Raw genomic sequence first — 144,179 nt, 5'->3', positions numbered from 1 at the left:
CTAGACCTAACTTGCGTTGTCCTCTAAAATATTGATGGAAACCAGGTTTCATTGACTGTTTCAGTGTGGTACTACATTACTACGTGATGCAATCCAGTAAAAGCCCAGGATCTAGCCATCAAGTATGAGAAATATGCGAAAGAATGAGCCTGATGAGAGCAAATCCCAGACCTAACCTAAACCTAACATGCGTTATCCTCTAAAATATTGATCAAAACCAGGTTTAATTGACTGTTTCAGTGTTGAACCTCATTACTACGTGATGCAATCCAGAAAAAGCCCAGGATCTAGCCATAAAGTATGAGAAATATGTGAAAGAATAAGCCTGATGAGAGCAAATCCCAGACCTAACCTAGACCTAACATGAATTATTCTCTAAAATATTGATCGAAACCAGGTTTAATTGACTGTTTCAGTGTGGTCCCACATTACTACGTGATCCAAACCAGAAAAAACCAAGGATCCGTTCAACAAGTATGTGAAGAATGCGAAAGTATGAGTCCGATGAGTGAAAATCCCAGGCCTAACCTAGACCTAACATGCGTTATCCTCAAAAATATTGATCGAAACCTGGTTTAATCGACTGTTTCAGTGTGGTACCACATTACTATGTGATCCAAACCAGAAAATAACCCAGGATCTGTTCAACAAGTATGTGAAAAACGCGAAAGTATGAGTCTGATGAGGTCAAATTCCAGACCTATCCCAGACTTAACTTGTGTTATCCTCTAAAATATTGATCGAAACCAGGTTTAATCGACTGTTTCAGCGTGGTACCACATTACTACGTGATACAATCCAGAAACAGCCCAGGATCTAGCCATGAAGTATGAGAAATATGCGAAAGTATGAGCCTGATGAGGGCAAATCCCAGACATATCCCAGACCTAACTTGCGTTGTCCTCTAAGATATTGATGGAAACCAGGTTTAATTGACTGTTTCAGTGTTGAACCTCATTACTACGTGATGCAATCCAGAAAAAGCCCAGGATCTAGCCATAAAGTATGAGAAATATGTGAAAGAATAAGCCTGATGGGAGCAAATCACTGACCTAACCTAGACCTAACATGAATTATTCTCTAAAATATTGATCAAAACCAGGTTTATTTGACTGTTTCAGTGTGGTACCACTTTACTACGTGATCCAATCCAGAAATAGCCCAGGATCTAGCCATGAAGTATGAGAAATATGCGAAAGAATGAGCCTGATGGGAGCAAATCACTGACCTAACCTAGACCTAACATGAATTATTCTCTAAAATATTGATCAAAACCAGGTTTAATTGAATGTTTCAGTGTGGTACCACTTTACTACCTGATACAATCCACAAACAGCCCAGGATCTAGCCATGAAGTATGAGAAATATGCGAAAGTATGAGCCAGATGAGGGCAAATCCTAGACCTAACCCAAACCTAACATGCGTTATCATCTAAAATATTTATCAAGACCAGGTTTAATTGAATGTTTCAGTGTGGTACCACATTACTACGTGAACCAAACCAGAAAAAACCCAGGATCCGTTCAACAAGTATGTTAAAACTGCGACAGTATGACCCTGATGAGGGCAAATCCCAGACCTATCCCAGACCTAACTTGCGTTATCCTCTAAAATATTGATCGAAACCAGGTTTAATTGACCGTTCCAGCGTGGTACCACATTACTACGTGATACAATCCAGAAACAGCCCAGGATCTATCCATGAAGTATGAGAAATATGCGAAAGTATGAGCCTGATGAGAGCAAATCCTAGACCTAACCCAGACCTAACATGCGTTATCCTCTAAAATATTTATCAAGATCATGTTTAATTGATTGTTTCAGTGTGGTACCACATTACTACGTGATCCAAACCAGACAAAACCCAGGATCCGTTCAACAAGTATGTGAAGAATGCGAAAGTATGAGTCTGATGAGGGCAAATCCCAGACCTATCCCAGACCTAACTTGCGTTATCCTCTAAAATATTGATCGAAACCAGGTTTAATCGACTGTTTCAGTGTGGTACCACATTACTACGTGATCCAAACCATAAAAAACCAAGGATCTAGCCATCAAGTATGAGAAATATGCGAAAGAATGAGCCTGATGAGAGCAAATCCCAGACCTAACCTAGACCTTACATGCGTTATCCTCTAAAGTATTGAGCGAAACCAGGTTTAATGGACTGTTCCAGCGTGGTACCACATTACTACGTGATGCAATCCAGAAAAAGCCCAGCATCTAGCCATGAAGTATGAGAAATATGCGAAAGTATGAGCCTGATGAGGGCAAATCCAAGACCTAACCCAGACCTAACTTGCGTTAGCCTCTAAACTATTTATCAAGACCTGGTTTAATTGAAAGTTTCAGTGTGGTACCACATTACTACGTGATGCAATCCAGAGAAAGCCCAGGATCTAGCCATCAAGTTTGAGAATTATGCGAAAGAATGTGCCTGATGAGGGCAAATCCCAGACCTAACCTAGACCTAACATGAATTATTCTCTAAAATATTGATCGAAACCAGGTTTAATTGACTGTTTCAGTGTGGTCCCACATTACTACGTGATCCAAACCAGAAAAAACCCAGGATCCGTTCAACAAGTATGTGAAGAATGCGAAAGTATGAGTCTGATGAGTGAAAATCCCAGGCCTAACCTAGACCTAACATGCGTTATCCTCAAAAATATTGATCGAAACCTGGTTTAATCGACTGTTTCAGTGTGGTACCACATTACTATGTGATCCCAACCAGAAAATAACCCAGGATCTGTGCAACGAGTATGTGAAGTGTGCGAAAGTATGAGTCTGATGAGGTCAAATCCCAGACCAATCCCAGACTTAACTTGCGTTATCCTCTAAAATATTGATCGAAACCAGGTTTAATCGACTGTTTCAGTGTGGTACCAGATTACTACGTGATCCAAACCAGAAAAAACCCAGGATCTAGCCTTCAAGTATGAGAAATATGCGAAAGAATGAACCTGATGAGAGCAAATCCCAGACCTAACGTAGACCTTACATGCGTTATCCTCTAAAATATTGAGCGAAACCAGGTTTAATGGACTGTTTCAGTGTGGTACCACACTACTTCGCGATCCAAACCAGAAAAAACCCAGGATCTGTTCAACAAGTATGTGAAAAACGCTAAACTGTGAGCCTGATGAGGGCAAATCCTAGACCTATCCCAGACCTAACTTGCGATATTCTCTAAAATATTCATCGAAACCAGGTTTAATTGACTGTTTCAGCGTGGTACCACATTACTACGTGATACAATCCAGAAACAGCCCAGGATCTAGCCTTGAAGTATGAGAAATATGCGAAAGTATGAGCCTGATGAGGGCAAATCCTAATCCTAACACAGACCTAGCATGCGTTATCCTCTAAAATATTTATCAAGACCAGGTTTAATTGATTGTTTCAGTGTGGTCCCACATTACTACGTGATCCAAACCAGAAATAACCCAGGATCCGTTCAACAAGTATGTGAAGAATGCGAAAGTATGAGTCTGATGAGTGAAAATCCCAGGCTTAACCTAGACCTAACATGCGTTATCCTCTTAAATATTGATCCAAACCAGGTTTAATGGACTGTTTCAGCGTGGTACCACACTACTACGTGATCCAAACCAGAAAAAACCCAGGATCTCTTCAACAAGTATGTGAAAAACGCGAAAGTATGAGCCTGATGAGGGCAAATCCCAGACATATCCCAGACCTAACTTGCGTTGTCCTCTAAGATATTGATGGAAACCAGGTTTAATTGACTGTTTCAGTGTTGAACCTCATTACTACGTGATGCAATCCAGAAAAAGCCCAGGATCTAGCCATAAAGTATGAGAAATATGTGAAAGAATAAGCCTGATGAGAGCAAATCCCAGACCTAACCTAGACCTAACATGAATTATTCTCTAAAATATTGATCGAAACCAGGTTTAATTAACTGTTTCAGTGTGGTCCCACATTACTACGTGATCCAAACCAGAAAAAACCCAGGATCCGTTCAACAAGTATGTGAAGAATGCGAAAGTATGAGTCTGATGAGTGAAGATCCCAGGCCTAACCTAGACCTAACATGCGTTATCCTCAAAAATATTGATCGAAACCTGGTTTAATCGACTGTTTCAGTGTGGTACCACATTACTATGTGATCCAAACCAGAAAATAACCCAGGATCTGTTCAACAAGTATATGAAAAACGCGAAAGTATGAGTCTGATGAGGTCAAATTCCAGACCTATCCCAGACTTAACTTGTGTTATCCTCTAAAATATTGAGCGAAACCAGGTTTAATGGACTGTTTCAGTGTGGTACCACATTACTTCGTGATCCAAACCAGAAAAAACCCAGGATCTGTTCAACAAGTATGTGAAAAACGCTAAACTGTGAGCCTGATGAGGGCAAATCGTAGACCTAACCCAGACCTAAGATGCGTTAACCTCTAAAATATTTATCCAGACCATGTTTCATTGAATGTTTCAGTGTGGTACCACTTTACTACGTGATGCAATCCAGAAAAAGCCCAGGATCTAGCCATGAAGTATGAGAAATATGCGAAAGTATGAGCCTGATGAGGGCAAATCCTAGACCTAACCCAGACCTAACATGCGTTAGCCTCTAAACTATTTATCAAGACCTGGTTTAATTGAAAGTTTCAGTGTGGTACCACATTACTACGTGATGCAATCCAGAGAAAGCCCAGGATCTAGCCATCAAGTTTGAGAAATATGCGAAAGAATGTGCCTGATGAGGGCAAATCCCAGACCTAACCTAGACCTAACATGAATTATTCTCTAAAATATTGATCGAAACCAGGTTTAATTGACTGTTTCAGCGTGGTCCCACATTACTACCTGATCCAAACCAGAAAAAACCCAGGATCCGTTCAACAAGTATGTGAAGAATGCGAAAGTATGAGTCTGATGAGTGAAGATCCCAGGCCTAACCTAGACCTAACATGCGTTATCCTCAAAAATATTGATCGAAACCTGGTTTAATCGACTGTTTCAGTGTGGTACCACATTACTATGTGATCCCAACCAGAAAATAACCCAGGATCTGTTCAACGAGTATGTGAAGTGTGCGAAAGTATGAGTCTGATGAGGTCAAATCTCAGACCAATCCCAGACTTAACTTGCGTTATCCTCTAAAATATTGATCGAAACCAGGTTTTATCGACTATTTCAGTGTGGTACCACATTACTACGTGATCCAAACCAGAAAAAACCCAGGATCTAGCCATCAAGTATGAGAAATATGCGAAAGAATGAACCTGATGAGAGCAAATCCCAGACCTAACCTAGACCTAACATGAATTATTCTCTAAAATATTGATCGAAACCAGGTTTAATTGACTGTTTCAGTGTTGTACTTCATTACTACGTGATGCAATCCAGAAAAAGCCCAGGATCTAGCCATCAAGTATGAGAAATATGCGAAAGAATGAGCCTGATGAGAGCAAATCCCAGACCTAACCTAGACCTAACATGAATTATTCTCTAAAATATTGATCGAAACCAGGTGTAATTGACTGTTTCAGTGTTGTACTTCATTACTACGTGATGCAATCCAGAAAAAGCCCAGGATCTAGCCATCATGTATGAGAAATATGCGAAAGAATGAGCCTGATGAGAGCAAATCCCTGACCTAACCTAGACCTAACATGGATTATTCTCTAAAATATTGATCAAAACCAGGCTTAATTGACTGTTTCAGTGTAGTACCACATTACTGCGTGATCCAATCCAGAAATAGCCCAGGATCTAGCCATGAAGTATGAGAAATATGCGAAAGTATGAGCCTGATGAGGGCAAATCCTAGACCTAACCTAGACCTAACATGCGTTATCCTCTAAAATATTGAGCGAAACCAGGTTTAATGGACAGTTTCAGTGTGGTACCACACTACTTCGTGATCCAAACCAGAGAAAGCCCAGGATCTGTTTTAGAAGTATGTGAAAAACGCTAAACTGTGAGCCTGACGAGGGCAAATCTTAGACCTAACCCAGACCTAAGATGCGTTATCCTCTAAAATATTTATCCAGACCAGGTTTCATTGAATGTTTCAGTGTGGTACCACTTTACTACGTGATCCAATCCATAAATAGCCCAGGATCTAGCCATGAAGTATGAGAAATATGCGAAAGTAAGAGCCTGATGAGGGCAAATCCTAGACCTATCCCAGACCTAACTTGCGTTATCCTCTAAAATATTGATCGAAACCAGATTTAATTGACTGTTTCAGCGTGGTACCACATTACTACGTGATACAATCCAGAAACAGCCCAGGATCTAGCCATGAAGTATGAGAAATATGCGAAAGTATGAGCCTGATGAGAGCAAATCCTAGACCTAACCCAGACCTAACATGTGTGATCCTCTAAAACATTTATCAAGTTCAGGTTTAATTGATTGTTTCAGTGTGGTCCCACATTACTACGTGATCCAAACCAGAAAAAACCCAGTATCTTTTCAAGATGTATGAAAAATATGCGAAAGAATGAGCCTGATGAGAGCAAATCCGAGACCTAACCTAGACCTAACATGAATTATTCTCTAAAATATTGATCGAAACCAGGTTTACTTGACTGCTTCAGTGTGGTCCCACAATACTACGTGATCCAAACCAGAAAAAGCCCAGGATCCGTCCAAGAAGAATGTGAAGAATGCGAAAGTATGAGTCTGATGAGGGAAAATCCCAGGCCTAACCTAGACCTAACATGCGTTATCCTCTAAGATATTGATCGAAAACAGGTTTAGTCGACTGTTTCAGTGTGGTCCCACATTACTACGTGATCCAAGTCAGAAAAAACCCAGGATCCGTTCAACAAGTGTGTGAAAAACGCGAAAGTATGAGCCTGATGAGGGCAAATCCCAGACATATCCCAGACCTAACTTGCGTTGTCCTCTAAGATATTGATGGAAACCAGGTTTAATTGACTGTTTCGGTGTTGTACTTCATTACTACGTGATCCAAACCAGAAAAACCCAGGATCTCTTCAACAAGTACGTGAAAAACGCTAAACTGTGAGCCTGATGAAGGCAAATCGTAGACCTAACCCAGACCTAAGATGCGTTAACCTCTAAAATATTTATCCAGACCAGGTTTCATTGAATGTTTCAGTGTGGTACCACTTTACTACGTGATGCAATCCAGAAAAAGCCCAGGATCTAGCCATGAAGTATGAGAAATATGCGAAAGTATGAGCCTGATGAGGGCAAATCCTAGACCTAACCCAGACCTAACATGCGTTAGCCTCTAAAATATTTATCAAGACATGGTTTAATTGAAAGTTTCAGTGTGGTACCACATTACTACGTGATGCAATCCAGAAAAAGCCCAGGATCTAGCCATCAAGTTTGAGAAATATGCGAAAGAATGTGGCTGATGAGAGCAAATCCCAGACCTAACCTAGACCTAACATGAATTATTCTCTAAAATATTGATCGAAACCAGGTTTAATTGTCTGTTTCAGTGTGGTCCCACATTACTACGTGATCCAAACGAGAAAAAACCCAGGATCCGTTCAACAAGTATGTGAAGAATGCGAAAGTATGAGTCTGATGAGTGAAATTCCCAGGCCTAACCTAAACCTAACATGCGTTATCCTCAAAAATATTGATCGAAACCTGGTTTAATCGACTGTTTCAGTGTGGTGCCACATTTCTATGTGATCCCAACCAGAAAATAACCCAGGATCTGTTCAACGAGTATGTGAAGTGTGCGAAAGTATGAGTCTGATGAGGTCAAATCCCAGACCAATCCCAGACTTAACTTGCGTTATCCTCTAAAATATTGATCGTAACCAGGTTTAATCGACTGTTTCAGTGTGGTACCACATTACTACGTGATCCAAACCAGAAAAAACCCAGGATCTCGCCATCAAGTATGAGAAATATGCGAAAGAATGAGCCTGATGAGATCAAATACCAGAGCTAACCTAGACCTAACATGCGTTATCCTCTAAAACATTGAGCGAATCCAGGTTTAATAGACTGTTTCAGTGTGGTACCACACTACTTCGTGATCCATAGCAGAAAAAACCCAGGATCTGTTCAACAAGTATGTGAAAAACGCTAAACTGTGAGCCTGGTGAGGGCAAATCTTAGACCTAACCCAGACCTAAGATGCGTTGACCTCTAAAATATTTATCGAGACCAGGTTTCATTGAATGTTTCAGTGTGGTACCACTTTACTACGTGATCCAGTCCAGAAATAGCACAGGATCTAGCCATGAGGTATGAGAAATATGCGAAAGTAAGAGCCTGATGAGGGCAAATCCTAGACCTAACCTAGACCTAACATGAATTATTCTCTAAAATATTGATCGAAACCAGGTTTAATTGACTGTTTCAGTGTGGTCCCACATTACTACGTGATCCAAACCAGAAAAAACCCAGGATCCGTTCTACAAGTATGTGAAGAATGCGAAAGTATGAGTCCGTTGAGTGAAAATCCCAGGCCTAACCTAGATCTAACATGCGTTATCCTCAAAAATATTGACCGAAACCTTGTTTAATCGACTGTTTCAGTGTGGTACCACATTACTATGTGATCCAAACCAGAAAATAACCCAGGATCTGTTCAACAAGTATGTGAAAAACGCGAAAGTATGAGTCTGATGAGGTCAAATCCCAGACCTATCCCAGACTTAACTTGTGTTATCCTCTAAAATATTGATCGAAACCAGGTTTAATCGACTGTTTCAGCGTGGTACCACATTACTACGTGATACAATCCAGAAACAGCCCAGGATCTAGCCATGAAGTATGTGAAATATGCGAAAGTATGAGCCTGATGCGGGCAAATCCCAGACCTAATCCAAACCTAACATGCGTTATCCTATAAAATATTTATCAAGACCAGGTTTAGTTGAATGTTTCAGTGTGGTAACACATTACTACGTGAACCAAACCAGAAAAAACCCAGGATCCGTTCAACAAGTATGTTAAAACTGCGACAGTATGACCCTGATGAGGGCAAATCCCAGGCCTAACCTAGACCTAACATGCGTTGTCCTCTAGAATATTGATGCAAACCAGGTTTAATTGACTGTTTCAGTGTTGTACTTCATTACTACGTGATGCAATCCAGAAAAAGCCCAGGATCTAGCCATCAAGTATGAGAAATATGCGAAAGAATGAGCCTGATGAGAGCAAATCCCAGACCTAACCTAGACCTAACATGAATTATTCTCTAAAATATTGATCGAAACCAGGTTTAATTGTCTGTTTCAGTGTGGTCCCACATTACTACGTGATCCAAACGAGAAAAAACCCAGGATCCGTTCAACAAGTATGTGAAGAATGCGAAAGTATGAGTCTGATGAGTGAAATTCCCAGGCCTAACCTAAACCTAACATGCGTTATCCTAAAAAATATTGATCGAAACCTGGTTTAATCGACTGTTTCAGTGTGGTGCCACATCTCTATGTGATCCCAACCAGAAAATAACCCAGGATCTGTTCAACGAGTATGTGAAGTGCGCGAAAGTATGAGTGTGATGAGGTCAAATCCCAGACCAATCCCAGACTTAACTTGCGTTTTCCTCTAAAATATTGATCGTAACCAGGTTTAATCGACTGTTTCAGTGTGGTACCACATTACTACGTGATCCAAACCAGAAAAAACCCAGGATCTAGCCATCAAGTATGAGAAATATGCGAAAGAATGAGCCTGATGAGATCAAATACCAGAGCTAACCTAGACCTAACATGCGTTATCCTCTAAAACATTGAGCGAATCCAGGTTTAATAGACTGTTTCAGTGTGGTACCACACTACTTCGTGATCCATAGCAGAAAAAACCCAGGATCTGTTCAACAAGTATGTGAAAAACGCTAAACTGTGAGCCTGATGAGGGCAAATCTTAGACCTAACCCAGACATAAGATGCGTTATCCTCTAAGATATTGATCGAAACCATGTTTAATTGACTGTTTCTGCGTGGTACCACATTACTACGTGATCCAATCCAGAAACAGCCCAGGATCTAGCCATGAAGTATGAGAAATATGCGAAAGTATGAGCCTGATGAGGGCAAATCCTAGACCTAACCCAGACCTAACATGCGTTATCCTATAAAATATTTATCAAGACCAGGTTTAACTGAATGTTTCAGAGTGGTAACACATTACTACGTGATCAAAACCAGAAAAAACCCAGGATCCGTTCAACAAGTATGTTAAAACTGCGACAGTATGACCCTGATGAGTGCAAATCCCAGGCCTAACCTAGACCTAACATGCGTTGTCCTCTAGAATATTGATGGAAACCAGGTTTAATTGACTGTTTCAGTGTTGTACTTCATTACTACCTGATGCAATCCAGAAAAAGCCCAGGATCTAGCCATCAAGTATGAGAAATATGCGAAAGAATGAGCCTGATGGGAGCAAATCCCAGACCTAACCTAGACCTAACATGAATTATTCTCTAAAATATCGATCGAAACCAGGTTAAATTGACTGTTTCAGTGTTGTACTTCAATACTACGTGATGCAATCCAGAACAAGCCCAGGATCTAGCCATCAAGTATGAGAAATATGCGAAAGAATGAGCCTGATGGGATCAAATCCCTGACCTAACCTAGACCTAACATGAATTATTCTCTAAAATGTTGATCAAAACCAGGTTTAATTGACTGTTTCAGTGTAGTACCACATTACTACGTGATCCAATCCAAAAATAGCCCAGGATCTAGCCATGAAGTATGAGAAATATGCGAAGGTATGAGCCTGATGAGGGCAAATCCTAGACCTAACCCAGACCTAACATGCGTTATTCTCTAAAATATTTATCAAGACCTGGTTTAATTGAATGTTTCAGTGTGGTACCACATTACTACGTGATCAAAACCAGAAAAAACCCAGGATCCGTTCAACAAGTATGTGAAGAATGCGAAAGTATGAGTCTGATGAGGTCAAATCCCAGACCTATCCCCGACTTAACTTGCGTTATCCTCTAAAATATTGATCGAAACCAGGTTTAATCGACTGTTTCAGCGTGGTACCACATTACTACGTGATACAATCCAGAAACAGCCCAGGATCTAGCCATGAAGTATGAGAAATATGCGAAAGTATGAGCCTGATGAGGGCAAATCCTAGACCTAACCCAAACCTAACATGCGTTATCCTCTAAAATATTTATCAAGACCAGGTTTAATTGAATGTTTCAGTGTGGTACCACATTACTACGTGAACCGAACCAGAAAAAACCCAGTATCCGTTCAACAAGTATGTTAAAACTGCGACAGTGTGACACTGATGAGGGCAAATCCCAGGCCTAACCTAGACCTAACATGCGTTGTCCTCTAAAATATTGATGGAAACCAGGTTTAATCGACTGTTTCAGTGTTGTACTTCATTACTACGTGATGCAATCCAGAAAAAGCCCAGGATCTAGCCATCAAGTATGAGAAATATGCGAAACAATGAGCCTGATGAGAGCAAATCCCAAACCTAACCTAGACCTAACAAGAATTATTCTCTAAAATATTGATCGAAACCAGGTGTAATTGACTGTTTCAGTGTTGTACTTCATTACTACGTGATGCAATCCAGAAAAAGCCCAGGATCTAGCCATCAAGTATGAGAAATATGCGAAAGAATGAGCCTGATGAGAGCAAATCCCTGACCTAACCTAGACCTAACATGAATTATTCTCTAAAATATTGATCAAAACCAGGTTTAATTGACTGTTTCAGTGTGGTACCACATTACTACGTGATCCAATCCAGAAATAGCCCAGGATCTAGCCATGAAGTATGAGAAATATGCGAAAGTATGAGCCTGATGAGGGCAAATCCTAGACCTAACCCAGACCTAACATGCGTTATTCTGTAAAATTTTTATCAAGACCAGGTTTAATTGAATGTTTCATTGTGGTACCTAATTACTACGTGATCAAAACCAGAGAAAACCCAGGATCCGTTCAACAAGTATGTGAAGAATGCGAAAGTATGAGTCTGATCAGTGAAAATCTCAGACCTTACCTAGACCTAACTTGCGTTGTCCTCTAAAATATTGATGGAAACCAGGTTTCATTGACTGTTTCAGTGTGGTACTACATTACTACGTGATGCAATCCAGAAAAAGCCCAGGATCTAGCCATCAAGTATGAGAAATATGCGAAAGAATGAGCCTGATGAGAGCAAATCCCAGACCTAACCTAGACCTAACATGCGTTATCCTCTAAAATATTGAGCGAAACCAGGTTTAATGGACTGTTTCAGTGTGGTACCACACTACTTCGTGATCCAAACCAGAAAAAACCCAGGATCCGTTTAACAAGTATGTGAAGAATGCGAAAGTATGAGTCTGATCAGTGAAAATCTCAGGCCTTACCTAGACCTAACTTGCGTTGTCCTCTAAAATATTGATGGAAACCAGGTTTCATTGACTGTTTCAGCGTGGTACGACATTACTACGTGATCCAATCCAGAAACAGCCCAGGATCTAGCCATGAAGTACGAGAAATATGCGAAAGAATGAGCCTGATGAGGGCAAATCCTCGACCTAACCCAGACCTAACATGCGTTATCCTATAAAATATTTATCAAGACCAGGTTTAATTGAATGTTTCAGTGTGGTAACACATTACTACGTGAACCAAACCAGAAAAAACCCAGGATCCGTTCAACAAGTATGTTAACACTGCGACAGTATGACCCTGATGAGGGCAAACCCCAGGCCTAACCTAGACCTAACATGCGTTGTCCTCTAAAATATTGATGGAAACCAGGTTTAATTGACTGTTTCAGTGTTGTACTTCATTACTACGTGATGCAATCCAGAAAAAGCCCAGGATCTAGCCATCAAGTATGTTAAATATGCGAAAGACTGAGCCTGATGAGAGCAAATCCCTGACCTAACCTAGACCTAACATGAATTACTCTCTAAAATATTGATCAAAACCAGGTTTAATTGACTGTTTCAGTGTGGTACCACATTACTACGTGATCCAATCCAGAAATAGCCCAGGATCTAGCCATGAAGTATGAGAAATATGCGAAAGTATGAGCCTGATGAGGGCAAATCCTAGACCTAACCCAGACGTAACATGCGTCATCCTGTAAAATTTTTATCAAGACCAGGTTTAATTGGATGTTTCATTGTGGTACCTCATTACTACGTGATCAAAACCAGAAAAAACCCAGGATCCGTTCAACAAGTATGTGAAGAATGCGAAAGTATGAGTCTGATCAGTGAAAATCTCAGGCCTTACCTAGACCTAACTTGCGTTGCCCTCTAAAATATTGATGGAAACCAGGTTTCATTGACTGTTTCAGTGTGGTACTACATTACTACGTGATGCAATCCAGAAAAAGCCCAGGATCTAGCCATCAAGTATGAGAAATATGCGAAAGAATGAGCCTGATGAGAGCAAATCCCAGACCTAACCTAGACCTAACATGCGTTATCCTCTAAAATATTGAGCGAAACCAGGTTTAATGGACTGTTTCAGTGTGGTACCACACTACTTCGTGATCCAAACCAGAAAATAACCCAGGATCAGTTCAACGAGTATGTAAAGTGTGCGAAAGTATGAGTCTGATGAGGTCAAATCCCAGCCCAATCCCAGACTTAACATGCGTTATCCTCTAAAATATTGAGCGAAACCAGGTTTAATGGACTGTTTCAGTGTGGTCCCACATTACTACGTGATCCAAACCAGAAAAAACCCAGGATCTGTTCAACATGTATGAGAAATATGCGAAAGAATGAGCCTGATGAGAGCAAATCCCAGACCTAACCTAGACCTTACATGCGTTATCCTCTAAAATATTGATCGAAACCAGGTTTAATTGACTGTTTCAGCGTGGTACCACATTACTACGTGATCCAATCGAGAAACAGCCCAGGATCTAGCCATGAAGTATGAGAAATATGCGAAAGTATGAGCCTGATGAGGGCAAATCCTAGACCTAACCCAGACCTAACATGCGTTATCCTCTAAAATATTTATCAAGACCAGGTTTAATTGAATGTTTCAGTGTGGTACCACATTACTACGTGAACCAAACCAGAAAAAACCCAGGATCCGTTCAACAAGTATGTTAAAACTGCGACAGTATGACCCTGATGAGGGCAAATCCCAGGCCTAACCTAGACCTAACATGCGTTGTCCTCTAAAATATTGATGGAAACCTGGTTTAATTGACTGTTTCAGTGTTGTACTTCATTACTACGTGATGCAATCCAGAAAAAGCCCAGGATCTAGCCATCAAGTATGAGAAATATGCGAAAGAATGAGCCTGATGAGAGCAAATCCCAGACCTAACCTAGACCTAACATGAATTATTCTCTAAAATATTGATCGAAACCAGGTTTAATTGACTGTTTCAGTGTTGTACTTCATTACTACGTGATGCAATCCAGAACAAGCCCAGGATCTAGCCATCAAGTATGAGAAATATGCGAAAGAATGAGCCTGATGGGATCAAATCCCTGACCTAACCTAGACCTAACATGAATTATTCTCTAAAATGTTGATCAAAACCAGGTTTAATTGACTGTTTCAGTGTAGTACCACATTACTACGTGATCCAATCCAAAAATAGCCCAGGATCTAGCCATGAAGTATGAGAAATATGCGAAGGTATGAGCCTGATGAGGGCAAATCCTAGACCTAACCCAGACCTAACATGCGTTATTCTCTAAAATATTTATCAAGACCTGGTTTAATTGAATGTTTCAGTGTGGTACCACATTACTACGTGATCAAAACCAGAAAAAACCCAGGATCCGTTCAACAAGTATGTGAAGAATGCGAAAGTATGAGTCTGATGAGGTCAAATCCCAGACCTATCCCCGACTTAACTTGCGTTATCCTCTAAAATATTGATCGAAACCAGGTTTAATCGACTGTTTCAGCGTGGTACCACATTACTACGTGATACAATCCAGAAACAGCCCAGGATCTAGCCATGAAGTATGAGAAATATGCGAAAGTATGAGCCTGATGAGGGCAAATCCTAGACCTAACCCAAACCTAACATGCGTTATCCTCTAAAATATTTATCAAGACCAGGTTTAATTGAATGTTTCAGTGTGGTACCACATTACTACGTGAACCGAACCAGAAAAAACCCAGTATCCGTTCAACAAGTATGTTAAAACTGCGACAGTGTGACACTGATGAGGGCAAATCCCAGGCCTAACCTAGACCTAACATGCGTTGTCCTCTAAAATATTGATGGAAACCAGGTTTAATCGACTGTTTCAGTGTTGTACTTCATTACTACGTGATGCAATCCAGAAAAAGCCCAGGATCTAGCCATCAAGTATGAGAAATATGCGAAACAATGAGCCTGATGAGAGCAAATCCCAAACCTAACCTCGACCTAACAAGAATTATTCTCTAAAATATTGATCGAAACCAGGTGTAATTGACTGTTTCAGTGTTGTACTTCATTACTACGTGATGCAATCCAGAAAAAGCCCAGGATCTAGCCATCAAGTATGAGAAATATGCGAAAGAATGAGCCTGATGAGAGCAAATCCCAGACCTAACCTAGACCTTACATGCGTTATCCTCTATAATATTGAGCGAAACCAGGTTTAATGGACTGCTTCAGTGTGGTACCACACTACTTCGTGATCCAAACCAGAAAAAACCCAGGATCTGTTCAACAAGTATGTGAAAAACGCTAAACTGTGAGCCTGATGAGGGCAAATCTTAGACCTAACCCAGACATAAGATGCGTTATCCTCTAAAATATTTATCCAGACCAGGTTTCGTTGAATGTTTCAGTGTGGTACCACTTTACTACGTGATCCAATCCAGAAGTAGCCCAGGATCTTAGGCTGGAAGTATGAGAAATATGCGAAAGTAAGAGCCTGATGAGGGCAAATCCTAGACCTATCCCAGACGTAACTTACGTTATCCTCTAAGATATTGATCGAAACCAGGTTTAATTGACTGTTTCAGCGTGGCACCACATTACTACGTGATCCAATCCAGAAACAGCCCAGGATCTAGCCATGAAGTATGAGAAATATGCGAAAGTATGAGCCTGATGAGGGCAAATCCTAGACCTAACCCAGACCTAACATGCGTTATCCTCTAAAATATTTGTCAAGATCAGGTTTAATTGATTGTTTCAGTGTGGTCCCACATTACTACGTGATCCAAACCAGAAAAAACCCAGGATCTGTTCAACATGTATGAGAAATATGCGAAAGAATGAGCCTGATGAGAGCAAATCCCAGACCTAACCTAGACCTAACATGAATTATTCTCTAAAATATTGATCGAAACCTGGTTTACTTGACTGTTTCAGTGTGGTCCCACATTACTACGTGATCCAATCCAGAAATAACCCAGGATCTAGCCATGAAGTATGAGAAATATGCGAAAGTATGAGCCTGATGAGGGCAAATCCCAGACCTATCCCAGACCTAACTTGCGTTATCCTCTAAAATATTGATCGAAACCAGGTTTAATTGACTGTTTCAGCGTGGTACCACATTGCTACGTGATCCAATCCAGAAACAGCCCAGGATCTAGCCATGAAGTATGAGAAATATGCGAAAGTATGAGCCTGATGAGGGCAAATCCTAGACCTAACCCAGACCTAACATGCGTTATCCTATAAAATATTTATCAAGACCAGGTTTAATTGAATGTTTCAGTGTGGTAACACATTACTACGTGAACCAAACCAGAAAAAACCCAGGATCCGTTCAACAAGTATGTTAAAACTGCGACAGTATGACCCTGATGAGGGCAAATCCCAGGCCTAACCTAGACCTAACATGCGTTGTCCTCTAAAATATTGATGGAAACCAGGTTTAATTGACTGTTTCAGTGTTGTACTTCATTACTACGTGATGCAATCCAGAAAAAGCCCAGGATCTAGCCATCAAGTATGTTAAATATGCGAAAGACTGAGCCTGATGAGAGCAAATCCCTGACCTAACCTAGACCTAACATGAATTACTCTCTAAAATATTGATCAAAACCAGGTTTAATTGACTGTTTCAGTGTGGTACCACATTACTACGTGATCCAATCCAGAAATAGCCCAGGATCTAGCCATGAAGTATGAGAAATATGCGAAAGTATGAGCCTGATGAGGGCAAATCCTAGACCTAACCCAGACGTAACATGCGTCATCCTGTAAAATTTTTATCAAGACCAGGTTTAATTGGATGTTTCATTGTGGTACCTCATTACTACGTGATCAAAACCAGAAAAAACCCAGGATCCGTTCAACAAGTATGTGAAGAATGCGAAATTATGAGTCTGATCAGTGAAAATCTCAGGCCTTACCTAGACCTAACTTGCGTTGCCCTCTAAAATATTGATGGAAACCAGGTTTCATTGACTGTTTCAGTGTGGTACTACATTACTACGTGATGCAATCCAGAAAAAGCCCAGGATCTAGCCATCAAGTATGAGAAATATGCGAAAGAATGAGCCTGATGAGAGCAAATCCCAGACCTAACCTAGACCTAACATGCGTTATCCTCTAAAATATTGAGCGAAACCAGGTTTAATGGACTGTTTCAGTGTGGTACCACACTACTTCGTGATCCAAACCAGAAAATAACCCAGGATCAGTTCAACGAGTATGTAAAGTGTGCGAAAGTATGAGTCTGATGAGGTCAAATCCCAGCCCAATCCCAGACTTAACATGCGTTATCCTCTAAAATATTGAGCGAAACCAGGTTTAATGGACTGTTTCAGTGTGGTCCCACATTACTACGTGATCCAAACCAGAAAAAACCCAGGATCTCTTCAACATGTATGAGAAATATGCGAAAGAATGAGCCTGATGAGAGCAAATCCCAGACCTAACCTAGACCTTACATGCGTTATCCTCTAAAATATTGATCGAAACCAGGTTTAATTGACTGTTTCAGCGTGGTACCACATTACTACGTGATCCAATCGAGAAACAGCCCAGGATCTAGCCATGAAGTATGAGAAATATGCGAAAGTATGAGCCTGATGAGGGCAAATCCTAGACCTAACCCAGACCTAACATGCGTTATCCTCTAAAATATTTATCAAGACCAGGTTTAATTGAATGTTTCAGTGTGGTACCACATTACTACGTGAACCAAACCAGAAAAAACCCAGGATCCGTTCAACAAGTATGTTAAAACTGCGACAGTATGACCCTGATGAGGGCAAATCCCAGGCCTAACCTAGACCTAACATGCGTTGTCCTCTAAAATATTGATGGAAACCTGGTTTAATTGACTGTTTCAGTGTTGTACTTCATTACTACGTGATGCAATCCAGAAAAAGCCCAGGATCTAGCCATCAAGTATGAGAAATATGCGAAAGAATGAGCCTGATGAGAGCAAATCCCAGACCTAACCTAGACCTAACATGAATTATTCTCTAAAATATTGATCGAAACCAGGTTTAATTGACTGTTTCAGTGTTGTACTTCATTACTACGTGATGCAATCCAGAAAAAGCCCAGGATCTAGCCATCAAGTATGAGAAATATGCGAAAGAATGAGCCTGATGAGAGCAAATCCCAGACCTAACCTAGACCTTACATGCGTTATCCTCTATAATATTGAGCGAAACCAGGTTTAATGGACTGCTTCAGTGTGGTACCACACTACTTCGTGATCCAAACCAGAAAAAACCCAGGATCTGTTCAACAAGTATGTGAAAAACGCTAAACTGTGAGCCTGATGAGGGCAAATCTTAGACCTAACCCAGACATAAGATGCGTTATCCTCTAAAATATTTATCCAGACCAGGTTTCGTTGAATGTTTCAGTGTGGTACCACTTTACTACGTGATCCAATCCAGAAGTAGCCCAGGATCTTAGGCTGGAAGTATGAGAAATATGCGAAAGTAAGAGCCTGATGAGGGCAAATCCTAGACCTATCCCAGACGTAACTTACGTTATCCTCTAAGATATTGATCGAAACCAGGTTTAATTGACTGTTTCAGCGTGGTACCACATTACTACGTGATCCAATCCAGAAACAGCCCAGGATCTAGCCAAGAAGTATGAGAAATATGCGAAAGTATGAGCCTGATGAGGGCAAATCCTAGACCTAACCCAGACCAAACATGCGTTATCCTCTAAAATATTTGTCAAGATCAGGTTTAATTGATTGTTTCAGTGTGGTCCCACATTACTACGTGATCCAAACCAGAAAAAACCCAGGATCTGTTCAACATGTATGAGAAATATGCGAAAGAATGAGCCTGATGAGAGCAAATCCCAGACCTAACCTAGACCTAACATGAATTATTCTCTAAAATATTGATCGAAACCTGGTTTACTTGACTGTTTCAGTGTGGTCCCACATTACTACGTGATCCAATCCAGAAATAACCCAGGATCTAGCCATGAAGTATGAGAAATATGCGAAAGTATGAGCCTGATGAGGGCAAATCCCAGACCTATCCCAGACCTAACTTGCGTTATCCTCTAAAATATTGATCGAAACCAGGTTTAATTGACTGTTTCAGCGTGGTACCACATTGCTACGTGATCCAATCCAGAAACAGCCCAGGATCTAGCCATGAAGTATGAGAAATATGCGAAAGTATGAGCCTGATGAGGGCAAATCCTAGACCTAACCCAGACCTAACATGCGTTATCCTATAAAATATTTATCAAGACCAGGTTTAATTGAATGTTTCAGTGTGGTAACACATTACTACGTGAACCAAACCAGAAAAAACCCAGGATCCGTTCAACAAGTATGTTAAAACTGCGACAGTATGACCCTGATGAGGGCAAATCCCAGGCCTAACCTAGACCTAACATGCGTTGTCCTCTAAAATATTGATGGAAACCAGGTTTAATTGACTGTTTCAGTGTTGTACTTCATTACTACGTGATGCAATCCAGAAAAAGCCCAGGATCTAGCCATCAAGTATGAGAAATATGCGACAGAATGAGCCTGATGAGAGCAAATCCCAGACCTAACCTAGACCTAACATGCGTTGTCCTCTAAAATATTGATGGAAACCAGGTTTAATTGACTGTTTCAGTGTTGTACTTCATTACTACGTGATGCAATCCAGAAAAAGCCCAGGATCTAGCCATCAAGTTTGTTAAATATGCGAAAGACTGAGCCTGATGAGAGCAAATCCCTGACCAAACCTAGACCTAACATGAATTACTCTCTAAAATATTGATCAAAACCAGGTTTAATTGACTGTTTCAGTGTGGTACCACATTACTACGTGATCCAATCCAGAAATAGCCCAGGATCTAGCCATGAAGTATGAGAAATATGCGAAAGTATGAGCCTGATAAGGGCAAATCCTAGACCTAACCCAGACGTAACATGCGTCATTCTGTAAAATTTTTATCAAGACCAGGTTTAATTGGATGTTTCATTGTGGTACCTCATTACTACGTGATCAAAACCAGAAAAAACCCAGGATCCGTTCAACAAGTATGTGAAGAATGCGAAAGTATGAGTCTGATCAGTGAAAATCTCAGGCCTTACCTAGACCTAACTTGCGTTGCCCTCTAAAATATTGATGGAAACCAGGTTTCATTGACTGTTTCAGTGTGGTACTACATTACTACGTGATGCAATCCAGAAAAAGCCCAGGATCTAGCCATCAAGTATGAGAAATATGCGAAAGAATGAGCCTGATGAGAGCAAATCCCAGACCTAACCTAGACCTAACATGCGTTATCCTCTAAAATATTGAGCGAAACCAGGTTTAATGGACTGTTTCAGTGTGGTACCACACTACTTCGTGATCCAAACCAGAAAAAACCCAGGGTCTGTTCAACAAGTATGTGAAAAACGCTAAACTGTGAGCCTGATGAGGGCAAATCTTAGACCTAACCCAGACCTAAGATGCGTTATCCTCTAAAATATTTATCCAGACCAGGTTTAATGGACTGTTTCAGTGTGGTACCACACTACTTCGTGATCCAAACCAGAAAAAACCCAGGATCTGTTCAACAAGTATGTGAAAAACGCTAAACTGTGAGCCTGATGAGGGCAAATCTTAGACCTAACCCAGACCTAAGATGCGTTATCCTCTAAAATATTTATCCAGACCAGGTTTCATTGAATGTTTCAGTGTGGTCCCACATTACTACGTGATCCAAACCAGAAAAAACCCAGGATCCGTTCAACAAGTATGTGAAGAATGCGAAAGTATGAGTCTGATGAGTGAAAATCCCAGGCCTAACCTAGACCTAACATGCGTTATCCTCTAAAATATTGATCGAAACCAGGTTTCATTGAATGTTTCAGTGTGGTACCACTTTACTACGTGATGCAATCCAGAAAAAGCCCAGGATCTAGCCATGAAGTATGAGAAATATGCGAAAGTATGAGCCTGATGAGGGCAAATCCTAGACCTAACCCAGACCTAACATGCGTTAGCCTCTAAAATATTTATCAAGACCTGGTTTAATTGAAAGTTTCAGTGTGGTACCACATTACTACGTGATGCAATCCAGATAAAGCCCAGGATCTAGCCATCAAGTTTGAGAAATATGCGAAAGAATGTGCCTTATGAGAGCAAATCCCAGACCTAACCTAGATCTAACATGCGTTATCCTCAAAAATATTGATGGAAACCAGGTTTCATTGACTGTTTCAGTGTGGTACTACATTACTACGTGATGCAATCCAGAAAAAGCCCAGGATCTAGCCATCAAGTATGAGAAATATGCGAAAGAATGAGCCTGATGAGAGCAAATCCCAGACCTAACCTAGACCTTACATGCGTTATCCTCTATAATATTGAGCGAAACCAGGTTTAATGGACTGCTTCAGTGTGGTACCACACTACTTCGTGATCCAAACCAGAAAAAACCCAGGATCTGTTCAACAAGTATGTGAAAAACGCTAAACTGTGAGCCTGATGAGGGCAAATCTTAGACCTAACCCAGACATAAGATGCGTTATCCTCTAAAATATTTATCCAGACCAGGTTTCGTTGAATGTTTCAGTGTGGTACCACTTTACTACGTGATCCAATCCAGAAATAGCCCAGGATCTAGGCTTGAAGTATGAGAAATATGCGAAAGTAAGAGCCTGATGAGGGCAAATCCTAGACCTATCCCAGACGTAACTTGCGTTATCCTCTAAGATATTGTTCGAAACCAGGTTTAATTGACTGTTTCAGCGTGGTACCACATTACTACGTGATCCAATCCAGAAACAGCCCAGGATCTAGCCATGAAGTATGAGAAATATGCGAAAGAATGAGCCTGATGAGAGCAAATCCCAGACCTAACCTAGACCTTACATGCGTTATCCTCTATAATATTGAGCGAAACCAGGTTTAATGGACTGCTTCAGTGTGGTACCACACTACTTCGTGATCCAAACCAGAAAAAACCCAGGATCTGTTCAACAAGTATGAGAAATATGCGAAAGTATGAGCCTGATGAGGGCAAATCCCAGACCTATCCCAGACCTAACTTGCGTTATCCTCTAAAATATTGATCGAAACCAGGTTTAATTGACTGTTTCAGCGTGGTACCACATTACTACGTGATCCAATCCAGAAACAGCCCAGGATCTAGCCATGAAGTATGAGAAATATGCGAAAGTATGAGCCTGTTGAGGGCAAATCCTAGACCTAACCCAGACCTAACATGCGTTATCCTCTAAAATATTTATCAAGACCAGGTTTAATTGAATGTTTCAGTGTGGTACCACATTACTACGTGCACCAAACCAGAAAAAACCCAGGATCCGTTCAACAAGTATGTTAAAACTGCGACAGTATGACCCTGGTGAGGGCAAATCCCAGGCCTAACCTAGACCTAACATGCGTTGTCCTCTAAAATATTGATGGAAACCTGGTTTAATTGACTGTTTCAGTGTTGTACTTCATTACTACGTGATGCAATCCAGAAAAAGCCCAGGATCTAGCCATCAAGTATGAGTAATATGCGAAAGAATGAGCCTGATGAGAGCAAATCCCAGACCTAACCTAGACCTAACATGAATTATTCTCTAAAATATTGATCGAAACCAGGTTTAATTGACTGTTTCAGTGTTGTACTTCATTACTACGTGATGCAATCCAGAAAAAGCCCAGGATCTAGCCATCAAGTATGAGAAATATGCGAAAGAATGAGCCTGATGAGAGCAAATCCCTGACCTAACCTAGACCTAACATGAATTATTCTCTAAAATATTGATCAAAACCAGGTTTAATTGACTGTTTCAGTGTGGTACCACATTACTACGTGATCCAATCCAGAAATAGCCCAGGATCTAGACATGAAGTATGAGAAATATGCGAAAGTATGAGCCTGATGAGGGCAAATCCCAGACCTATCCCAGACCTAACTTGCGTTGTCCTCTAAGATATTGATGGAAACCAGGTTTAATTGACTGCTTCAGTGTTGTACTTCATTACTACGTGATCCAAACCCGAAAAAACCCAGGATCTGTTCAACATGTATGAGAAATATGCGAAAGAATGAGCCTGATGAGAGCAAATCCCAGACCTATCCTAGACCTAACATGAATTATTCTCTAAAATATTGATCGATAACAGGTTTACTTGACTGTTTCAGTGTGGTCCTACATTACTACGTGATCCAAACCAGAAGAAACCCAGGATCCGTTCAACAAGTATGTGAAGAATGCGATAGTATGAGTCTGATGAGTGAAAATCCCAGACCTAACCTAGACCAAACATGCGTTATCCTCTAAAATATTGATCCAAACCAGGTTTAATGGACTGTTTCAGCGTGGTACCACACTACTACGTGATCCAAACCAGAAAAAACCCAGGATCTGTTCAACAAGTGTGTGAAAAACGCGAAAGAATGAGCCTGATGAGAGCAAATCCCAGACCTGACCTAGACCTAACATGAATTATTCTCTAAAATATTGATCGAAACCAGGTTTAATTGACTGTTTCAGTGTGGTCCCACATTACTACCTGATCCAAACCAGAAAAAACCCAGGATCCGTTCAACAAGTATGTGAAGAATGCGAAAGTATGAGTCTGATGAGTGAAAATCCCAGGCTTAACCTAGACCTAACATGCGTTATCCTCTAAAATATTGATCCAAACCAGGTTTAATGGACTGTTTCAGCGTGGTACCACACTACTACGTGATTCAAACCAGAAAAAACCTAGGATCTGCTCAACAAGTATGTGAAAAACGCGAAAGTATGAGCCTAATGAGGGCAAATCCCAGACATATCCCAGACCTAACTTGCGTTGTCCTCTAAGATATTGATGGAAACCAGGTTTAATTGACTGTTTCAGTGTTGTACTTCGTTACTACGTGATGCAATCCAGAAAAAGCCCAGGATCTAGCCATCAAGTATGAGAAATATGCGAAAGAATGAGCCTGATGAGAGCAAATCCCAGACCTGACCTAGACCTAATATGCGTTATCCTCTAAAGTATTGAGCGAAACCAGGTTTAATGGACTGTTTCAGTGTGGTGCCACACTACTTCGTGATCCAAACCAGAAAAAACCCAGGATCTGTTCAACAAGTTTGTGAAAAACGCTAACCTGTGAGCCTGATGAGGGCATATCTTAGACCTAACCCAGACCTAAGATGCGTTAACCTCTAAAATATTTATCCAGACCAGGTTTCATTGAATGTTTCAGTGTGGTACCACTTTACTACGTGATCCAATCCAGAAATAGCCCAGGATCTAGCCATGAAGTATGAGAAATATGCGAAAGTAAGAGCCTGATGAGGGCAAATCCTAGACCTATCCCAGACCTAACTTGCGTTATCCTCTAAAATATTTATCAAAACCAGGTTTAATTGAATGTTTCAGTGTGGTACCACACTACTTCGTGATCCAAACCAGAAAAAACCCAGGATCTGTTCAACAAGTATGAGAAAAACGCTAAACTGTGTGCCGGATGAGGGCAAATCTTAGACCTAACCCAGACCTAAGATGCGTTAACCTCTAAAATATTTATCTAGACCAGGTTTAATTGAATGTTTCAGTGTGGTCCCACATTACTACGTGATCCAAACCAGAAAAAACCCAGGATCCGTTCAACAAGTATGTGAAGAATGCGATAGTATGAGTCTGATGAGTGAAAATCCCAGGCCTAACCTAGACCTAACATGCGTTATCCTCTAAAATATTGATCAAAACCTGGTTTAATCGACTGTTTCAGTGTGGTACCACATTACTATGTGATCCAAACCAGAAAATAACCCAGGATCTGTTCAAGGAGTATGTGAAGTGTGCGAAAGTATGAGTCTGATGAGGTCAAATCCCAGACCTATCCCAGACCTAACATGCGTTATCCTCTAAAATATTGATCGAAACCTGGTTTAATTGACTGTTTCAGTGTGGTACCACATTACTACGTGATCCAAACCAGAAAAAACCCACGATCCGTTCAACAAGTATGTGAAGAATGCGATAGTATGAGTCTGATGAGTGAAAATCCCAGACCTAACCTAGACCTAGCATGCGTTATCCTCTAAAATATTGATCCAAACCAGGTTTAACGGACTGTTTCAGCGTGGTACCACACTTCTACGTGATCCAAACCAGAACGAACCCAGGATCTGTTCAACAAGTATGTGAAAAACGCGAAAGTATGAGTCTGATGAGTGAAAATCCCAGGCCTAACCTAGACCTAACATGCGTTATCCTATAAAATATTGATCAAAACCTGGTTTAATCGACTGTTTCAGTGTGGTACCACATTACTATGTGATCCAAACCAGAAAATAACCCAGGATCCGTTCAACAAGTATGTGAAGAATGCGAAAGTATGAGTCTGATGAGGTCAAATCCCAGGCCTAACCTAGACCTAACATGCGTTATCCTCTAAAATATTGATCCAAACCAGGTTTAATCGACTGTTTCAGTGCGGTACCACATTACTACGTGATCCAATCCAGAAAAAACCCAGGATCCGTTCAACAGGTATGTGAAGACTGCGAAAGTATGAGTCTGATGAGTGAAAATCCCAGACCTAACCTAGACTTAACATGCGTTGTCCTCTAAGATATTGATGGAAACCAGGTTTAATTGACTGTTTCAGTGTTGTACTTCATTACTACGTGATGCAATCCAGAAAAAGCCCAGGATCTAGCCATGAAGTATGAGAAATATGCGAAAGTATGAGCCTGATGAGGGCAAATCCTAGACCTAACCCAGACCTAACATGCGTTAGCCTCTAAAATATTTATCAAGACCAGGTTTAATTGAATGTTTCAGTGTGGTACCACATTACTACGTGATGCAATCCAGAAAAAGCCCAGTATCTAGCCATCAAGTTTGAGAAATATGCGAAAGAATGAGCCTGATGAGGGCAAATCCCAGACCTAACCTAGACCTAACATGAATTATTCTCTAAAATATTGATCGAAACCAGGCTTAATTGACTGTTTCAGTGTGGTCCCACATTACTACGTGATCCAAACCAGAAAAAACCCAGGATCCGTTCAACAAGTATGTGAAGAATGCGAAAGTATGAGTCTGATGAGTGAAAATCCCAGGCCTGACCTAGACCTAACATGCGTTATCCTCAAAAATATTGATCGAAACCTGGTTTAATCGACTGTTTCAGTGTGGTACCACATTACTATGTGATCCAAACCAGAAAAAACCCAGGATCTGTTCAACAAGTATGTGAAAAACGCTAAACTGTGAGCCTGATGAGGGCATATCTTAGGCCTAACCCAGACCTAAGATGCGTTAACCTCGAAAATATTTATCCAGACCAGGTTTCGTTGAATGTTTCAGTGTGGTACCACTTTACTACGTGATCCAATCCAGAAATAGCCCAGGATCTAGCCATGAAGTATGAGAAATATGCGAAAGTAAGGGCCTGATGAGGGCAAATCCTAGACCAATCCCAGACCTATTTTGCGTTAGCCTCTAAAATATTTATCAAGACCAGGTTTAATTGAATGTTTCAGTGTGGTGCCACATTACTACGTGATGCAATCCAGAAAAAGCCCAGTATCTAGCCATCAAGTTTGAGAAATATGCGAAAGAATGAGCCTGATGAGGGCAAATCCCAGACCTAACCTAGACCTAACATGAATTATTCTCTAAAATATTGATCGAAACCAGGTTTAATTGACTGTTTCAGTGTGGTCCCACATTACTACGTGATCCAAACCAGAAAAAACCCAGGATCCGTTCAACAAGTATGTGAAGAATGCGAAAGTATGAGTCTGATGAGTGAAAATCCCAGGCCTGACCTAGACCTAACATGCGTTATCCTCAAAAATATTGATCGAAACCTGGTTTAATCGACTGTTTCAGTGTGGTACCACATTACTATGTGATCCAAACCAGAAAAAACCCAGGATCTGTTCAACAAGTATGTGAAAAACGCTAAACTGTGAGCCTGATGAGGGCATATCTTAGACCTAACCCAGACCTAAGATGCGTTAACCTCGAAAATATTTATCCAGACCAGGTTTCATTGAATGTTTCAGTGTTGTACCACTTTACTACGTGATCCAATCCAGAAATAGCCCAGGATCTAGCCATGAAGTATGAGAAATATGCGAAAGTAAGGGCCTGATGAGGGCAAATCCTAGACCTATCCCAGACCTATCTTGCGTTATCCTCTAAAATATTTATCAAGACCAGGTTTAATTGAATGTTTCAGTGTGGTACCACATTACTACGTGATCCAAACTAGAAAAAACCCAGGATCCGTTCAACAAGTATGTGAAGAATGCGAAAGTATGAGTCTGATCAGTGAAAATCTCAGGCCTTACCTAGACCTAACTTGCGTTGTCCTCTAAAATATTGATGGAAACCAGGTTTCATTGACTGTTTCAGTGTGGGACTACATTACTACGTGATGCAATCCAGCAAAAGCCCAGGATCTAGCCATCAAGTATGAGAAATATGCGAAAGAATGAGCCTGATGAGAGCAAATCCCAGACCTAACCTAGACCTAACATGCGTTATCCTCTAAAATATTGAGCGAAACCAGGTTTAATGGACTGTTTCAGTGTGGTACCACACTACTTCGTGATCCAAACCAGAAAAAACCCAGTATCTGTTCAACAAGTATGTGAAAAACGCTAAACTGTGAGCCTGATGAGGGCATATCTTAGACCTAACCCAGACCTAAGATGCGTTAACCTCTAAAATATTTATCCAGACCAGGTTTCATTGAATGTTTCAGTGTGGTACCACTTTACTACGTGATCCAATCCAGAAATAGCCCAGGATCTAGCCATGAAGTATGAGAAATGTGCGAAAGTAAGAGCCTGATGAGGGCAAATCCTAGACCTATCCCAGACCTAACTTGCGTTATCCTCTAAAATATTTATCAAGACCAGGTTTAATTGAATGTTTCAGTGTGGTACCACACTACTTCGTGATCCAAACCAGAAAAAACCCAGGATCTGTTCAACAAGTATGTGAAAAACGCTAAACTGTGTGCCTGATGAGGGCAAATCTTAGACCTAACCCAGACCTAAGATGCGTTAACCTCTAAAATATTTATCCAGACCAGGTTTAATTGAATGTTTCAGTGTGGTACCACGTTACTACGTGATCCAAACTAGAAAAAACCCAGGATCCGTTCAACAAGTATGTGAAGAATGCAATAGTATGAGCCTGATGAGTGAAAATCCCAGGCCTAACCTAGACCTAACATGCGTTATCCTCTAAAATATTGATCGAGACCTGGTTTAATCGATTGTTTCAGTGTGGTACCACATTACTATGTGATCCAAACCAGATAATAACCCAGGATATGTTCAAGGAGTATGTGAAGTGTGCGAAAGTATGAGTCTGATGAGGTCAAATCCCAGACCTATCCCAGACCTAACTTGCGTTATCCTCTAAAATATTGATCGAAACCAGGTTTAATCGACTGTTTCAGTGTGGTCCCACATTACTACGTGATCCAAACCAGAAAAAACCCAGGATCCGTTCAACAAGTATGTGAAGAATGCGATAGTATGAGTCTGATGAGTGAAAATCCCAGGCCTAACCTAGACCTAACATGCGTTATCCTCTAAAATATTGATCGAAACCTGGTTTAATCGACTGTTTCAGTGTGGTACCACATTACTATGTGATCCAAACCAGAAAATAACCCAGGATATGTTCAAGGAGTATGTGAAGTGTGCGAAAGTATGAGTCTGGTGAGGTCAAATCCCAGACCTTTTTTTTTTCACGGTGACCGCCTGCGCCCTTTATCTGGGGAGGGTCACGGGAACCAAACTAGCGATACTACCGTGACTCTCCCCGTTGGCGCTACGCCCTACTACGGGCCTTTCCCGGGGGAGGAGATGTGATCTTCCTCCCCCAATGGGGGGCAAACATAATTGATTGCCCCCCGGCGACGCGGCGCGGTCACACGCAACGTCGCCCCCACTCGTGCCGTTGCTACTAGCCGCGACCGGGCCCCCACCCGATCGCGACCACGGCTGCGGGGCCGGCTAACACTGCCGCCCCCGCTGGACGGGGCCCCTGCCACGGGCCCCCGGTGCGGTGATGGGCTGGGTGCGTGGGGGAATGAGGGAATAAAATCCCTCACCTCGCACCACAAACACCATCACCGACCCCTTCGCGCTCCCCCTGCCACGGGGAGCGGTGGAGGGTCTTACGGTCGGCGTCGCCGCCTGCCCCCCACCTCCTCACGCGCCCTTTCGGCGTCTTCCTTGGCGGCCATGACCTCTTCACAAAACAAGGCCATGGCCGCCCATGCCTCCTCACTGCCGACCATCGCACGAATGACGGCCGGCAGCGAGAGGTCCGCTCCTATCGCTCTAACGAGGACACCGCGCTGAACTGCCCACGCCGGGCAATACTGCAGCGTGTGCTGCGCGGTGTCCTCCCGTCCCCTGCAGTGACGGCACGCAGCCGTCGCCTCCCGCCCTATCCGATGCAGGTACCGACCGAAGCAACCGTGTCCGGTCAGTACCTGTGTCAGGCGGTAGGTGGGCGTACCCCAGCTCCGGCCCGCCCAGGCATAAAACACTGGGCGAACCGCCGCGGCGACGCGATCATCCCGCTGGTCTGGCTTCGATAACCAGGCCAGCCACCGACTATAGACGCGTCGCCGCGCCTGGCTTCGGGCCCTGGCGGCCTCCTCGCCGTGCGGGTCGACGCCCCGCTGGCGAAGGTCGCAGAGGCCTTGATAGACCTCTGCGTCCATTTTCGCCAGCAGGTGAAACGGTGCGGAACCCGCCAGCAAGGTGGCGGCTGTGTAGGAGATCGTGCGATAACCCCGCACGACTCTGATGGCGACCAACCTCTGCAAGCGGCAGAGTACGAACGCACCCCGCCGATTTGCCATCAGACCGCCGGCCCATATTGGCGCGCCATAAAGCGCCATGGACCTGACGACTCCCAAATACAGCCGCCGTGCCGCCATGTTGGGCCCCCCGAGATTGGGCATTATGCGGCCTAACGCGGCCGCTGCCCTTTCAATACGGGGACCCAACCCTTCCAAATGATGCCCGAACCGCCAGTAGCTGTCGAGGGTGAGACCCAGATACTTCATCCGGCGGCCCACCGCGACTTGGGCTCCGCCCACCCGTAGAGACGCCTGGCGCGGCACCCCGCGACCACTGACGTTACACAGCCAGATGGCCTCGGTCTTCTGGGGTGCCACGCGCAACCCCAGACGCTCTACCTCGGCGACAACTCGTGCCGTGCCTTCCTCCGCGAGGTCCACTGCCCTCCTCCACGTATCCCCGCCGGCTATAACCAGGGTGTCGTCGGCGTAACAAACCAACGACACGCCGACGGGGAGTTCTGCCCGCAGCACCGCATCATAGGCCAAGTTCCACAGGAGCGGCCCGAGAACCGACCCCTGTGGAACCCCGCGGTGCACCGCTCTCTGCTCCATCCCGTTCCGACCCGGATATTGGACTACTCTGCCCCGCAGATAATCCCCGATCAGTCGGCATAGATAGGCGGGCACCCGGTGGTACTGGAGTGCCCGACCTATCGCCCCCCAGGAGACGGTGTTGAAGGCGTTGGCTATGTCCAACGAGACTGCCAACGCCACACCTCCCCGGGAGATTGCCGATTCCGCCAGGGTCCGCATTGTCGCTATGGCGTCGACTGTGGAGCGGCCCCGGCGAAAGCCGAACTGTCGGTCGGCCAGATCGGGGCCGACGCGGGACAGGTGCCCCTCGAGACGGGATACAATGACCCGCTCGAGGAGCTTTCCAGCCTCGTCCAAGAGACAAATTGGACGGAACGCGGATGGAGAATCCGCTGGCTTCCCCGGCTTGTGGAGGAGGACCAACCTCGCCACCTTCCATATGGGGGGGAACTGACCGGTCCGCAGGCACGCGTCAAAGACGCTTATCAGCTCGGCCCCCAGAACGCCCACCGCTACTGCCCAGGCCCTGCCAGGTATGCCGTCCGGTCCTGGCGCCGTCTTCTTGGCAGCCATTCTCCGGACGGCCCTAGCTAGCTCCTCCTCGGAGACCCCCAGTTCGTCGGACCACCAAGGCGGGTGATCCGGCTGTGGCTCGGGGGGATGCAGGAACGCCTCTCCCCCAACGGGGAAGAGGACGCGCATAGTTTCCCCGAGCAGCTGGGGTTCGAGGCTCTCTGTGACCGGGGGCGCCCATGATCGCATCTTGCCTGCGACCATATGATAGGGGCGCCCCCATGGATTTGCATCCAGAGAGCTGAGGAGCTCCGTCCATGCCTGGGCTTTCGCGGTCGCGATGGCCCGGCGGAGGGTTCTTCGCGCCAGGGAAAATTCCCCGCGCAACCCCACCACCTCTGCCTCCGTCGCCCCGCGCCGTCTCCTGGCGCGGGTGTACCGGCGTCGGGCGACAACGCACCGAGTGCGTAAATCCTCGATCTCGCCCGACCACCAGTACAGGGACCCCCCACGGCTCGGGGCGGTTGCCCGGGGCATGACTGCGTCACACAACGACGTCATAGTCTCCCGGAACCAACGCGCCCCGGCAAATGGATTGCCGAGGGTCCGACGTGGCATCTCCTGCCATGCCACAACGGAGGCTGCCATCGCAAGGGCGTCCGGGTCCAGCCTCTTGGCGGACCAGCGTGGCGCCGGGTGTGCATCCCTGCCCGGTTGGCGGGGTCCATTTAAGCCGGGGGTCGCGGATACGGAAAGCGTAATGTAGAGGTGGTCGCTTAACGTGGCCACCTCCTCCGCGACCCTCCAGTCGGACACACGGCGCGCTATGGCGGGGCTCGCCAACGATATGTCGACGATCGACTCGCCCCGCGCGTGCACGCACGTGCTCACAGCCCCATCATTCAAAACTACGAGGCCGTGACCCGCCGCCCATTCGAGCATCGCGTCGCCCTTCACGGTCGTCCTGGGGCAGCTCCACGCTGCAGCGTGGGCGTTGAAATCACCCAGGACGAGTACCCCACTGGCGAGATGTGGGGAGATGCATCTCCCCACCTCGTCGAGGTACGCCTCAAATTCGCTGAGGCCCATAGCGGGCGACGCGTAACACCCGGCAACCACCAGTTCCCCCCACTTCACCGCCACAAAACCGTGGCCCCTCCCCACGACAGAGCACGGCAGCGTGCCGCGCCCGTACTGCCAAGTGATCGCCGAGACACCGTTAAGGTCCCCTACCCAAGCTGGGTGTTTGGGGGCACGGTAGGGCTCGGCGATCACGGCCATCCCAATGTTCCACTGCCGGAGGGTTTGAAGCATAAGATCCTGGGCCCCCCGGCAGTGGTTCAAATTGACCTGGAGGAGGCGTTGAGACATTATTGGGTCTCACCCGCGGCCTCCTCCAGGCCTCCGCGTCCCACGTTTTGGGGCGGCGTAGCGCACCCCGGGTCTTTGCCGCCGTACGAGGCCATCACCCCCCTACTAAGGGGCTCTGACCCGCACGGCGACTGATTTGCCGCTTGCGGTGGGGGTACTGCAGTTCCCTCACCCGAAAACACAACTTCCGAATTTGTGGAGGTGGAGGGCGCTGAGTCGTTAGGCGCCACATCCACCTCCATCATCTCCGTCATCGGTGGGGGTGCGGGTGCACACCCCACCACCTTCACTGCCGCCGCGACAGGTGCTGGGGCGGGAGTAACCCCCGACACCACAGCAGGGGACGGCTGGGAACAAGCCGCCCCCTGAACATCCATCGCAACGGACAGCGGTGCCGGCTCAACACCAGCCGGCACCGTGGATGGAGGCACAACCGCACCCTTCCCCTTCTTCCCCTTCCGTTTGGGGGGACGGCACGCCGCCCCACCCATGCGGTGATCCGCTGGCCGCCCCAAGCCCACACAAAGGGGGCATTTTGGGGCGGCCGTACACTCCCGTGCAGTGTGGGAGGCCCCTCCGCAGCGGTAGCAGAGGCCGCTGCGATCGACGGTGCTGGTGCACCGCTGCCGGACATGTCCGAACTCCAGGCAGCGGTGGCACTGCAGCGGCCTCGCGGCGAGCACCGCCAGCCGGGCCTCGAGGAAGCCGACCATCAATCGGCCGGACTTCGCGAGTTTAGTTGCGGCGCGTAAGGGACAGCGGGCCCAGACAGTATACATGCCTGAGCTGTCCCGGCGGAGGTCACCCACGTTGACCTCCGCAGCGCCGCAACCCCCGGTGGTGGCAAGGGCCTCCCTGACCGCTTGCTGGGTGGCTGCCTCCGACAGGCCGGACACCCGTAACTCGGCCTGTTTCTGGGGGCAAGCCACCCGAACGCCCTCCACTTGAAGAGCCCCCTCAAGACGCGCCCTTAGGGCGGTCGCCTTTTCCTTGCCTTTCTCACCGGGGATCGCTAACAATAGCGCCCCGGTGACCGCCCTGGTGGGGCGCATCCCGGTGATCCCGAGATCATGACAGATCCCGGGCATCACTCTATTCAGGAGGGGACCCAATTCTCCTTCCCTCCCAGCAGCGGCGGTCACCGAGACTGCTGCGTTCTTTGGCAGCCTCGGTAACTTAACCGCCGCCGTCTGGGTACCACACTTCTTCTTTGTGCCAGCCGCAGAATTGGCGGCTGGCCGACCCGTTGCGACGAATTTCCCGCCCTTGTTGGAGGATGCGGCAGGTGCCGCACCCTTTCCGCATCCCTTACACTTCCTCCGCCTCACCACATCAGCCCACGTACCCTGCCCGTCGTTGGCTGGGGCAGAGACGGCCTCCGCCCCGTTACTGTGGGCTGGCGGAGCGGACCTGCCGCTACCCGCCTTGGATTGTGGTGGTGCGGGGAGTGGCGCAGCCTTCGCCCCTCCAGCCGTTGGCCTGCCACCTTGGGCCATGCCAACTCCTTTCTTCCCCGAAGATGTCTTCGGGGGTACCGCTGGCGCTTTTGCGGGGACAGGCGTGCCTCCAGGTTTCGCCACAGCGGCCCCTTTCCCTTTCACCTTAAAAGCGTCTGCCGCCGGCGGCTTAGAGCCTTTTGAGGAGCTCGGCGGTAACGAGGCCGTCCTCGCAGATGGAGGCAGTGGCACCGGGGGTTTCCCCAATGGTGGACGGGACACTGCCCGCCACACCGCCTCAAAACGGGCGTCGAAACGGCTCTCGACAGCCGATATGTGTCCCGCCATCTCGGAAACCCTTTTGACAACTTCGGTCATCATGACCATTAAAGGGTTTCCGGGCGCGGGACACTCCTCTCCAATCGGGGGCCGTGCTGCAGACGACGGTCCCGGAACCGCCGTCTCGACCTGCATGCCGGTGTCCCCCTCGGAGAAAGTCGACGGAAGGAGATCCTTCCGCCGGGGTCGAGGGACACACGGCAATTCGTGGTCCGGTGGCATCTCACCTGCCAACTCCTCCCCTTCACCAAGCAGCCTCCGCCGTTCCTGCTTATACCTCAGGCGGCCCACTTTCCGCCTGAGGTGCTCCAACTCCCTGTCCTTGACCCTCACGGTCTCGGACAGGGTGGTGGCGGTTTTGCCCGCCACCTCCAGCCTCTTCTTGAGGGCCTTGGCCCTCCTCTCCCATTCGCCGTTGCGAATGACTACCTCCCGGGCCGGCCTATTTGGGTTTTCGGCACGGTCAGCTCTGCCGTGAAGCTCTTCGGCGCTGACCATGGCCACCCGAGCAGCCAAGCGGAGCCCGCGGATATCCGTCGTCTTGAGGTGGCTTGCGGTGTCTGCCACCTTGACGACGGACTCGAGCTGCTCCTTGAGCCGGCCCAGGAGCTCGTCCGAATTCATGACCTCCGCAATGTTGCGGAGGTCTGCCTGCTTCGGCAGTGCCTTCATCCCGGGACCCAACTTCTTTGGGTCCACAAAAATGCCCCTAGGTCTTCCAGCCGTAGGACCCCTCCTCTTTCTCTTCCCGGGCTCATACGCCATACCGTACTCATCGCTTGAGTCGGCGGTTTCCACCTCGTCCGCGCCGCTAGGATTGGGCGGCGCCCACTCGTCGCTGGCCAGGGAGTCGTCGTCGAGGACGCCAGTATCCTCTTCGACATATGCCGTCGCCACCTCTCCTGTTTGGGCTGTAACGCCCGCCGTGGACTGCGTGCCCTCGGCAACATGCTTCTTGCAGGGAGGTGACTCCTCACCGGTCGCTTGATGCCCAGAAGCACTCTTGCACCACTCCGTGACATTCAGCCGCTCCAGGCTGACCACTGGGCTGGTTTTGGCCCTAAGCAGGTGCACCTCACTTCCACGGTGGATCCCCAGCGGGGGATTAACCACCTCCACACTCCTGACCGTGGGTCTCACCCCACCAGGATGTGGTCCATTTGTTCCGTTGCCGCTTGTCGAATCGTGTGCCAGTCCGTTATTAATGTTGTCCGTCCAGTTAGTTTGTTTTTGATTACTCTCCATATCTGTTCCCACGAGTGTGGTCGGAATGGAGGTCACCCCAGGCAGAGCCGCCATGCCTGGGGAAGCCTAATACTTCGAGGGTTCGGCAGGTGCCCCCGGAGGTGGTCGCTAGGGATTGGGCTTTCTCTCCCAACCATGCATCCCATCGCCGCGCACCATAACTTAGAATTAGAGGGTAAGTTATAGAGTTACCATCCTCGCGGCCCAGGCGGTTAAGCCAAGGCCCCCGTTCCTCCTGCCGTCACGTACCATTCACAAAACCAAAAATGGAGTTGTGAATGGGTCGTTGCGACGACCAACAGGAGGCTTACGGTGTGATTAGCATCAGGTACCTCGGGGTCGCTACGCCCCGTACTGCGCCGGACACCTGGCCGGACACAGCCCCTGAGGGGTCAAATCCCAGACCTATCCCAGACCTAACTTGCGATATCCTCTAAAATATTGATCGAAACCAGGTTTAATCGACTGTTTCAGTGTGGTACCACACTACTTCGTGATCCAAACCAGAAAAAACCCAGGATATGTTCAAGAAGTATGTGAAAAACTCTAAACTGTGAGCCTGATGAGGGCGAATCGTAGACCTAACCCAGACCTAAGATGCGTTATCCTCTAAAATATTTATCCAGATCAGGTTTCATTAAATGTTTCAGTGTGGTATCACTTTACTACGTGATCCAATCCAGAAATAGCCCAGGATCTAGCCATGAAGTATGAGAAATATGCGAAAGTAAGAGCCTGATGAGGGCAAATCCTAGACCTATCCCAGACCTAACTTGCGTTATCCTCTAAAATATTGATCGAAACCAGGTTTAATTGACTGTTTCAGTGTGGTCCCACATTACTACGTGATCCAAACCAGAAAAAACCCAGGATCCGTTCAACAAGTATGTGAAGAATGCGATAGTATGAGTCTGATGAGTGAAAATCCCAGACCTAACCTAGACCTAGCATGCGTTATCCTCTAAAATATTGATCCAAACCAGGTTTAATGGACTGTTTCAGCGTGGTACCACACTACTACGTGATCCAAACCAGAAAAAACCCAGGATCTGTTCACAAGTATGTGAAAAACGCGAAAGTATGAGCCTGATGAGGGCAAATACCAGACATATCCCAGACCTAACTTGCGTTGTCCTCTAAGATATTGATGGAAACCAGGTTTAATTGACTGTTTCAGTGTTGTACTTCATTACTACGTGATGCAATCCAGAAAAAGCCCAGGAGCTAGCCATCAAGTATGAGAAATATGCGAAAGAATGAGCCTGATGACAGCAAATCCCAGGCCTAACCTAGACCTAACATGAATTATTCTCTAAAATATTGATCGAAACCAGGTATAATTGACTGTTTCAGTGTGGTCCCACATTACTACGTGATCCAAACCAGAAAAAACCCAGGATCCGTTCAACAAGTATGTGAAGAATGCGAAAGTATGAGTCTGATGAGGTCAAATCCCAGGCCTAACCTAGACCTAACATGCGTTATCCTCAAAAATATTGATCGAAACCTGGTTTAATCGACTGTTTCAGTGTGGTACCACATTACTATGTGATCCATTCCAGAAAATAACCCAGGATCTGTTCAACGAGTATGTGAAGTGTGCGAAAGTATGAGTCTGATGAGGTCAAATCCCAGACCATTCCCAGACTTAACTTGCGTTATCCTCTAAAATATTGATCGAAACCAGGTTTAATCGACTGTTTCAGTGTGGTACCACATTGCTACGTGATCCAAACCAGAAAAAACCCAGGATCTAGTCATCACGTATGAGAAATATGCGAAAGAATGAGCCTGATGACAGCAAATCCCAGACCTAACCTAGACCTTACATACGTTATCCTCTAAAATATTGAGCGAAACCAGGTTTAATGGACTGTTTCAGTGTGGTACCACACTACTTCGTGATCCAAACCAGAAAAAACCCAGGATCTGTTCAACATGTATGAGAAATATGCGAAAGAATGAGCCTGATGAGAGCAAATCCCAGAACTAACCTAGACCTAGCATGAATTATTCTCTAAAATATTGATCGAAACCAGGTTTAATGGACTGTTTCAGCGTGGTACCACACTACTACGTGATCCAAACCAGAAAAAACCCAGGATCTGTTCAACAAGTATGTGAAATACGCGAAAGTATGAGCCTGATGAGGGCAAATCCCAGACATATCCCAGACCTAACTTGCGTTATCCTCAAAAATATTGATCGAAACCAGGTTTAATCGACTGTTTCAGTGCGGTACCACATTACTACGTGATCCAAACCAGAAAAGACCCAGGATCTGTTCAACAAGTATGTGAAAAACGCGAAAGTAGGAGCCTGATGAGGGCAAATCCAAGACCTATCCCAGACCTAACTTGCGTTGTCCTCTAAGATATTGATGGAAACCAGGTTTAATTGACTGTTTCAGTGTTGTACTTCATTACTACGTGATGCAATCCAGAAAAAGCCCAGGATCTAGCCATGAAGTATGAGAAATATGCCAAAGTATGAGCCTGATGAGGGCAAAGCCTAGACCTAACCCAGACCTAACATGCGTTAGCCTTTAAATTATTTATCAAGACCAGGTTTAATTGAAAGTTTCAGTGTGGTACCACATTACGACGTGATGCAATCCAGAAAAAGCCCAGGATCTAGCCATCAAGTTTGAGAAATATGCGAAAGAATGTGCCTGATGAGAGCAAATCCCAGACCTAACCTAGACCTAACATGAATTATTCTCTAAACTATTGATCGAAACCAGGTTTAATTGACTGTTTCAGTGTGGTCCCACGTTACTACGTGATCCAAACAAGAAAAAACCCAGGATCCGTTCAACAAGTATGTGAAGAATGCGGAAGTATGAGTCTGATGAGTGAAAATCCCAGGCCTAACCTAGACCTAACATGCGTTATCCTCAAAAATATTGATCGAAACCTGGTTTAATCGACTGTTTCAGTGTGGTACCACATTACTATGTGATCCAAAACAGAAAATAACCCAGGCTCTGTTCAACGAGTATGTGAAGTGTGCGAAAGTATGAGTCTGATGAGGTCAAATCCCAGACCAATCCCAGACTTAACTTGCGTTATCCTCTAAAATATTGATCGAAAGCATGTTTAATCGACTGTTTCAGTGTGGTACCACATTACTACGTGATCCAAACCAGAAAAAAACCAGGATCTAGCCATCAAGTATGAGAAATATGCGAAAGAATGAGCCTGATGAGAGCAAATCCCATTCCTAACCTAGACCTTACATGCGTTATCCTCTAAAATAGTGAGCGAAACCAGGTTTAATGGACTGTTTCAGTGTGGTACCACACTACTTCGTGATCCAAACCAGAAAAAACCCAGGATCTGTTCAACAAGTATGTGAAAAACGCTAATCTGTGAGCCTGATGAGGGCAAATCTTAGACCTAACGCAGACCTAAGATGCGTTAACCTCTAAAATATTTATCCAGACCAGGTTTCATTGAACGTTTCAGTGTGGTACCACTTTACTACGTGATCCAATCCAGAAATAGCACAGGATCTAGCCATGAAGTATGAGAAATATGCGAAAGTAAGAGCCTGATGAGGGCAAATCCTAGACCTATCCCATGCCTAACTTGCGTTATCCTCTAAAATATTGATCGAATCCAGGTGTAATTGACTGTTTCAGCGTGGTACCACATTACTACGTGATACAATCCAGAAACAGCCCAGGATCTAGCCTTGAAGTATGAGAAATATGCGAAAGTATGAGCCTGATGAGGGCAAATCCTAGACCTAACCCAGACCTAACATGCGTTATCCTCTAAAATATTTATCAAGACCAGGTTTAATTGATTGTTTCAGTGTGGTCCCACATTACTACGTGATCCAAACCAGAAAAAACCCAGGATCTGTTCAACATGTATGAGAAATATGCGAAAGAATGAGCCTGATGAGAGCAAATCCCAGACCTAACCTAGACCTAACATGAATTATTCTCTAAAATATTGATCGAAACCAGGTTTAATTGACTGTTTCAGTGTGGTCCCACATTACTACGTGATCCAAACCAGAAAAAACCCAGGATCCGTTCAACAAGTATGTGAAGAATGCGAAAGTATGAGTCTGATGAGTGAAACTCCCAGGCCTAACCTCGACCTAACATGCGTTATCCTCAAAAATATTGATCGAAACCTGGTTTAATCGACTGTTTCAGTGTGGTACCACATTACTACGTAATCCAAACCAGAAAAAACCCAGGATCCGTTCAACAAGTAAGTGAAGACTGCGAAAGTATGAGTCTGATGAGTGAAAATCCCAGACCTAACCTAGACCTAACATGCGTCATCCTCTAAAATATTGATCCAAACCAGGTATAATGGACTGTTTCAGTGTGGTACCACAATACTACGTGATTCAAACCAGAAAAAACCAGGGATCCGTTCAACAAGTATCTGAAAAACGCAACAGTATGAGCCTGATGTGGGCAAATCCAAGACCTATCCCAGACCTAACTTGCGTTGTCCTCTAAGATATTGATGGAAACCAGGTTTAATTGACTGTTTCAGTGTTGTACTTCATTACTACGTGATGCAATCCAGAAAAAGCCCAGGATCTAGCCATGAAGTATGAGAAATATGCGAAAGTATGAGCCTGATGAGGGCAAATCCTAGACCTAACCCAGACCTAACATGCGTTAGCCTCTAAAATATTTATCAAGACCAGGTTTAATTGAATGTTTCAGTGTGGTACCACATTACTACGTGATGCAATCTAGAAAAAGCCCAGGATCTAGCCATCAAGTTTGAGAAATATGCGAAAGAATGAGCCTGATGAGGGCAAATCCTAGACCTAACCCAGACCAAACATGCGTTATCCTCTAAAATATTGATCCAAACCAGGTTTAATGGACTGTTTCAGTGTGGTACCACACTACAACGTGATCCAAACCTGAAAAAACCAGGATCTGTTCAACAAGTATGTGAAAAACGCGAAAGTATGAGCCTGATGAGGGCAAATCCCAGACCTATCCCAGACCTAACTTGCGTTGTCCTCTAAGATATTGATGGAAACCAGGTTTAATTGACTGTTTCAGTGTTGTACTTCATTACTACGTGATGCAATCCAGAAAAAGCCCAGGATCTAGCCATGAAGTATGAGAAATATGCGAAAGTATGAGCCTGATGAGGGCAAATCCTAGACCTAACCCAGACCTAACATGCGTTAGCCTCTAAAATATTTATCAAGACCAGGTTTAATTGAATGTTTCAGTGTGGTACCACATTACTACGTGATGCAATCTAGAAAAAGCCCAGGATCTAGCCATCAAGTTTGAGAAATATGCGAAAGAATGAGCCTGATGAGGGCAAATCCTAGACCTAACCCAGACCAAACATGCGTTATCCTCTAAAATATTGATCCAAACTAGGTTTAATGGACTGTTTCAGTGTGGTACCACACTACAACGTGATCCAAACCTGAAAAAACCAGGATCTGTTCAACAAGTATGTGAAAAACGCGAAAGTATGAGCCTGATGAGGGCAAATCCCAGACATATCCCAGACCTAACTTGCGTTGTCCTCTAAGATATTGATGGAAACCAGGTTTAATTGACTGTTTCAGTGTTGTACTTCATTACTACGTGATGCAATCCAGAAAAAGCCCAGGATCTAGCCATCAAGTATGAGAAATATGCGAAAGAATGAGCCTGATGAGAGCAAATCCCAGACCTAGCCTAGACCTAACATGCGTTATCCTCTAAAATATTGAGCGAAACCAGGTTTAATGGACTGTTTCAGTGTGGTACCACACTACTTCGTGATCCAAACCAGAAAAAACCCAGGATCTGTTCAACAAGTATGTGAAAAACGCGAAACTGTGAGCCTGATGAGGGCAAATCATAGACCTTACCCAGACCTAAGATGCGTTATCCACTAAAATATTTATCCAGACCAGGTATCATTGAATGTTTCAGTGTGGTACAACTTTACTACGTGATCCACTCCAGAACTAGCCCAGGATCTAGCCATGAAGTATGAGAAATATGCGAAAGTAAGAGCCTGAGGAGGGCAAATCCTAGACCTATCCCAGACCTAACTTGCGTTATCCTCTAAAATATTGATCGAAACCAGGTTTGATTGACTGTTTCAGCGTGGTACCACATTACTACGTGATACAATCCAGAAACAGCCCAGGATCTAGCCATGAAGTATGAGAAATATGCGAAAGTATGAGCCTGATGAGGGCAAATCCTAGACCTAACCTAGCCTTACATGAATTATTCTCTAAAATATTTATCAAAACCAGGTTTAATTGACTGTTTCAGTGTGGTACCACATTACTACGTGATCCAATGCAGAAATAGCCCAGGATCTAGCCATGAAGTATGGGAAATATGCGAAAGTATGAGCCTGATGAGGGCAAATCCTAGACCTAACGCAGACCTAACATGCGTTATCCTCTAAAATATTGATCGCAACCAGGTTTAATGGACTGTTTCAGTGTGGTACCACATTACTACGTGATCCAAACCAGAAAATACCCAGGATCCGTTCAACAAGTATGTGAAGAATGCGAAAGTATGAGTCTGATGAGTGAAAATCCCAGACCTAACCTAGACCTAACATGCGTTATCCTCTAAAATATTGATCCAAACCAGGTTTAATGGACTGTTTCAGTGTGGTTCCACACTACTACGTGATCCAAACCAGAAAAAACCCAGGATCAGTTCAACAAGTATGTGAAGAATGCGAAAGTATGAGTCTGATGAGTGAAAATCCCAGACCTAACCTAGACCTAGCATGCGTTATCCTCAAAAATATTGATCGAAACCTGGATTAATCGTCTGTTTCAGTGTGGTACCACATTACAATGTGATCCAAACCAGAAAATAACCCAGGATCTGTTCAACGAGTATGTTAAGTGTGCGAAAGTATGAGTCTGATGAGGTCAAATCCCAGACCAATCCCAGACTTAACTTGCGCTATCCTCTAAAATATTGATCGAGACCAGGTTTAATCGACTGTTTCAGTGTGGTACCACATTACTACGTGATCCAAACCAGAAAAAACCCATGATCCGTTCAACAAGTATGAGAAGAATGCGAAAGTATGAGTCTGATGAGAGAAAATCCCAGACCTAACGTATACCTAACGTGCGTTATCCTCTAAAATATTGATCCAAACCAGGTTTAATGGACTGTTTCAGTGTGGTACCACACTACTACGTGATCCACACCAGAAAAAACCCAAGATCCGTTCAACAAGTATGTGAAGAATGCGAAAGTATGAGTCTGATGAGTGAAAATCCCAGGCCTAACCTAGACCTAACATGCGTTATCCTCAATAATATTGATGGAAACCAGGTTTAATTGAGTGTTTCAGTGTTGTACTTCATTACTACGTGATGCAATCCAGAAAAAGCCCAGGATCTGTTCAACAAGTATGTGAAAAACGCGAAAGTATGAGCCTGGTGAGGGCAAATCCCAGACATACCCCAGACCTAACATGCGTTATCCTCAATAATATTGATGGAGACCAGGTTTAATTGACTGTTTCAGTGTGGTCCCACATTACTACGTGATCCAAACCAGAAAAAACCCAGGATCAGTTCAACAAGTATGTGAAGAATGCGAAAGTATGAGTCTGATGAGTGAAAATCCCAGACCTCACCTACACCTAACATGCGTTATCCTCTAAAATATTGATCCAAACCAGGTTTAATGGACTGTCTCAGTGTGGTACCACACTACTACGTGATCCAAACCAGAAGAAACCCAGGATCTGTTCAACAAGTATGTGAAAAACGCGAAAGTATGAGCCTGATGAGGGCAAATCCCAGACATATCCCAGACCTAACTTGCGTTGTCCTCTAAGATATTGATGGAAACCAGGTTTAATTGACTGTTTCAGTGTGGTCCCACATTACTACGTGATCCAAACCAGAAAAAACCCAGGATCAGTTCAACAAGTATGTGAAGAATGCGAAAGTATGGCTCTGATGAGTGAAAATCCCTGTGCTAACCTAAACCTAACATGCGTTATCCACTAAAATATTGATCGAAGCCAGGTTTAATCGACTGTTTCAGTGTGGTATCACACTACTACGTGACCCAAACCAGAAATAACCCATGATCTGTTCAACAAGTATGTGAAAAACGCGAAAGTATGAGCCTGATGAGGGCAAATCCCAGACCTAACCTAGACCTAACATGCGTTATCCTCTAAAATATTGAGCGAAACCAGGTTTAATGGACTGTTTCAGTGTGGTACCACACTACTTCGTGATCCAAACCAGAAAAAACCCAGGATCTGTTCAACAAGTATGTGAAGAATGCGAAAGTATGAGTCTGATCTGTGAAAATCTCAGGCCTTACCTAGACCTAACTTGCGTTGTCCTCTAAAATAGTGATGGAAACCAGGTTTCATTGACTGTTTCAGTGTGGTACTACATTACTACGTGATGGAATCCAGAAAAAGCCCAGGATCTAGCCATCAAGTATGAGAAATATGCGAAAGAATGAGCCTGATGAGAGCAAATCCCAGACCTAACCTAGGCCTAACATGCGTTATCCTCTAAAATATTGAGCGAAACCAGGTTTAATTGACTGTTTCAGTGTTGTACTTCATTACTACGTGATGCAATCCAGAAAAAGCCCAGGATCTACCCTTCAAGTATGAGAAATATGCGAAAGAATGAGCCTGATGAGAGCAAATCCCAGACCTAACCTAGACCTAACATGAATTATTCTCTAAAATATTGATCGAAACCAGGTTTAATCGACTGTTTCAGTGTGGTACCACATTACTACGTGATCCAAACCAGAAAAAACCCAGGATCCGTTAAACAAGTATGTGAAGAATGCGAAAGTATGAGTCTGATGAGTGAAAATCCCAGGGCTAACCTAGCCCTAACATGCGTTATCCACTAAAATATTGATCGAAACCAGGTTTAATCGACTGTTTCAGTGTGGTATCACACTACTACGTGACCCAAACCAGAAAAAACCCATGATCTGTTCAACAAGTATGTGAAAAACGCGAAAGTATGAGCCTGATGAGGGCAAATCCCAGACCTATCCCAGACCTAACTTGCGTTATCCTCTAAAATATTGATCGAAACTAGGTTTAATTGACCGTTTCAGTGTGGTACCTCATTACTACGTGATCCAAACCAGAAAAAACCCAGGATCCGTTCAACAAGTATGTGAAGAATGCGAAAGTATGAGTCTGATGAGTGAAAATCCCAGGGCTAACCTAGACCTAACATGCGTCATCCTCTAAAATATTGATCAAAACCAGGTTTAATGGACTGTTTCAGTGTGGTACCACACTACAACGTGATCCAAACCTGAAAAAACCCAGGATCTGTTCAACAAGTATGTGAAAAACGCGAAAGTATGAGCCTGATGAGGGCAAATCCCAGACATATCCCAGACCTAACTTGCGTTGTCCTCTAAGATATTGATGGAAACCAGGTTTAATTGACTGTTTCAGTGTTGTACTTCATTACTACGTGATGCAATCCAGAAAAAGCCCAGGATCTAGCCATCAAGTATGAGAAATATGCGAAAGAATGAGCCTGATGAGAGCAAATCCCAGACCTAACCTAGACCTAACATGCGTTATCCTCTAAAATATTGAGCGAAACCAGGTTTAATGGACTGTTTCAGTGTGGTACCACACTACTTCGTGATCCAAACCAGAAAAAACCCAGGATCTGTTCAACAAGTATGTGAAAAACGCGAAACTGTGAGCCTGATGAGGGCAAATCTTAGACCTTACCCAGACCTAAGATGCGTTATCCACTAAAATATTTATCCAGACCAGGTATCATTGAATGTTTCAGTGTGGTACAACTTTACTACGTGATCCACTCCAGAACTAGCCCAGGATCTAGCCATCAAGTATGAGAAATATGCGAAAGAATGAGCCTGATGAGGGCAAATCCCAGACCTATCCCAGACCTAACTTGCGTTATCCTCTAAAATTTTGATCGAAACCAGGTTTAATCGACTGTTTCAGTGTGGTACCACATTACTACGTGATCCAAACCAGAAAAAACCCAGGATCCGTTCAACAAGTATGTGAAGAATGCGAAAGTATGAGCCTGATCAGTGAAAATCCCAGACCTAACCTAGACCTAGCATGCGTTATCCTCTAAAATATTGATCCAAACCAGGTTTAATGGACTGTTTCAGTGTGGTACCACACCACTTCGTGATCCAAACCAGACACAACCCAGGATCTGTTCATGAAGAATGTGAAAAACGCGAAACTGTGAGCCTGATGAGGGCAAATCTTACACCTAACCCAGACCTAAGATGCGTTATCCTCTAAAATACTTATCCAGACCAGGTTTCATTGAATGTTTCAGTGTGGTACCACTTTACTACGTGATCCAATCCAGAAATAGCCCAGGATCTAGCCATGAAGTATGAGAAATATGCGAAAGTAAGAGCCTGATGAGGGCAAATCATAGACCTAACCCAGACCTAAGATGCGTTATCCTCTAAAATATTTATCCAGACCAGGTTTCATTGAATGTTTCAGTGTGGTACCACTTTACTACGTGATCCAATCCAGAAATAGCCCAGGATCTAGCCATGAAGTATGAGAAATATGCGAAAGTAAGAGCCTGATGAGGGCAAATCCTAGACCTATCCCAGACCTAACTTGCGTTATCCTCTAAAATATTGATCGAAACCAGGTTTAATTGACTGTTTCAGCGTGGTACCACATTACTACGTGATACAATCCAGAAACAGCCCAGGATCTGTTCAACATGTATGAGAAATATGCGAAAGAAAGAGCCTGATGAGAGCAAATCCCAGACCTAACCTAGATCTAACATGAATTATTATCTAAAATATTGATCGAAACCAGGTTTAATTGACTGTTTCAGTGTGGTGCCACATTACTACGTGATCCAAACCAGAAAAAACCCAGGATCCGTTCAACAAGTATGTGAAGAATGCGAAAGTATGAGTCTGATCAGTGAAAATCCCAGGCCTAACCTAGACCCAACATGAGTTGTACTCTAAAATATTGATCGAAACCTGGCTTAATCGACTGTTTCAGTGTGGTACCACATTACTATGTGATCCAAACCAGAAAATAACCCAGGATCTAGCCATCAAGTATGAGAAATATGCGAAGGAATGAGCCTGATGAGAGCAAATCCCAGACCTAACCTAGACCTAACTTGCGTTATCCTCTAAAATTTTGATCGAAACCAGGTTTAATCGACTGTTTCAGTGTGGTACCACATTACTACGTGATCCAAACCAGAAAAAGCCCAGGATCAGTTCAACAAGTATGTGAGGAATGCGAAAGTATGAGTCTAATGAGTGAAAATCCCAGTGCTAACCTAAACCTAACATGCGTTATCCACTAAAATATTGATCGAAGCCAGGTTTAATCGACTGTTTCAGTGTGGTATCACACTACTACGTGACCCAAACCAGAAATAACCCATGATCTGTTCAACAAGTATGTGAAAAACGCGAAAGTATGAGCCTGATGAGGGCAAATCCCAGACCTATCCCAGACCTAACTTGCGTTATCCTCTAAAATCTTGATCGAAACCAGGTTTAATTGACCGTTTCAGTGTGGTACCACATCACTACGTGATCCAAACCAGAAAAAACCCAGGATCCGTTCAACAAGTATGTGAAGGATGCGAAAGTATGAGTCTGATGAGTGAAAATCCCAGACCTAACCTAGACCTAACATGCGTTATCCTCTAAAATATTGATCGAAACCAGGTTTAATCGACTGTTTCAGTGTGGTACCACATTACTACGTGATCCAAACCAGAAAAAACCCATGATCTGTTCAACAAGTATGTGAAAAACGCGAAAGTATGAGCCTGATGAGGGCAAATCCCAGACCTATCCCAGACCTAACTTGCGTTATCCTCTAAAATATTGATCGAAACCAGGTTTAATTGACCGTTTCAGTGTGGTACCTCATTTCTACGTGATCCAAACCAGAAAAAACCCAGGGTCCATTCAACAAGTATGTGAAGAATGCGAAAGTATGAGTTTGATCAGTGAAAATCTCAGGCCTTACCCAGACCTAACTTGCGTTGTCCCCTAAAATAGTGATGGAAACCAGGTTTCATTGACTGTTTCAGTGTGGTACTACATTATTACGTGATGCAATCCAGAAAAAGCCCAGGATCTAGCCATCAAGTATGAGAAATATGCGAAAGAATGAGCCTGATGAGAGCAAATCCCAGACCTAACCTAGACCTAACATGCGTTATCCTCTAAAATATTGATCCAAACCAGGTTTAATGGACTGTTTCAGTGTGGTACCACTTTACTACGTGATCCAATCCAGAAATAGTCCAGGATCTAGCCATGAAGTATGAGAAATATGCGAAAGTAAGAGCCTGATGAGGGCAAATCCTAGACCTATCCCAGACCTAACTTGCGTTATCCCCTAAAATATTGATCGAAACCAGGTTTAATTGACTGTTTCAGCGTGGTACCACATTACTACGTGATACAATCCAGAAACAGCCCAGGATCTGTTCAACATGTATGAGAAATATGCGGAAGAAAGAGCCTGATGAGAGCAAATCCCAGACCTAACCTAGACCTAACATGAATTATTTTCTAAAATATTGGTCGAAACCTGGTTTAATTGACTGTTTCAGTGTGGTCCCACATTACTACGTGATCCAAACCAGAAAAAACCCATGATCCGTTCAACAAGTATGTGAAGAATGCGAAAGTATGAGTCTGATGAGTGAAAATCCCAGGCCTAACCTAGACCTAACATGCGTTATCCTCTAAAATATTGATCAAAACCTGGTTTAATCGACTGTTTCAGTGTGGTACCACATTACTGTGTGATCCAAACCAGAAAATAACCCAGGACCTGTTCAAGGAGTATGTGAATGTGCGAAAGTATGAGTCTGATGAGGTCAAATCCCAGACCTATCCCTGACCTAACTTGCGTTATCCTCTAAAATTTTGATCGAAACCAGGTTTAATCGACTGTTTCAGTGTGGTACCTCATTACTACGTGATCCAAACCAGAAAAACCCCAGGATCCCTTCAACAAGTATGTGAAGAATGCGAAAGTATGAGTCTGATGAGTGAAAATCCCAGTGCTAACCTAGACCTAACATGCGTTATCCACTAAAATATTGATCGAAACCAGGTTTAATTGACTGTTTCAGTGTGGTCCCACATTACTACGTGATCCAAACCAGAAAAACCCCAGGATCCCTTCAACAAGTATGTGAAGAATGCGAAAGTATGAGTCTGATGAGTGAAAATCCCAGGCCTAACCTAGACCTAACTTGCGTTATCCTCAAAAATATTGATCGAAACTTGGTTTAATCGACTGTTTCAGTGTGCTACCACATTACTATGTGATCCAAATCAGAAAATAACCCAGGATCTGTTCAACGAGTATGTGAAGTGTGCGAAAGTATGAGTCTGATGAGGGCAAATCTTACACCTAACCCAGACCTAAGATGCGTTACCCTCTAAAATATTTATCCAGACGAGGTTTCATTGAATGTTTCAGTGTGGTACCACTTTACTACGTGATCCAATCCAGAAATAGCCCAGGATCTAGCCATGAAGTATGAGAAATATGGGAAAGTAAGAGCCTGATGAGGGCAAATCTTAGACCTAACCCAGACCTAAGATGCGATATCCGCTAAAATATTTATCCAGACCAGGTTTCATTGAGTGTTTCAGTGTGGTACCACTTTACTACGTGATCCACTCCAGAACTAGCCCAGGATCTAGCCATGAAGTATGAGAAATATGCGAAAGTAAGAGCCTGATGAGGGCAAATCCTAGACCTATCCCAGACCTAACTTGCGTTATCCTCTAAAATATTGATCGAAACCAGGTTTAATTGACTGTTTCAGCGTGGTACCACATTACTACGCGATACAATCCAGAAACAGCCCAGGATCTAGCCATGAAGTATGAGAAATATGCGAAAGTATGAGCCTGATGAGGGCAAATCCTAGACCTAACCCAGACCTAACATGCGTTATCCTCTAAAATATTTATCAAGACCAGGTTTAATTGATTGTTTCAGTGTGGTCCCACATTACTACGGGTTATATACCAGAAAAATCCCAGGATCTGTTCAACATGTATGAGAAATATGCGAAAGAAAGAGCCAGATGAGAGCAAATCCCAGACCTAACCTAGACCTAACATGAATTATTCTCTAAAATATTGATCGAAACCAGGTTTAATTGACTGTTTCAGTGTGGTCCCACATTACTACGTGATCCAAACCAGAAAAAACCCAGGATCCGTTCAACAAGTATGTGAAGAATGCGAAAGTATGAGTCTGATGAGTGAAAATCCCAGACCTAACCTAGACCTAACATGCGTCATCCTCTAAAATATTGATCGAAACCAGGTTTAGTCGACTGTTTCAGTGTGGTACCACATTACTACGTGATCCAAACCAGAAAAAACCCAGGATCAGTTCAACAAGTATGTGAAGAATGCGAAAGTATGAGTCTGATGAGTGAAAATCCCAGACCTAACCTAGACCTAACATGCGTTATCCTCTAAAATATTGATCCAAACCAGGTTTAATGGACTGTTTCAGTGTGGTACCACACTACTACGTGTTCCAAACCAGAAAAAACCCAGGATCTGTTCAACAAGTATGTGAAGAATGCGAAAGTATGAGTCTGATCAGTGAAAATCTCAGGCCTTACCTAGACCTAACTTGCGTTGTCCCCTAAAATAGTGATGGAAACCAGGTTTCATTGACTGTTTCAGTGTGGTACTACATTATTACGTGATGCAATCCAGAAAAAGCCCAGGATCTAGCCATGAAGTATGAGAAATATGCGAAAGTAAGAGCCTCATGAGGGCAAATCCTAGACCTATCCCAGACCTAACTTGCGTTATCCTCTAAAATATTGATCGAAGCCAGGTTTAATTGACTGTTTCAGCGTGGTACCACATTACTACGTGATACAATCCAGAAACAGCCCAAGATCTAGCCATCAAGTATGAGAAATATGCGAAAAAATGAGCCTGATGAGAGCAAATCCCAGACCTAACCTAGACCTAACATGCGTTATCCTCTAAAATATTGAGCGAAACCAGGTTTAATCGACTGTTTCAGTGTGGTACCACATTACTACGTGATCCAAACCAGAAAAACCCAGGATCCGTTTACAAGTATGTGAAGAATGCGAAAGTATGTGTCTGATCAGTGAAAATCCCAGGCCTAACCTAGACCTAACATGAGTTATACTCTAAAATATTGATCGAAACCTGGTTTAATCGACTGTTTCAGTGTGGTACCACATTACTATGTGATCCAAACCAGAAAATAACCCAGGATCTAGCCATCAAGTATGAGAAATATGCGAAAGAATGAGCCTGATGAGAGCAAATTCCAGACCTAACCTAGACCTAACATGAATTATTCTCTAAAATATTCATCAAAACCAGGTTTAATTGACTGTTTCACTGTGGTACCACATTACTACGTGATCCAATCCAGAAATAGCCCAGGATCCAGCCATGAAGTATGTGAAATATGCGGAAGTATGAGCCTGACGAGGATAATCCTAGACCTAACCCAGACCTAACATGCGTTATCCTCTAAAATATTTATCAAGACCAGGTTTAATGGAATGTTTCAGTGTGGTACCACATTACTACGTGATCCAAACCAGCAAAAACCCAGGATCCGGTCAACAAGTATGAGAAGAATGCGAAAGTATGAGTCTGATGAGTGAAAATCCCAGGCCTAACCTAGACCTAACATGCGTTGTCCTCAAAAATATTGATCGAAACCTGGTTTAATCGACCGTTTCTGTGTGGTACCACATTACTATGTGATCCAAACCAGAAAATAACCCAGGATCTGTTCCACAAGTATGTGAAGTGTGCGAAAGAATGAGTCTTTTGAGGGCAAATCCCAGACCTATCCCAGACCTAACATGCGTTATCCTCTAAAATATTAATCAAGACCAGGTTTAATTGATTGTTTCAGTGTGGTCCCACATTACTACGTTATCCAAACCAGAAAAAACCCAGGATCCGTTCAACAAGTATGTGAAGAATGCGAATGTATGAGCCGGATGTGGGCAAATCCCAGACCTAACCTAGGCCTAACATGCGTTATCCTCTAAAATATTGATCCAAACCAGGTTTAATGGACTGTTTCAGTGTGGTACCACACTACTACGTAATACAAACCAGAAAAAACCCAGGATCTGTTGAACAAGTATGTGAAAAACGCGAAAGTATGAGCCTGATGTGGGCAAATCCCAGACCTATCCCAGACCTAACTTGCGCTGTCCTCTAAGATATTGATGGAAACCAGGTTTAATTGACTGTTTCAGTGTTGTACTTCATTACTACGTGATGCAATCCAGAAAAAGCCCAGGATCTAGCCATCAAGTATGAGAAATATGCGAAAGAATGAGCCTGATGAGAGCAAATCCCAGACCTAACCTAGACCTAACATGAATTATTCTCTAATATATTGATCGAAACCAGGTTTAGTTGACTGTTTCAGTGTGGTCCCACATTACTACGTGATCCAAACCAGAAAGAACCCAGGATCCGTTCAACAAGTATGTGAAGAATGCGAAAGTATGAGTCTGATGAGTGAAAATCCCAGGCCTAACCTAGACCTTACATGCGTTATCCTCTAAAATATTGATCGAAACCAGGTTAAATCGACTGTTTCAGTGTGGTACCACATTACTACGTGATCCAAACCAGAAAAAACCCAGGATCAGTTCAAGAAGTATGTGAAAAACGCGATAGTACGAGCCTGGGGAGGGCGAACCCTGACCTATCCCATACCTAACTCGCGTTATCCTCTAAAATATTGATCGAAACTAGGTTTAATCGACTGTTTCAGTGTGGTACCACATTACTACGTGATCCAAACCAGAAAAAACCCAAGATCCGTTCAACAAGTATTTGAAGAATGCGAAAGTATGAGTCTGATGAGTGAATATCCCAGGCCTAATCTAAACCTAACGTGCGTTATCCTCTTAAATATTGACCGATACCAGGTTTAATGGACTGTTTCAGTGTGGTACCACTTTACTACGTGATCCAAAGCAGAAAAAACCCTCGATCAGGTCAACATGTATGTTAAATCTGCGAAAGTATGACCCTGATGAGGGCAAATCCCAGGCCTAACCTATACCTAACATGCGTTGTCCTCTAAAATATTGATGGAAACCAGGTTTAATTGACTGTTTCAGTGTCGTACTTCATTACTACGTGATGCAATCCAGAAAAAGCCACGGATCTAGCCATCAAGTATGAGAAATATGCGAAAGAATGAGCCTGATGAAAGCAAATCCCAGACCTAACCTAGACCTAACATGAAATGTTCTCTAAAATATTGATCAAAACCAGGTTTAATTGACTGTTTCGGTGTGGTACCACATTACTACGTGATCCAAACCAGAAAATAACCCAGGATCTGTTCAAGGAGTATGTGAAGTGTGCGAAAGTATGAGTCTGATGAGTGAAAATCCCAGGCCTAACCTTGACCTAACATGCGCTATCCTCAATAATATTGATCGAAACCAGGTTTAATCGACTGTTTCAGCGTGGTACCACATTACTACGTGATCCAAGCCGGAAAAAAACCCAGGATCTGTTCAACGAGTATGTGAAGTGTGCGAAAGTATGAGTCTGATGAGGGCAAATCCCAGACCTATCCCAGACCTAACATGCGTTATCCTCAAAAATATTTATCAAGACCAGGTTTAACTGAGTGTTTCAGTGTGGTACCACATTACTACGTGATCCATACCAGAAAAAGCCCAGGATCTGTTCAACAAGTATGTGAAAAACGCGAAAGCATGAGTCTGATGAGGGCAAATCCCAGGCCTAACCTAGACATAACTTTCGTTATCCTCTAAAATATTGATCGAAACCCAGGTTCAGTGGGCTGTTTCAGTGTGGTACCACATTACTGCGCGATCCAAACCAGAAAAAACCAAGGATCTGTTCAAGGAGTATGTGAAGTGTGCGAAAGTATGAGTCTGATGAGTGAAAATCCCAGGCCTAACCTAGACCTAACATGCGTTATCCTCTAAAATTTTGATCGAAACCAGGTTTAATTGACTGTTTCAGTGTGGTACCACAATACTACGTGATCCAATCCAGAAATAGCCCAGGATCTATCCATGAAGTATAAAAAATATGCGGAAGTGATAGCCTGATGAGAGCAAATCCCAGACCTAACCCAGACCTAACATGCGTTATCCTCTAAAATATTTATCAAGACCAGGTTTAATTATTTGTTTCAGTGTGGTCCCACATTACTACGTGATCCAAACCAGAAAAAAACCCAGGCCTAACCTAGACCTAACATGAATTATTCTCTAAAATATTGTTCGAAACCAGGTTTAATTGACTGTTTCAGTGTGGTACCACATTACTACGTGATCCAATCCAGTAAAACCCCAGGATCCGTTCAACAAGTATGTGAAGAATGCGAAAGTATGGGTCTGTTGAGTGAAAATCCTCGGCCTAACCTAGACCTAACTTGCGTTATCCTCTAAAATATTGATCGAAACCAGGTTTAATTGACTGTTTCAGTGTGGTACCACATTACTACGTGATCCAATCCAGAAATAGCCCAGGATCCGTTCAACAAGTCTGTGAAGAATGCGAAAGTATGAGTCTGATTCCCTCAGGGGCTGCCAGCCTTTCAGCTGCAGTACGGGCTTAACGAACCCGGGGTACCCGAGTCATACACACACCGTAAGCCTCCTGATGGTCGTCACAACGACCCATTCACAATTCCCTATTGGTTTTGTGAATGGTACGTGACGGCAGGAGGAACGGGGGTCTTGGCTTAACCGCCTGGGCCACGAGTATGGCGACTCTATAAAATCGCCCTCCAATCCTAAGCTATGGTGCGCGGCGATGGGATGCATGGTTGGGGGAGAAGGCCCAATCCCAAGCGACCACCTCCGGGGAACCTGCCGAACCCCCGGAGTATTAGGCTTACCCGGGTAAGGCGGCTCTGCCCGGGTGGACCTTTATTTCCGACCATCTCGTGGGATTGTTATGGACACAGAAAATAAAATGGGGATGGGGCGGGTTTTGTCGGTTGGGGAGGACGGAGACGGGGTTGGGGTTAGGGTGGCGGCGCTCGCGCCCCACTCAGCGCCAGGTCCGGCTTCGTGGAGGGTGGAGCAGGACGACGAGACGGCGTCGGTCTCGTCCTTCTCCTCCAGCACGAGCCACATAGGCTCTAAGAGGAAGAGGACGGGGCAGGCCGTCGTCGAGGTGGGCGGGGCGATGAGCCCGTCGGTGAGGCTGAGTTGCCTCAGGGACGAGGTGACCGAGGAGATATCGGAGAGGATCTCCTCGTCCCTGAGGCGGGTGGAGAAAGTCGCCGCTGCCTGCGCCTTTAAGGGGCAGAAAAGCGGTGGCGCGGAGGCCCTGAAGGCCGCGGCGGAGGAAATGAGGGAGGCGGCGCGGGAGCTCAGAGGGCGGAACGCCCGTCTGCAGCTCCTATTGGAGGAGGAGCGACAGGGGAGGAGGAGGGCAGAGGCGCTGTGGAACAGCGCGGCCCTCCCTCCCATCCTCCCTCCTCCTCCACCGCCGCGTCCCTCGGCGGAGGTAAATAAGCGGAGTGCGGCGGCAGTGGTGCGGGGCACCGCGGGCCCCTCCACCCGCACTCCGCCCGTGAAGAAGTCCCCGTTCTCCTCAGAAGACGATCTTCTGAGGAGGATTGGGGGCTTGATTGATGGCAAGCTGGCCGCCTTCCGGGAGGAGCTCCTCGCCGGAAGAGCGGTCAGCAGGAAGGCGGTGCCTCCCCGACCTGTTCCGGTACAGTCGGGGAAGGCAAAGAAGGGCGGAGTGAAGGCTCCGCCCAGCGTTGCGGCACCAGGGCCCCGGGTCGCGACCCCCAAGGGGGGTGGTGTACCCGTGGTCGCGGTGGTCGCGTCCTCCACAGCACCCTCCCAAGGGGGGGTGGCGTGGAGTGAGGTGGTGGGGCGGAAGGCGAAGCGGGCGGCGAGGAAGGCCTCGCAACCGCAGCCTCCGCCTCCGCCGCCGGCGGCCAAGGTAAAGGCCGCGAAGGTCGGGAAGGCGCGACCAGGTCGTCCCCCAAAAACGGCAGCGGTGACGCTGACCGTTGCGCAGGGGGGCGACCTGACCCTCGCGGAGGCGATGCGGCTCGCCAGGGAGAATATCTCCCTGGAAGAGCTGGGCATCGCCTCCGTGAGGGCGAAGAGGGCCGTGACCGGGGGTCTCTTGCTGGAGATCCCCGGTGCAGAAGGCGGCGCGAAGGCGGATCGTCTCGCCCAGAGGCTCCGGGAGCAGCTGGGCGAGCGAGGTGTCCGGGTCGCCCGGCCCACGAAGCGCACGGAGATGCGCGTATGTGGGCTGGACGACTCGGTCAGCGCACAGGATGTGTCCCGTGCCCTTGCGAAGGCGGGGGACTGTCCTGTGGAGGACCTGCGGATCGGAGAGATCCGCAGGTCGCCCTCCGGCCTCGGGTCGGTGTGGGCCCGGTGCCCCCTCTCCGCCGCCCGTAAGGTGGCGGAATCCGGGAGGGTGTTGGTGGGGTGGGTTTCGGCGCGAGTGGAAATCCTCGCGCCGCGCCCGCTCCAGTGTCACCGCTGCCTCGAATTGGGGCACGTGAGGCAGTGGTGCACCTCGCCGGTGGACCGCAGCGGTCAGTGTTACCGCTGCGGTGCCAAAGAGCACCGTGCGAGCCAGTGCTCGGCGGCCCCCCACTGCCCGCTGTGTGCGGACATGGGGAGGCCAGCCGATCACAGGGTGGGGAGCAAGAAGTGCTCCCCCCCTCCCGGAAGGAGAGGAAGAGGCGGGCTGCACCGGCTCCGGTGCCGAGGGCGGTGGCATCGTCCTCCATGGAGGTGGACGATGCTACGGGGACGGACGGCCGGGAGGAGGCTGGCGCGGCCATTAATTAATGCCGCCCCGCCTCCTCCTCCAGGCCAACCTCAACCACTGCCGCGCGGCACAGGACTTGATGTCCCAAGTCCTCGCGGAGTGGGGGGTTGGCCTGGCGGTCGCCGCCGAGCCGTACCGCGTCCCTGATCACCCTCATTGGGTGGGCGACGCGGACGGCTTGGTGGCGACGGTATGGGGAGGGGGCGACGGGTCCCCACCGTTCTCCTTGTTGGAGCGCGGTCGGGGATTCGTCGCCGTGGACTGGGGGGGAGTCGCTGTGGTGGGGTGCTACATTTCGCCCCGTAGCGGTCACGCTGCGTTCGAGCTGTACTTGGCCGAGGTCGCGGCATGCGTGCAGCGCTACGCGGCCCGGCCGGTGCTGGTCCTGGGGGATTTTAATGCCAAGTCGGTGGCTTGGGGATCCCCCAGGACCTCCGTTCGCGGCGGGATCCTGGGCGATTGGGCGGCGGGGCTCGACCTCCGGGTACTGAACCGGGGGTCGGAGCACACATGCGTGCGGCGATATGGGGGGTCCATCGTGGATGTTGGATTCGCGACCCCCAACGCCGTGCGCATGGTGTCGGGTTGGCACGTGGTCGCGGGGGCAGAGACACTCTCCGATCACCGGTACATCCGGATGGAGGTCTCTGCCGCCGCGAGTGCATCCCGACACGGCCGCCTGCGTGGCACCCCACCACGCCGCTGGGCGCTTCGGCGCCTGGACAAGGACGCCTTGATGGCAGCTGCCCTCGCTGCAACTTGGCCGCAGGGAGCGGCCGAGTTGCCGAGCATAGAGGAGGAGGTCGCCCGGCTCGGAGCATTGGTCGCGGGTATTTGCGACGCGGCGATGCCTCGGGTCGGGCGGGCTTCTCCTCGCCGGGCGGTGTACTGGTGGTCGGACGCGATCGCGGAGTTGCGAGTCGTGACTGTCCGCGCCCGACGCCAGTACACCCGCGCGCGCCGTCGTCAACGTACAGGCGACGGCGTGGCGCGAGCGAGGGCAGCTGATGACCTGTATGGAGCATACCGCGTGGCGCGGGTTGCTCTGCAGGTCGCCATCAAACGGGCCAAGACCCAGGCATGGAAGGAGCTCCTCCAGACCCTTGATGACGATCCATGGGGGCGCCCATATAAGGTGGTGCTGAATAAGCTCCGTCCGTGGGCGCCCCCCGTCACCGAGGGTCTTGACCCCCGGCTGCTGGAGGACGTGGTCAATACACTCTTCCCAATTGGGGAGAGGGGACCGCGTCCTCCGGCGGCGGCGGCTGTCCCAGTGGAGTGGACGGCCGAGCTGGGGGTCACGCAGGAGGAGCTGGCAGCGGCCATCAGACGGCTCGGGGTTCGTAACACGGCCCCGGGTCCGGAGGGTGTGCCCGCCCGGGTTTGGGTCTTGACCCAGGGCGTCCTTGGGGCCGACCTCAGGCGGTTGTTCGACCGCTGCCTGAGGGACGGGCGATTCCCCCCCAGTTGGAAGGTGGCGAGGATGGTCCTCCTCCGGAAGGAGGGTCGGCCCGCGGAGTCTCCCTCCGCATACCGGCCCATTTGTCTCCTCGACGAGGTGGGCAAGCTCTTCGAGCGTGTGATTGCTGCCCGCCTCGTCGAGCACCTGTCGCGGGGTGACCCCGGTCTGGCCGACTGCCAGTTCGGTTTCCGGGGGGGCCGATCGACTATCGACGCGATAGGTCGTGTGAGGGCCCTCTCGGAGGCGGCCGTCTCCCGGGGAGGGGTGGCATTGGCAATATCCTTGGATATTGCCAATGCCTTTAACACCCTCCCCTGGGAAGGGATAAGGAGGGGACTCGAATATCATCGAGTCCCCCCTTGTCTGAGGGCGGTCGTCGGGGATTATTTCCGCGGCAGGTGGATCGAGTATCCGGGCCGGGATGGTGATATGCGGAGGGAGGTGTACTGCGGTGTTCCGCAGGGGTCGGTCCTCGGGCCACTCCTGTGGAACATCGCGTACGACTCGGTGTTGCGGGCCGGCCTCCCCGACGGCGTCAGCACGGTGTGTTATGCGGATGACACACTGGTGCTGGCCGTCGGGGCGCACTGGGGGAGGGCCATGCGTCGCGCGGAGGAGGGGTCGCAACGCGTCGTCGACCGGATCAGGGGGATGGGGATGACGGTGGCGGTCCATAAGACCGAGGTGATTGCGTTTCATTCACCTCGGCAGGATCCGCCACCCCCTCTGATCCGGGTGGGTGGCGCTGACATCGAGGTGAAGCCCCAGATCAGGTATCTGGGGCTGATCCTCGATAGCCACTGGCGTTTCGAGAAGCATTTCCGCTGCCTGGTCCCCCGGTTGGAAAGGATGGTTGCGGCTCTGGGCCGGATCCTGCCCAACCTGGGGGGCCCGGCGGGCCGAGTTCGTCGCCTCTATGTGGCAATGGTCCAGTCGGTGGCCCTATACGGGGCCCCCGTCTGGGCGGACGACCTGGCTGCCTCCCGGCGCAGCATGACTATGCTGCGTCGGGTGCAGAGGCGCATGGCGCTCAGGGTCGTCCGCGGGTATCGGACCATGTCACATGAGGCGGCGACGGTTCTAGCGGGGATGCCGCCCATGGACCTGCTCGCGCGGTCGCACGCGGTGATGTACCGGCACCGCGTCGACCGTCGCGCGGGGGTGGGGGCGGTCCCGGGCGGGCAGGAACCTGCTTGGGGCGATTTGAAGCGCCAGGCCCGGCAGTCCGTGTTGCTCGCGTGGCAGGAGCGGCTGGCTCTGCCAACCGCGGGGCACCGGACTGTCGGGGCTGTTCGGCCACTCCTGAAGGAGTGGCTGGACAGAGGCCATGGCAGCCTCACCTACCGGCTGGCACAGGTATTTTCCGGGCATGGCAGCTTCGGAAGATACCTGTGCCGGATAGGGAAGGAGCCGACGGCGCGTTGCTGCCACTGCGACGCTGAGCAGGACACGGCGGATCATACCCTGGAGGTATGCCCCGCGTGGGAGGGGGAGCGCCGTGTCCTGGTCGGCGTCGTCGGGCGGGATGTCTCGCTGCCGGGCGTGGTGCGCGCCATGCTCGGCAGCGAGGAGAAGTGGAGGGCCGTGACCTTCTTCTGCGAGAACGTAATGTTGCAGAAGGAGGCCGCGGGGAGGGAGCGCGCCGCTGAAGCTCGCGCTCGTGCGGTGGCCCGAGGTCGTCGCCCGGTCGCGAGGCGTCGCGGGCGGCCGCCTCGGCGTGGCGGATGACCTAGGCTGGGAGGGGGGTCCTGGGGGGACCCTCCTCCCGCCAGGCGGCGCCGGGTCGGACCGGTTGGGGGTAGGAGTGCCTCCCCCTACCGGTCCGACGCAAGGGGAGGCACCCTCGGCGGTCTGGTGCGGCCATGAACGCCCGGCCGCCGAAGGGTGGAAACGGGGTCGCGGGCGGTTGCGAGTTGGGGCCCGCAGCCGCCACTAAACGCGGCCCCGGGACGGATAGCGGCGGGATGGAGTGGCCCCGTCCCGCCGCTATGAGGCAGTGTGTCTACTGGGGGGACCGATTGTCCCCCCGGGGGATGGGCGCGAAAGCGCGGGCACGGGGAGGATACCGGAAGAATGCTTCGAGCGATTCCCGGTATCCTCCCAAAGCGTGCCGAAGGGTCACCGTGGGGTTTTTAGTGGGTAGGTCCCGCGCCTGTCGTTGTACGGGCGCGGGGAATCCCACACACCCCTCCCACCTCTCCCCAAGGAGGTGGGAGGGAGTCTTTCGAAGATTTTCCCCACGACAAAAAAAAAAAAAAAAAAAAAAAAAAAAAAAAGTATGAGTCTGATGAGAGCAAATCCCAGACCTAACCTAGACCTAACATGAATTGTTCTCTAAAATATTGATCAAAACCAGGTTTAATTGACTGTTTCGGTGTGGTACCACATTACTACGTGATCCAAACCAGAAAAAAACCCAGGATCTGTTCAACGAGTATGTGAAGTGTGCGAAAGTATGAGTCTGATGAGGGCAAATCCCAGACCTATCCCAGACCTAACTTGCGTTGTCCTCTAAAATATTGATGGAAACCGGGTTTCATTGACTGTTTCAGTGTGGTACCACATTGCTACGTGATCCAAACCAGAAAAAAACCCGGGATCTGTTCAACAAGTATGTGAAAAACGCGAAAGTATGAGCCTGATGAGGGCAAATCCTAGACCTAACCCAGACCTAACATGCGTTATCCTCTAAAATATTGATCGAAACCAGGTTTAATGGACTGTATCAGTGTGGTACCACACTACTACGTGATCCAAACCAGAAAAAAACCCAGGATCTGTTCATCAAGTATGTGAAAAACGCGAAAGTATGAGCCTGATGAGGGCAAATCCCAGACCTATCCCAGACCTAACTTGCGTTATCCTCTAAAATATTGATCGAAACCAGGTTTAATTGACTGTTTCAGTGTGGTACCACAATACTACGTGTACCAAACCGGAAAAAACCCAGGATCCGTTCAACAAGTATGTGAAGAATGCGAAAGTATGAGCCTGATGAGTGAAAATCCCAGGCCTAACCTAAACCTAACATGCGTTATCCTCTAAAATATTGATCGATACCAGGTTTAATTGACTGTTTCAGTGTGGTACCACATTACTACGTGATCCAAACCAGAAAATAACCCAGGATCTGTTCAACGAGTATGTGAAGTGTGCGAAAGTTTGAGTCTGATGAGGGCAAATCCCAGACCTATCCCAGACCTAACTTGCGTTATCCTCTAAAATATTGATCGAAACCAGGTTTTATTGACTGTTTCAGCGTGGTACCACATTACTACGTGACACAATCCAGAATTAGCCCAGGATCTAGCCATGAAGTATGAGAAATATGCGAAAGTATGAGCCTGATGAGGGCAAATCCTAGACGTAACCCGGACCTAACATACGTTATCCTCTAAAATATTTATCAAGACCAGGTTTAATTGAATGTTTCAGTGTGGTACCACATTACTACGTGTACCAAACCGGAAAAAACCCAGGATCCGTTCAACAAGTATGTGAAGAATGCGAAAGTATGAGTCTGATGAGTGAAAATCCCAGGCCTAACCTAAACCTAACATGCGTTATCCTCTAAAATATTGATCGATACCAGGTTTAATTGACTGTTTCAGTGTGGTACCACATTACTACGTGATCCAATCCAGAAATAGCCCAGGATCTAGCCATGAAGTATGAGAAATATGCGAAAGTATGAGTCTGATGTGGGCAAATTCCAGACCTATCCCAGACCTAACTTGCATTGTCCTCTAAAATATTGATCGAAACCAGGTTTAGTTGACTGTTTCAGCGTGGTACCACATTACTACGTGATCCAATCCAGAAATAGCCCAGGATCCAGCCATGAAGTATGAGAAATGTGCGAAAGTATGAGCCTGATGAGGGCAAATCCTAGTCCTAACCCAGACCTAACATGCGTTATCCTCTAAAATATTTATCAAGACCAGGTTTAATTGATTGTTTCAGTGTGGTACCACATTACTACGTGATCCACACCAGAAAAAACCCAAGATCCGTTCAACAAGTATGTGAAGAATGCGAAAGTATGAGTCTGTTGAGTGAAAATCCCAGGCCTAACCTAGACCTAACATGCGTTATCCCCAAAAATATTGATCGAAACCTGGTTTAATCGACAGTTTCAGTGAGGTACCAGAATACTACGTGATGCAAACCAGGGAATACCCAGGATCTGTTAAACGAGTATGTGAAGTGTGCGAAAGTATGAGCCTGATGAGGGCGAATCCCAGACCTATCCCAGACCTAACTTGCGTTGTCCTCTAAGATGTTGATGGAAACCAGGTTTAATTGACTGTTTCAGTGTTGTACTTCATTACTACGTGATGCTATCCAGAAAAAGCCTATGATCTAGCCATCAAGTATGAGAAATACGCGAAAGAATGAGTCTGATGAGTGCAAATCCCAGACCTAACCTAGACCTAACATGAATTATTCTTTAAAATATTGATCGAAACCAGGTTTAATTGACTGTTTCAGTGTGGCACCACATTACTACGTGATCCAATCCAGTAAAACCCCAGGATCCGTTCAACAAGTATGTGAAGAATGCGAAAGTATGAGTCTGATGAGTGAAAATCCTCGGCCTAACCTAGACCTAACATGCGTTATCCTCAAAAATATTGATCGAAACCAGGTTTAATGGACAGTTTCAGTGTGGTACCACACTACTACGTGATCCAAACCAGAAAAAAACCCAGGATCTGTTCAACCAGTATGTGAAAAACGCGAAAGTATGAGCCTGATGAGGGCAAATCCCAGACCTAACCTAGGCTTAACATGCGTTATCCTCTAAAATATTGATCCAAACCAGGTTTAATGGACTGTTTCAGTGTGGTACCACACTACAACGTAATACAAACCAGAAAAAACCCAGGATCTGTTCAACAAGTATGTGAAAAACGCGATAGTATGAGCCTGGGGAGGGCGAACCCTGACCTATCCCAGACCTAACTTGCGTTATCCTCTAAAATATTGATCGAAACCAGGTTTAATCGATTGTTTCAGTGAGGTACCACATTACTACGTGATCCAAACCAGAAAAAACCCAAGATCCGTTCAACAAGTATTTGAAGAAAGCGAAAGTATGAGTCTGATGAGTGAATATCCCAGGACTAATCTTGACATAACATGCGTTATCCTCTTAAATATTGACCGATACCAGGTTTAATGGACTGTTTCAGTGTGGTAGCACTTTACTACGTGATCCAAAGCAGAAAAAACCCTCGATCAGGTCAACATGTATGTTAATACTGCGAAAGTATGACCCTGATGAGGGCAAATCCCCGGCCTAACCTATACCTAACATGCGTTGTCCTCTAAAATATTGATGGAAACCAGGTTTAATTGACTGTTTCAGTGTCGTACTTCATTACTACGTGATGCAATGCAGAAAAAGCCCCGGATCTAGCCATCAAGTATGAGAAATATGCGAAAGAATGAGCCTGATGAGGGCAAATCCCAGACCGATCCCAGACCTAACTTGCGTTATCCTCTAAAATATTGATCGAAACCAGGTTTAATTGACTGTTTCGGTGTGGTACCACATTACTACGTGATCCAAACCAGAAAATAACCCAGGATCTGTTCAAGGAGTATGTGAAAAATGCGAAAGCATGAGTCTGATGAGTGAAAATCCCAGGCCTAACGTAGACCTAACATGCGTTATCCTCAATAATATTGATCGAAACCAGGTTTAATCGACTGTTTCAGCGTGGTACCACATTACTACGTGATCCAAGCCAGAAAAAAACCCAGGATCTGTTCAACGAGTATGTGAAGTGTGCGAAAGTATGAGTCTGATGAGGGCAAATCCCAGACCTATCCCAGACCTAACATGCGTTATCCTCAAAAATATTTATCAAGACCAGGTTTAACTGAGTGTTTCAGTGTGGCACCACATTACTACGTGATCCATACCAGAAAAAGCCCAGGATCTGTTCAACAAGTATGTGAAAAATGCGAAAGCATGAGTCTGATGAGGGCAAATCCCTGGCCTAACCTAGACATAACTTTCGTTATCCTCTAAAATATTGGTCGAAACCAGGTTCAGTGGGCTGTTTCAGTGTGGTACCACATTACTGCGCGATCCAAACCAGAAAAAACCCAGGATCTGTTCAACAAGTATGTGAAGTGTGCGAAAGTATGAGTCTGATGACTGAAAATCCCAGGCCTAACCTAGACCTAACATGCGTTATCCTCTAAAATATTGATCGAAACCAGGTTTAATTGACTGTTTCAGTGTGGTACCACAATACTACGTGATCCAATCCAGAAATAGCCCAGGATCTATCCATGAAGTATAAGAAATATGCGGAAGTATGAGCCTGATGAGAGCAAATCCTAGACCTAACCCAGACCTAACATGCGTTATCCTCTAAAATATTTATCAAGACCAGGTTTAATTATTTGTTTCAGTGTGGTCCCACATTACTACGTGCTCCAAACCAGAAAAAAACCCAGGATCCGTTCAACAAGTATGTGAAGAATGCGAAAGTATGAGTCTGATGAATGAAAATCCCAGGCCTAACCTATACCTAACATGCGTTATCCTCAAAAATATTGATCGAAACCTGGTTTAATCGACTGTTTCAGTGTGGTACCACATTACTATGTGATCCAAACCAGAAAATAGCCCAGGATCTATCCATGAAGTATAAGAAATATGCGAAACTATGAGCCTGATGATGGCAAATCCTAGACCTAACCCAGACCTAACATGCGTTATCCTCAAAAATATTTATCAAGACCAGGTTTAACTGAATGTTTCAGTGTGGTACCACATTACTACGTGATCCATACCAGAAAAAGCCCAGGATCTGCTCAACAAGTATGTGAAAAATGCGAAAGCATGAGTCTGATGAGGGCAAATCCCAGGCCTAACCTAGACATAACTTTCGTTATCCTCTAAAATATTGATCGAAACCAGGTTCAGTGGGCTGTTTCAGTGTGGTACCACATTACTGCGCGATCCAAACCAGAAAAAACCCAGGATCTGTTCAACAAGTATGTGAGAAATGCGAAAGTATGACCCTGATGTGGGCAAATCCCAGACCTAACCCAGACCTAACTTGCATCGTCCTCTAAAATATTGATCGAAACCAGGTTTAATTGACTGTTCCAGTGTGGTACCACATTACTACGTGACCCAATCCAGAAATAGCCCAGGATCTAGCCATGAAGTATGAGAAATATGCGAAAGTATGAGCCTGATGAGGGCAAATCCTAGACCTAACCCAGACCTAACATGCGTTATCATCTAAAATATTTATCAAGACCTGGTTTAATTGATTGTTTCAGTGTGGTACCACATTACTACGTGAACCATACCAGAAAAAACCCAGGATCCGTTCAACAAGTATCTGAAGAATGCGAAAGTATGAGTCTGATGAGCGAAAATCTCAGGGCTAACCTAGACCTAACATGCATTATCCTCTAAAATATTGATCCAAACCAGGTTTAGTGGACTGTTTCAGTGTGGTACCACTTTACTACGTGATACAAAGCAGAAAAAACCCTCGATCAGGTCAACATGTATGTTAGAACTGCGAAAGTATGACCCTGATGAGGGCAAATCCCAGGCCTAACCTAGACCTAACATGAATTATTCTCTAAAATATTGATCGAAACCAGGTTTAATTGACTGTTTCAGTGTTGTACTTCATTACTACGTGATGCAATCCAGAAAAAGCCCAGGATCTAGCCATCAAGTATGAGAAATATGCGAAAGAATGAGCCTGATGAGAGCAAATCCCAGACCTAACCTAGACCTAACATGAATTATTCTCTAAAATATTGATCGAAACCAGGTTTAAGTGACTGTTTCAGTGTGGTACCACATTACTACGTGATCCAATCCAGTAAAACCCCAGGATCCGTTCAACAAGTATGTGAAGAATGCGAAAGTATGAGTCTGATGAGTGAAAATCCTCGGCCTAACCTAGACCTAACATGCGTTATCCTCAAAAATATTGATCGAAACCAGGTTTAATGGACAGTTTCAGTGTGGTACCACACTACTACGTGATCCAAACCAGAAAAAAACCCAGGATCTGTTCAACGAGGATGTGAAAATCGCGAAAGTATGAGCCTGATGAGGGCAAATCCCAGACCGATCCCAGACCTAACTTGCGTTATCCTCTAAAATATTGATCGAAACCAGGTTTAATTGACTGTTTCAGTGTGGTACCACATTACTACGTGATCCAAACCAGAAAAAACCCAAGATCCGTTCAACAAGTATTTGAAGAATGCGAAAGTATGAGTCTGATGAGTGAATATCCCAGGCCTAATCTAGACATAACATGCGTTATCCTCTTAAATATTGACCGATACCAGGTTTAATGGACTGTTTCAGTGTGGTACCACTTTACTACGTGATCCAAAGCAGAAAAAACCCTCGATCAGGTCAACATGTATGTTAAAACTGCGAAAGTATGACCCTGATGAGGGCAAATCCCCGGCCTAACCTATACCTAACATGCGTTGTCCTCTAAAATATTGATGGAAACCAGGTTTAATTGACTGTTTCAGTGTCGTACTTCATTACTACGTGATGCAATCCAGAAAAAGCCCCGGATCTAGCCATCAAGTATGAGAAATATGCGAAAGAATGAGCCTGATGAGAGCAAATCCCAGACCTAACCTAGACCTAACATGAATTGTTCTCTAAAATATTGATCAAAACCAGGTTTAATTGACTGTTTCGGTGTGGTACCACATTACTACGTGATCCAAACCAGAAAATGACCCAGGATCTGTTCAAGGAGTATGTGAAAAATGCGAAAGCATGAGTCTGATGAGTGAAAATCCCAGGCCTAACGTAGACCTAACATGCGTTATCCTCAATAATATTGATCGAAACCAGGTTTAATCGACTGTTTCAGCGTGGTACCACATTACTACGTGATCCAAGCCAGAAAAAAACCCAGGATCTGTTCAACGAGTATGTGAAGTGTGCGAAAGTATGAGTCTGATGAGGGCAAATCCCAGACCTATCCCAGACCTAACATGCGTTATCCTCAAAAATATTTATCAAGACCAGGTTTAACTGAGTGTTTCAGTGTGGCACCACATTACTACGTGATCCATACCAGAAAAAGCCCAGGATCTGTTCAACAAGTATGTGAAAAATGCGAAAGCATGAGTCTGATGAGGGCAAATCCCTGGCCTAACCTAGACATAACTTTCGTTATCCTCTAAAATATTGATCGAAACCAGGTTCAGTGGGCTGTTTCAGTGTGGTACCACATTACTGCGCGATCCAAACCAGAAAAAACCCAGGATCTGTTCAACAAGTATGTGAAGTGTGCGAAAGTATGAGTCTGATGACTGAAAATCCCAGGCCTAACCTAGACCTAACATGCGTTATCCTCTAAAATATTGATCGAAACCAGGTTTAATTGACTGTTTCAGTGTGGTACCACAATACTACGTGATCCAATCCAGAAATAGCCCAGGATCTATCCATGAAGTATAAGAAATATGCGGAAGTATGAGCCTGATGAGAGCAAATCCTAGACCTAACCCAGACCTAACATGCGTTATCCTCTAAAATATTTATCAAGACCAGGTTTAATTATTTGTTTCAGTGTGGTCCCACATTACTACGTGCTCCAAACCAGAAAAAAACCCAGGATCCGTTCAACAAGTATGTGAAGAATGCGAAAGTATGAGTCTGATGAATGAAAATCCCAGGCCTAACCTATACCTAACATGCGTTATCCTCAAAAATATTGATCGAAACCTGGTTTAATCGACTGTTTCAGTGTGGTACCACATTACTATGTGATCCAAACCAGAAAATAGCCCAGGATCTATCCATGAAGTATAAGAAATATGCGAAACTATGAGCCTGATGATGGCAAATCCTAGACCTAACCCAGACCTAACATGCGTTATCCTCAAAAATATTTATCAAGACCAGGTTTAACTGAATGTTTCAGTGTGGTACCACATTACTACGTGATCCATACCAGAAAAAGCCCAGGATCTGCTCAACAAGTATGTGAAAAATGCGAAAGCATGAGTCTGATGAGGGCAAATCCCAGGCCTAACCTAGACATAACTTTCGTTATCCTCTAAAATATTGATCGAAACCAGGTTCAGTGGGCTGTTTCAGTGTGGTACCACATTACTGCGCGATCCAAACCAGAAAAAACCCAGGATCTGTTCAACAAGTATGTGAGAAATGCGAAAGTATGACCCTGATGTGGGCTAATCCCAGACCTAACCCAGACCTAACTTGCATCGTCCTCTAAAATATTGATCGAAACCAGGTTTAATTGACTGTTCCAGTGTGGTACCACATTACTACGTGACCCAATCCAGAAATAGCCCAGGATCTAGCCATGAAGTATGAGAAATATGCGAAAGTATGAGCCTGATGAGGGCAAATCCTAGACCTAACCCAGACCTAACATGCGTTATCATCTAAAATATTTATCAAGACCTGGTTTAATTGATTGTTTCAGTGTGGTACCACATTACTACGTGAACCATACCAGAAAAAACCCAGGATCCGTTCAACAAGTATCTGAAGAATGCGAAAGTATGAGTCTGATGAGCGAAAATCTCAGGGCTAACCTAGACCTAACATGCATTATCCTCTAAAATATTGACCGATACCAGGTTTAATGGACTGTTTCAGTGTGGTACCACTTTACTACGTGATCCAAAGCAGAAAAAACCCTCGATCAGGTCAACATGTATGTTAAAACTGCGAAAGTATGACCCTGATGAGGGCAAATCCCCGGCCTAACCTATACCTAACATGCGTTGTCCTCTAAAATATTGATGGAAACCAGGTTTAATTGACTGTTTCAGTGTCGTACTTCATTACTACGTGATGCAATCCAGAAAAAGCCCCGGATCTAGCCATCAAGTATGAGAAATATGCGAAAGAATGAGCCTGATGAGAGCAAATCCCAGACCTAACCTAGACCTAACATGAATTATTCTCTAAAATATTGATCGAAACCAGGTTTAAGTGACTGTTTCAGTGTGGTACCACATTACTACGTGATCCAATCCAGTAAAACCCCAGGATCCGTTCAACAAGTATGTGAAGAATGCGAAAGTATGAGTCTGATGAGTGAAAATCCTCGGCCTAACCTAGACCTAACATGCGTTATCCTCAAAAATATTGATCGAAACCAGGTTTAATGGACAGTTTCAGTGTGGTACCACACTACTACGTGATCCAAACCAGAAAAAAACCCAGGATCTGTTCAACCAGGATGTGAAAAACGCGAAAGTATGAGCCTGATGAGGGCAAATCCCAGACCGATCCCAGACCTAACTTGCGTTATCCTCTAAAATATTGATCGAAACCAGGTTTAATTGACTGTTTCAGTGTGGTACCACATTACTACGTGATCCAATCCAGAAATAGCCCAGGATCTAGCCATGAGGTATGAGGAATATGCGAAAGTATGAGCCTGACGAGAGCAAATCCTACACCTAACCCAGAACTAACATGCGTTATCCTCTAAAATATTTATCAAGACCAGGTTTAATTGATTGTTTCAGTGTGGTCCCACATTACTACGTGATCCAAACCAGAAAAAACCCAGGATCCGTTCAACAAGTCTGTGAAGAATGCGAAAGAATGACTCTGATGAGTGAAAATCCCAGGCCTAACCTAGACCTAACATGCGTTATCCTCAAAAATATTGATCGAAACCTGGTTTAATCGACTGTTTCAGTGTTGTACCACATCACTATGTGATCCAAACCGGAAAATAGCCCAGGATCTATCCATGAAGTATAAGAAATATGCGAAAGTATGAGCCTGATGAGGGCAAATCCTAGACCTAACCCAAACCTAACATGCGTTATCCTCTAAAATATTGATCCAAACCAGGTTTAATGGACTGCTTCGGTGTGGTACCACTTTACTACATGATCCAAAGCAGAAAAAACCCTCGATCAGGTCAACATGTATGTTAAAACTGCGACAGTATGACCCTGATGAGGGCAAATCCCAGGCCTAACCTAGACCTAACATGCGTTGTCCTCTAAAATATTGATCGAAACCTGGTTTAATTGACTGTTTCAGTGTTGTACTTCATTACTACGTGATGCATTCCAGAAAAAGCCCAGGATCTAGCCATCAAGTATGAGAAATATGCGAAAGAATGGGCCTGATGAGAGCAAATCCCAGACCTAACCTAGACCTAACATGAATTATTCTCTAAAATATTGATCGAAACCAGGTTTAATTGACTGTTTCAGTGTGGTACCACATTACTACGTGATCCAAACCAGTAAAACCCCAGGATCCGTTCAACAAGTATGTGAAGAATGCGAAAGTATGAGTCCGATGAGTGAAAATCCTCGGCCTAACCTAGACCTAACATGCGTTATCCTCAAAAATATTGGTCGAAACCAGGTTTAATGGACAGTTTCAGTGTGGTACCACACTACTACGTGATCCAAACCAGAAAAAAACCCAGGATCTGTTCAACAAGTATGTGAAATACGCGAAAGTATGAGTCTGATGAGTGAAAATCCCAGACCTAACCTAGACCTAACATGCGTTATCAACTAAAATATTGATCCAAACCAGGTTTAATGGACTGTTTCAGTGTGGTACCACACTACTACGTGATCCAAAGCAGAAAAAACCCTCGATCAGGTCAACATGTATGTTAAAACTGCGAAAGTATGACCCTGATGAGGGCAAATCCCAGGCCTAACCTATACCTTACATGCGTTGTCCTCTAAAATATTGATGGAAACCAGGTTTAATTGACTGTTTCAGTGTCGTACTTCATTACTACGTGATGCAATCCAGAAAAAGCCCCGGATCTAGCCATCAAGTATGAGAAATATGCGAAAGAATGAGCCTGATGAGAGCAAATCCCAGACCTAACCTAGACCTAACATGAATTGTTCTCTAAAATATTGATCAAAACCAGGTTTAATTGACTGTTTCGGTGTGGTACCACATTACTACGTGATCCAAACCAGAAAAAAACCCAGGATCTGTTCAACGAGTATGTGAAGTGTGCGAAAGTATGAGTCTGATGAATGAAAATCCCAGGCCTAACCTATACCTAACATGCGTTATCCTCAAAAATATTGATCGAAACCTGGTTTAATCGACTGTTTCAGTGTGGTACCACATTACTATGTGATCCAAACCAGAAAATAGCCCAGGATCTATCCATGAAGTATAAGAAATATGCGAAAGTATGAGCCTGATGATGGCAAATCCCAGGCCTAACCTATACCTAACATGCGTTGTCCTCTAAAATATTGATGGAAACCAAGTTTCATTGACTGTTTCAGTGTGGCACCACTTTACTACGTGATCCAAACCAGAAAAAACCCAGGATCCGTTCAACAAGTATGTGAAAAATGCGAAAGTATGACCCTGATGAGGGCAAATCCCAGGCCTAACCTATACCTAACATGCGTTGTCCTCTAAAATATTGATGGAAACCAGGTTTAATTGACTGTTTCAGTGTCGTACTTCATTACTACGTGATGCAATCCAGAAAAAGCCCCGGATCTAGCCATCAAGTATGAGAAATATGCGAAAGAATGAGCCTGATGAGAGCAAATCCCAGACCTAACCTAGACGTAACATGATTTGTTCTCTAAAATATTGATCAAAACCAGGTTTAATTGACTGTTTCGGTGTGGTACCACATTACTACGTGATCCAAACCAGAAAAAAACCCAGGATCTGTTCAACGAGTATCTGAAGTGTGCGAAAGTATGAGTCTGATGAATGAAAATCCCAGGCCTAACCTATACCTGACATGCGTTATCCTCTTAAATATTGACCGATACCAGGTTTAATGGACTGTTTCAGTGTGGTACCACTTTACTACGTGATCCAAAGCAGAAAAAACCCTCGATCAGGTCAACATGTATGTTAAAACTGCGAAAGTATGACCCTGATGAGGGCAAATCCCAGGCCTAACCTATACCTAACATGCGTTATCCTCAAAAATATTGATCGAAACCTGGTTTAATCGACTGTTTCAGTGTGGTACCACATTACTATGTGATCCAAACCAGAAAATAGCCCAGGATCTATCCATGAAGTACAAGAAATATGCGAAAGTATGAGCCTGATGATGGCAAATCCTAGACCTAACCCAGACCTAACATGCGTTATCCTCAAAAATATTTATCAAGACCAGGTTTAACTGAATGTTTCAGTGTGGTACCACATTACTACGTGATCCATACCAGAAAAAGCCCAGGATCTGTTCAACAAGTATGTGAAAAATGCGAAAGCATGAGTCTGATGAGGGCAAATCCCAGGCCTAACCTAGACATAACTTTCGTTATCCTCTAAAATATTGATCGAAACCAGGTTCAGTGGGCTGTTTCAGTGTGGTACCACATTACTGCGCGATCCAAACCAGAAAAAACCCAGGATCTGTTCAACAAGTATGTGAGAAATGCGAAAGTATGACCCTGATGTGGGCAAATCCCAGACCTAACCCAGACCTAACTTGCATCGTCCTCTAAAATATTGATCGAAACCAGGTTTAATTGACTGTTCCAGTGTGGTACCACATTACTACGTGACCCAATCCAGAAATAGCCCAGGATCTAGCCATGAAGTATGAGAAATATGCGAAAGTATGAGCCTGATGAGGGCAAATCCTAGACCTAACCCAGACCTAACATGCGTTATCATCTAAAATATTTATCAAGACCTGGTTTAATTGATTGTTTCAGTGTGGTACCACATTACTACGTGAACCATACCAGAAAAATCCCAGGATCCGTTCAACAAGTATCTGAAGAATGCGAAAGTATGAGTCTGATGAGCGAAAATCTCAGGGCTAACCTAGACCTAACATGCATTATCCTCTAAAATATTGATCCAAACCAGGTTTAGTGGACTGTTTCAGTGTGGTACCACTTTACTACGTGATACAAAGCAGAAGAAACCCTCGATCAGGTCAACATGTATGTTAGAACTGCGAAAGTATGACCCTGATGAGGGCAAATCCCAGGCCTAACCTAGACCTAACATGAATTATTCTCTAAAATAATGATCGAAACCAGGTTTAATTGACTGTTTCAGTGTTGTACTTCATTACTACGTGATGCAATCCAGAAAAAGCCCAGGATCTAGCCATCAAGTATGAGAAATATGCGAAAGAATGAGCCTGATGAGAGCAAATCCCAGACCTAACCTAGACCTAACATGAATTATTCTCTAAAATATTGATCGAAACCAGGTTTAAGTGACTGTTTCAGTGTGGTACCACATTACTACGTGATCCAATCCAGTAAAACCCCAGGATCCGTTCAACAAGTATGTGAAGAATGCGAAAGTATGAGTCTGATGAGTGAAAATCCTCGGCCTAACCTAGACCTAACATGCGTTATCCTCAAAAATATTGATCGAAACCAGGTTTAATGGACAGTTTCAGTGTGGTACCACACTACTACGTGATCCAAACCAGAAAAAAACCCAGGATCTGTTCAACCAGGATGTGAAAAACGCGAAAGTATGAGCCTGATGAGGGCAAATCCCAGACCGATCCCAGACCTAACTTGCGTTATCCTCTAAAATATTGATCGAAACCAGGTTTAATTGACTGTTTCAGTGTGGTACCACATTACTACGTGATCCAATCCAGAAATAGCCCAGGATCTAGCCATGAGGTATGAGGAATATGCGAAAGTATGAGCCTGACGAGAGCAAATCCTACACCTAACCCAGAACTAACATGCGTTATCCTCTAAAATATTTATCAAGACCAGGTTTAATTGATTGTTTCAGTGTGGTCCCACATTACTACGTGATCCAAACCAGAAAAAACCCAGGATCCGTTCAACAAGTCTGTGAAGAATGCGAAAGAATGACTCTGATGAGTGAAAATCCCAGGCCTAACCTAGACCTAACATGCGTTATCCTCAAAAATATTGATCGAAACCTGGTTTAATCGACTGTTTCAGTGTTGTACCACATTACTATGTGATCCAGACCGGAAAATAGCCCAGGATCTATCCATGAAGTATAAGAAATATGCGAAAGTATGAGCCTGATGAGGGCAAATCCTAGACCTAACCCAAACCTAACATGCGTTATCCTCTAAAATATTGATCCAAACCAGGTTTAATGGACTGCTTCGGTGTGGTACCACTTTACTACATGATCCAAAGCAGAAAAAACCCTCGATCAGGTCAACATGTATGTTAAAACTGCGACAGTATGACCCTGATGAGGGCAAATCCCAGGCCTAACCTAGACCTAACATGCGTTGTCCTCTAAAATATTGATCGAAACCTGGTTTAATTGACTGTTTCAGTGTTGTACTTCATTACTACGTGATGCATTCCAGAAAAAGCCCAGGATCTAGCCATCAAGTATGAGAAATATGCGAAAGAATGGGCCTGATGAGAGCAAATCCCAGACCTAACCTAGACCTAACATGAATTATTCTCTAAAATATTGATCGAAACCAGGTTTAATTGACTGTTTCAGTGTGGTACCACATTACTACGTGATCCAAACCAGTAAAACCCCAGGATCCGTTCAACAAGTATGTGAAGAATGCGAAAGTATGAGTCCGATGAGTGAAAATCCTCGGCCTAACCTAGACCTAACATGCGTTATCCTCAAAAATATTGGTCGAAACCAGGTTTAATGGACAGTTTCAGTGTGGTACCACACTACTACGTGATCCAAACCAGAAAAAAACCCAGGATCTGTTCAACAAGTATGTGAAATACGCGAAAGTATGAGTCTGATGAGTGAAAATCCCAGACCTAACCTAGACCTAACATGCGTTATCAACTAAAATATTGATCCAAACCAGGTTTAATGGACTGTTTCAGTGTGGTACCACACTACTACGTGATCCAAAGCAGAAAAAACCCTCGATCAGGTCAACATGTATGTTAAAACTGCGAAAGTATGACCCTGATGAGGGCAAATCCCAGGCCTAACCTATACCTTACATGCGTTGTCCTCTAAAATATTGATGGAAACCAGGTTTAATTGACTGTTTCAGTGTCGTACTTCATTACTACGTGATGCAATCCAGAAAAAGCCCCGGATCTAGCCATCAAGTATGAGAAATATGCGAAAGAATGAGCCTGATGAGAGCAAATCCCAGACCTAACCTAGACCTAACATGAATTGTTCTCTAAAATATTGATCAAAACCAGGTTTAATTGACTGTTTCGGTGTGGTACCACATTACTACGTGATCCAAACCAGAAAAAAACCCAGGATCTGTTCAACGAGTATGTGAAGTGTGCGAAAGTATGAGTCTGATGAATGAAAATCCCAGGCCTAACCTATACCTAACATGCGTTATCCTCAAAAATATTGATCGAAACCTGGTTTAATCGACTGTTTCAGTGTGGTACCACATTACTATGTGATCCAAACCAGAAAATAGCCCAGGATCTATCCATGAAGTATAAGAAATATGCGAAAGTATGAGCCTGATGATGGCAAATCCCAGGCCTAACCTATACCTAACATGCGTTGTCCTCTAAAATATTGATGGAAACCAAGTTTCATTGACTGTTTCAGTGTGGCACCACTTTACTACGTGATCCAAACCAGAAAAAACCCAGGATCCGTTCAACAAGTATGTGAAAAATGCGAAAGTATGACCCTGATGAGGGCAAATCCCAGGCCTAACCTATACCTAACATGCGTTGTCCTCTAAAATATTGATGGAAACCAGGTTTAATTGACTGTTTCAGTGTCGTACTTCATTACTACGTGATGCAATCCAGAAAAAGCCCCGGATCTAGCCATCAAGTATGAGAAATATGCGAAAGAATGAGCCTGATGAGAGCAAATCCCAGACCTAACCTAGACGTAACATGATTTGTTCTCTAAAATATTGATCAAAACCAGGTTTAATTGACTGTTTCGGTGTGGTACCACATTACTACGTGATCCAAACCAGAAAAAAACCCAGGATCTGTTCAACGAGTATCTGAAGTGTGCGAAAGTATGAGTCTGATGAATGAAAATCCCAGGCCTAACCTATACCTAACATGCGTTATCCTCTTAAATATTGACCGATACCAGGTTTAATGGACTGTTTCAGTGTGGTACCACTTTACTACGTGATCCAAAGCAGAAAAAACCCTCGATCAGGTCAACATGTATGTTAAAACTGCGAAAGTATGACCCTGATGAGGGCAAATCCCAGGCCTAACCTATACCTAACATGCGTTATCCTCAAAAATATTGATCGAAACCTGGTTTAATCGACTGTTTCAGTGTGGTACCACATTACTATGTGATCCAAACCAGAAAATAGCCCAGGATCTATCCATGAAGTACAAGAAATATGCGAAAGTATGAGCCTGATGATGGCAAATCCTAGACCTAACCCAGACCTAACATGCGTTATCCTCAAAAATATTTATCAAGACCAGGTTTAACTGAATGTTTCAGTGTGGTACCACATTACTACGTGATCCATACCAGAAAAAGCCCAGGATCTGTTCAACAAGTATGTGAAAAATGCGAAAGCATGAGTCTGATGAGGGCAAATCCCAGGCCTAACCTAGACATAACTTTCGTTATCCTCTAAAATATTGATCGAAACCAGGTTCAGTGGGCTGTTTCAGTGTGGTACCACATTACTGCGCGATCCAAACCAGAAAAAACCCAGGATCTGTTCAACAAGTATGTGAGAAATGCGAAAGTATGACCCTGATGTGGGCAAATCCCAGACCTAACCCAGACCTAACTTGCATCGTCCTCTAAAATATTGATCGAAACCAGGTTTAATTGACTGTTCCAGTGTGGTACCACATTACTACGTGACCCAATCCAGAAATAGCCCAGGATCTAGCCATGAAGTATGAGAAATATGCGAAAGTATGAGCCTGATGAGGGCAAATCCTAGACCTAACCCAGACCTAACATGCGTTATCATCTAAAATATTTATCAAGACCTGGTTTAATTGATTGTTTCAGTGTGGTACCACATTACTACGTGAACCATACCAGAAAAAACCCAGGATCCGTTCAACAAGTATCTGAAGAATGCGAAAGTATGAGTCTGATGAGCGAAAATCTCAGGGCTAACCTAGACCTAACATGCATTATCCTCTAAAATATTGATCCAAACCATGTTTAGTGGACTGTTTCAGTGTGGTACCACTTTACTACGTGATACAAAGCAGAAGAAACCCTCGATCAGGTCAACATGTATGTTAGAACTGCGAAAGTATGACCCTGATGAGGGCAAATCCCAGGCCTAACCTAGACCTAACATGAATTATTCTCTAAAATAATGATCGAAACCAGGTTTAATTGACTGTTTCAGTGTTGTACTTCATTACTACGTGATGCAATCCAGAAAAAGCCCGGGATCTAGCCATCAAGTATGAGAAATATGCGAAAGAATGAGCCTGATGAGAGCAAATCCCAGACCTAACCTAGACCTAACATGAATTATTCTCTAAAATATTGATCGAAACCAGGTTTAAGTGACTGTTTCAGTGTGGTACCACATTACTACGTGATCCAATCCAGTAAAACCCCAGGATCCGTTCAACAAGTATGTGAAGAATGCGAAAGTATGAGTCTGATGAGTGAAAATCCTCGGCCTAACCTAGACCTAACATGCGTTATCCTCAAAAATATTGATCGAAACCAGGTTTAATGGACAGTTTCAGTGTGGTACCACACTACTACGTGATCCAAACCAGAAAAAAACCCAGGATCTGTTCAACCAGGATGTGAAAAACGCGAAAGTATGAGCCTGATGAGGGCAAATCCCAGACCGATCCCAGACCTAACTTGCGTTATCCTCTAAAATATTGATCGAAACCAGGTTTAATTGACTGTTTCAGTGTGGTACCACATTACTACGTGATCCAATCCAGAAATAGCCCAGGATCTAGCCATGAGGTATGAGGAATATGCGAAAGTATGAGCCTGACGAGAGCAAATCCTACACCTAACCCAGAACTAACATGCGTTATCCTCTAAAATATTTATCAAGACCAGGTTTAATTGATTGTTTCAGTGTGGTCCCACATTACTACGTGATCCAAACCAGAAAAAACCCAGGATCCGTTCAACAAGTCTGTGAAGAATGCGAAAGAATGACTCTGATGAGTGAAAATCCCAGGCCTAACCTAGACCTAACATGCGTTATCCTCAAAAATATTGATCGAAACCTGGTTTAATCGACTGTTTCAGTGTTGTACCACATTACTATGTGATCCAAACCGGAAAATAGCCCAGGATCTATCCATGAAGTATAAGAAATATGCGAAAGTATGAGCCTGATGAGGGCAAATCCTAGACCTAACCCAAACCTAACATGCGTTATCCTCTAAAATATTGATCCAAACCAGGTTTAATGGACTGCTTCGGTGTGGTACCACTTTACTACATGATCCAAAGCAGAAAAAACCCTCGATCAGGTCAACATGTATGTTAAAACTGCGACAGTATGACCCTGATGAGGGCAAATCCCAGGCCTAACCTAGACCTAACATGCGTTGTCCTCTAAAATATTGATCGAAACCTGGTTTAATTGACTGTTTCAGTGTTGTACTTCATTACTACGTGATGCATTCCAGAAAAAGCCCAGGATCTAGCCATCAAGTATGAGAAATATGCGAAAGAATGGGCCTGATGAGAGCAAATCCCAGACCTAACCTAGACCTAACATGAATTATTCTCTAAAATATTGATCGAAACCAGGTTTAATTGACTGTTTCAGTGTGGTACCACATTACTACGTGATCCAAACCAGTAAAACCCCAGGATCCGTTCAACAAGTATGTGAAGAATGCGAAAGTATGAGTCCGATGAGTGAAAATCCTCGGCCTAACCTAGACCTAACATGCGTTATCCTCAAAAATATTGGTCGAAACCAGGTTTAATGGACAGTTTCAGTGTGGTACCACACTACTACGTGATCCAAACCAGAAAAAAACCCAGGATCTGTTCAACAAGTATGTGAAATACGCGAAAGTATGAGTCTGATGAGTGAAAATCCCAGACCTAACCTAGACCTAACATGCGTTATCAACTAAAATATTGATCCAAACCAGGTTTAATGGACTGTTTCAGTGTGATACCACACTACTACGTGATCCAAAGCAGAAAAAACCCTCGATCAGGTCAACATGTATGTTAAAACTGCGAAAGTATGACCCTGATGAGGGCAAATCCCAGGCCTAACCTATACCTTACATGCGTTGTCCTCTAAAATATTGATGGAAACCAGGTTTAATTGACTGTTTCAGTGTCGTACTTCATTACTACGTGATGCAATCCAGAAAAAGCCCCGGATCTAGCCATCAAGTATGAGAAATATGCGAAAGAATGAGCCTGATGAGAGCAAATCCCAGACCTAACCTAGACCTAACATGAATTGTTCTCTAAAATATTGATCAAAACCAGGTTTAATTGACTGTTTCGGTGTGGTACCACATTACTACGTGATCCAAACCAGAAAAAAAAAAAAAAAAAAAAAAAAAAAAAAACCCAGGATCTGTTCAACGAGTATGTGAAGTGTGCGAAAGTATGAGTCTGATGAATGAAAATCCCAGGCCTAACCTATACCTAACATGCGTTATCCTCTTAAATATTGACCGATACCAGGTTTAATGGACTGTTTCAGTGTGGTACCACTTTACTACGTGATCCAAAGCAGAAAAAACCCTCGATCAGGTCAACATGTATGTTAAAACTGCGAAAGTATGACCCTGATGAGGGCAAATCCCAGGCCTAACCTATACCTAACATGCGTTGTCCTCTAAAATATTGATGGAAACCAGGTTTAATTGACTGTTTCAGTGTCGTACTTCATGTCTCCTCGACGAGGTGGGCAAGCTCTTCGAGCGTGTGATTGCTGCCCGCCTCGTCGAGCACCTGTCGCGGGGTGATCCCGGTCTGGCCGACTGCCAGTTCGGTTTCCGGGGGGGCCGATCGACTATCGACGCGATAGGTCGTGTGAGGGCCCTCTCGGAGGCGGCCGTCTCCCGGGGAGGGGTGGCATTGGCAATATCCTTGGATATTGCCAATGCCTTTAACACCCTCCCCTGGGAAGAGATAAGGAGGGGACTCGAATATCATCGAGTCCCCCCTTGTCTCAGGGCGGTCGTCGGGGATTATCTCCGCGGCAGGTGGATCGAGTATCCGGGCCGGGATGGTGATATGCGGAGGGAGGTGTACTGCGGTGTTCCGCAGGGGTCGGTCCTCGGGCCACTCCTGTGGAACATCGCGTACGACTCGGTGTTGCGGGCCGGCCTCCCCGACGGCGTCAGCACGGTGTGTTATGCGGATGACACACTGGTGCTGGCCGTCGGGGCGCACTGGGGGAGGGCCATGCGTCGCGCGGAGGAGGGGTCGCAACGCGTCGTCGACCGGATCAGGGGGATGGGGATGACGGTGGCGGTCCATAAGACCGAGGTGATTGCGTTTCATTCACCTCGGCAGGATCCGCCACCCCCTCTGATCCGGGTGGGTGGGGCTGACATCGAGGTGAAGCCCCAGATCAGGTATTTGGGGCTGATCCTCGATAGCCACTGGCGTTTCGTGGAGCATTTCCGCTGCCTGGTCCCCCGGTTGGAAAGGATGGTTGCGGCTCTGGGCCGGATCCTGCCCAACCTGGGGGGCCCGGCGGGCCGAGTTCGTCGCCTCTATGTGGCAATGGTCCAGTCGGTGGCCCTATACGGGGCCCCCGTCTGGGCGGACGACCTGGCTGCCTCCCGGCGCAGTATGACTATGCTGCGTCGGGTGCAGAGGCGCATTGCGCTCAGGGTCGTCCGCGGGTATCGGACCGTGTCACATGAGGCGGCGACGGTGCTAGCGGGGATGCCGCCCATGGACCTGCTCGCGCGGTCGCACGCGGTGATGTACCGGCACCGCGTCGACCGTCGCGCGGGGGTGGGGGCGGTCCCGGGCGGGCAGGAACCTGCTTGGGGCGATTTGAAGCGCCAGGCCCGGCAGTCCGTGTTGCTCGCGTGGCAGGAGCGGCTGGCTCTGCCAACCGCGGGGCACCGGACTGTCGGGGCTGTTCGGCCACTCCTGAAGGAGTGGCTGGACAGAGGCCATGGCAGCTTCACCTACCGGCTGGCACAGGTGTTTTCCGGGCATGGGAGCTTCGGAAGATACCTGTGCCGGATAGGGAAGGAGCCGACGGCGCGTTGCTGCCACTGCGACGCTGAGGAGGACACGGCGGATCATACCCTGGAGGTATGCCCCGCGTGGGAGGGGGAGCGCCGTGTCCTGGTCGGCGTCGTCGGGCGGGATGTCTCGCTGCCGGGCGTGGTGCGCGCCATCCTCGGCAGCGAGGAGAAGTGGAGGGCCGTGGCCTCCTTCTGCGAGAACGTAATGTTGCAGAAGGAGGCCGCGGGGAGGGAGCGCGAGCTTCAGCGGCGCGCTGAAGCTAGCGCTCGTGCGGTGGCCCGAGGACGTCGCCCGGTCGCGAGGCGTCGCGGGCGGCCGCCTCGGCGTGGCGGATGACCTAGGCTGGGAGGGGGGTCCTGAGGGGACCCTCCTCCCGCCAGGCGGCGCCGGGTCGGACCGGTTGGGGGTAGGAGTGCCTCCCCCTACCGGTCCGACGCAAGGGGAGGCACCCTCGGCGGTCTGGTGCGGCCATGAACGCCCGGCCGCCGAGGGGTGGAAACGGGGTCGCGGGCGGTTGCGAGTTGGGGCTCGCAGCCGCCACTAAACGCGGCCCCGGGACGGATAGCGGCGGGATGGAGTGGCCCCGTCCCGCCGCTATGAGGCAGTGTGTCTACTGGGGGGACCGATTGTCCCCCCGGGGGATGGGCGCGAAAGCGCGGGCACGGGGAGGATACCGGAAGAATGCTTCGAGCGATTCCCGGTATCCTCCCAAAGCGTGCCGAAGGGTCACCGTGGGGTTTTTAGTGGGTAGGTCCCGCGCCTGTCGTTGTACGGGCGCGGGGAATCCCACACACCCCTCCCACCTCTCCCCAAGGAGGTGGGAGGGAGTCTTTCGAAGATTTTCCCCACGACAAAAAAAAAAAAAAAAAAAAAAAAAAGTGTCGTACTTCATTACTACGTGATGCAATCCAGAAAAAGCCCCGGATCTAGCCATCAAGTATGAGAAATATGCGAAAGAATGAGCCTGATGAGAGCAAATCCCAGACCTAACCTAGACCTAACATGAATTGTTCTCTAAAATATTGATCAAAACCAGGTTTAATTGACTGTTTCGGTGTGGTACCACATTACTACGTGATCCAAACCAGAAAAAAACCCAGGATCTGTTCAACGAGTATGTGAAGTGTGCGAAAGTATGAGTCTGATGAATGAAAATCCCAGGCCTAACCTATACCTAACATGCGTTATCCTCTTAAATATTGACCGATACCAGGTTTAATGGACTGTTTCAGTGTGGTACCACTTTACTACGTGATCCAAAGCAGAAAAAACCCTCGATCAGGTCAACATGTATGTTAAAACTGCGAAAGTATGACCCTGATGAGGGCAAATCCCAGGCCTAACCTATACCTAACATGCGTTGTCCTCTAAAATATTGATGGAAACCAGGTTTAACTGACTGTTTCAGTGTCGTACTTCATTACTACGTGATGCAATCCAGAAAAAGCCCCGGATCTAGCCATCAAGTATGAGAAATATGCGAAAGAATGAGCCTGATGAGAGCAAATCCCAGACCTAACCTAGACCTAACATGAATTGTTCTCTAAAATATTGATCAAAACCAGGTTTAATTGACTGTTTCGGTGTGGTACCACATTACTACGTGATCCAAACCAGAAAAAGACCCAGGATCTGTTCAACGAGTATGTGAAGTGTGCGAAAGTATGAGTCCGATGAGGGCAAATCTCAGACCTATCCCGGACCTAACTTGCGTTATCCTCTAAAATATTGATCGAAACCATGTTTAATTGACTGTTTCAGTGTGGTACCACTTTACTACGTGATCCAAACCAGAAAAAACCCAGGATCCGTTCAACAAGTATGTGAAAAATGCGAAGGTATGACCCTGATGAGGGCAAATCCCAGACCTATCCCAGACCTAACTTGCGTTGTCCTCTAAAATATTGATGGAAACCAGGTTTCATTGACTGTTTCAGTGTGGTACCACATTACTACGTGATCCAAACCAGAAAAAAACCCGGGTTCTGTTCAACAAGTATGTGAAAAACGCGAAAGTATGAGCCTGATGTGGGCAAATCCTAGACCTAACCCAGACCTAACATGCGTTATCCTCTAAAATATTGATCGAAACCAGGTTTAATGGACTGTATCAGTGTGGTACCACACTACTACGTGATCCAAACCAGAAAAAAACCCAGGATCTGTTCATCAAGTATGTGAAAAACGCGAAAGTATGAGCCTGATGAGGGCAAATCCCAGACCTATCCCAGACCTAACTTGCGTTATCCTCTAAAATATTGATCGAAACCAGCTTTAATTGACTGTTTCAGTGTGGTACCACAATACTACGTGATCCAATCCAGAAATAGCCCAGGATCTATCCATGAAGTATAAGAAATATGCGGAAGTATGAGCCTGATGAGAGCAAATCCTAGACCTAACCCAGACCTAACATGCGTTATCCTCTAAAATAATTATCAAGACCAGGTTTAATTATTTGCTTCAGTGTGGTCCCACATTACTACGTGATCCAAACCAGAAAATAACCCAGGATCTGTTCAACGAGTATGTGAAGTGTGCGAAAGTTTGAGTCTGATGAGGGCAAATCCCAGACCTATCCCAGACCTAACTTGCGTTATCCTCTAAAATATTGATCGAAACCAGGTTTAATTGACTGTTTCAGCGTGGTACCACATTACTACGTGACACAATCCAGAAATAGCCCAGCATCCGTTCAACAAGTATCTGAAGAATGCGAAAGTATGAGTCTGATGAGCGAAAATCTCAGGGCTAACCTAGACCTAACATGCATTATCCTCTAAAATATTGATGGAAACCAAGTTTCATTGACTGTTTCAGTGTGGCACCACTTTACTACGTGATCCAAACCAGAAAAAACCCAGGATCCGTTCAACAAGTATGTGAAAAATGCGAAAGTATGACCCTGATGAGGGCAAATCCCAGACCTATCCCAGACCTAACTTGCGTTGTCCTCTAAAATATTGATGGAAACCAGGTTTCATTGACTGTTTCAGTGTGGTACCACATTACTACGTGATCCAAACCAGAAAAAAACCCGGGATCTGTTCAACAAGTATGTGAAAAACGCGAAAGTATGAGCCTGATGAGGGCAAATCCTAGACCTAACCCAGACCTAACATGCGTTATCCCCTAAAATATTGATCGAAACCAGGTTTAATTGACTGTTTCGGTGTGGTACCACATTACTACGTGATCCAAACCAGAAAAAAACCCAGGATCTGTTCAACAAGTATGTGAAGAATGCGAAAGTATGAGTCCGATGAGTGAAAATCCTCGGCCTAATCTAGACCTAACATGCGTTATCCTCTTAAATATTGACCGACACCAGGTTTAATGGACTGTTTCAGTGTGGTACCACTTTACTACGTGATCCAAAGCAGAAAAAACCCTCGGTCAGGTCAACATGTATGTTAAAACTGCGAAAGTATGACCCTGATGAGGGCAAATCCCAGGCCTAACCTATACCTAACATGCGTTGTCCTCTAAAATATTGATGGAAACCAGGTTTAATGGACTGTTTCAGTGTCGTACTTCATTACTACGTGATGCAATCCAGAAAAAGCCCCGGATCTAGCCATCAAGTATGAGAAATATGCGAAAGAATGAGCCTGATGAGAGCAAATCCCAGACCTAACCTAGACCTAACATGAATTGTTCTCTAAAATATTGATCAAAACCAGGTTTAATTGACTGTTTCGGTGTGGTACCACATTACTACGTGATCCAAACCAGAAAAAAACCCAGGATCTGTTCAACGAGTATGTGAAGTGTGCGAAAGTATGAGTCCGATGAGGGCAAATCTCAGACCTATCCCGGACCTAACTTGCGTTATCCTCTAAAATATTGAGCGAAACCATGTTTAATTGACTGTTTCAGTGTGGTACCACTTTACTACGTGATCCAAACCAGAAAAAACCCAGGATCCGTTCAACAAGTATGTGAAAAATGCGAAGGTATGACCCTGATGAGGGCAAATCCCAGACCTATCCCAGACCTAACTTGCGTTGTCCTCTAAAATATTGATGGAAACCAGGTTTCATTGACTGTTTCAGTGTGGTACCACATTACTACGTGATCCAAACCAGAAAAAAACCCGGGTTCTGTTCAACAAGTATGTGAAAAACGCGAAAGTATGAGCCTGATGTGGGCAAATCCTAGACCTAACCCAGACCTAACATGCGTTATCCTCTAAAATATTGATCGAAACCAGGTTTAATGGACTGTATCAGTGTGGTACCACACTACTACGTGATCCAAACCAGAAAAAAACCCAGGATCTGTTCATCAAGTATGTGAAAAACGCGAAGGTATGACCCTGATGAGGGCAAATCCCAGACCTATCCCAGACCTAACTTGCGTTGTCCTCTAAAATATTGATGGAAACCAGGTTTCATTGACTGTTTCAGTGTGGTACCACATTACTACGTGATCCAAACCAGAAAAAAACCCGGGTTCTGTTCAACAAGTATGTGAAAAACGCGAAAGTATGAGCCTGATGTGGGCAAATCCTAGACATAACCCAGACCTAACATGCGTTATCCTCTAAAATATTGATCGAAACCAGGTTTAATGGACTGTATCAATGTGGTACCACACTACTACGTGATCCAAACCAGAAAAAAACCCAGGATCTGTTCATCAAGTATGTGAAAAACGCGAAAGTATGAGCCTGATGAGGGCAAATCCCAGACCTATCCCAGACCTAACTTGCGTTATCCTCTAAAATATTGATCGAAACCAGGTTTAATTGACTGTTTCAGTGTGGTACCACAATACTACGTGATCCAATCCAGAAATAGCCCAGGATCTATCCATGAAGTATAAGAAATATGCGGAAGTATGAGCCTGATGAGAGCAAATCCTAGACCTAACCCAGACCTAACATGCGTTATCCTCTAAAATAATTATCAAGACCAGGTTTAATTATTTGCTTCAGTGTGGTCCCACATTACTACGTGATCCAAACCAGAAAGTAACCCAGGATCTGTTCAACGAGTATGTGAAGTGTGCGAAAGTTTGAGTCTGATGAGGGCAAATCCCAGACCTATCCCAGACCTAACTTGCGTTATCCTCTAAAATATTGATCGAAACCAGGTTTAATTGACTGTTTCAGCGTGGTACCACATTACTACGTGACACAATCCAGAAATAGCCCAGCATCCGTTCAACAAGTATCTGAAGAATGCGAAAGTATGAGTCTGATGAGCGAAAATCTCAGGGCTAACCTAGACCTAACATGCATTATCCTCTAAAATATTGATGGAAACCAAGTTTCATTGACTGTTTCAGTGTGGCACCACTTTACTACGTGATCCAAACCAGAAAAAACCCAGGATCCGTTCAACAAGTATGTGAAAAATGCGAAAGTATGACCCTGATGAGGGCAAATCCCAGACCTATCCCAGACCTAACTTGCGTTGTCCTCTAAAATATTGATGGAAACCAGGTTTCATTGACTGTTTCAGTGTGGTACCACATTACTACGTGATCCAAACCAGAAAAAAACCCGGGATCTGTTCAACAAGTATGTGAAAAACGCGAAAGTATGAGCCTGATGAGGGCAAATCCTAGACCTAACCCAGACCTAACATGCGTTATCCTCTAAAATATTGATCGAAACCAGGTTTAATTGACTGTTTCGGTGTGGTACCACATTACTACGTGATCCAAACCAGAAAAAAACCCAGGATCTGTTCAACAAGTATGTGAAGAATGCGAAAGTATGAGTCCGATGAGTGAAAATCCTCGGCCTAATCTAGACCTAACATGCGTTATCCTCTTAAATATTGACCGACACCAGGTTTAATGGACTGTTTCAGTGTGGTACCACTTTACTACGTGATCCAAAGCAGAAAAAACCCTCGGTCAGGTCAACATGTATGTTAAAACTGCGAAAGTATGACCCTGATGAGGGCAAATCCCAGGCCTAACCTATACCTAACATGCGTTGTCCTCTAAAATATTGATGGAAACCAGGTTTAATTGACTGTTTCAGTGTCGTACTTCATTACTACGTGATGCAATCCAGAAAAAGCCCCATGATCTAGCCATCAAGTATGAGAAATATGCGAAAGAATGAGCCTGATGAGAGCAAATCCCAGACCTAACCTAGACCTAACATGAATTGTTCTCTAAAATATTGATCAAAACCAGGTTTAATTGACTGTTTCGGTGTGGTACCACATTACTACGTGATCCAAACCAGAAAAAAACCCAGGATCTGTTCAACGAGTATGTGAAGTGTGCGAAAGTATGAGTCTGATGAATGAAAATCCCAGGCCTTACCTATACCTAACATGCGTTATCCTCTTAAATATTGACCGATACCAGGTTTAATGGACTGTTTCAGTGTGGTACCACTTTACTACGTGATCCAAAGCAGAAAAAACCCTCGGTCAGGTCAACATGTATGTTAAAACTGCGAAAGTATGACCCTGATGAGGGCAAATCCCAGGCCTAACCTATACCTAACATGCGTTGTCCTCTAAAATATTGATGGAAACCAGGTTTAACAAACTGTTTCAGTGTCGTACTTCATTACTACGTGATGCAATCCAGAAAAAGCCCCGGATCTAGCCATCAAGTATGAGAAATATGCGAAAGAATGAGCCTGATGAGAGCAAATCCCAGACCTAACCTAGACCTAACATGAATTGTTCTCTAAAATATTGATCAAAACCAGGTTTAATTGACTGTTTCGGTGTGGTACCACATTACTACGTGATCCAAACCAGAAAAAAACCCAGGATCTGTTCAACGAGTATGTGAAGTGTGCGAAAGTATGAGTCCGATGAGGGCAAATCTCAGACCTATCCCGGACCTAACTTGCGTTATCCTCTAAAATATTGAGCGAAACCATGTTTAATTGACTGTTTCAGTGTGGTACCACTTTACTACGTGATCCAAACCAGAAAAAACCCAGGATCCGTTCAACAAGTATGTGAAAAATGCGAAGGTATGACCCTGATGAGGGCAAATCCCAGACCTATCCCAGACCTAACTTGCGTTGTCCTCTAAAATATTGATGGAAACCAGGTTTCATTGACTGTTTCAGTGTGGTACCACATTACTACGTGATCCAAACCAGAAAAAAACCCGGGTTCTGTTCAACAAGTATGTGAAAAACGCGAAAGTATGAGCCTGATGTGGGCAAATCCTAGACCTAACCCAGACCTAACATGCGTTATCCTCTAAAATATTGATCGAAACCAGGTTTAATGGACTGTATCAGTGTGGTACCACACTACTACGTGATCCAAACCAGAAAAAAACCCAGGATCTGTTCATCAAGTATGTGAAAAACGCGAAAGTATGAGCCTGATGAGGGCAAATCCCAGACCTATCCCAGACCTAACTTGCGTTATCCTCTAAAATATTGATCGAAACCAGGTTTAATTGACTGTTTCAGTGTGGTACCACAATACTACGTGATCCAATCCAGAAATAGCCCAGGATCTATCCATGAAGTATAAGAAATATGCGGAAGTATGAGCCTGATGAGAGCAAATCCTAGACCTAACCCAGACCTAACATGCGTTATCCTCTAAAATAATTATCAAGACCAGGTTTAATTATTTGCTTCAGTGTGGTCCCACATTACTACGTGATCCAAACCAGAAAATAACCCAGGATCTGTTCAACGAGTATGAGAAGTGTGCGAAAGTTTGAGTCTGATGAGGGCAAATCCCAGACCTATCCCAGACCTAACTTGCGGTATCCTCTAAAATATTGATCGAAACCAGGTTTAATTGACTGTTTCAGCGTGGTACCACATTACTACGTGACACAATCCTGAAATAGCCCAGGATCTAGCCATGAAGTATGAGAAATATGCGAAAGTATGAGCCTGATGAGGGCAAATCCTAGACGTAACCCGGACCTAACATACGTTATCCTCTAAAATATTTATCATGACCAGGTTTAATTGAATGTTTCAGTGTGGTACCACATTACTACGTGTACCAAACCGGAAAAAACCCAGGATCCGTTCAACAAGTATGTGAAGAATGCGAAAGTACGAGTCTGATGAGTGAAAATCCCAGGCCTAACCTAAACCTAACATGCGTTATCCTCTAAAATATTGATCGATACCAGGTTCAATTGACTGTTTCAGTGTGGTACCACATTACTACGTGATCCAATCCAGAAATAGCCCAGGATCTAGCCATGAAGTATGAGAAATATGCGAAAGTATGAGTCTGATGAGGGCAAATCCTAGTCCTAACCCAGACCTAACATGCGTTATCCTCTAAAATATTTATCAAGACCAGGTTTAATTGATTGTTTCAGTGTGGTACCACATTACTACGTGATCCGCACCAGAAAAAACCCAAGATCCGTTCAACAAGTATGTGAAGAATGCGAAAGTATGAGTCTGTTGAGTGAAAATCCCAGGCCTAACCTAGACCTAACATGCGTTATCCCCAAAAATATTGATCGAAACCTGGTTTAATCGACAGTTTCAGTGTGGTACCACAATACTACGTGATGCAAACCAGGGAATACCCAGGATCTGTTAAACGAGTATGTGAAGTGTGCGAAAGTATGAGCCTGATGAGGGCGAATCCCAGACCTATCCCAGACCTAACTTGCGTTATCCTCTAAAATATTGATCGAAACCAGGTTTAATTGACTGTTTTAGTGTGGTACCACTTTACTACGTGATCCAAAGCAGAAAAAACCCTCGATCAGGTCAACATGCATGTTAAAACTGCGAAAGTATGACCCTGATGAGGGCAAATCCCAGACCTATCCCAGACCTAACTTGCGTTGTCCTCTAAGATATTGATGGAAACCAGGTTTAATTGACTGTTTCAGTGTTGTACTTCATTACTACGTGATGCTATCCAGAAAAAGCCCATGATCTAGCCATCAAGTATGAGAAATATGCGAAAGAATGAGTCTGATGAGTGTAAATCCCAGACCTAACCTAGACCTAACATGAATTATTCTCTAAAATATTGATCGAAACCAGGTTTAATTGACTGTTTCAGTGTGGCACCACATTACTACGTGATCCAATCCAGTAAAACCCCAGGATCCGTTCAACAAGTATGTGAAGAATGCGAAAGTATGAGTCTGATGAGTGAAAATCCTCGGCCTAACCTAGAACTAACATGCGTTATCCTCAAAAATATTGATCGAAACCAGGTTTAATGGACAGTTTCAGTGTGGTACCACACTACTACGTGATCCAAACCAGAAAAAAACCCAGGATCTGTTCAACCAGTATGTGAAAAACGCGAAAGTATGAGCCTGATGAGGGCAAATCCCAGACCGATCCCAGACCTAACTTGCGTTTTCCTCTAAAATATTGATCGAAACCAGGTTTAATTGACTGTTTCAGTGTGGTACCACATTACTACGTGATACAATCCAGAAATAGCCCAGGATCTAGCCATGAGGTATGAGAAATATGCGAAAGTATGAGCCTGACGAGAGCAAATCCTAGACCTAACCCAGACCTAACATGCGTTATCCTCTAAAATATTTATCAAGACCAGGTTTAATTGATTGTTTCAGTGTGGTCCCACATTACTACGTGATCCAAAGCAGAAAAAACCCAGGATCCGTTCAACAAGTATGTGAAGAATGCGAAACAATGAGTCTGATGAGTGAAAATCCCAGGCCTAACCTAGACATAACATGCGTTATCCTCTAAAATATTGATCGAAACCAGGTTTAATTGACTGTTTCAGTGTGGTACCACATTACTACGTGATACAATCCAGAAATAGCCCAGGATCTAGCCATGAGGTATGAGAAATATGCGAAAGTATGAGGCTGACGAGAGCAAATCCTAGACCTAACCCAGACCTAACATGCGTTATCCTCTAAAATATTTATCAAGACCAGGTTTAATTGATTGTTTCAGTGTGGTCCCACATTACTACGTGATCCAAACCAGAAAAAATCCAAGATCCGTTCAACAAGTATGTGAAGAATGCGAAAGTATGAGTCTGTTGAGTGAAAATCCCAGGCCTAACCTAGACCTAACATGCGTTATCCCCAAAAATATTGATCGAAACCTGGTTTAATCGACAGTTTCAGTGTGGTACCACAATACTACGTGATGCAAACCAGGGAATACCCAGGATCTGTTAAACGAGTATGTGAAGTGTGCGAAAGTATGAGCCTGATGAGGGCGAATCCCAGACCTATCCCAGACCTAACTTGCGTTATCCTCTAAAATATTGATCGAAACCAGGTTTAATCGACTGTTTCAGCGTGGTACCACATTACTATGTGATACAATCCAGAAACAGCCCAGGATCTATCCATGAAGTATAAGAAATATGCGAAAGTAAGAGCCTGATGAGGGCAAATCCTAGACATAACCCAGACCTAACATGCGTTATCCTCAAAAATATTTATCAAGACCAGGTTTAACTGAATGTTTCAGTGTGGTACCAGCTTACTACGTGATACATTCCTGAAACAGCCCAGGATCTAGCCATGAAGTATGAGAAATATGCGAAAGTTTGAGCCTGACGAGGGCAAATCCTAGACCTAACCCAAACCTAACATGAATTATTCTCTAAAATATTGATCGAAACCAGGTTTAATGGACAGTTTCAGTGTGGTACCACACTACTACGTGATCCAAACCAGAAAAAAACCCAGGATCTGTTCATCAAGTATGTGAAATACGCGAGAGTATGAGCCTGATGAGGGCAAATCCCAGACCTATCCCAGACCTAACTTGCGTTATCCTCTAAAATATTGATCGAAACCAGGTTTAATCGACTGTTTCAGCGTGGTACCACATTACTATGTGATACAATCCAGAAACAGCCCAGGATCTAGCCATGAAGTATGAGAAATATGCGAAAGTATGAGCCTGATGAGGGCAAACCCTAGACCTAACCCAAACCTAACATGCGTTATCCTCTAAAATATTTATCAAGACCAGGTTTAATCGAATGTTTCAGTGTGGTACCACATTACTACGTGAACGAAACCAGAAAAAACCCAGGATCCGTTCAACAAGTAAGTTAAAACTGCGACAGTACGATCCTGATGAGAGCAAATCCCAGATCTAACCTAGACCTGACATGCGTTGTCCTCTAAAATATTGATGGAAACCAGGTTTAATTGACTGTTTCAGTGTTGTACTTCATTACTTCCTGATGCAATCCAAAAAAAGCCCAGGATCTAGCCATCAAGTATGAGAAATATGCGAAAGAATGGGCCTGATGGGAGCAAATCCCTGACCTAACCTAGACCTAACATGAATTATTCTGTAAAATATTTATCAAGACCAGGTTTAATTGAATTTTTCAGTGTGGTACCACATTACTACGTGATCCAAACCAGTAAAAACCCAGGATCCGTTCAACAAGTATGTGAAGAATGCGAAAGTATGAGTCTGATGAGGTCAAATCCCAGACCTATCCCAGACTTAACTTGCGTTATCCTCTAAAATATTGATCGAAACCAGGTTTAATCGACTGTTTCAGCGTGGTACCACATTACTATGTGATACAATCCAGAAACAGACCAGGATCCAGCCATGAAGTATGAGAAATATGCGAAAGTATGCGCCTGATGAGGGCAAATCCTAGACCTAACCCAGACCTAACATGCGTTATCCTCTAAAATATTAATCAAGACCAGGTTTATTGGAATGTTTCAGTGTGGTACCACATTACTACGTGATCCAAACCAGTAAAAACCCAGGATCCGTTCAACAAGTATGTGAAGAATGCGAAAGTACGAGTCTGATGAGTGAAAATCCCAGGCCTAACCTAGACCTAACATGCGTTATCCTCAATAATATCGATCGAAACCAGGTTTAATTGAGTGTTTCAGTGTTGTACTTCATTACTACGTGATGCAATCCAGAAAAAGCCCAGGATCTAGCTATCTAGTATGAGAAATATGCGAAAGAATGAGCCTGATGAGAGCAAATCCCAGGCCTAACCTAGACCTAACATGAATTATTCTCTAAAATATTCATCAAAACCAGGTTTAGTTGACTGTTTCAGTGTGGTACCACATTACTACGTGATCCAATCCAGAAATAGCCCAGGATCCAGCCATGAAGTATGAGAAATATGCGAAAGTATGAGCCTGATGAGGGCAAATCCCAGACCTATCCCAGACCTAACTTGCGTTGTCCTCTAAGATATTGATGGAAACCAGGTTTAATTGACTGTTTCAGTGTTGTACTTCATTACTACGTGATGCTATCCAGAAAAAGCCCATGATCTAGCCATCAAGTATGAGAAATATGCGAAAGAATGAGTCTGATGAGTGCAAATCCCAGACCTAACCTAGACCTAACATGAATTATTCTCTAAAATATTGATCGAAACCAGGTTTAATTGACTGTTTCAGTGTGGCACCACATTACTACGTGAACCATACCAGAAAAAACCCAGGATCCGTTCAACAAGTATATGAAGAATGCGAAAGTATGAGTCTGATGAGTGAAAATCTTCGGCCTAACCTAGACCTAACATGCGTTATCCTCAAAAATATTGATCGAAACCAGGTTTAATGGACAGTTTCAGTGTGGTACCACACTACTACGTGATCCAAACCAGAAAAAAACCCAGGATCTGTTCAACCAGGATGTGAAAAACGCGAAAGTATGAGCCTGATGAGGGCAAATCCCAGACCGATCCCAGACCTAACTTGCGTTATCCTCTAAAATATTGATCGAAACCAGGTTTAATTGACTGTTTCAGTGTGGTACCACATTACTACGTGATCCAATCCAGAAATAGCCCAGGATCTAGCCATGAGGTATGAGGAATATGCGAAAGTATGAGCCTGACGAGAGCAAATCCTACACCTAACCCAGAACTAACATGCGTTATCCTCTAAAATATTTATCAAGACCAGGTTTAATTGATTGTTTCAGTGTGGTCCCACATTACTACGTGATCCAAACCAGAAAAAACCCAGGATCCCTTCAACAAGTCTGTGAAGAATGCGAAAGAATGACTCTGATGAGTGAAAATCCCAGGCCTAACCTAGACCTAACATGCGTTATCCTCAAAAATATTGATCGAAACCTGGTTTAATCGACTGTTTCAGTGTGGTACCACATTACTATGTGATCCAAACCAGAAAATAGCCCAGGATCTATCCATGAAGTATAAGAAATATGCGAAAGTATGAGCCTGGTGAGGGCAAATCCTAGACCTAACCCAGACCTAACATGCGTTATCCTCAAAAATATTTATCAAGACCAGGTTTAACTGAACGTTTCAGTGTGGTACCACATTACTACGTGATCCATACCAGAAAAAACCCAGGATCTGTTCAACAAGTCAGTGAAAAATGCGAAAGCATGAGTCTGATGAGGGCAAATCCCAGGCCTAACCTAGACATAACTTTCGTTATCCTCTAAAATATTGATCGAAACCGGGTTCAGTGGGCTGTTTCAGTGTGGTACCACAATACTGCGCGATCCAAACCAGAAAAAACCCAGGATCTGTTCAACAAGTATGTGAAAAATGCGAAAGTATGACCCTGATGTGGGCAAATCCCAGACCTAACCCAGACCTAACTTGCATTGTCCTCTAAAATATTGATCGAAACCAGGTTTAATTGACTGTTCCAGTGTGGTACCACATTACTACGTGATCCAATCCAGAAATAGCCCAGGATCTAGCCATGAAGTATGAGAAATATGCGAAAGTATGGGCCTGATGAGGGCAAATCCTAGACCTAACCCAGACCTAACATGCGTTATCCTCTAAAATATTTATCAAGACCAGGTTTAATTGATTGTTTCAGTGTGGTCCCACATTACTACGTGATCCAAACCAGAAAAAACCCAGGATCCCTTCAACAAGTCTGTGAAGAATGCGAAAGAATGAACCTGATGAGGGCGAATCCCAGACCTATCCCAGACCTACCTTGCGTTATCCTCTAAAATATTGATCGAAACCAGGTTTAATTGACTGTTTCAGCGTGGTACCACGTTACTACGTGATACAATCCTGAAACAGCCCAGGATCTAGCCATGAAGTATGAGAAATATGCGAAAGTATGAGCCTGACGAGGGCAAATCCTAGACCTAACCCAAACCTAACATGCGTTATCCTCTAAAATATTGATCCAAACCAGGTTTAATGGACAGCTTCAGTGTGATACCACTTTACTACGCGATCCAAAGCAGAAAAAACCCTCGATCAGGTCAACATGTATGTTAAAACTGCGAAAGTATGACCCTGATGAGGGCAAATCCCAGGCCTAACCTAGACCTAACATGCGTTGTCCTCTAAAATATTGATGGAAACTTGGTTTAATTGACTGTTTCAGTGTTGTACTTCATTACTACGTGATACAATCCAGAAACCCCAGGATCTAGCCATCAAGTATGAGATATATGCGAAAGAATGAGCCTGATGAGAGCAAATCCCAGACCTAACCTAGACCTAACTTGGATTATTCTCTAAAATATTGATCGAAACCAGGTTTAATTGACTGTTTCAGTGTGGTACCACATTACTACGTGATCCAAACCAGTAAAACCCCAGGATCCGTTCAACAAGTATGTGAAGAATGCGAAAGTATGAGTCTGATGAGTGAAAATCCTCGGCCTAACCTAGACCTAACATGCGTTATCCTCAAAAATATTGATCGAAACCAGGTTTAATTGACTGTTTCAGTGTGGTACCACATTACTACGTGATCCAATCCATAAATAGCCCAGGATCTAGCCATGAGGTATGAGAAATATGCGAAAGTATGAGTCTGACGAAAGCAAATCCCTGGCCTAACCCAGACCTAACATGCGTGATCCTCTAAAATATTTATCAAGACCAGGTTTAATTGATTGTTTAAGTGTGGTCCCACATTACTACGTGATCCAAACCACAAAAAACCCAGGACCCGTTCAACAAGTATGTGAAGAATGCGAAAGAATGAGTCTGATGAGTGAAAATCCCAGGCCTAACCTAGACCTAACATGCGTTATCCTCAACAATATTGATCGAAACCTGGTTTAATCGACTGTTTCAGTGTGGTACCACATTACTATGTGATCCAAACCAGAAAATAGCCCAGGATCTATCCATGAAGTATAAGAAATATGCGAAAGTATGAGCCTGATGAGGGCAAATCCTAGACCTAACCCAAACCTAACATGCGTTATCCTCTAAAATATTGATCCAAACCAGGTTTAATGGACTGCTTCGGTGTGGTACCACTTTACTACGTGATCCAAAGCAGAAAAAACCCTCGATCAGGTCAACATGTATGTTAAAACTGCGACAGTATGACCCTGATGAGGGCAAATCCCAGGCCTAACCTAGACCTAACATGCGTTGTCCTCTAAAATATTGATCGAAACCTGGTTTAATTGACTGTTTCAGTGTTGTACTTCATTACTACGTGATGCAATCCGGAAAAAGCCCAGGATCTAGCCATCAAGTATGAGAAATATGCGAAAGAATGGGCCTGATGAGAGCAAATCCCAGACCTAACCTAGACCTAACATGAATTATTCTCTAAAATATTGACCGAAACCAGGTTTAATTGACTGTTTCAGTGTGGTACCACATTACTACGTGATCCAAACCAGGAAAACCCCAGGATCCGTTCAACAAGTATGTGAAGAATGCGAAAGTATGAGTCCGATGAGTGAAAATCCTCGGCCTAACCTAGACCTAACATGCGTTATCCTCAAAAATATTGGTCGAAACCAGGTTTAATGGACAGTTTCAGTGTGGTACCACACTACTACGTGATCCAAACCAGAAAAAAACCCAGGATCTGTTCAACAAGTATGTGAAATACGCGAAAGTATGAGTCTGATGAGTGAAAATCCCAGACCTAACCTAGACCTAACATGCGTTATCAACTAAAATATTGATCCAAACCAGGTTTAATGGACTGTTTCAGTGTGGTACCACACTACTACGTGATCCAAACCAGAAAAAAACCCAGGTTCTGTTCAACCAGTATGTGAAAAACGCGAAAGTATGAGCCTGATGAGGGCAAATCCCAGACCGATCCCAGACCTAACTTGCGTTATCCTCTAAAATATTAATCGAAACCAGGTTTAATTGACTGTTTCAGTGTGGTACCACGTTACTACGTGATCCAATCCAGAAATAGCGCAGGATCTATCCATGAAGTATAAGAAATATGCGAAAGTATGAGCCTGATGAGGGCAAATCCTAGACCTAACCCAGACCTAACATGCGTTATCCTCAAAAATATTTATCAAGACCAGGTTTAACTGAATGTTTCAGTGTGGTACCACATTACTGCGTGAACCATACCAGAAAAAACCCAGGATCCGTTCAACAAGTATCTGAGGTATGCGAAAGTATGAGTCTGATGGGTGAAAATCTCAGGGCTAACCTAGACATAACATGCATTATCCTCTAAAATATTGACCCAAACCTGGTTTAATCGACTGTTTCAGTGTGGTACCACAATACTGCGTGATGCAATCCAGAAAAAGCCCAGGATCTAGCCATCAAGTATGTGAAAAATGCGAAAGTATGACCCAGATGAGGGCAAATCCCAGGCCTAACCTAGACCTAACATGAATTATTCTCTAAAATATTGATCGAAACGAGGTTTAATTGACTGTTTCAGTGTTGTACTTCATTACTACGTGACGCAATCCAGAAAAAGCCCCGGATCTAGCCATCAAGTATGAGAAATATGCGAAAGAATGAGCCTGATGAGAGCAAATCCCAGACCTAACCCAGACCTAACATGAATTATTCTCTAAAATATTGATCGAAACCAGGTTTAATTGACTGTTTCAGTGTGGTACCACATTACTACGTGATCCAATCCAGTAATAGCGCAGGATCCAGCCATGAAGTATGAGAAATATGCGAAAGTATGAGCCGGATGAGGGCAAATCCTAGACCTAACCCAGACCTAACTTGCGTTATCCTCTAAAATATTGATCGAAACCAGGTTTAATTGACTGTTTCAGCGTGGTACCACGTTACTACGTGATACAATCCTGAAACAGTCCAGGATCTAGCCATGAAGTATGAGAAATATGCGAAAGTATGAGCCTGACGAGGGCAAATCCTAGACCTAACCCAGACCTAACATGCGTTATCCTCTAAAATATTTATCAAGACCAGGTTTAACTGAATGTTTCAGTGTGGTACCACATTACTACGTGATCCAAACCAGAAAAAACGCAGGATCCGTTCAACAAGTATGTGAAGAATGCGAAAGTATGAGTCTGATGAGTGAAAATCCTCGGCCTAACCTAGACCTAACATGCGTTATCCTCAAAAATATTGATCGAAACCAGGTTTAATGGACAGTTTCAGTGTGGTACCACACTACTACGTGATCCAAACCAGAAAAAACCCAGGATCTGTTCATCAAGTATGTGAAATACGCGAAAGTAAAAGGCTGATGAGGGCAAATCCCAGACCTATCCCAGACCTAACATGCGTTATCCTCAAAAATATTTATCGAAACCAGGTTTAATCGACTGTTTCAGTGTGGTCCCACATTACTACGTGATCCAAACCAGAAAAAACGCAGGATCCGTTCAACAAGTATGAGAAGAATGCGAAAGTATGAGTCTGATGAGGGCAAATCCTAGACCTAACCCAGACCTAACATGCGTTATCCTCTAAAATATTTATCAAGAACAGGTTTAATTGATTGTTTCAGTGTGGTCCCACATTACTACGTGATCCAAACCAGGAAAAACCCAGGATCCGTTCAACAAGTATGTGAAGAATGCGAAAGAATGAGTCTGATGAGTGAAAATCCCAGGCCTAACCTAGACATAACATGCGTTATCCTCAAAAATATTGATCGAAACCTGGTTTAATCGACTGTTTCAGTGTGGTACCACATTACTATGTGTTCCAAACCAGAAAATAGCCCAGGATCTATCCATGAAGTATGAGAAATATGCGAAAGTATGAGCCTGATGAGGGCAAATCCTAGACCTAACCCAGACCTAACATGCGTAATCCTCAAAAATATTTATCAAGACCAGGTTTAACTGAATGTTTCAGTGTGGTACCACATTACTACGTGATCCATACCAGAAAAAACCCAGGATCTGTTCAACAAGAATGTGAAAAATGCGAAAGTATGAGCCTGATGAGGGCAAATCCTAGACCTAACCCAGACCTAACATGCGTTATCCTCTAAAATGCTTATCAAGACCAGGTTTAATTGATTGTTTCAGTGTGGTACCAGATTACTACGTGATCCAAACCAGAAAAAACCCAGGATCCGTTCAACAAGTATGTGAAGAATGCGAAAGTATGAGCCTGATGAGGGCAAATCCTAGACCTATCCCAGACCTAACTTGCGTTATCCTCTAAAATATTGATCGACACCAGCTTCAGTGGGCTGTCTCAGTGTGGTACCACATTACTGCGCGATCCAAACCAGAAAAAACCCAGGATCTGTTCAACAAGAATGTGAAAATTGCGAAAGTATGACCCTGATGTGGGCAAATCCCAGACCTAACCCAGACCTAACTTGCATTGTCCTCTAAAATATTGATCGAAACCAGGTTTAATTGACTGTTCCAGTGTGGTACCACATTACTACGTGATCCAATCCAGAAATAGCCCAGGATCTAGCCATGAAGTATGAGAAATATGCGAAAGTATGAGCCTGATGAGGGCAAATCCTAGACCTAACCCAGACCTAACTTGCATTGTCCTCTAAAATATTGATCGAAACCTGGTTTAATGGACTGTTTCAGTGTGGTACCACATTACTACGTGAACCAAACCAGAAACAACCCAGGATCAGTTCAACAAGTATGTGAAAAACGCGAAAGTATGAGCCTGATGAGGGCAAATCCTAGACCTAACCCAGACCTAACATGCGTTATCCTCTAAAATGCTTATCAAGACCAGGTTTAATTGATTGTTTCAGTGTGGTACCAGATTACTACGTGATCCACACCAGAAAAAACCCAAGATCCGTTCAACAAGTATGTGAAGAATGCGAAAGTATGAGTCTGATGAGTGAAAATCCCAGGCCTAGCGTAGACCTAACATGCGTTATCCTCAAAAATATTGATCGAAACCTGGTTTAATCGACTGTTTCAGTGTGGTACCACATTACTACGTGAACCAAACCAGAAAAAACCCAGGATCAGTTCAACAAGTATGTGAAAGACGCGAAAGTATGAGCCTGATGGGGGCAAATCCTAGACCTAACCCAGTCCTAACATGCGTTATCCTCTAAAATGTTTATCAAGACCAGGTTTAATTGATTGTTTCAGTGTGGTACCACATTACTACGTGCTCCAAAGCAGAAAAAACCCTCGATCAGGTCAACATGCAGGTTAAAACTGCGAAAGTATGACCCTGATGAGGGCAAATCCCAGGCCTAGCCTAGACCTAACATGCGTTGTCCTCTAAAATATTGAGCGAAACCAGGTTTAATGGACTGTTTCAGTGTGGTACCACATTACTACGTGAACCAAACCAGAAAAAACCCAGGATCAGTTCAACAAGTATGTGAAAAACGCGTAAGTATGAGCCTGATGAGGGCGAATCCCAGACCTATCCCAGACCTAACTTGCGTTATCCTCTAAAATATTGATCGAAACCAGGTTTAATGGACTGTTTCAGCGTGGTACCACGTTACTACGTGATACAATCCTGAAACAGCCCAGGATCTAGCCATGAAGTATGAGAAATATGCGAAAGTATGAGCCTGACGAGGGCAAATCCTAGACCTAACCCAAACCTAACATGCGTTATCCTCTAAAATATTGATCCAGACCAGGTTTAATGGACAGCTTCAGTGTGATACCACTTTACTACGTGATCCAAAGCAGAAAAACCCCAGGATCCGTTCAACAAGTATGTGAAGAATGCGAAAGTATGAGTCTGATGAGTGAAAATCCTCGGCCTAACCTAGACCTAACATGCGTTATCCTCTAAAATGTTTATCAAGACCAGGTTTAATTGATTGTTTCAGTGTGGTACCACATTACTACGTGCTCCAAAGCAGAAAAAACCCTCGATCAGGTCAACATGCATGTTAAAACTGCGAAAGTATGACCCTGATGAGGGCAAATCCCAGGCCTAGCCTAGACCTAACATGCGTTGTCCTCTAAAATATTGATGGAAACCAGGTTTAATTGACTGTTTCTGTGTTGTACTTCATTACTACGTGATGCAATCCAGAAAAAGCCCAGGATCTAGCCATCAAGTATGAGAAATATGCGAAAGAATGAGCCTGATGAGAGCAAATCCCAGACCTAACCTAGACCTAACATGCGTTGTCCTCTAAAATATTGAGCGAAACCAGGTTTAATGGACTCTTTCAGTGTGGTACCACATTACTACGTGAACCAAACCAGAAAAAACCCAGGATCAGTTCAACAAGTATGTGAAAAACGCGTAAGTATGAGCCTGATGAGGGCGAATCCCAGACCTATCCCAGACCTAACTTGCGTTATCCTCTAAAATATTGATCGAAACCAGGTTTAATGGACTGTTTCAGCGTGGTACCACGTTACTACGTGATACAATCCTGAAACAGCCCAGGATCTAGCCATGAAGTATGAGAAATATGCGAAAGTATGACCCTGATGTGGGCAAATCGCAGGCCTAGCCTAGACCTAACATGCGTTGTCCTCTAAAATATTGAGCGAAACCAGGTTTAATGGACTGTTTCAGTGTGGTACCACATTACTACGTGAACCAAACCAGAAAAAACCCAGGATCAGTTCAACAAGTATGTGAAAAACGCGAAAGTATGAGCCTGATGAGGGCAAATCCTAGACCTAATCCAGTCCTAACATGCGTTATCCTCTAAAATGTTTATCAAGACCAGGTTTAATTGATTGTTTCAGTGTGGTACCACATTACTACGTGCTCCAAAGCAGAAAAAACCCTCGATCAGGTCAACATGCATGTTAAAACTGCGAAAGTATGACCCTGATGAGGGCAAATCCCAGGACTAGCCTAGACCTAACATGCGTTGTCCTCTAAAATATTGATGGAAACCAGGTTTAATTGACTGTTTCTGTGTTGTACTTCATTCTAACGTGATGCAATCCAGAAAAAGCCCAGGATCTAGCCATCAAGTATGAGAAATATGCGAAGGAATGAGCCTGATGAGAGCAAATCCCAGACCTAACCTAGACCTAACATGAATTATTCTCTAAAATATTGATCGAAACCAGGTTTAATTGACTGTTTCAGTGTGGTACCACATTACTACGTGATCCAAACCAGAAGAAACCCAGGATCCGTCCAACAAGTATGTGAAGAATGCGAAAGTATGAGTCTGATGAGTGAAAATCCTCGGCCTAACCTAGACCTAACATGCGTTATCCTCAAAAATATTGATCGAAACCAGGTTTAATGGACAGTTTCAGTGTGGTACCACACTACTACGTGATCCAAACCAGAAAAAAACCCAGGATCTGTTCAACAAGTATGTGAAATACGCGAAAGTATGAGCCTGATGGAGGCAAATTCCAGACCTATCCCAGACCTAACTTGCGTTATCCTCTAAAATATTGATCGAAACCAGGTTTAATTGACTGTTTCAGTGTGGTACCACATTACTACGTGATCCAAACCAGAAAAAAACCCATGATCTGTTCAACAAGTACGTGAAGTATGCGAATGTATGAGTCTGATGAGGGCAAATCCCAGGCCTAAACTAGACATAGCTTTCGTTATCCTCTAAAATGTTGATCGAAACCAGGTTTAATTGACTGTTTTAGTGTGGTACCACTTTACTACGTGATCCAATGCAGAAAAAACCCTCGATCAGGTCAACATGCATGTTAAAACTGCGAAAGTATGAGCCTGATGAGGGCAAATCCCAGACCTATCCCAGACCTAACATGCGTTATCCTCAAAAATATTTATCGAAACTAGGTTTAATCGACTGTTTCAGTGTGGTCCCACATTACTACGTGATCCAAACCAGAAAAAACCCAGGATCCGTTCGACAAGTATGTGAAGAATGCGAAAGTATGAGTCTGATGAGTGTAAATCCTCGGCCTAACCTAGACCTAACATGCGTTATCCTCAAAATATTGATCGAAACCAGGTTTAATGGACAGTTTCAGTGTGGTACCACACTACTACGTGATCCAAACCAGAAAAAAACCCAGGATCTGTTCAACAAGTATGTGAAATACGCGAAAGTATGAGCCTGATGGAGGCAAATTCCAGACCTATCCCAGACCTAACATGCGTTATCCTCTAAAATATTGATCGAAACCAGGTTTAATTGACTGTTTCAGTGTGGTACCACATTACTACGTGATCCAAACCAGAAAAAAACCCATGATCTGTTCAACAAGTACGTGAAGTATGCGAATGTATGAGTCTGATGAGGACAAATCCCAGGCCTAAACTAGACATAGCTTTCGTTATCCTCTAAAATGTTGATCGAAACCAGGTTTAATTGACTGTTTTAGTGTGGTACCACTTTACTACGTGATCCAATGCAGAAAAAACCCTCGATCAGGTCAACATGCATGTTAAAACTGCGAAAGTATGAGCCTGATGAGGGCAAATCCCAGACCTATCCCAGACCTAACATGCGTTATCCTCAAAAATATTTATCGAAACTAGGTTTAATCGACTGTTTCAGTGTGGTCCCACATTACTACGTGATCCAAACCAAAAAAAACCCAGGATCCGTTCAACAAGTATGTGAAGAATGCGAAAGTATGAGTCTGATGAGTGTAAATCCCAGGCCTAACCTAGACCTAACAGCCGTTATCCTCAAAATATTGATCGAAACCTGGTTTAATTGACTGTTTCAGTGCTGTACTTCATTACTACGTGATGCAATCCAGAAAAAGCCCAGGATCTATCCATGAAGTATAAGAAATATGCGAAAGAATGAGCCTGATCAGAGCAAATCCCAGACCTAACCTAGACCTAACATGAATTATTCTCTAAAATATTGATCGAAACCAGGTTTAATTGACTGTTTCAGTGTGGTACCACATTACTACGTGATCCAAACCAGTAAATCCCCAGGATCCGTTCAACAAGTATGTGAAGAATGCGAAAGTATGAGTCCGATGAGTGAAAATCCTCGGCCTAACCTAGACCTAACATGCGTTATCCTCAAAAATATTGATCGAAACCAGGTTTAATGGACAGTTTCAGTGTGGTACCACACTACTACGTGATCCAAACCAGAAAAAAACCCAGGATCTGTTCAAGAAGTATGTGAAATACGCGAAAGTATGAGCCTGATGAGGGCAAATCCTAGACCTAACCCAGTCCTAACATGCGTTGTCCTCTAAAATATTGAGCGAAACCAGGTTTAATGGACTGTTTCAGTGTGGTACCACATTACTACGTGAACCAAACCAGAAAAAACCCAGGATCAGTTCAACAAGTATGTGAAAAACGCGTAAGTATGAGCCTGATGAGGGCGTATCCCAGACCTATCCCAGACCTAACTTGCGTTATCCTCTAAAATATTGATCGAAACCAGGTTTAATGGACTGTTTCAGTGTGGTACCACATTACTACGTGCTCCAAAGCAGAAAAAACCCTCGATCAGGTCAACATGCATGTTAAAACTGCGAAAGTATGACCCTGATGAGGGCAAATCCCAGGCCTAGCCTAGACCTAACATGCGTTGTCCTCTAAAATATTGATGGAAACCAGGTTTAATTGACTGTTTCTGTGTTGTACTTCATTACTACGAAATCCAAACCAGAAAAAACCCAGGATCAGTTCAACAAGTATGTGAAGAATGCGAAAGTATGAGTCCGATGAGTGAAAATCCTCGGCCTAACCTAGACTTAACATGCGTTATCCTCAAAAATATTGATCGAAACCAGGTTTAATGGACAGTTTCAGTGTCGTACCACACTACTACGTGATCCAAACCTGAAAAAAACCCAGGATCTGTTCAACAAGTATGTGAAATACGCGAAAGTATGAGCCTGATGGAGGCAAATTCCAGACCTATCCCAGACCTAGCTTGCGTTATCCTCTAAAATATTGATCGAAACCAGGTTTAATCGACTGTTTCAGTGTGGTCCCACATTACTACGAAATCCAAACCAGAAAAAACCCAGGATCAGTTGAACAAGTATGTGAAGAATGCGAAAGTATGAGTCTGATGAGTGAAAATCCCAGGGCTAACCTAGACCTAACATGCGTCATCCTCTAAAATAATGAGCAAAACCAGGTTTAATGGACTGTATCAGTGTAGTACCACACTACAACGTGATCCAAACCTGAAAAAACCCAGGTTCTGTTCAACAAGTATGTGAAAAACGGGAAAGTATGAGCCTGATGGGGGCAAATCCCAGACATATCCCAGACCTAACTTGCGTTGTCCTCTACGATATTGATGGAAACCAGGTTTAATTGACTGCTCAGTGTTGTACTTCATTACTACGTGATGCAATCCAGAAAAAGCCCAGGATCTAGCCATCAAGTATGAGAAATATGCGAAAGAATGAGCCTGATGAGAGCAAATCCCAGACCTAACCTAGACCTAACATGAATTATTCTCTAAAATATTGATCGAAACCAGGTTTAATTGACTGTTTCAGTGTGGTCCCACATTACTACGTGATCCAAACCAGAAAAAACCCAGGATCCGTTCAACAAGTATGTGAAGAATGCGAAAGTATGAGTCTGATGAGTGAAAATCCCAGGCCAAACCCAGACCTAAGATGCGTTATCCTCTAAAATATTTATCCAGACCAGGTTTAATTGACTGCTTCAGCGTGGTACCACATTACTACGTGATCCAAACCAGAAAAAACCCAGGATCTGTCCAACAAGTATGTGAAAAACGCGAAAGTATGAGCCTGATGAGGGCAAATCCCAGACATATCCCAGACCTAACTTGCGTTGTCCTCTAAGATATTGATGGAAACCAGGTTTAATTGACTGTTTCAGTGTTGTGCTACATTACTACGTGATGCAATCCAGAAAAAGCCCAGGATCTAGCCATCAAGTATGAGAAATATGCGAAAGAATGAGCCTGATGAGAGGAAATCCCAGACCTAACCTAGACCTAACATGCGTTATCCTCTAAAATATTGAGCGAAACCAGGTTTAATGGACTCTTTCAGTGTGGTACCACTTTACTACGTGATCCACTCCAGAACTAGCCCAGGATCTAGCCATGAAGTATGTGAAGTGTGCGAAAGTATGAGTCTGATGAGGTCAAATCCCAGACCAATCCCAGACTTAACTTGCGTTATCCTCTAAGATATTGATCGAAACCAGATTTAATCGCCTGTTTCAGTGTGGTACCACATTACTACGTGATCCAAACCAGAAAAAACCCAGGATCTGTTCAACGAGTATGTGAAGTGTGCGAAAGTATGAGTCTGATGAGGGCAAATCCCAGCCCTATCCCAGACCTAACATGCGTTATCCTCTAAAATATTTATCAAGACCAGGTTTAATTGATTGTATCAGTGTGGACCCACATTACTACGTGATCCAAACCAGAAAAAACCCGGGATCCGTTCAACAAGTATGTGAAGAATGCGAAAGTATGAGTCTGATGTGTGAAAATCCCAGACCTAACCCAGACCTAACATGCGTTATCCTCTAAAATATTGATCCAAACCAGGTTTAATGGACTGTTTCAGTGTGGTACCACACTACTACGTGATCCAAACCAGAAAAAACCCAGGATCCGTTCAACAAGTATGTGAAGAATGCGAAAGTATGAGTCTGATAAATGAAAATCCCAGGCCTAACCTAGACCTAACATGAGTTATACTCTAAAATATTGATCGAAACCTGGTTTAATCGACTGTTTCAGTGTGCTACCACATTACTATGTGATCCAAACCAGAAAATAACCCAGGATCTGTTCAACGAGTATGTGAAGTGTGCGAAAGTATGAGTCTGATGAGGTCAAATCCCAGACCTATCCCAGACCTAACTTGCGTTATCCTCTAAAATATTGATCGAAACCAGGATTAATCGCCTGTTTCAGTGTGGTACCACATTACTATGTGATCCAAACCAGAAAAAACCCAGGATCAGTTCAACAAGTATGTGAAGAATGCGAAAGTATGAGTCTGATGAGTGAAAATCCCAGGGCTAACCTAGACCTAACATGCGTTATCCTCTAAAATATTGATCCAAACCAGGTTTAATGGACTGTTTCAGTGTTGTACCACACTACTACGTGATACAAACCAGAAAAAACCCAGGATCTGTTCAACAAGTATGTGAAAAACGCGAAAGTATGAGCCTGATGAGGGCAAATCCCAGACCTATGACAGACCTAACTTGCGTTGTCCTCTAAGATATTGATGGAAACCAGGTTTAATTGACTGTTTCAGTGTTGTACTTCATTACTACGTGATGCAATCCAGAAAAACCCCAGGATCTGTTCAACAAGTATGTGAAAAACGCGAAAGTATGAGCCTGATGAGGGCAAGTCCCAGACCTATCCCAGACCTAACTTGCGTTGTCCTCTAAGATATTGATGGAAACCAGGTTTAATTGACTGTTTCAGTGTTGTACTTCATTACTACGTGATACAATCCAGAAAAAGCAAAGGATCTAGCCATGAAGTATGAGAAATATGCGAAAGTATGAGCCTGATGAGGGCAAATCCTTGACCTAACCCAGACCTAACATGCGTTATCCTCTAAAATATTTATCAAGACCAGGTTTAATTGAATGTTTTAGTGTGGTACCACATTACTACGTGATGCAATCCAGAAAAAGCCCAGGATCTAGCCATCAAGTTTGAGAAATATGCGAAGGAATGAGCCTGATGAGGGCAAATCCTAGACCTAACCCAGACCTAACATGTGTTATCCTCTAAAATATTGATCGCAAGCAGGTTTAATGGACTGTTTCAGTGTGGTACCGCACTACTACGTGATCCAAACCAGAAAAAACCCAGTATCTGTTCAACAAGTATGTGAAAAACGCGAAAGTATGAGTCTGATGAGGTCAAATCCGAGACCTATCCCAGACTTATCTTGCATTATCCTCTAATATACTGATCGAAACCAGGTTTAATCGACTGTTTCAGTGTGGTACCACATTACTACGTGATCCAAACCAGAAAAAACCCAGGATCCGTTCAACAAGTATGTGAAGAATGCGAAAGTATCAGTCTGATGAGCGAAACTCCCGACCTAACCTAGACCTAACATGCGTTATCCTCTAAAATATTGATCCAAACCATGTTTAATGGAATGTTTCAGGGTGGTACCACACTACTACGTGATCCAAACCAGAAAAAACCCAGGATCTAGCCATGAAGTATGAGAAATATGCGAAAGTATGAGCCTGGTGAGGGCAAATCCTAGACCTAACCCAGACCTAACATGCGTTATCCTCTAAATTATTTATCTTGACCAGGTTTAATTGAATGTTTTAGTGTGGTACCACATTACTACGTGATCCAAACCAGAAAAAACCCAGGATCCGTTCAACAAGTATGTGAAGAATGCGAAAGTATGAGTCTGATGAGTGAAAATCCCAGACCTAACCTAGACCTAACATGCGTTGTCCTCTAAAATATTGATCCAAACCTGGTTTAATGGACTGTTTCAGTGTGGTACCACAATACTACGTGATCCAAACCAGAAAAAACCCAGGATCTAGCCATGAAGTATGAGAAATATGCGAAAGTATGAGCCTGATGAGGGCAAATCCTAGACTTAACCCAAAACCTAACATGCGTTATCCTCTCAAATATTTATCAAGATCAGGTTTAATTGAATGTTTCAGTGTGGTACCACATTACTACGTGAACCAAACCAGAAAAACCCCAGGATCCGTTCAACAAGTATGTGAAGAATGCGAAAGTATGAGTCTGATGAGTGATAATCCCAGGGCTAACCTAGACCTAACATGAATTATTCTCTAAAATATTGATCGATACCAGGTTTAATCGACTGTTTCAGTGTGGTATCACACTACTACGTGATCCAAACCAGAAAAAACCCAGGATCCGTTCAACAAGTATGTGAAGAATGCGAAAGTATGAGTCTGATGAGTGAAAATCCCAGGCCAAACCCAGACCTAAGATGCGTTATCCTCTAAAATATTTATCCAGACCAGGTTTAATTGACTGTTTCAGTGTGGTACCACTTTACTACGTGATCCAAAGCAGAAAAAACCCTCGATCAGGTCAACATGTATGTTAAAACTGCGAAAGTATGACCCTGATGAGAGCAAATCCCAGGCCTAACCTAGACATAACATGTGTGGTCCTCTAAAATATTGATGGAAACCAGGTTTAATTGACTGTTTCAGTGTTGTACTTCATTACTACGTGATGGAATCCAGAAAAAGCACAGGATCTGTTCAACAAGAATGTGAAAAACGCGAAAGTATGAGTCTGATGATGGCGAATCCCAGACCTATCCCAGACCTAACTTGCGTTATCCTCTAAAATATTGATCGAAACCAGGTTTAATTGACTGTTTCAGCGTGGTACCACATTACTACGTGATACAATGTAGAAACAGCCCAGGATCTAGCCATCAAGTATGTGAAAAACGCGAAAGTATGAGCCTGATGAGGGCAAATCCTAGACCTAACCCAGACCTAACATGAATTATTCTCTAAAATATTGATCGAAACCAGGTTTAATTGACTGTTTCAGTGTGGTCCCACGTTACGTCGTGATCCAAACCAGAAAAAACCCAGGATCCGTTCAACAAGTATGTGAAGAATGCGAAAGTATGAGCCTGATGAGTGAAAATCCCAGGCCTAACCTAGACCTAACATGCGTTATCCACTAAAATATTCATCGAAACCAGGTTTAATCGACTGTTTCAGTGTGGTATCACACTACTTCGTGAACCAAACCAGACAAAACCCAGGATCTGTTCAACAAGAATGTGAAAAATGCGAAACTGTGAGCCTGATGAGGGCAAATCTTAGACCTAACCCAGACCTAAGATGCGTTATCCTCTAAAATATTTATCCAGACCAGGTTTCATTGAATGTTTCAGTGTGGTACCACTTTACTACGTGATCCAATCCAGAAATAGCCCAGGATCTAGCCATGAAGTATGAGAAATATGCGAAAGTATGTGCCTGATGAGGGCAAATCCCAGACATATCCCAGACCTAACTTGCGTTGTCCTCTAAGATATTGATGGAAACCAGGTTTAATTGACTGTTTCAGTGTGGTATCACACTACTACGTGACCCAAACCAGAAAAAACCCATGATCTGTTCAACAAGTATGTGAAAAACGCGAAAGTATGAGCCTGATGAGGGCAAATCCCAGACCTATCCCAGACCTAAGTTGCGTTATCCTCTAAAATATTGATCGAAACTAGGTTTAATTGACCGTTTCAGTGTGGTACCTCATTACTACGTGATCCAAACCAGAAAAAACCCAGGATCCGTTCAACAAGTATGTGAAGAATGCGAAAGTATGAGTCTGATCAGTGAAAATCTCAGGCCTTACCTAGACCTAACTTGCGTTGTCCTCTAAAATAGTGATGGAAACCAGGTTTCATTGACTGTTTCAGTGTGGTGCTACATTACTACGTGATGCAATCCCGAAAAAGCCCAGGATCTAGCCATCAAGTATGAGAAATATACGAAAGAATGAGCCTGATGAGTGAAAATCCCAGGGCTAACCTAGACCTAACATGCGTTATCCTCTAAAATATTGATCGATACCAGGTTTAATCGACTGTTTCAGTGTGGTATCACACTACTACGTGACCCAAACCAGAAAAAACCCATGATCTGTTCAACAAGTATGTGAAAAACGCGAAAGTATGAGCCTGATGAGGGCAAATCCCAGACCTATCCCAGACCTAATTTGCGTTGTCCTCAAAGATATTGATGGAAACCAGGTTTAATTGACTGTTTCAGTGTTGTACTTCATTACTACGTGATGCAATCCAGAAAAAGCCCAGGATCTAGCCATCAAGTATGAGAAACATGCGAAAGAATGAGCCTGATGAGAGCAAATCCCAGACCTAACCTAGACCTAACATGAATTATTCTCTAAAATATTGATCGAAACCAGGTTTAATCGACTGTTTCAGTGTGGTACCACATTACTACGTGATCCAAACCAGAAAAAACCCAGGATCCGTTCAACAAGTATGTGAAGAATGCGAAAGTATGAGTCTGATCAGTGAAAATCTCAGGCCTTACCTAGACCTAACTTGCGTTGTCCTCTAAAATAGTGATGGAAACCAGGTTTCATTGACTGCTTCAGTGTGGTACTACATTACTACGTGATGCAATCCAGAAAAAGCCCAGGATCTAGCCATCAAGTATGAGAAATATGCGAAAGAATGAGCCTGATGAGAGCAAATCCCAGACCTAACCTAGGCCTAACATGCGTTATCCTCTAAAATATTGAGCGAAACCAGGTTTAATTGACTACTTCAGTGTGGTCCCACATTACTACGTGATCCAAACCAGAAAAAACCCAGGATCCGTTCAACAAGTATGTGAAGAATGCGAAAGTATGAGTCTGAAGAGGTCAAATCCCAGACCTATCCCAGACCTAACTTGCGTTATCCTCTAAAATTTTGATCGAAACCAGGTTTGATCGACTGTTTCAGTGTGGTACCACATTACTACGTGATCCAAACCAGAAAAAACCCAGGATCCGTTCAACAAGTATGTGAAGAATGCGAAAGTATGAGTCTGATGAGTGAAAATCCCAGACCTAGCCTAGACCTAACATGCGTTATCCCCTAAAATATTGATCCAAACCAGGTTTAATGGACTGTTTCAGTGTGGTACCACACTACTACGTGATCCAAACCAGAAAAAACCCAGGATCTGTTTAACAAGTATGTGAAAAACGCGAAAGTATGAGCATGATGAGGGCAAATCCCAGACATATCCCAGACCTAACTTGCGTTGTCCTCTAAGATATTGATGGAAACCAGGTTTAATTGACTGTTTCAGTGTTGTACTTCATTACTACGTGATCCAAACCAGAAAAAAACCCAGGATCAGTTCAACAAGTATGTGAAGAATGCGAAAGTATGAGTCTGATCAGTGAAAATCCCAGGCCTAAGCTAGACCTAACATGCGTTATCCTCTAAAATATTGATCGAAACCAGGTTTAATCGACTGTTTCAGTGTGGTACCACATTACTACGTGACCCAAACCAGAAAAAACCCATGATCTGTTCAACAAGTATGTGAAAAACGCGAAAGTATGAGCCTGATGAGGGCAAATCCCAGACCTATCCCAGACCTAACTTGCGTTATCCTCTAAAATTTTGATCGAAACCAGGTTTAATCGACTGTTTCAGTGTGGTACCACATTACAACGTGATCCAAACCAGAAAAAGCCCAGGATCTAGCCATCAAGTATGAGAAATATGCGAAAGAATGAGCCTGATGAGAGCAAATAGCAGACCTAACCTAGGCCTAACATGCGTTATCCTCTAAAATATTGAGCGAAACCAGGTTTAATGGATTGTTTCAGTGTGGTACCATACTACTTCGTGATCCAAACCAGACAAAACCCAGGATCTGTTCAACAAGAATGTGAAAACCGCGAAACTGTGAGCCTGATGAGGGCAAATCTTAGACCTAACCCAGACCTAAGATGCGTTATCCTCTAAAATATTTATCCAGACCAGGTTACATTGAATGTTTCAGTGTGGTACCACTTTACTACGTGATCCAATCCAGAGATAGCCTAGGATCTAGCCATGAAGTATGAGAAATATGCGAAAGTAGGAGCCTGATGAGGGCAAATCCTAGACCTATCCCAGACCTAACTTGCGTTATCCTCTAAAATATTGATCGAAACCAGGTTTAATTGCCTGTTTCAGCGTGGTACCACATTACTACGTGATACAATCCAGAAACAGCCCAGGATCTGTTCAACATGTATGAGAAATATGCGAAAGAAAGGGCCTGATGGGAGCAAATCCCAGACCTAACATAGACCTAACATGAATTATTCTCTAAAATATTGATCGAAACCAGGTTTAATCGACTGTTTCAGTGTGGTACCACATTACTACGTGATCCAAACCAGAAAATAACCCAGGATCTGTTCAAGGAGTATGTGAAGTGTGCGAAAGTATGAGTCTGATGAGTGAAAATCCCAGGCCTAACCTAGACCTAACACGCGTTATCCTCTAAAATATTGATCGAAACCTGGTTTAATCGACTGTTTCAGTGTGGTACCACATTACTACGTGAACCAAACCAGAAAAAACCCAGGATCCGTTCAACAAGTATGTGAAGAATGCGAAAGTATGAGTCTGAAGAGGTCAAATCCCAGACCTATCCCAGACCTAACTTGCGTTATCCTCTAAAATTTTGATCGAAACCAGGTTTGATCGACTGTTTCAGTGTGGTACCACATTACTACGTGATCCAAACCAGAAAAAACCCAGGATCCGTTCAACAAGTATGTGAAGAATGCGAAAGTATGAGTCTGATGAGTGAAAATCCCAGACCTAGCCTAGACCTAACATGCGTTATCCCCTAAAATATTGATCCAAACCAGGTTTAATGGACTGTTTCAGTGTGGTACCACACTACTACGTGATCCAAACCAGAAAAAACCCAGGATCTGTTTAACAAGTATGTGAAAAACGCGAAAGTATGAGCATGATGAGGGCAAATCCCAGACATATCCCAGACCTAACTTGCGTTGTCCTCTAAGATATTGATGGAAACCAGGTTTAATTGACTGTTTCAGTGTTGTACTTCATTACTACGTGATCCAAACCAGAAAAAAACCCAGGATCAGTTCAACAAGTATGTGAAGAATGCGAAAGTATGAGTCTGATCAGTGAAAATCCCAGGCCTAAGCTAGACCTAACATGCGTTATCCTCTAAAATATTGATCGAAACCAGGTTTAATCGACTGTTTCAGTGTGGTACCACATTACTACGTGACCCAAACCAGAAAAAACCCATGATCTGTTCAACAAGTATGTGAAAAACGCGAAAGTATGAGCCTGATGAGGGCAAATCCCAGACCTATCCCAGACCTAACTTGCGTTATCCTCTAAAATTTTGATCGAAACCAGGTTTAATCGACTGTTTCAGTGTGGTACCACATTACAACGTGATCCAAACCAGAAAAAGCCCAGGATCTAGCCATCAAGTATGAGAAATATGCGAAAGAATGAGCCTGATGAGAGCAAATAGCAGACCTAACCTAGGCCTAACATGCGTTATCCTCTAAAATATTGAGCGAAACCAGGTTTAATGGATTGTTTCAGTGTGGTACCATACTACTTCGTGATCCAAACCAGACAAAACCCAGGATCTGTTCAACAAGAATGTGAAAACCGCGAAACTGTGAGCCTGATGAGGGCAAATCTTAGACCTAACCCAGACCTAAGATGCGTTATCCTCTAAAATATTTATCCAGACCAGGTTACATTGAATGTTTCAGTGTGGTACCACTTTACTACGTGATCCAATCCAGAGATAGCCTAGGATCTAGCCATGAAGTATGAGAAATATGCGAAAGTAGGAGCCTGATGAGGGCAAATCCTAGACCTATCCCAGACCTAACTTGCGTTATCCTCTAAAATATTGATCGAAACCAGGTTTAATTGCCTGTTTCAGCGTGGTACCACATTACTACGTGATACAATCCAGAAACAGCCCAGGATCTGTTCAACATGTATGAGAAATATGCGAAAGAAAGGGCCTGATGGGAGCAAATCCCAGACCTAACATAGACCTAACATGAATTATTCTCTAAAATATTGATCGAAACCAGGTTTAATCGACTGTTTCAGTGTGGTACCACATTACTACGTGATCCAAACCAGAAAATAACCCAGGATCTGTTCAAGGAGTATGTGAAGTGTGCGAAAGTATGAGTCTGATGAGTGAAAATCCCAGGCCTAACCTAGACCTAACACGCGTTATCCTCTAAAATATTGATCGAAACCTGGTTTAATCGACTGTTTCAGTGTGGTACCACATTACTATGTGATCCAAACCAGAAAATAACCCAGGATCTGTTCAAGGAGTATGTGAAGTGTGCGAAAGTATGAGTCTGATGAGTGAAAATCCCAGGGCTAACCTAGATCTAACATGCGTTATCCTCCAAAATATTGATCGAAATCAGGTTTAATCGACTGTTTCAGTGTGGTACCACATTACTACGTGATCCAAACCAGAAAAAACCCAGGATCCGTTCAACAAGTATGTGAAGAATGCGAAAGTATGAGTCTGATGAGTGAAAATCCCAGGGCTAACCTAGACCTAACATGAATTATTCTCTAAAATATTGATCGAAACCAGGTTTAATTGACTATCTCAGTGTGGTCCCACATTACTACGTGACCCAAACCAGAAAAAACCCATGATCTGTTCAACAAGTATGTGAAAAACGCGAAAGTATGAGCCTGATGAGGTCAAATCCCAGACCTATCCCAGACCTAACTTGCGTTATCCTCTAAAATATTGATCGAAGCTAGGTTTAATCGACTGTTTCAGTGTGGTACCACATTACTACGTGATCCAAACCAGAAAAAACCCAGGATCTGTTCAACAAGTATGTGGAGAATGCGAAAGTATGAGTCTGATAAGTGAAAATCCCAGGGCTAACCTAGACCTAACATGCGTTATCCTCTAAAATATTGATCGAAACCAGGTTTAATCGACTGTTTCAGTGTGGTACCACATTACTACGTGATCCAAACCAGAAAAAACCCAGGATCAGTTCAACAAGTATGTGAAGAATGCGAAAGTATGAGTCTGATGAGTGAAAATCCCAGGGCTAACCTAGACCTAACATGCGTTATCCTCTAAAATATTGATCGAAACCAGCTTTAATCGACTGTTTCAGTGTGGTATCACACTACTACGTGACCCAAACCAGAAAAAACCCATGATCTGTTCAACAAGTATGTGAAAAACGCGAAAGTACGAGCCTGATGAGGGCAAATCTTAGACCTAACCCAGACCTAAGATGCGTTATCCTCTAAAATATTTATCCAGACCAGGTTTCATTGAATGTTTCAGTGTGGTACCACTTTACTACGTGATCCAATCCAGAGATGGCCCAGGATCTAGCCATGAAGTATGAGAAATATGCGAAAGTACGAGCCTGATGAGGGCAAATCCCAGACCTATTCCAGACCTAACTTGCGTTGTCCTCTAAAATAGTGATGGAAACCAGGTTTCATTGACTGGTTCAGTGTGGTACTACATTACTACGTGATGCAGTCCAGAAAAAGCCCAGGATCTAGCCATCAAGTATGAGAAATATGCGAAAGAATGAGCCTGATGAGAGCAAATCCCAGACCTAACCTAGGCCTAACATGCGTTATCCACTAAAATATTGAGCGAAACCAGGTTTAATTGACTGTTTCAGTGTGGTCCCACATTACTACGTGATCCAAACCAGAAAAAAACCCAGGATCAGTTCAACAAGTATGTGAAGAATGCGAAAGTATGAGTCTGATCAGTGAAAATCCCAGGCCTAACCTAGACCTAACATGTGTTATACTCTAAAATATTGATCGAAACCTGGTTTAATCGACTGTTTCAGTGTGGTATCACATTACTATGTGATCCATACCAGAAAATAACCCAGGATCTAGCCATCAAGTATGAGAAATATGCGAAAGAATGAGCCTGATGAGAGCAAATCCCAGGCCTAACCTAGACCTAACATGAATTATTCTCTAAAATATTGATCGAAACCAGGTTTAATTGACTGTTTCAGCGTGATACCACATTACTACGTGATACAATCGAGAAACAGCCCAGGATCAGTTCAACAAGTATGTGAAGAATGCGGAAGTATGAGTCTGATCAGTGAAAATCTCAGGCCTTACCTACACCTAACTTGCGTTGTCCTCTAAAATAGTGATGGAAACCAGGTTTCAGTGACTGTTTCAGTGTGGTACTACATTACTACGTGATGCAATCCAGAAAAGCCCAGGATCTAGCCATCAAGTATGAGAAATATGCGAAAGAATGAGCCTGATGAGAGCAAATCCCAGACCTAACCTAGACCTAACATGCGTTATCCTCTAAAATATTGAGCGAAACCAGGTTTAATGGACTGTTTCAGTGTGGTACCACACCACTTCGTGATCTAAACCAGACAAAACCCAGGATCTGTTCATCAAGAATATGAAAAACGCGAAACTGTGAGCCTGATGAGGGCAAATCTTACACCTAACCCAGACCTAAGATGCATTATCCTCTAAAATATTTATCCAGACCAGGTTTCATTGAATGTTTCAGTGTGGTACCACTTTACTACGTGATCCAATCCAGAAATAGCCCAGGATCTAGCCACGAAGTATGAGAAATATGCGACAGTAAGAGCCTGATGAGGGCAAAACCTAGACCTATCCCAGACCTAACTTGCGTTATCCTCTAAAATATTGATCGAAACCAGGTTTAATTGACTGTTTCAGCGTGGTACCACATTACTACGTGATACAATCGAGAAACAGCCCAGGATCCGTTCAACAAGTATTTGAAGACTGCGAAAGTATGAGTCTGATGAGTGAAAATCCCAGGCCTAACCTAGACCTAACATGCGTTTTCCTCTATAATATTGATCGAAACCTGGTTTAATCGACTGTTTCAGTGTGGTTCCACATTACTATGTGATCCAAATCAGAAAATAACCCAGGATCTGTTCAAGGAGTATGTGAAGTGTGCGAAAGTATGAGTCTGATGAGGTCAAATCCCAGACCTATCCCAGACCTAACTTGCGTTATCCTCTAAAATTTTGATCGAAACCAGGTTTAATCGACTGTTTCAGTGTGGTACCACATTACTACGTGATCCAAACCAGAAAAAGCCCAGGATCTAGCCATCAAGTATGAGAAATATGCGAAAGAATGAGCCTGATGAGAGCAAATCCCAGACCTAACCTAGGCCTAACATGCGTTATCCTCTAAAATATTGAGCGAAACCAGGTTTAATGGATTGTTTCAGTGTGGTACCACACTACTTCGTGATCGAAACCAGACAAAACCCAGGATCTGTTCAACGAGAATGTGAAAAACGCGAAACTGTGAGCCTGATGAGGGCAAATCTTAGACCTAACCCAGACCTAAGATGCGTTATCCTCTAAAATATTTATCCAGACCAGGTTTCATTGAATGTTTCAGTGTGGTACCACTTTACTACGTGATCCAATCCAGAGATGGCCCAGGATCTAGCCATGAAGTATGAGAAATATGCGAAAGTAAGAGCCTGATGAGGGCAAATCCTAGACCTATCCCAGACCTAACTTGCGTTATCCTCTAAAATATTGATCGAAACCAGGTTTAATTGCCTGTTTCAGCGTGGTACCACATTACTACGTGATACAATCTTGAAACAGCCCAGGATCTGTGCAAAATGTATGAGAAATATGCGAAAGAAAGGGCCTGATGAGAGCAAATCCCAGACCTAACCTAGACCTAACATGAATTATTCTCTAAAATATTGATCGAAACCAGGTTTAATCGACTGTTTCAGTGTGGTACCACGTTACTACGTGATCCAAACCAGAAAATAACCCAGGATCTGTTCAAGGAGTATGTGAAGTGTGCGAAAGTATGAGTCTGATGAGTGAAAATCCCAGACCTATCCCAGACCTAACTTGCGTTATCCTCTAAAATTTTGATCGAAACCAGGTTTAATCGACTGTTTCAGTGTGGTACCTCATTACTACGTGATCCAAACCAGAAAAAACCCAGGATCCGTTCAACAAGTATGTGAAGAATGCGAAAGTATGAGTCTGATCAGTGAAAATCTCAGGCCTTACCTACACCTAACTTGCGTTGTCCTCTAAAATAGTGATGGAAACCAGGTTTCATTGACTGTTTCAGTGTGGTACTACATTACTACGTGATGCAATCCAGAAAAGCCCAGGATCTAGCCATCAAGTATGAGAAATATGCGAAAGAATGAGCCTGATGAGAGCAAATCCCAGACCTAACCTAGACCTAACATGCGTTATCCTCTAAAATATTGAGCGAAACCAGGTTTAATTGACCGTTTCAGTGTGGTACCTCATTACTACGTGATCCAAACCAGAAAAAACCCAGGATCCGTTCAACAAGTATGCGAAGAATGCGAATGTATGAGTCTGATCAGTGAAAATCTCAGGCCTTACCTACACCTAACTTGCGTTGTCCTCTAAAATAGTGATGGAAACCAGGTTTAATGGACTGTTTCAGTGTGGTACCACACTACTTCGTGATCCAAACCAGACAAAACCGAGGATCTGTTCAACAAGAATGTGAAAAACGCGAAACTGTGAGCCTGATGAGGGCAGATCTTAGACCTAACCCAGACCTAAGATGTGTTATCCTCTAAAATATTAATCGAAACCAGGTTTAATTGTTTGTTTCAGCGTGGTACCACATTACTACGTGATACAATCCAGAAACAGCCCAGGATCTGTTCAACATGTATGAGAAATATGCGAAAGAAAGAGCCTGATGAGAGCAAATCCCAGACCTAACCTAGACCTAACATGAATTATTCTCTAAAATATTGATCGAAACCAGGTTTAATTGACTGTTTCAGTGTGGTCCCACATTACTACGTGATCCAAACCAGGAAAAACCCAGGATCTGTTCAACAAGTATGTGAAGAATGCGAAAGTATGAGTCTGATGAGTGAAAATTCCAGGCCTAACCTAGACCTAACACGCGTTATCCTCTAAAATATTGATCGAAACCTGGTTTAATCGACTGTTTCAGTGTGGTACCACATTACTATGTGATCCAAACCAGAAAATAACCCAGGATCTGTTCAAGGAGTATGTGAAGTGTGCGAAAGTATGAGTCTGATGAGGTCAAATCCCAGACCTATCCCAGACCTAACTTGCGTTATCCTCTAAAATTTTGATCGAAACCAGGTTTAATCGACTGTTTCAGTGTGGTACCACATTACTACGTGATCCAAACCAGAAAAAACCCAGGATCCGTTCAACAAGTATGTGAAGAATGCGAAGGTATGAGTCTGATGAGTGAAAATCCCAGACCTAACCTAGACCTAACATGCGTTATCCCCTAAAATATTGATCCAAACCAGGTTTAATGGACTGTTTCAGTGTGGTACCACATTACTATGTGATCCAAACCAGATAAAACCCAAGATCCGTTCAACAAGTATGTGAAGAATGCGAAAGTATGAGTCTGATGAGTGAAAATCCCAGGCCTAACCTAGACCTAACTTGCGTTTTCCTCTATAATATTGATCGAAACCTGGTTTAATCGACTGTTTCAGTGTGGTTCCACATTACTATGTGATCCAAATCAGAAAATAACCCAGGATCTGTTCAAGGAGTATGTGAAGTGTGCGAAAGTATGAGTCTGATGAGGTCAAAGCCCAGACCTATCCCAGACCTAACTTGCGTTATCCTCTAAAATTTTGATCGAAACCAGGTTTAATTGCCTGTTTCAGCGTGGTACCACATTACTACGTGATACAATCCAGAAACAGCCCAGGATCTGTGCAAAATGTATGAGAAATATGCGAAAGAATGGGCCTGATGAGAGCAAATCCCAGGCCTAACCTAGACCTAACTTGCGTTGTCCTCTAAAATAGTGATGGAAACCAGGTTTCATTGACTGTTTCAGTGTGGTACTACATTACTACGTGATCCAATCCAGAGATAGCCCAGGATCTAGCCATGAAGTATGAGAAATATGCGAAAGTAGGAGCCTGATGAGGGCAAATCCTAGACCTATCCCAGACCTAACTTGCGTTATCCTCTAAAATATTGATCGAAACCAGGTTTAATTGCCTGTTTCAGCGTGGTACCACATTACTACGTGATACAATCCAGAAACAGCCCAGGATCTGTTCAACATGTATGAGAAATATGCGAAAGAATGGGCCTGATGAGAGCAAATCCCAGACCTAACCTAGACCTAACATGAATTATTCTCTAAAATATTGATCGAAACCAGGTTTAATCGACTGTTTCAGTGTGGTACCACATTACTACGTGATCCAAACCAGAAAATAACCCAGGATCTGTTCAAGGAGTATGTGAAGTGTGCGAAAGTATGAGTCTGATGAGTGAAAATCCCAGGCCTAACCTAGACCTAACACGCGTTATCCTCTAAAATATTGATCGAAACCTGGTTTAATCGACTGTTTCAGTGTGGTACCACATTACTATGTGATCCAAACCAGAAAATAACCCAGGATCTGTTCAAGGAGTATGTGAAGTGTGCGAAAGTATGAGTCTGATGAGTGAAAATCCCAGGGCTAACCTAGACCTAACATGCGTTATCCTCCAAAATATTGATCGAAATCAGGTTTAATTGACTGTCTCAGTGTGGTCCCACATTACTACCTGACCCAAACCAGAAAAAACCCATGATCTGTTCAACAAGTATGTGAAAAGCGCGAAAGTATGAGCCTGATGAGCGCAAATCCCAGACCTATCCCAGACCTAACTTGCGTTATCCTCTAAAATGTTGATCGAAACCAGGTTTAATTGACCGTTTCAGTGTGGTACCTCATTACTACGTGATCCAAACCAGAAAAAACCCAGGATCCGTTCAACAAGTATGTGAAGAATGCGAAAGTATGAGTCTGATCAGTGAAAATCTCAGGCCTTACCTACACCTAACTTGCGTTGTCCTCTAAAATAGTGATGGAAACCAGGTTTCATTGACTGTTTCAGTGTGGTACTACATTACTACGTGATGCAATCCAGAAAAGCCCAGGATCTAGCCATCAAGTATGAGAAATATGCGAAAGAATGAGCCTGATGAGAGCAAATCCCAGACCTAACCTAGACCTAACATGCGTTATCCTCTAAAATATTGAGCGAAACCAGGTTTAATTGACCGTTTCAGTGTGGTACCTCATTACTACGTGATCCAAACCAGAAAAAACCCAGGATCCGTTCAATAAGTATGCGAAGAATGCGAATGTATGAGTCTGATCAGTGAAAATCTCAGGCCTTACCTACACCTAACTTGCGTTGTCCTCTAAAATAGTGATGGAAACCAGGTTTAATGGACTGTTTCAGTGTGGTACCACACTACTTCGTGATCCAAACCAGACAAAACCGAGGATCTGTTCAACAAGAATGTGAAAAACGCGAAAATGTGAGCCTGATGAGGGCAGATCTTAGACCTAACCCAGACCTAAGATGCGTTATCCTCTAAAATATTTATCCAGACCAGGTTTCATTGAATGTTTCAGTGTGGTACCACTTTACTACGTGATCCAATCCAGAAATAGCCCAGGATCTAGCCATGAAGTATGAGAAATATGCGAAAGTAAGAGCCTGATGAGGGCAAATCCTAGACCTATCCCAGACCTAACTTGCGTTATCCTCTAAAATATTGATCGAAACCAGGTTTAATTGTTTGTTTCAGCGTGGTACCACATTACTACGTGATACAATCCAGAAACAGCCCAGGATCTGTTCAACATGTATGAGAAATATGCGAAAGAAAGAGCCTGATGAGAGCAAATCCCAGACCTAACCTAGACCTAACATGAATTATTCTCTAAAATATTGATCGAAACCAGGTTTAATTGACTGTTTCAGTGTGGTCCCACATTACTACGTGATCCAAACCAGAAAAAACCCAGGATCTGTTCAACAAGTATGTGAAGAATGCGAAAGTATGAGTCTGATGAGTGAAAATCCCAGGCCTAACCTAGACCTAACACGCGTTATCCTCTAAAATATTGATCGAAACCTGGTTTAATCGACTGTTTCAGTGTGGTACCACATTACTATGTGATCCAAACCAGAAAATAACCCAGGATCTGTTCAAGGAGTATGTGAAGTGTGCGAAAGTATGAGTCTGATGAGGTCAAATCCCAGACCTATCCCAGACCTAACTTGCGTTATCCTCTAAAATTTTGATCGAAACCAGGTTTAATCGACTGTTTCAGTGTGGTACCACATTACTACGTGATCCAAACCAGAAAAAACCCAGGATCCGTTCAACAAGTATGTGAAGAATGCGAAGGTATGAGTCTGATGAGTGAAAATCCCAGACCTAACCTAGACCTAACATGCGTTATCCCCTAAAATATTGATCCAAACCAGGTTTAATGGACTGTTTCAGTGTGATACCACATTACTATGTGATCCAAACCAGAAAAAACCCAAGATCCGTTCAACAAGTATGTGAAGAATGCGAAAGTATGAGTCTGATGAGTGAAAATCCCAGGCCTAGCATAGACCTAACATGCGTTATCCTCAAAAATATTGATCGAAACCTGGTTTAATCGACTGTTTCAGTGTGGTACCACATTACTACGTGATCCGATCCAGTAATAGCCCAGGATCCAGCCATGAAGTATGAGAAATATGCGAAAGTATGAGCCTGATGAGGGCAAATCCTAGACCTAACCCAGACCTAACATGCGTTATCCACTAAAATGTTTATCAAGACCAGGTTTAATTGATTGTTTCAGTGTGGTACCACATTACTGCGTGATCCACACCAGAAAAAACCCAAGATCCGTTCAACAAGTATGTGAAGAATGCGAAAGTATGAGTCTGATGAGTGAAAATCCCAGGCCTAGCGTAGACCTAACATGCGTTATCCTCAAAAATAATGATCGAAACCTGGTTTAATCGACTGTTTCAGTGTGGTACCACAATACTACGTGATGCAATCCAGAAAAAGCCCAGGATCTAGCCATCAAGTATGAGAAATATGCGAAAGTATGAGCTTGATGAGGGCAAATCCTATACCTACCCAAGACCTACCTTGCGTTATCCTCTAAAATATTGATCGAAACCAGGTTTAATTGACTGTTTCAGTGTGGTACCACATTACTACGCGATCCAATCCAGAAATAGCCCAGGATCCAGCCATGAGGTATGAGAAATATGCGAAAGTATGAGCCTGACGAGAGCAAATCCTAGACCTAACCCAGACCTAACATGCGTTATCCTCTAAAATATTTATCAAGACCAGGTTTCATTGAATGTTTCAGTGTGGTACCACTTTACTACGTGATCCAATCCAGAGATGGCCCAGGATCTAGCCATGAAGTATGAGAAATATGCGAAAGTAAGAGCCTGATGAGGGCAAATCCTAGACCTATCCCAGACCTAACTTGCGTTATCCTATAAAATATTGATCGAAACCAGGTTTAATTGCCTGTTTCAGCGTGGTACCACATTACTACGTGATACAATCCAGAAACAGCCCAGGATCTGTGCAAAATGTATGAGAAATATGCGAAAGAAAGGGCCTGATGAGAGCAAATCCCAGACCTAACCTAGACCTAACATGAATTATTCTCTAAAATATTGATCGAAACCAGGTTTAATCGACTGTTTCAGTGTGGTACCACGTTACTACGTGATCCAAACCAGAAAATAACCCAGGATCTGTTCAAGGAGTATGTGAAGTGTGCGAAAGTATGAGTCTGATGAGTGAAAATCCCAGACCTATCCCAGACCTAACTTGCGTTATCCTCTAAAATTTTGATCGAAACCAGGTTTAATCGACTGTTTCAGTGTGGTACCACATTACTACGTGATTCAAACCAGAAAAAACCCAGGATCCGTTCAACAAGTATGTGAAGAATGCGAAAGTATGAGTCTGATGAGTGAAAATCCCAGACCTAACCTAGACCTAACATGCGTTATCCCCTAAAATATTGATCCAAACCAGGTTTAATGGACTGTTTCAGTGTGGTACCACACTACTACGTGATCCAAACCAGAAAAAACCCAGGATCTGTTCAACAAGTATGTGAAAAACGCGAAAGTATGAGCCTGATGAGGGCAAATCCCAGACCTATCCCAGACCTAACTTGCGTTATCCTCTAAAATTTTGATCGAAACCAGGTTTAATTGACTGTTTCAGTGTGGTACCACATTACTACGCGATCCAATCCAGAAATAGCCCAGGATCTAGCCATGAGGTATGAGAAATATGCGAAAGTATGAGCCTGACGAGAGCAAATCCTAGACCTAACCCAGACCTAACATGCGTTATCCTCTAAAATATTTATCAAGACCAGGTTTAATTGATTGTTTCAGTGTGGTCCCACATTACTACGTGATACAATCCAGAAACAGCCCAGGATCTGTTCAACATGTATGAGAAATATGCGAAAGAAAGAGCCTGATGAGAGCAAATCCCAGACCTAACCTAGACCTAACATGAATTATTCTCTAAAATATTGATCGAAACCAGGTTTAATTGACTGTTTCAGTGTGGTCCCACATTACTACGTGATCCAAACCAGAAAAAACCCAGGATCTGTTCAACAAGTATGTGAAGAATGCGAAAGTATGAGTCTGATGAGTGAAAATCCCAGGCCTAACCTAGACCTAACACGCGTTATCCTCTAAAATATTGATCGAAACCTGGTTTAATCGACTGTTTCAGTGTGGTACCACATTACTATGTGATCCAAACCAGAAAATAACCCAGGATCTGTTCAAGGAGTATGTGAAGTGTGCGAAAGTATGAGTCTGATGAGGTCAAATCCCAGACCTATCCCAGACCTAACTTGCGTTATCCTCTAAAATTTTGATCGAAACCAGGTTTAATCGACTGTTTCAGTGTGGTACCACATTACTACGTGATCCAAACCACAAAAAACCCAGGATCCGTTCAACAAGTATGTGAAGAATGCAAAAGATTGAGTCTGATGAGTGAAAATCCCAGGCCTAACTTAGACCTAACATGCGTTATCCTCAACAATATTGATCGAAACCTGGTTTAATCGACTGTTTCAGTGTGGTACCACATTACTATGTGATCCAAACCAGAAAATAGCCCAGGATCTATCCATGAAGTATAAGAAATATGCGAAAGTATGAGCCTGATGACGGCAAATCCTAGACCTAACCCAGACCTAACATGCGTTATCCTCAAAAATATTTATCAAGACCAGGTTTAACTGAATGTTTCAGTGTGGTACCACATTACTACGTGATACAATCCTGAAACAGCCCAGGATCTAGCCATGATGTATGAGAAATATGCGAAAGAATGAGCCGATGAGGTCAAATCCCAGACCTATCCCAGACCTAACTTGCGTTATCCTCTAAAATTTTGATCGAAACCAGGTTTAATCGACTGTTTCAGTGTGGTACCACATTACTACGTGATCCAAACCAGAAAAAACCCAGGATCCGTTCAACAAGTATGTGAAGAATGCGAAGGTATGAGTCTGATGAGTGAAAATCCCAGACCTAACCTAGACCTAACATGCATTATCCCCTAAAATATTGATCCAAACCAGGTTCAATGGACTGTTTCAGTGTGGTACCACATTACTATGTGATCCAAACCAGAAAAAACCCAAGATCCGTTCAACAAGTATGTGAAGAATGCGAAAGTATGAGTCTGATGAGTGAAAATCCCAGGCCTAGCATAGACCTAACATGCGTTATCCTCAAAAATATTGATCGAAACCTGGTTTAATCGACTGTTTCAGTGTGGTACCACATTACTACGTGATCCGATCCAGTAATAGCCCAGGATCCAGCCATGAAGTATGAGAAATATGCGAAAGTATGAGCCTGATGAGGGCAAATCCTAGACCTAACCCAGACCTAACATGCGTTATCCTCTAAAATGTTTATCAAGACCAGGTTTAATTGATTGTTTCAGTGTGGTACCACATTACTGCGTGATCCACACCAGAAAAAACCCAAGATCCGTTCAACAAGTATGTGAAGAATGCGAAAGTATGAGTCTGATGAGTGAAAATCCCAGGCCTAGCGTAGACCTAACATGCGTTATCCTCAAAAATAATGATCGAAACCTGGTTTAATCGACTGTTTCAGTGTGGTACCACAATACTACGTGATGCAATCCAGAAAAAGCCTAGGATCTAGCCATCAAGTATGAGAAATATGCGAAAGTATGAGCTTGATGAGGGCAAATCCTATACCTACCCAAGACCTAACTTGCGTTATCCTCTAAAATATTGATCGAAACCAGGTTTAATTGACTGTTTCAGTGTGGTACCACATTACTACGCGATCCAATCCAGAAATAGCCCAGGATCTAGCCATGAGGTATGAGAAATATGCGAAAGTATGAGCCTGACGGGAGCAAATCCTAGACCTAACCCAGACCTAACATGCGTTATCCTCTAAAATATTTATCAAGACCAGGTTTAATTGATTGTTTCAGTGTGGTCCCACATTACTACGTGATCCAAACCACAAAAAACCCAGGATCCGTTCAACAAGTATGTGAAGAATGCAAAAGATTGAGTCTGATGAGTGAAAATCCCAGGCCTAACTTAGACCTAACATGCGTTATCCTCAACAATATTGATCGAAACCTGGTTTAATCGCCTGTTTCAGTGTGGTACCACATTACTATGTGATCCAAACCAGAAAATAGCCCAGGATCTATCCATGAAGTATAAGAAATATGCGAAAGTTTGAGCCTGATGACGGCAAATCCTAGACCTAACCCAGACCTAACATGCGTTATCCTCAAAAATATTTATCAAGACCAGGTTTAACTGAATGTTTCAGTGTGGTACCACATTACTACGTGATACAATCCTGAAACAGCCCAGGATCTAGCCATGATGTATGAGAAATATGCGAAAGAATGAGCCGATGAGAGCAAATCCCAGACCTAACCTAGACCTAACATGAATTATTCTCTAAAATACTGATCGAAACCAGGTTTAATTGACTGTTTCAGTGCTGTACTTCATTACTACGTGATGCAAACCAGAAAAAGCCCAGGATCTAGCCATCAAGTATGAGAAATATGCGAAAGAATGAGCCTGATGAGAGCAAATCCCAGACCTAACCTAGACCTAACATGAATTATTCTCTAAAATATTGATCGAAACCAGGTTTAATTGACTGTTTCAGTGTGCTCCCACATTACTTCGTGATCCAAACCAGAAAAAACCCAGGATCCGTTCAACAAGTATGTGAAGAATGCGAAAGTATGAGTCTGATGAGTGAAAATCCCAGGCCTAACCTAGACCTAACATGCGTTATCCTCAAAAATATTGATCGAAACCTGGTTTAATCGACTCTTTCAGTGTGGTACCACATTACTATGTGATCCAAACCAGAAATAGCCCAGGATCTAGCCATGAAGTATGAGAAATATGCGACAGTAAGAGCCTGATGAGGGCAAATCCTAGACCTGTCCCAGACCTAACTTGCGTTATCCTCTAAAATATTGATCGAAACCAGGTTTAATTGACTGTTTCAGCGTGGTACCACACTACTTCGTGATCCAAACCAGAAAAAACCCAGGATCTGTTCAACAAGTATGTGGAGAATGCGAAAGTATGAGTCTGATGAGTGAAAATCCCAGGGCTAACCTAGACCTAACATGCGTTATCCTCTAAAATATTGATCGAAACCAGGTTTAATCGACTGTTTCAGTGTGGTACCACATTACTACGTGATCCAAACCAGAAAAAACCCAGGATCAGTTCAACAAGTATGTGAAGAATGCGAAAGTATGAGTCTGATGAGTGAAAATCCCAGGGCTAACCTAGACCTAACATGCGTTATCCTCTAAAATATTGATCGAAACCAGATGTAATCGACTGTTTCAGTGTGGTATCACACTACTACGTGACCCAAACCAGAAAAAACCCATGATCTGTTCAACAAGTATGTGAAAAACGCGAAAGTACGAGCCTGATGAGGGCAAATCCCAGACCTATCCCAGACCTAACTTGCGTTGTCCTCTAAAATAGTGATGGAAACCAGGTTTCATTGACTGGTTCAGTGTGGTACTACATTACTACGTGATGCAGTCCAGAAAAAGCCCAGGATCTAGCCATCAAGTATGAGAAATATACGAAAGAATGAGCCTGATGAGAGCAAATCCCAGACCTAACCTAGGCCTAACATGCGTTATCCACTAAAATATTGAGCGAAACCAGGTTTAATTGACTGTTTCAGTGTGGTCCCACATTACTACGTGATCCAAACCAGAAAAAACCCAGGATCCGTTCAACAAGTATGTGAAGAATGCGAAAGTATGAGTCTGATGAGTGAAAATCCCAGGGCTAACCTAGACCTAACATGCGTTATCCTCTAAAATATTGATCGAAACCAGGTTTAATCGACTGTTTCAGTGTGGTACCACATTACTACGTGATCCAAACCAGAAAAAAACCCAGGATCAGTTCAACAAGTATGTGAAGAATGCGAAAGTATGAGTCTGATCAGTGAAAATCCCAGGCCTAACCTAGACCTAACATGAGTTATACTCTAAATTATTGATCGAAACCTGGTTTAATCGACTGTTTCAGTGTGGTATCACATTACTATGTGATCCAAACCAGAAAATAACCCAGGATCTAGCCATCAAGTATGAGAAATATGCGAAAGAATGAGCCTGATGAGAGCAAATCCCAGGCCTAACCTAGACCTAACATGAATTATTCTCTAAAATATTGATCGAAACCAGGTTTAATTGACTGTTTCAGCGTGGTACCACATTACTACGTGATACAATCGAGAAACAGCCCAGGATCAGTTCAACAAGTATGTGAAGAATGCGAAAGTATGAGTCTGATCAGTGAAAATCTCAGGCATTACCTACACCTAACTTGCGTTGTCCTCTAAAATAGTGATGGAAACCAGGTTTCATTGACTGTTTCAGTGTGGTACTACATTACTACGTGATGCAATCCAGAAAAGCCCAGGATCTAGCCATCAAGTATGAGAAATATGCGAAAGAATGAGCCTGATGAGAGCAAATCCCAGACCAAACCTAGACCTTACATGCGTTATCCTCTAAAATATTGAGCGAAACCAGGTTTAATGGACTGTTTCAGTGTGGTACCACACCACTTCGTGATCTAAACCAGACAAAACCCAGGATCTGTTCATCAAGAATATGAAAAACGCGAAACTGTGAGCCTGATGAGGGCAAATCTTACACCTAACCCAGGCCTAAGATGCATTATCCTCTAAAATATTTATCCAGACCAGGTTTCATTGAATGTTTCAGTGTGGTACCACTTTACTACGTGATCCAATCCAGAAATAGCCCAGGATCTAGCCACGAAGTATGAGAAATATGCGACAGTAAGAGCCTGATGAGGGCAAATCCTAGACCTATCCCAGACCTAACTTGCGTTATCCTCTAAAATATTGATCGAAACCAGGTTTAATTGACTGTTTCAGCGTGGTACCACATTACTACGTGATACAATCGAGAAACAGCCCAGGATCCGTTCAACAAGTATTTGAAGACTGCGAAAGTATGAGTCTGATGAGTGAAAATCCCAGGCCTAACCTAGACCTAACATGCGTTATCCTCTAAAATATTGATCGAAACCAGGTTTAATCGACTGTTTCAGTGTGGTTCCACATTACTATGTGATCCAAATCAGAAAATAACCCTGGATCTGTTCAAGGAGTATGTGAAGTGTGCGAAAGTATGAGTCTGATGAGGTCAAATCCCAGACCTATCCCAGACCTAACTTGCGTTATCCTCTAAAATTTTGATCGAAACCAGGTTTAATCGACTGTTTCAGTGTGGTACCACATTACTACGTGATCCAAACCAGAAAAAGCCCAGGATCTAGCCATCAAGTATGAGAAATATGCGAAAGAATGAGCCTGATGAGAGCAAATCCCAGACCTAACCTAGGCCTAACATGCGTTATCCTCTAAAATATTGAGCGAAACCAGGTTTAATGGATTGTTTCAGTGTGGTACCACACTACTTCGTGATCCAAACCAGACAAAACCCAGGATCTGTTCAACGAGAATGTGAAAAACTCGAAACTGTGAGCCTGATGAGGGCAAATCTTAGACCTAACCCAGACCTAAGATGCGTTATCCTCTAAAATATTTATCCAGACCAGGTTTCATTGAATGTTTCAGTGTGGTACCACTTTACTACGTGATCCAATCCAGAGATGGCCCAGGATCTAGCCATGAAGTATGAGAAATATGCGAAAGTAAGAGCCTGATGAGGGCAAATCCTAGACCTATCCCAGACCTAACTTGCGTTATCCTCTAAAATATTGATCGAAACCAGGTTTAATTGCCTGTCTCAGCGTGGTACCACATTACTACGTGATACAATCCAGAAACAGCCCAGGATCTGTGCAAAATGTATGAGAAATATGCGAAAGAAACGGCCTGATGAGAGCAAATCCCAGACCCAACCTAGACCTAACATGAATTATTCTCTAAAATATTTATCGAAACCAGGTTTAATCGACTGTTTCAGTGTGGTACCACGTTACTACGTGATCCAAACCAGAAAATAAGCCAGGATCTGTTCAAGGAGTATGTGAAGTGTGCGAAAGTATGAGTCTGATGAGTGAAAATCCCAGACCTATCCCAGACCTAACTTGCGTTATCCTCTAAAATTTTGATCGAAACCAGGTTTAATCGACTGTTTCAGTGTGGTACCACATTACTACGTGATCCAAACCAGAAAAAACCCAGGATCCGTTCAACAAGTATGTGAAGAATGCGAAAGTATGAGTCTGATGAGTGAAAATCCCAGGCCTAACCTAGACCTAACATGAGTTATACTCTAAAATATTGATCGAAACCTGGTTTAATCGACTGTTTCAGTGTGATACCGCATTACTATGTGATCCAAACCAGAAAAAACCCAGGATCTGCTCAACAAGTATGTGAAAAACGCGAAAGTATGAGCCTGATGAGGGCAAATCCCAGACCTATCCCAGACCTAACTTGCGTTATCCTCTAAAATTTTGATCGAAACCAGGTTTAATCGACTGTTTCAGTGTGGTACCACACTACTACGTGATCCAAACCAGAAAAAACCCAGGATCTGCTCAACAAGTATGTGAAGAATGCGAAAGTATGAGCCTGATGAGGGCAAATCCCAGACCTATCCCAGACCTAACTTGCGTTATCCTCTAAAATTTTGATCGAAACCAGGTTTAATCGACTGTTTCAGTGTGGTACCACACTACTACGTGATCCAAACCAGAAAAAACCCAGGATCTGCTCAACAAGTATGTGAAGAATGCGAAAGTATGAGTCTGATGAGTGAAAATCCCAGGCCTAACCTAGACCTAACATGAGTTATACTCTAAAATATCGATCGAAACCTGGTTTAATCGACTGTTTCAGTGTGGTACCGCATTACTATGTGATCCAAACCAGAAAAAACCCAGGATCCGTTCAACAAGTATGTGAAGAATGCGAAAGTATGAGTCTGATCAGTGAAAATCTCAGGCCTTACCTACACCTAACTTGCGTTGTCCTCTAAAATAGTGATGGAAACCAGGTTTCATTGACTGTTTCAGTGTGGTACTACATTACTACGTGATGCAATCCAGAAAAAGCCCAGGATCTAGCCATCAAGTATGAGAAATATGCGAAAGAATGAGCCTGATGAGAGCAAATCCCAGACCTAACCTAGACCTAACATGCGTTATCCTCTAAAATATTCAGCGAAACCAGGTTTAATGGACTGTTTCAGTGTGGTACCACACTACTTCGTGATCTAAACCAGACAAAACCCAGGATCTGTTCATCAAGAATGTGAAAAACGCGAAACTGTGAGCCTGATGAGGGCAAATCTTACACCTAACCCAGACCTAAGATGCATTATCCTCTAAAATATTTATGCAGACCAGGTTTCATTGAATCTTTCAGTGTGGTACCACTTTACTACGTGATCCAATCCAGAAATAGCCCAGGATCTAGCCATGAAGTATGAGAAATATGCGACAGTAAGAGCCTGATGAGGGCAAATCCTAGACCTGTCCCAGACCTAACTTGCGTTATCCTCTAAAATATTGATCGAAACCAGGTTTAATTGACTGTTTCAGCGTGGTACCACACTACTTCGTGATCCAAACCAGACAAAACCCAGGATCTGTTCAACAAGTATGTGAAAAACGCGAAAGTATGAGTCTGATGAGGTCAAATCCCAGACCTATCCCAGACCTAACTTGCGTTATCCACTAAAATTTTGATCGAAACCAGGTTTAATTGACTGTTTCAGCGTGGTACCACATTACTACGTGATACAATCGAGAAACATCTCAGGATCCGTTCAACAAGTATTTGAAGAATGCGAAAGTATGAGTCTGATGAGTGAAAATCCCAGGCCTAACCTAGACCTAACATGCGTTATCCTCTATAATATTGATCGAAACCAGGTTTAATCTACTGTTTCAGTGTGGTACCACATTACTATGTGATCCAAACTAGAAAATAACCCAGGATCTGTTCAAGGAGTATGTGAAGTGTGCGAAAGTATGATTCTGATGAGGTCAAATCCCAGACCTATCCCAGACCTAACTTGCGTTATCCTCTAACATTTTGATCGAAACCAGGTTTAATCGACTGTTTCGGTGTGGTCCCACATTACTACGTGATCCAAACCAGAAAAAACCCAGGATCCGTTCAACAAGTATGTGAAGAATGCGAAAGTATGAGTCTGATGAGTGAATATCCCAGACCTAACCTAGACCTAACATGCGTTATCCCCTAAAATATTGATCCAAACCAGGTTTAATGGACTGTTTCTGTGTGGTACCACACTACTACGCAATCCAAACCAGAAAAAACCCGGGATCTGTTCAACAAGTATGTGAAAAACGCGAAAGTATGAGCCTGATGAGGGCAAATCCCAGCCATATCCCAGACCTAACTTGCGTTGTCCTCTAAGATATTGATGGAAACCAGGTTTAATTGAATGTTTCAGTGTTGTACTTCATTACTACGTGATGCAATCCAGAAAAAGCCCAGGATCTAGCCATCAAGTATGAGAAATATGCGAAAGATTGAGCCTGATGAGAGCAAATCCCAGACCTAACCTAGACCTAACATGAATTATTCTCTAAAATATTGATCGAAACCAGGTTTAATTGACTGCTTCAGTGTGGTCCCATATTACTACGTGATCCAAACCAGAAAAAACCCAGGATCCGTTCAACAAGTATGTGAAGAAGGCGAAAGTATGAGTCTGATGAGTGAAAATCCCAGGCCTAACCTAGACCTAACATGAGTTATACTCTAAAATATTGATCGAAACCTGGTTTAACCGACTGTTTCAGTGTGGTACCGCATTACTATGTGATCCAAACCAGAAAATAACCCAGGATCTGTGCAAGGAGTATGTGAAGTGTGCGAAAGTATGAGTCTGATGAGGTCAAATCCCAGAACTATCCCAGACCTTACTTGCGTTATCCTCTAAAATTTTGATCGAAACCAGGTTTAATCGACTGTTTCAGTGTGGTACCACATTACTATGTGATCCAAACCAGAAAATAACCCAGGATCTGTTCAAGGAGTATGTGAAGTGTGCGAAAGTATGAGTCTGATGAGTGAAAATCCCAGACCTAACCTAGACCTAACATGCGCTATCCCCTAAAATATTGATCCAAACCAGGTGTAATGGACTGTTTCAGTGTGGTACCACACTACTACGTAATCCAAACCAGAAAAAACCCAGGATCTGTTCAACAAGTACGTGAAAAACGCGAAAGTATGAGCCTGATGAGGGCTAATCCCAGACATATCCCAGACCTAACTTGCGTTGTCCTCTAAGATATTCATGGAAACCAGGTTTAATTGAATGTTTCAGTGTTGTACTTCATTACTACGTGATGCAATCCAGAAAAAGCCCAGGATCTAGCCATCAAGTATGAGAAATATGCGAAAGAATGAGCCTGATGAGAGCAAATCCCAGACCTAACCTAGGCCTAACATGCGTTATCCTCTAAAATATTGAGCGAAACCAGGTTTAATGGATTGTTTCAGTGTGGTACCACACTACTTCGTGATCCAAACCAGACAAAACCCAGGATCTGTTCAACAAGAATGTGAAAAACGCGAAACTGTGAGCCTGATGAGGGCAAATCTTAGACCTAACCCAGACCTAAGATGCGTTATCCTCTAAAATATTTATCCAGACCAGGTTTCATTGAATGTTTCAGTGTGGTACCACTTTACTACGTGATCCAATCCAGAGATGGCCCAGGATCTAGCCATGAAGTATGAGAAATATGCGAAAGTAAGAGCCTGATGAGGGCAAATCTTAGACCTATCCCAGACCTAACTTGCGTTATCCTCTAAAATATTGATCGAAACCAGGTTTAATCGACTGTTTCAGTGTGGTACCACATTACTACGTGATCCAAACCAGAAAATAACGCAGGATCTGTTCAAGGAGTATGTGAAGTGTGCGAAAGTATGAGTCTGATGAGTGAAAATCCCAGGCCTAACCTAGACCTAACACGCGTTATCCTCTAAAATATTGATCGAAACCAGGTTTAATCTACTGTTTCTGTGTGGTACCACATTACTATGTGATCCAAACCAGAAAATAACCCAGGATCTGTTCAAGGAGTATGTGAAGTGTGCGAAAGTATGATTCTGATGAGGTCAAATCCCAGACCTATCCCAGACCTAACTTGCGTTATCCTCTAACATTTTGATCGAAACCAGGTTTAATCGACTGTTTCGGTGTGGTCCCACATTACTACGTGATCCAAACCAGAAAAAACCCAGGATCCGTTCAACAAGTATGTGAAGAATGCGAAAGTATGAGTCTGATGAGTGAAAATCCCAGACCTAACCTAGACCTAACATGCGTTATCCCCTAAAATATTGATCCAAACCAGGTTTAATGGACTGTTTCAGTGTGGTACCACACTACTACGTAATCCAAACCAGAAAAAACCCAGGATCTGTTCAACAAGTATGTGAAAAACGCGAAAGTATGAGCCTGATGAGGGCAAATCCCAGACATATCCCAGACCTAACTTGCGTTGTCCTCTAAGATATTGATGGAAACCAGGTTTAATTGAATGTTTCAGTGTTGTACTTCATTACTACGTGATGCAATCCAGAAAAAGCCCAGGATCTAGCCATCAAGTATGAGAAATATGCGAAAGAATGAGCCTGATGAGAGCAAATCCCAGACCTAACCTAGACCTAACATGAATTATTCTCTAAAATATTGATCGAAACCAAGTTTAATTGACTGCTTCAGTGTGGTCCCACATTACTACGTGATCCAAACCAGAAAAAACCCAGGATCCGTTCAACAAGTATGTGAAGAATGCGAAAGTATGAGTCTGATGAGTGAAAATCCCAGGCCTAACCTAGACCTAACATGAGTTATACACTAAAATATTGATCGAAACCTGGTTTAACCGACTGTTTCAGTGTGGTACCGCATTACTATGTGATCCAAACCAGAAAATAACCCAGGATCTGTTCAAGGAGTATGTGAAGTGTGCGAAAGTATGAGTCTGATGAGGTAAAATCCCAGAACTATCCCAGACCTAACTTGCGTTATCCTCTAAAATTTTGATCGAAACCAGGTTTAATCGACTGTTTCAGTGTGGTACCACACTACTACGTGATCCAAACCAGAAAAAACCCAGGATCTGTTCAACAAGTATGTGAAGAATGCGAAAGTATGAGTCTGATGAGTGAAAATCCCAGGCCTAACCTAGACCTAACATGAGTTACACTCTAAAATATTGATCGAAACCTGGTTTAATCGACTGTTTCAGTGTGGTACCGCATTACTATGTGATCCAAACCAGAAAATAACCCAGGATCTGTTCAACGAGTATGTGAAGTGTGCGAAAGTATGAGTCTGATGAGGTCAAATCCCAGACCTATCCCAGACCTAACTTGCGTTATCCTCTAAAATTTTGATCGAAACCAGGTTTAATCGACTGTTTCAGTGTGGTACCACACTATTACGTGATCCAAACCAGAAAAAGCCCAGGATCTAGCCATCAAGTATGAGAAATATGCGAAAGAATGAGCCTGATGAGAGCAAATCCCAGACCTAACCTAGGCCTAACATGCGTTATCCTCTAAAATATTGAGCGAAACCAGGTTTAATGGATTGTTTCAGTGTGGTACCACATTACTATGTGATCCAAACTAGAAAATAACCCAGGATCTGTTCAAGGAGTATGTGAAGTGTGCGAAAGTATGATTCTGATGAGGTCAAATCCCAGACCTATCCCAGACCTAACTTGCGTTATCCTCTAACATTTTGATCGAAACCAGGTTTAATCGACTGTTTCGGTGTGGTCCCACATTACTACGTGATCCAAACCAGAAAAAACTCAGGATCCGTTCAACAAGTATGTGAAGAATGCGAAAGTATGAGTCTGATGAGTGAATATCCCAGACCTAACCTAGACCTAACATGCGTTATCCCCTAAAATATTGATCCAAACCAGGTTTAATGGACTGTTTCTGTGTGGTACCACACTACTACGTAATCCAAACCAGAAAAAACCCAGGATCTGTTCAACAAGTATGTGAAAAACGCGAAAGTATGAGCCTGATGAGGGCAAATCCCAGCCATATCCCAGACCTAACTTGCGTTGTCCTCTAAGATATTGATGGAAACCAGGTTTAATTGAATGTTTCAGTGTTGTACTTCATTACTACGTGATGCAATCCAGAAAAAGCCCAGGATCTAGCCATCAAGTATGAGAAATATGCGAAAGAATGAGCCTGATGAGAGCAAATCCCAGACCTAACCTAGACCTAACATGAATTATTCTCTAAAATATTGATCGAAACCAGGTTTAATTGACTGCTTCAGTGTGGTCCCATATTACTACGTGATCCAAACCAGAAAAAACCCAGGATCCGTTCAACAAGTATGTGAAGAAGGCGAAAGTATGAGTCTGATGAGTGAAAATCCCAGGCCTAACCTAGACCTAACATGAGTTATACTCTAAAATATTGATCGAAACCTGGTTTAACCGACTGTTTCAGTGTGGTACCGCATTACTATGTGATCCAAACCAGAAAATAACCCAGGATCTGTGCAAGGAGTATGTGAAGTGTGCGAAAGTATGAGTATGATGAGGTCAAATCCCAGAACTATCCCAGACCTTACTTGCGTTATCCTCTAAAATTTTGATCGAAACCAGGTTTAATCGACTGTTTCAGTGTGGTACCACATTACTATGTGATCCAAACCAGAAAATAACCCAGGATCTGTTCAAGGAGTATGTGAAGTGTGCGAAAGTATGAGTCTGATGAGTGAAAATCCCAGACCTAACCTAGACCTAACATGCGCTATCCCCTAAAATATTGATCCAAACCAGGTGTAATGGACTGTTTCAGTGTGGTACCACACTACTACGTAATCCAAACCAGAAAAAACCCAGGATATGTTCAACAAGTACGTGAAAAACGCGAAAGTATGAGCCTGATGAGGGCAAATCCCAGACATATCCCAGACCTAACTTGCGTTGTCCTCTAAGATATTCATGGAAACCAGGTTTAATTGAATGTTTCAGTGTTGTACTTCATAACTACGTGATGCAATCCAGAAAAAGCCCAGGATCTAGCCATCAAGTATGAGAAATATGCGAAAGAATGAGCCTGATGAGAGCAAATCCCAGACCTAACCTAGGCCTAACATGCGTTATCCTCTAAAATATTGAGCGAAACCAGGTTTAATGGATTGTTTCAGTGTGGTACCACACTACTTCGTGATCCAAACCAGACAAAACCCAGGATCTGTTCAACAAGAATGTGAAAAACGCGAAACTGTGAGCCTGATGAGGGCAAATCTTAGACCTAACCCAGACCTAAGATGCGTTATCCTCTAAAATATTTATCCAGACCAGGTTTCATTGAATGTTTCAGTGTGGTACCACTTTACTACGTGATCCAATCCAGAGATGGCCCAGGATCTAGCCATGAAGTGTGAGAAATATGCGAAAGTAAGAGCCTGATGAGGGCAAATCTTAGACCTATCCCAGGCCTAACTTGCGTTATCCTCTAAAATATTGATCGAAACCAGGTTTAATCGACTGTTTCAGTGTGGTACCACATTACTACGTGATCCAAACCAGAAAATAACGCAGGATCTGTTCAAGGAGTATGTGAAGTGTGCGAAAGTATGAGTCTGATGAGTGAAAATCCCAGGCCTAACCTAGACCTAACACGCGTTATCCTCTAAAATATTGATCGAAACCAGGTTTAATCTACTGTTTCTGTGTGGTACCACATTACTATGTGATCCAAACCAGAAAATAACCCAGGATCTGTTCAAGGAGTATGTGAAGTGTGCGAAAGTATGATTCTGAGGAGGTCAAATCCCAGACCTATCCCAGACCTAACTTGCGTTATCCTCTAACATTTTGATCGAAACCAGGTTTAATCGACTGTTTCGGTGTGGTCCCACATTACTACGTGATCCAAACTAGAAAAAACCCAGGATCCGTTCAACAAGTATGTGAAGAATGCGAAAGTATGAGTCTGATGAGTGAAAATCCCAGGCCTAACCTAGACCTAACATGAGTTATACTCTAAAATATTGATCGAAACCTGGTTTAACCGACTGTTTCAGTGTGGTACCGCATTACTATGTGATCCAAACCAGAAAATAACCCAGGATCTGTGCAAGGAGTATGTGAAGTGTGCGAAAGTATGAGTCTGATGAGGTCAAATCGCAGAACTATCCCAGACCTTACTTGCGTTATCCTCTAAAATTTTGATCGAAACCAGGTTTAATCGACTGTTTCAGTGTGGTACCACATTACTATGTGATCCAAACCAGAAAATAACCCAGGATCTGTTCAAGGAGTACGTGAAGTGTGCTAAAGTATGAGTCTGATGAGTGAAAATCCCAGACCTAACCTAGACCTAACATGCGCTATCCCCTAAAATATTGATCCAAACCAGGTGTAATGGACTGTTTCAGTGTGGTACCACACTACTACGTAATCCAAACCAGGAAAAACCCAGGATCTGTTCAACAAGTATGTGAAAAACGCGAAAGTATGAGCCTGATGAGGGCAAATCCCAGACATATCCCAGACCTAACTTGCGTTGTCCTCTAAGATATTCATGGAAACCAGGTTTAATTGAATGTTTCAGTGTTGTACTTCATAACTACGTGATGCAATCCAGAAAAAGCCCAGGATCTAGCCATCAAGTATGAGAAATATGCGAAAGAATGAGCCTGATGAGAGCAAATCCCAGACCTAACCTAGACCTAACATGAATTATTCTCTAAAATATTGATCGAAACCAAGTTTAATTGACTGCTTCAGTGTGGTCCCACATTACTACGTGATCCAAACCAGAAAAAACCCAGGATCCGTTCAACAAGTATGTGAAGAATGCGAAAGTATGAGTCTGATGAGTGAAAATCCCAGGCCTAACCTAGACCTAACATGAGTTATACACTAAAATATTGATCGAAACCTGGTTTAACCGACTGTTTCAGTGTGGTACCGCATTACTATGTGATCCAAACCAGAAAATAACCCAGGATCTGTTCAAGGAGTATGTGAAGTGTGCGAAAGTATGAGTCTGATGAGGTAAAATCCCAGAACTATCCCAGACCTAACTTGCGTTATCCTCTAAAATTTTGATCGAAACCAGGTTTAATCGACTGTTTCAGTGTGGTACCACACTACTACGTGATCCAAACCAGAAAAAACCCAGGATCTAGCCATCAAGTATGAGAAATATGCGAAAGAATGAGCCTGATGAGAGCAAATCCCAGACCTAACCTAGACCTAACATGAATTATTCTCTAAAATATTGATCGAAACCAGGTTTAATTGACTGCTTCAGTGTGGTCCCATATTACTACGTGATCCAAACCAGAAAAAACCCAGGATCCGTTCAACAAGTATGTGAAGAAGGCGAAAGTATGAGTCTGATGAGTGAAAATCCCAGGCCTAACCTAGACCTAACACGAGTTATACTCTAAAATATTGATCGAAACCTGGTTTAACCGACTGTTTCAGTGTGGTACCGCATTACTATGTGATCCAAACCAGAAAATAACCCAGGATCTGTGCAAGGAGTATGTGAAGTGTGCGAAAGTATGAGTATGATGAGGTCAAATCCCAGAACTATCCCAGACCTTACTTGCGTTATCCTCTAAAATATTGAGCGAAACCAGGTTTAATGGATTGTTTCAGTGTGGTACCACACTACTTCGTGATCCAAACCAGACAAAACCCAGGATCTGTTCAACAAGAATGTGAAAAACGCGAAACTGTGAGCCTGATGAGGGCAAATCTTAGACCTAACCCAGACCTAAGATGCGTTATCCTCTAAAATATTTATCCAGACCAGGTTTCATTGAATGTTTCAGTGTGGTACCACTTTACTACGTGATCCAATCCAGAGATGGCCCAGGATCTAGCCATGAAGTGTGAGAAATATGCGAAAGTAAGAGCCTGATGAGTGAAAATCCCAGGCCTAACCTAGACCTAACACGCGTTATCCTCTAAAATATTGATCGAAACCAGGTTTAATCTACTGTTTCTGTGTGGTACCACATTACTATGTGATCCAAACCAGAAAATAACCCAGGATCTGTTCAAGGAGTATGTGAAGTGTGCGAAAGTATGATTCTGATGAGGTCAAATCCCAGACCTATCCCAGACCTAACTTGCGTTATCCTCTAACATTTTGATCGAAACCAGGTTTAATCGACTGTTTCGGTGTGGTCCCACATTACTACGTGATCCAAACCAGAAAAAACCCAGGATCCGTTCAACAAGTATGTGAAGAATGCGAAAGTATGAGTCTGATGAGTGAAAATCCCAGACCTAACCTAGACCTAACATGCGTTATCCCCTAAAATATTGATCCAAACCAGGTTTAATGGACTGTTTCAGTGTGGTACCACACTACTACGTAATCCAAACCAGAAAAAACCCAGGATCTGTTCAACAAGTATGTGAAAAACGCGAAAGTATGAGCCTGATGAGGGCAAATCCCAGACATATCCCAGACCTAACTTGCGTTGTCCTCTAAGATATTGATGGAAACCAGGTTTAATTGAATGTTTCAGTGTTGTACTTCATTACTACGTGATGCAATCCAGAAAAAGCCCAGGATCTAGCCATCAAGTATGAGAAATATGCGAAAGAATGAGCCTGATGAGAGCAAATCCCAGACCTAACCTAGACCTAACATGAATTATTCTCTAAAATATTGATCGAAACTTGGTTTAATTGACTGCTTCAGTGTGGTCCCACATTACTACGTGATCCAAACTAGAAAAAACCCAGGATCCGTTCAACAAGTATGTGAAGAATGCGAAAGTATGAGTCTGATGAGTGAAAATCCCAGGCCTAACCTAGACCTAACATGAGTTATACTCTAAAATATTGATCGAAACCTGGTTTAACCGACTGTTTCAGTGTGGTACCGCATTACTATGTGATCCAAACCAGAAAATAACCCAGGATCTGTGCAAGGAGTATGTGAAGTGTGCGAAAGTATGAGTCTGATGAGGTCAAATCGCAGAACTATCCCAGACCTTACTTGCGTTATCCTCTAAAATTTTGATCGAAACCAGGTTTAATCGACCGTTTCAGTGTGGTACCACATTACTATGTGATCCAAACCAGAAAATAACCCAGGATCTGTTCAAGGAGTACGTGAAGTGTGCGAAAGTATGAGTCTGATGAGTGAAAATCCCAGACCTAACCTAGACCTAACATGCGCTATCCCCTAAAATATTGATCCAAACCAGGTGTAATGGACTGTTTCAGTGTGGTACCACACTACTACGTAATCCAAACCAGGAAAAACCCAGGATCTGTTCAACAAGTATGTGAAAAACGCGAAAGTATGAGCCTGATGAGGGCAAATCCCAGACATATCCCAGACCTAACTTGCGTTGTCCTCTAAGATATTCATGGAAACCAGGTTTAATTGAATGTTTCAGTGTTGTACTTCATAACTACGTGATGCAATCCAGAAAAAGCCCAGGATCTAGCCATCAAGTATGAGAAATATGCGAAAGAATGAGCCTGATGAGAGCAAATCCCAGACCTAACCTAGACCTAACATGAATTATTCTCTAAAATATTGATCGAAACCAAGTTTAATTGACTGCTTCAGTGTGGTCCCACATTACTACGTGATCCAAACCAGAAAAAACCCAGGATCCGTTCAACAAGTATGTGAAGAATGCGAAAGTATGAGTCTGATGAGTGAAAATCCCAGGCCTAACCTAGACCTAACATGAGTTATACTCTAAAATATTGATCGAAACCTGGTTTAACCGACTGTTTCAGTGTGGTACCGCATTACTATGTGATCCAAACCAGAAAATAACCCAGGATCTGTTCAAGGAGTATGTGAAGTGTGCGAAAGTATGAGTCTGATGAGGTAAAATCCCAGAACTATCCCAGACCTAACTTGCGTTATCCTCTAAAATTTTGATCGAAACCAGGTTTAATCGACTGTTTCAGTGTGGTAACACACTACTACGTGATCCAAACCAGAAAAAACCCAGGATCTGTTCAACAAGTATGTGAAAAACGCGAAAGTATGAGCCTGATGAGGGCAAATCCCAGACATATCCCAGACCTAACTTGCGTTGTCCTCTAAGATATTGATGGAAACCAGGTTTAGTCGACTGTTTCAGTGTGGTACCACATTACTACGTGATCCAAACCAGAAAAAACCCAGGATCTGTTCAACAAGTATGTGAAGAATGCGAAAGTATGAGTCTGATGAGTGAAAATCCCAGGCCTAACCTAGACCTAACATGAGTTATACTCTAAAATATTGATCGAAACCTGGTTTAATCGACTGTTTCAGTGTGGTACCGCATTACTATGTGATCCAAACCAGAAAATAACCCAGGATCTGTTCAACGAGTATGTGAAGTGTGCGAAAGTATGAGTCTGATGAGGTCAAATCCCAGACCTATCCCAGACCTAACTTGCGTTATCCTCTAAAATTTTGATCGAAACCAGGTTTAATCGACTGTTTCAGTGTGGTACCACACTATTACGTGATCCAAACCAGAAAAAACCCAGGATCCGTTCAACAAGTATGTGAAGAATGCGAAAGTATGAGTCTGATGAGTGAAAATCCCAAGCCTAACCTAGACCTAACATGAGTTATACTCTAAAATATTGATCGAAACCTGGTTTAATCGACTGTTTCAGTGTGGTACCGCATTACTATGTGATCCAAACCAGAAAATAACCCAGGATCTGTTCGACGAGTATGTGAAGTGTGCGAAAGTATGAGTCTGATCAGTGAAAATCCCAGGCCTAACCTAGACCTAGCTTGCGTTATCCTCTAAAATATTGATCGAAACCAGGTTGAATCGACTGTTTCAGTGTGGTACCACATTACTACGTGACCCAAACCAGAAAAAACCCATGATCTGTTCAACAAGTATGTGAAAAACGCGAAAGTATGAGCCTGATGAGGGCAAATCCCAGACCTATCCCAGACCTAACTTGCGTTATCCTCTAAAATACTGATCGAAACCAGGTTTAATTGACCGTTTCAGTGTGGTACCGCAT

The sequence above is a fragment of the Colletes latitarsis genome, unplaced genomic scaffold (genome assembly GCF_051014445.1).
Source record: "Colletes latitarsis isolate SP2378_abdomen unplaced genomic scaffold, iyColLati1 scaffold0007, whole genome shotgun sequence".
NCBI lineage: Eukaryota > Metazoa > Arthropoda > Insecta > Hymenoptera > Colletidae > Colletes > Colletes latitarsis.
This window is presented reverse-complemented; position numbering follows the sequence as displayed.